Raw genomic sequence first — 144,179 nt, forward strand, 5'->3', positions numbered from 1 at the left:
TGGTGACTAGCCAGAAAAACAAAAGACAGGAAAAACATGTATGACCTATATTTGTATACAAATCAAAATCTCAATCTTTACATGACCTTTCCAGTTATAAGAATCCGAATTATGATATGTTAATGTCAGTTCGATAGAGTTTATTGTTTGTTATATTAACTGATTAAATGCACCTATAATTTTGACAATGTTGTTGAGAATCATGTCTAGTGCTCAAGAAAATCAATTAAAATATGGCTTAGATTGGGGGAGTGCAATGTTAACTTAAAGACAAATATAAAAAATGAAATCATTTCTATATGCAAATTAACATAAACACGAATTATATTTTTTGTCATCATTCGTCAATTAGATGAATATGCGTTATAAACGTATATTTTGTATAAAAAATTTGCAAGCCATTGCTGATAATGATAAAACAAAATTGAATCTGCATACACATGATAAAGAAACATTTACCAGGACTTATTAAGAAGACTCAATTGTAGCTTTACTAGTGTTTTGCTCAAAATTATTAACATTATTGTTAAAACGCGATGAGAACAAATTTAAAAAACAAACGATTAAAAAAATAATAATATATTAAAACTAAAACAATCAAAATAGCGAATGATGTATTTCTTGTTAAACAATATGTAAGACATAGTTTCAAATTATTTTCATTACCTAGGTTTTTTTCTATCTTCTTACACAACTTTGAACCAAAGTTAAAAAGCAAAGACAATTTAGAGCAAAAATAGAAAAGAATGTTTCATTAAAAGTGAAATAATTAGTTAAGACTAGTCAGGATAATGATTTGGTATAATGTGTATCACTGAATATGAATATATTGGATACAGAGGATAATTGAACTTTGTGAATATATTAAAACTAGACAAAAAGCACTCTGCAAAAAAAATACATAATATTTCTTTTTTATATTCTTAAACATTTTACGTTTAAATCGAAGAAATGGAAACATTATGTGAAGCCATTAGTTTTCAACATTGCAGCTAATCGAAAGTCAATTTGAATCTTTGTTAATCGAAATGATATAGCAGCATTTGATATTGTATAATTTATAATCTAAAAGAAAGGCAAAAGATACCAGAAAGATATTAAAAATCAATAGTCGACAACGCGGCAAAAAAAGAAAAATGACCAACAAACAAATAATAGTTAATAAAACATTATATAGATATCTAACGACTGTGCAACACTACTACAGACCCATTTACAGGTCATCCGGATTCAGAAATAAGGAATATATCTGCTATAATCTGAAACGGATACATGTATTCCGTAACGGTCAATCAACTCGTCGTGGTGTCCTTAAAATTTACGATAGAATGACTTCAACTTCAACATTTGGAACTCTTGGTTTACATGCTTCCTTGTGAGCACCACCATGAAAATAATTTAAATCAAATAGTATCAAAATGAACAATAAATACTGAAATAGTATAAAAAGACAACTGAAACTAAAATTTCCAATGAAACTAGCTTTTTGAAATTTGATATTGACTGATTATGTTCTATGCCGCAAATTTAGAAGATAAAGTTTTCTGTATTTCTTGATCTTTTGGGAGAACATGCGGATTCTGTAGCAGGATTTATAGATTCAAATATCTATGAGTGATTTGAACTCAAGTTAACAGCTTTTGTCCACTTAAATACATTTTACTATCGTAATATCATCCATTAAATAAATATGAGTGCAGATTGATTTTTTTTCATTAGATAGAACCTCACACAATATTGTTTTATCTGTTAACTGTACTGTTTTATTTGAACGCAACAAATAAGCCTAGTTTACTGTAGATGAATAGGGCGTCATGTACATTTCACTATAAGTCTGGGATTTTTGTTGAGTTGCCCAATTTTCTGCAGACTAAGATTTTATTTCATTATTAATCCTACGTTCGTCTTTCTTAGTACAATCTATTAATGACATCATAGTTTTTTGTACTACCAAACCAATGTTTCTCAATATACTGTATTGAAAAGAATATAATCGATTCACTACTAATAAATAAATATGTTACCAGTTATAAATTCTGCATTTGATCGCAAATATGATATTGGAAAAAGAGGGTAATTGAACTTCGTGACCAAATCCCTCAGATGACTTCCCAAGTAAACAAAATCCGTAATTTCTGTTCCATTTACAATCCAGTACTTGTGGGTTGTGATTGCGTTGTCTCCATTCATGCTATTAATTCCTTTACTCTAAAGTGATAAGAAAATAAATCAAATTTAAACCAAAACTTTGAAGTTCAAACATGTTCAAAGTATAGACCTTGATGACTTTTTTGTTTATTTTTTATTTTTAATGAAATTTTAATATTGCCTGTTGGAATACTATATTTTACTTTAAAACGCGATATAGAGATTTCGTTGATGAACAATATCCAATTTTATACCACCATTCGCCTACCCACATATGCCCAATACTTTGGATTGTTGTTCCGGGATCTGGATAAAGCGTTTTGTCAATGTCCCCAATAAAGCATTGATGGAGTTCTGGCCAGCAGGATATCTGTAGTCCCTGTAGTAAAACGAATAAAATCTTAAAATCAAACAACCGTAAACAAATGTGTCTTGCTTAGACAAGTATATTTTTATATGACTTCATAATTGCTAAATTTGAAATAAATAAATTTCATGTATTGAAACAGAGTAACATGAACAATGAACTATCTTTTACAGATTAATGTCTTTTGGAAAATTCCAATTTTGTAATTTTTGGATTATTATATTCATTATATTGATAGTTGGTGGCAACAATTATTATAGTATTCTGTTTCAGCAAAATTTCAAAGTATTTAGATCAGAAGAAAAAGGTACGTGAGCCAGAAAGCATTTCATACTACGTCATTCACTAAATTTCATGAAATGATCAATATTCATCAATGTAATATTCATAAGTCTTTTAATCAGGATAAGGCTTCAACATCGTATATTATATGCATAAATCTAGCAACAGGATACAACTAATGTTTTGTATAACACGTGTTTTTCACGATAACGAGCGATTCCGATTGGTTACGTGACTAATTAAATTTAGCAAAGGTAAAACATACTTTAAGTTTTATAACTGTATAACATCCATTGCTTCAGAGACCTCCTTGTTTTGGGAACAATTTCACCTCCCGTACTTGTTTTTGTCGGTACAAATCATTGAATTGTAGTCCAAGTTTTATATGTTGAAAAATGAAATGTTCCGTTTATTGATAGAAACATTGAACTAGTATTAGTATTTCTATCCGAAAGAACCAATACCACCGTTTATTCCACCATTTTCTTCATTACAAAATGCCTGTACCAAGTCAGTAATATGACAGTTCTTGTCCATTCGTTTTTTATGTGTTTTGTCATTGGATTTTGCCATGTGATTAGGGACTCTCCGATTTGATTTTCCTCTGAATTCAGTATTTGTGTGATTTTACTTTTTATACACTACTGGTAGTTGATACACATAAAAATTCAAAACACATTTAAAATCAATACCCTCGTAAAGTCTTGCATCATGTGGGTCTCTGAAATATCGTTGTGCTTTGGGTTATGATAATATACAACATTATCATAAATATTACTTTGAATTCTCTGCAAAAATCGTGCTTTTCCTTCTATTACGTTTATATCATAGTCCTGTAAAATAAAGCATAAGTTAACACAACATAATTTTCATTACCTCTCAAACTATTCAATATGTTCTATTTGTATTAAGCAAAGTTAACATTGAAATAGCAACAAGCGGGAAGAACAGTATTACAAAGAATGCAAGATTTCCCTTATCCACGAAGATTGGTAACCACGAGAATGAAAGAATCCACAGTATACTATTTTTTTTTTAAATCAAATAAAAGAAGGACTGACCTTTCAATTGAGGCTATTCAAAACAAACAATATAAAAGGAATATCGAAAATAAAAGTCGTATAAGGCAAATCGGAAAATTAGTCAGAAATACTCGTTATTTTCAAAATAAAAAAAATGAGCTGAACTAGAGAATTTATTTATACAAATTGACTTAACATTCACCATAGTTATACTTTGCATAAATGGTAATACATGTAGGTGTGAACTACCCAACCGTCGTTTAAATGGTTCTCACATGCATTTGCATTTTCTGTGGTGAATGATGCCAAATCCGTCAACCGATTTTTTTAATTTTTATTTAAGGAACCTCTTACCACATTTTGTTAGTATTGTCAATTGAAAATCACTATTGACATAAAGTATTATTTATATAAGCATGAACAAAACATAAATCAACGTGATCCTAAAAATATGCATTTACACATCAAAAGATCAACGCGAAAGATTATGTCATGTTAAACATTCTTCATCGAAGAATTATCTTTGTTAAAATATATATGAAATATCTTACGAATATCGAAAAAATATTTCAAAATAGAAAGGAGCAATACAAATATCAACATATACATAGACATAGATTTTACTTTAGATAAGGAAATAAATAAGTTACGTTGCTATTTCCTCCTTCAAATAGATATACTAATTGTAAAACAGTTTACCAGTACACCAGATCCAGGCCTTCGTCCATGACTAACGATGAATAAACTGCATAACAGTACAAAAATCATGGCTCGCATCCCAAATAGAAATCTGAAATTTGAATGTATGAACAATTACATATTTTTTTCATGTATCCATATGTAAAATCATGAAAGGAGTAATTAATTTTACGATTCGAAAGTATGTCTATTATAAACACGTCATTAAACGAAACTTAAATCATAAACTGATAGTTAATAATAACCTTAATCAGGCTGTGTAAGTTTCCTCTTTCGGCTAAGATTACAATTTTTATATATGCAACTGGCTTATATATTGCATTGATGTAAATGCTTATCACGTGAATGTCGCGTCCGATTATTTTATCGTAATCTAAATATGTCAATTCGGTAGTATTCAGTACATTTTAATTCATTGGTATAAGTTGATATGAGCAAATCAGAATGTGCAATACTGTGGCATTGTCCTGTCGATATAAATCCGGCGTTTTATTAGTCTTAGGACAGGACCAATACGGAACGTTCACTTCCGGTTTCAATTTCTTACGCCTAAGCTTACTGATCAGTTAACTTTGGACATATCGTAATGCATAAAATACATTTGTATTGATATTTTTAAACTTCATATCATAAAAAAATGATGTTTATTGTTTTGTAACATTTTAAAACGGAAATATACAACTCGCCAAAAGTTAAGCAACCCCCAAATGTTTTTGTTTATTTTTTATTAAAACTTAAATCTGATACTGCTTTGTTTCCTTATATTTCGTAAATCTATAGTTAAACAACAGGTAAGAACTCAGGCATAGATTTTATACCTAGGTATCTTATAAAACAGGTTTTCTAAAGCTACATACAAGTTTTTCCTTGCAAGTTCCGTAAAATAAAATGTAAGGTGTTTCACGTGCTGTTTTGTCAGGTCATACGATTAATATTCTGTCTTATATTGATGCCCAGACGTAAGTTTACAATTGCACAACAATGGCAAGTCATTGGTATGCGCACTACTGTTTTGAGTCTATACAGAATAGCCGTTCAATTTGGTGTTGCATACATTGTCATTTCGAGATTATTGAACCGCCATAAAGAAAGTGGGACCGTTGATGATCGCGAACGTTCTGGTAGGCACGTTAAACATCTGAAACAGAAGACAGGGCTCTATCATAGAGCACTCATTCACAACTGCTCGCCGCTAACGCAAAAATTAGGGAATACGTGGTCTACCAACTGTTTACCACAGACTAAATTGTGCCAATTCACATGCCCGTAGGCAATTCAAAAAAACATTACTGTTTCATTGGCATCGTCAAGCTGTACATCAGTGATCATGTGGTCACCACAATTAGACCTTGAGACAGTGGCGTTGTGTTCATTGATGATATATCGATAAAGGAATATCTGTCACTTAGATTTTTTGATCAAACTCTAGATGTTTTTTTTTATTGTTTTTCAATTCAGTTCATCCGGACGTTTTGCCTTTTGGATATTTCCATGGGTACTGTCTTAAAAAGTGTTAATCCAAGGAAACATTGTAGCAGATCAACTTATATCTCATTATTAAATAACAGATTGTATTTGCGAGTCGTAAATCTATCGCAAAATATTAAATATCGTATTGACTAATATTATTCACAATTTGTTTTTCGATACACATATTTACTGAATAAAAAACTTAAACGGTCAATATGGCGTATTTGCTTTATAAGGTCTTTCCACTTTTCTGATTATTATTATTAGGTCTTTCCACTTTTCTGTGGAAAGCCTATTGTATTTGTTCTGATTATTAAGTCTTTTCACTTTTTTGTGAAAAGACTTATTGTTTTTCTTCTGATTATTATTATTTTTTTTTTTCCGCCACATTCTGAAATTTTTGTTTCGCAATATGTCGCTTAGATATTTTGTATATTGTATCGTATAGTTTATACGGTTTTAAATCTCACCCTGCTTAGACGAACAATTTTCTTTGTAAGAGTTATCTCCCTATTCACTGTTTATCATCTGTGTGCATCTCCTTTGTAACAGAAAAAGATAGCGACAAAATTCCTTTTACAAATTGTTCGTTACATCCTCAGGAATTTTTGGCTAATTTGGATCGAAGCGATTCGATGACATTTTATAGGAGTTATCTACCTTTACAAAATAAATTTGTCAGTATGTTCATTTAACTCATAAACAGTTAACCGTATAACCCTGGAATGTTTTTATTTGAGTCCCCTGGGTCCTAACTTAGAAAATGAGGTCAAGGTCAAAGGTCAAGGTCAAGTTCTCAATTGTGACTTTTGCTTGTTTTTGCATTTTCTCCGACGCTTTGAAAGATACATACTAAAGAACAAGTGCAAAATGTCAGTTTTATTGTAATGAAGATATGCTACATTTTGTCTTATACAATTTAATGGCATCTTATAGGGGTTATTGCCCCTCAAATGTCTTGATATGAGGTTATTTGATTATGACTTCAACTAAGTTCATTATAAAGGCATTTGACCTTGTACAAAAGATTAGGTGACAAATGACCTTGAAAAATGACTACCGGAAGTGACCTTGAGAAAACCGGAAGTAGCCTTTTTTGCAATTTTTTCATCTCAAAGTACCCAGAATCAATATATTTTGTCATATATATACATACACTGATTGCTGGAGACCAAACATGACTTCCAACAAACCGGAAGTGGCCAATTATTTCCCCTTCTACATACAATAGTATATAGAAACTATATATTTTTGGAATCAGTATGAAGTAAGCTATCATATGAGACCGGAAGTGACATTCATTTCACCGGAAGTAGCATATTATCTCCATTTTATCACTCAAAAACATAATTAAACCATTATTTATCTCATCAGAATGAAGAAACTATCTTCTTATCAAAATTTCTTTGGTGTGGAAAGACTTTCAATTGTTCTCTGAACAATTGGTTTTTAATTATTATTATTTTTTTTTTTTTTTTCTTCCGCCAAATTTTGTTCTTGCGATAAATGTTTGTTTCGCAATATGTCGCTTAGATTTTTTTCATATTGTATCGTATAGTTTATGCGCTTTTAAATTTCACCCTGCTAAGCCGAACCATTTTCTTTGTAAGAGTTATCTCCCTATTCACTGTTTGTCATGTGTGTGCATCTCCTTCGTAACAAATTAAGAAAGCGACAAAATTCTTTTTACAAATTGTTCGTTACATCCTCAGGAATTTTTGGCTAATTTGGATCGAAGCGATTCGATGAAATTTTATAGGAGTTATGTACCTTTACGGAATAAATTTGTCGGTATGTTTTTTTAACTCATAAACGGTTAACCGTATAACCCTGGAATGTTTTTATTTGAGTCCCCTGGGTCCTAGCTTAAAAAATTAGGTCAAGGTCAAAGGTCAAGGTCATATTTTAGATTTTCATATGTCTTTGATTTCCCTATAATTCTTGAATGGTTATAGATACAGAAAATTTAAGCAGTGAAAAATGTTGAGTACTTCAAGGGGCAACTTTGTTACATTATGACTGTATTGGTTTTACCATTATGTAAGGGACATAACCCCCATTGATGGTTTATAAAAAGCCATTATTAGGCATAACTCTTAAACAAAAGGTCCTTGACCCATAGGGTCTTTTGCAATGACATTGTGAAGCAATGACCTTGACAAAGGTCACAAGGTCAAAGGTCAAGGTCATGTACATATGTGATTTGGCGCACGACTTGAAGAATTGTATGTGTGTTTGCCAACCAACCAACCAACCAATCATGATCAATCAACCAATCATGATCATGATCAATCAACCAATCATGATCATGATCAATCAACCAATCATGATCATGATTAATAAATCAATCAATCATGTTTCCGTCTCATGTGTTTTATATAGGGTTCAAGATCTCCTTTGTTTCTTTTTCGCTGTTTCAATTGACCTTATCCAACGTGTTTAACCAACCAACCAACCAACCAACCAACCAACCAACCAATCAATCAATCAATCAATCAATCATGTTTCCGTCTCGTGTGTTAAATATAGGGTCCAAGATCTTCTTTGTTTCTTTTTCGCTGTTTCAATTGGCCCTATCCAACGTGTTTAACCAACCAACCAACTAATCAATCAATCAATCAATCAATCAATCAATCAATCATGATCATGATCAATCAATCAATCATGATCATGATCAATCAATCATGTTTCATAAAAAATTGAAATTTAATATTGTTCTTGCGTCACTTCTGAAAAAAAAATCCACATGTACTCTGAAACTACAAGTCCAATCGACCTGAAAATTTGCAGGCAGCAGGGCATACATGTACTAAAGGTTCATAAAAAAACTTGGTGCGGATATCTCTCAAGACTTTTCCTAGAGAAAAAAAATGGCAATGCTGTAAAAATCGCTTGCTAGGTCCGTAAATCTCAGTGACATCCTACAATAAAATGTCCGCTCCTAGATTAAAATACTAATCTGTGTTACAAACTGGTGCTGAAAAATGTACATTTTAAGAAAATAATCGTTAAATGTGTATTAAAGTTACACCGGAACAATTAAATCCAAAACATGCACTGCTTGTGAACTGTCATCAAAATGTCAATTTCCTACAATGACAAAAGAAATTACATTGTGTGCATTCCGTCTCTATACATGTTGTCTGTTCAAAGTCCCCACCTAAAAAGGAATAAAAAGACTATCTTTTCGTTATTATAAACCCGTGTCACGTGATGTGGCGCGCGCGCTGTACCTAAAATAAAAGAAAAACTTTCCAAACTAAACATGAAACTTCTCCGGTAACAATAATATAGACCCCATACAGAAACAAACAAACAAACAAACAAACAAACAAACAAACAAACCCCCCCCCCAAATTCAATTAATTTTAAAGGGGGAAAGACCCCCTACAATTGCTTTAAAAAAGCAATTGATTTATATTTTCTTTTTTTTTTCTTCCGCCAAATTTTGAAATTTTTGTTTCGCATTAGGTCGCTTAGATATTTTTTGTATAGTATCGTACAGTTTATACACTTTTAAATTTCACCCTGCTAAGACGAACAACTTCTCTTGAAATTAAAAAAACTGCAAAGATAATTTTATTTCTCACTCTCTAAAATATCACTTAGGGTCAAATTAGAGTAAATTGTCTATGTCACAGATTTCAGTAAAATTTTGCATAAAACTTCAATTGGATGAACTACAACTAAAAAAACGAAAAATAATGCATTTATCTCATTTATCATTTGAAATATTACAGATTGAACATGGATGAACGTTCATAAAGAAAGCACATAGAACTAACGAACAACCTTCTTAAATTAGTCTTAAAATCATCAAATCTCCAATTTCTACTCCATAGATTTTTTTATGATGTTGATGTATAAATTTCCGTTTTAATGATGCAAAATAAAGATATAAAGATAGTATCGATTTCGTTTTTGCGGAACACATCATTCACAGTTGTGTTCTTTGTGAAAAAAAGACATAAAACGTCGAAATAAATGTGACATCATCGAGTTGTAGGCCATAAAACGTAGATTTTTAACACCTAACAAGGTGACAAATTGGTTATTAGACATAAAAAGAAGTCAGTGACCGACTGATTATTCTATATCAATAAACAAAAATTTGTATGTCACCATCATATATTTTTTACAGAAAAAAATATGGAGTAGAATTCGACATTTGATGTTTTCAAGCAAAATTTTAGAAGATTTTTCGCCCAATTCAAGCGCTTTCTATACAAATACTCATTTATATTGAAAGAAATAATCTGTAACTTTTTTCAGGTAACTATAGAGATAAATGCATTTTTTTCAACCACACTACAAGAAAAACGTGCTTATCCAATGACTTTAAAAACTTAAACTTCTTTCAAGGTCTTATTATAGTAATTATTCTACTGTTTATAAATACTCCTTTAAGAGAGTATATGGTACAATGTTAGCTTGCTCTAAAATGATGCCCTATTAATATTTCCCAGGAATGGATAGTTATTTGGACTTTCTCTATAACATCCCATTCATATATAAAATAAAGAATTTCTGAAGTTTCAATAGTAATATTGTTCAATGAGGTTCTTATCTGGAGGACAATTAAATGATTTATCCATGCCTTAAGAAAATGTGTATCGATATTCACTTTTTATCGATATTAAATCTATTTGGCTAAATCAATAAACGCAATGACCAAGGCCACACTTAAGATAGTTTTGCTTGCACAAAAAAACAATTCAAGATGGAGACAGTGGGTGGAAAGGTGGGCATTTTGTTTCTCTGGGAAATTAAAGTGTCAGACGTGTTTTAGTCTTCATACCTAATTATATATATAATTACTGATTAAAGCATTTATAAAAGATCACATTTGGCAATAACAGATTTTTAGTAGCAGCTTTTTTTCTAAAAAGGTAGGGATAGGGTGAACCTGTAATCGGAACCTAACGGATGCAGACAAGTCAAAAAGTCTGATAGGTAGCAATGCTTTGCACATGTCAGGTCTAGTTTTCTGTCTGAACAAACCAAAGAACTGGATGATCGATCTAGGACATCAAATATATCATTATTTTGCTGGACTGCCCGAACTGGCAAAACAAATAAATTATGATAAAACTGTGTCAAGGTAGGCGCTATCCTTAAATACAAACAATCAAACCGTCATTACATGCAAGTTTACCTACTTTCCAAAGATAATCAGGTTATTTATAAGACAATGTACATGTACATTTTGACTTTGGGAACACGACGTATGTCAAATGTTTTGATGACAATGAAAATGCAATCTAAGCAGTTCGTGCCCAACTTATCTTTCAATATCAACGTTAAAAATACTTCTCATTAAGGATAATGGACATCTCTTATGATTTGTTTTCTTTTCTATGTTATAAAGAATAAATACTTAGAAGATAAGTTGCCACACATTGATGAAGAACCTTAAAACTGCTAAATACTTAAGTTATGACAGTTGATTAACATGTTTCCAAGAGTGCGTTAATGAAACTAATTTAACTATTATATTTTTATTCTGTTTTATACAACATAAGGACACACATGTTGAGACGGTACTTAACACGTTTAAACATTGTTCAACCTATTACTTTCAATTAACACAAACGCAAAGAGGCTTGTTTCTGGTTAATTTAATGTGATTGATGAAATATCCAACATAACGACACTTTTACTGGACGAGAATAATACGAGCATATCTTAATGATCGAATAAATGTTTGGTCATTAATCACTTATATATCAACAGTGGTAAAGTAACTTATTTCCATAAAATTGACAATCACTTACTTAAGATCGTCTCATTGTACGTTTTGACACAATAATTTTACTTATAGGAATAAACCATTAACACTATTTATGTTGAAACCTTACTGTGATATATGAACTATTTATTTTTGGCGTTTTGAGTATGTACAACGTGTTTGTACTTTCTCTGAATGTGGTATCTTGAACTTTTATAACTGTATAGATAAGATTTCCTTTAAAATTGTTGTCTTTTAATAACAAAATTTAAATTTTGATTTTGACTTTGGCAGTGAAATGTCAAGCGAGCCTGCAAAGCAGAGCATGCATTCGAGCTGGTGGATTCATGACCAGTACATGTATCGTGAGCTGTTTTTATTGGTAATTGGTGAACAGACCTCTCGATTTTCTACTGATTATCAGGTCTTATCACTTTTCTGTGGAAAGGCCTATTGATGTTTTTCTGATAATATTTTTCTTTCTTCGGCGTCCACTTTTATATTTTGCGTAAAAAATTCTTTCGTAAGACGTTGCTTATATGTTTGGTAAACGTTATCGTACATTTCATGCGCCTTCGAAATTGACTCTGCTTAATCGAATACTTTCCTTTGAAGGCGCACTTAATCATAGGTTGAAGTATATAAATTTGAATTCATGGAATTCACCAAATATTACCCCGATACAAATGAATCCAGACGTTGGCGCGTTCGAATCTAGCACACCGTGTAGCACTGAATTCAGACAATCAAATCTTATACTTTAAAAGAAAATCCAATGTCTATTCTTTGATGTTCTGCTTCAATATATCCTGTATCGTTCTTCTCATTACTGACTTTAAATATGTGATATTCTTTAAAGCAAACATTAAAACCACATGGAAATGTCACTGATAAAAGCATGCATACTATTTCTAAATATTATAATTGTAAGTTTCTTGTGAATCATAGTTTTTAAAACATACAGTTTTAAAAAATATCTCTGTTTAAAGTTGAATTCGGATCTGTACTTAGTGTCGTTTTTGTAATAGAAATGTATAAGTTGCCGTCCACTCTTTGTTTTTTTAGATGTATTTCTATTTGCTTCTGATGGGTCAAGTCGGTTACAATTGATTGTTGTGGTTTGTTCTTCTGAAATACTTTTACATCATTATCCCTGATTATTAGGATAGTTGGGACCTTCAAACGAGTTAAATCCAACCACATTCGTTTAGTGCATGTCCAAAGTACGTAGCCAGTAATTAATTTGTTGTCGTGTATTGCAGTGTACCATATTTGTTTTCGTTCATTATTTTGAACATTGATTAGGCTGTTCGTGTTCTTGTTTTAAATTTATCTTTTCGGGTTCTATTATAGCTGATTATGCGGTATGGGCTTTTCTTGTTATTGGAGGTTATACGGTGACCTCTAGTTGTTAATTTATTTGTTATTTGGTCTCTTGTGAAAAGTCGTAGTCATTGGCAATCACACCACTTATGGTTATTTGTATATTAATTGTATATTCCAATCATTCTAACGCACTTATTTATTTCGAATCCCAATACCATGTAATGTTATGCATTGAGAAAGACGGACGTGTAATATTCTAAGAGGGCATCCAGTCAACACATGAATCTCATATGTACCTTTTCAATGATATATTCTTCATGATTTACATCTTGCTGTTCGAGGTATACATCAAAAGTGTCTAGAAAATGATACTATAAATTATAATCCTGGTACCTTTGATAACTATCATTAACTATTATATTTGAATTCGTTTGAATTAAATTACCTTTCTTTTCCATTAAGTTTGCAATATAAATTGAAAAGAAATGTGATTTAAGTCAAATGAACTGCATTTCATTTTTGAACTTAACTATCAAAATACTAATCTTTTTCATTAGGTCTTTCCACTTTTCTGTATTCCCTCGTTATACATTTTGCCTCTTCAACGTCCCCACCTAAAAAGAAAAATACTAAGTTTTCGCTATTGTAATCCCGCGTCACGTGATGTCTTCTCAATCTAGCGCGAGAGTCGCGCGCTGGACCTGAAATAAAAATAAAAACTTTCCAAAATAAATATAAAACTTTACCGCGTAAAACACTTTGTTTGTCTACTCGTAAGAATGATTTTGTAAAATTTAACTGATGTGATCGGATGACATCTTATAAGAGTTATTTCCCTTGAAAACTTAACATAGGTGATATGTTAAATAATTTCATACATTATAAGTAATAGAGGCCTAAAGTCTTTTGATATGAAGTCCTTGGTCCATCTGGTGGAAATTGAGGTCAAGATCAAGGGTCAAGGTCATGATTTGAATTTTGAATTTTGCTTGCTATCTTTATTCAAAAGAAAACGTAACAGTTAATGATATTGTGTTTGCCAAATAACTGTTTACGATAGGGCGCAACCTCAACCCATTCAAGTCGAAGTGTTTTGATCAACCCTTATAGGAGTGTTTTCCCCTTATGTATTTGAAATCAATATTACACCCCAACCGTACAAGTGATTGACCTGGGTTCTTTCAATTTGAGATCACTGACCAATGACCTTGAAATTAGGGTCAAGGTCAAGGTCAATTTGACGTTCTACATGTTGACCTTTGCTAAAAATTTGTAATGGTTCGTTATAAAACAATTCAGTCTCATGCATTTGGTTGTGCACATTTCATCATATATCAGGTCAACCTGAAATGATCGTATTGTAAATGGAAATAGCCTATTTCAGACTAAACCTATGAAAAAGTACATTATATTTTATTTTTATATCAGTTGGTAGTAACAAATTACATTTACAAGGAGTGACATTTTCCAACTCCGTTTTTTTTCATATTCATTCTCATTATCGAGGTGGAAAGGCCTTCAGTTGTTCTTTGAAAAAGTTGCTTTTAAATAGGTCTTTCTACTTTCCCGTGGAAAGACCTATTGATTTTCTTCTGATCATTATTATTTTTTTTTCAGTCTAATTATTTTCCTTCGCTGTTATTTTTTTGTTTCCCTGGATGTCGCTCAGATATTTGGAATATGATATAAAACAGTTTATACGCTTTTGAAACTGACACTGCTTAACTAAACACTTTCCTATATAAGAGTTATCTCCCCAAACACTGTGTTCTTGTTATCTCTTAGGCTTCGCAACGGTATAAGAAACCGACAAATTTATTTTTCCAAATTGCTCGTTATATCCTCAGGATGTTCTGTCTTATTTTGACTGAAGCCGTACAAAGATTCCATATGAGAGTTATTTCCCCTTTTGTATTTGATATAAGTGAAATATATTTTAACTTGATAAACCATAAGTGATAGAGACATAGGGTCTTTTAATTTGAGGTCCGTGATAAAAAAAATGAAAATGAGGTTAAGGTCAAAGGTCAAGTCATGTACAAAATTCTGATTTTGGCTTGATATCCATTATTTTCAGAAATCTTATAAGATATCTACAAAATATTTTTACAGAATTGTTAGTTGCGGCATGTCGTAACACGTAAAATCTTAGTTGAAAGGGTACGTATACATTTAATGGGAGTTTCCCTCCTATTATATTCAAAATTACATTACAGTGATATAACTCATTTGTCATATGTAATTAAGACCTAGGGTCTTTTGATGTGAGGTCCATGGTTAATGACCTTGATATTGAGATCAAGGTCATAGGTAAATTTAACGTTCTAGATTTTGACCTTTGCTTTTACCTTATATGTAGACACGAAAAAGCCATGGGACTTTTTGCATTATGTTGCAAGCCATTTAATCTAGAAAAAGCCAACCGGAAGTGACTTTGTGTAAACCAGAAGTAGCATTTATTTCTTCTCAATTAGTGTTAAAGTATATAGAACTATATATTTTTGGAATCAGTGTCAAGTAATTTATCCAACAATACCGGAAGTGACATTTTTCAAACTGGAGGTAAAAAATTATCTCCTTATGTATATCCTTTTGTATACCAACCATATATTTTTGGAACCAGCGAACACAATAAGCTGTCATTAAACGCTGGGATTGACATTGAAACTAAATTCTATTATTTTCATGTCAAAATAGATTCCTACTTGTGGAAAGACCTTCAATTGTTCTCCGAACAATTAGTTTTTAATTGTATTTAAATGTTTTAATTGAATGTTGAACATTTGTTAATCAATTGTTGAGTTATATTTGATTTGTGTATATCAGGTATTTCGAGGATTGAATCGGGACAAATAACAAGTAACCTACATGTCCCGGAAGGTGTCGTCACCGATCCAATTCTGTTACAATTCCTCATTCAAAAAATACATCATTTAAAATCTTCAATTACATCCCACTGTTAAGACAATGTTACATGTATTAAAGTTTGTAAAGTGTACTTATACTAGTAAGCAAGTATAAACGTAAAACAGTGTAGTATGGCGTAATTTAATTTTAACAGGTTTTGTATTGTGTATTTGGAAATAATGACTAAACAAGGATGTTCGCATCAATTTAGAGTGCCATTCAAAACATTACAAATTCCAGTAGTTTTCTTACCTCAGACTGACTTGTATAATTAAGATGATAGCAATATTGGAACATCAATTTAGAGTGCCAGCATGTCCTTTTTTTATTTGAAATATTGAATCGTAAACAAATTTCAGTAGTTTTCTTACCTCAGACTGACTTGTATAATAAAATTATTTCTTCGCAACAACCAAAACTGACCAAGTTCGCATTTTCTTATATATAGCCCCATAGTAAATGAGTTATGTTTTCATGTGAGGAGGGATTGTATAATAAAATTGATAGCAATATTGGAATATAATGACTAAACAATGTTGTTCGTAGTTTTTTTTTTTTTTTACCTAAGACTGACTTGTATAATAAAATTACCAGTAATTGCAAACATTGCTTGATACATTGTGATTAACTTTTGTTTGGTTTGCTTGTATTTGTGCTTCTTGTATGCATAAAGGCATCAATGGCCAAGTGGTATACGTTGATTTTTTTCAGTCATCACTACATAGTCAAAATCTATTTTTTGTTCCATCCAAAGTTGACAAGCTCCGTCTTAATTTACTATGATTGTCAATTAGTTGGTTCTCGCTAGCTATTTACGGCATGATACAACAATGACGCATGCATCAACTTTCAAACATTGTATGAACAACCACAAGTCCATGTGAATTCTCAAAGATATGAGTGTTACTTGTGGTTGTCGTTGTCGTTACATTTGCAATTCTGATATACAGTTGTGCACGACAAAAAGGCCAAAATGTGACTACAAATTTAAAAGTTATATTTCAAATTTCCTATTTTTAACCGTATTCGATTTATTTACACCGTATTCAGAAAAAAAATGACATTAAACAAGTTACCATGGCAATAAACCATGACGAGATTTGTACATTTTTTCCTATTTTCCATCAAATTCAAAGGTGTAATACCATCAATGATTTTTCCCAAAGAGTCTTTGTTAAATTTGCACTTTTCAAAACAAGAAATACTTGGCATGAGTATAAAGTTTTTATCCTGTCCAGTACTATAGAAAAACATTTCAAATAACATTGCATTGCAAATAAGAAAAAAAACATCACAGGAAGTTAACCAATCAAGTTTTCCCCTTTATTCAACCTGTGTACAAGCTTTAGTTACCATGTAACCTCATGTTTCCAAAATATTCTATAGAAATCCTAAATAAAAAAATAAATAAATGGTGCTTTGAAATATCCAAGATATATGTTTATGACCCAGAAATGTTTTATTGCAATTAAATGTAGGATTAATAACCTACAACTGTCAAATTCAAGGGAATATTTTTTTTCGACCTATTTTCGTATACAACCTGATGTGACGTAACATGATTTGGTGGTATTACATCTTAAGAATATTTTAGATCGAAAAAGTGTCTGCCCACCCTAGAAACAACTGGCATTTGGTGAGATTATGTCGACAGTTGTAACACAGCATCTATCAAATTATGTTGTTGGGTTGTTGTGTCTTGGTTGGTCACATTGTTTACATAATTGAAATGACAATAGAAAACAGGATAAATTCTCTATTTGTCATCATTTTCATGAAAACAGTGCATATTATGATGTGCTTGTGACGTCATTAGTTTAACAAATTTTATGTTTTTTTTTTCTTCCTACCTCTTGATTATATGCATGTAAAAACATTGTGTTCCAATTTGAAATAGTTGTCCAACATTTCACTTTCTTGGGTCAAACAGGACCTTATCCACTGTACATGCATATGTTAATATTATCTACTTAGGAATGAAACATTATAAAGGTTGCATTTTATCCAGCCACTTATATATCATAGGTAAAATTGTGAACGAAAATGGGAAATATGTCAAAAAGACAACCCGAGCAAAGAGCATAAAACAGCCGAAGTCAACCAATGAGTCTCCAACTCTGCGATAAAATCCTGCACCTGGAGGCGGTCCTCAGCTGGCACCTTATTTAATTTGTACTAGTTTATTGAAAACGGGCGTCATACCAAACTCCAAAACATATAAATGAACTTGATTTAAAATATACAAGACTAACAAAGGCCAGAAGCTCCTGACGGAGAAAAATGTTTTGTTAGATCTCAGCCCTTGTTGTTAGATGTATTTATAGTCTGTATATTATTAATTTGGTTTGTTATTTGTATGACTCATCATCGTATATAACAACAAGTGTTTTTTTAAAGAAGTGTATATGGACACAATCAAATGACCGTAACGTATAAAGCATAAACTTAATCATTGAGTATATTTATGTCAACAACTGATATAAAACTATTTGCAAATAACAAGAAAACTATATGATAACGTAAAATATGTCATGAAACAAAGAAACAAAGACATAAAAAAATGACAACAATACATAGGTATTAAGTTAAGTTAATAGAAGCTAAATAATAAGAACTGACTGGTCATATAAATGAACACTGGAATTGAGACACTATTTTGATTAAATGCTAATTTTATGGTTGTAATACTTTCGTTGCTATGAGCATTTGTCAAGAGGACATCATATCGTATTATTTATCAAAAGGAATGAAACAAATAATAAAATCTCTGTTATCTCCCAAATGAATGTGGAAATATTTTATGCATATGCAAGACTAGAAACTGTTTAAGGATTTAAGTTTTGCATAGATTTTTTTAAAGTATTTTTAATAACCATCTCTTGTTGATAGATGCTTAGATCAAATAGCTGCTTCCGACGTAGCTGCACGTTTTTGTTTTTACCATTCAGGAGAGCGACGATATTTTGAAATCGCTGTCACCCTCAATATAAAATGAGGTTTAACATAAGCGTAATACAAATGTTGATAATATGTTTATCGTCTATTCAAGAATACACATTATATAACTTAGTTCTTTAAATATTGCAAACGCTCGGCACAAATCTCAGTTGCATCCCCATCACATTAATGACTTTCTGTTTTAAAACATACTGTAGTCATATGTTTCAGATGTTTTCCATAATTTGAAACTTTCTAAAGATTCAAAAAGATCCTCACGGCATGGATAATATCCTAGAATTGAAGAAAAAACAAATATTATTTCGGTTGATGTTGATGTTAAATTTATAAATCTTCAACAACAGTGTTAATTAATATCATATACTAATGGATAAGCTAACTTATATAGTTATAATTAGTAATAATCAAACATACGTAAATGAGTTGTTCGATTCTGAAATGAAAATAAACACCATATTAAATTTTGTAATGTACATGTAAATGGTACATTGTATAGATTGATCAAACTGAAAAGTCACGTAGACTTTTTCATAAGTGTTAAACACGACGTATGTCGTCTCTGTTCAAGAGAACATGTTTATTATATATAAAGGGTGTTCGCTACTCTGTTTCAAAATAGAAAGTTATTTTGAAGACTATTAAAAATTCAAAGAATGAAAATAGAGGAAATTAAATTGCAGAAAAAATGAAGCGTCCATTTGCGTTTTGTTTTCGAAATTTAAGCCAGTCATTGAAAATTTGGCAGGAAATAATTCACTCTTCAAATTTTATACATTTCACACTCTTGCTATATTTAACACTCTAATTGATTACACATATAGTTGTTTAACACTTAAACTTAGTGTACAGCATCTCTGTTAAATTTAACACTGAATATACAGGAAGAATATTCAGTAAAATTTACGAAAGATAACATTTGATGAATATAAATATCTGAATACAAACAGTTTTTGCTACTACACAATTATTATTTTTATATGTTCATATTCATTACGTTATATATATATATATATATATATATATATATATATATATATATATATATATATATATATATATATAACTACCCCATAACTGTACGCCATATTTTTGATGGCAATTATTCTGTACTCCGGTACGTTTTTATAACTTTTTTACTCTATCTCGAGCTATAATCAGAAACAAAATGCGGTCAGTGACCTCGCACGTGTTTCCTTTCCTCGTGTTTGGATGTAATATTTTTTGCAGTGATTTGAAAATTTAAAATTATAATTAAACGAGGTTATGAAAGTTTTGATTAATGATTCGAAAAGGTAAGTTGTAGTTTAAATATACTTTTTTTTGTTTCACCTTAATCTTCGATACATTTGTTATTGATTTGACCCAGAAACATATCGTGACTTTGACCTATCAAATGTTTGTAAACAATATATAAGTGTTTCCGAATCATATATCTAATAAGACACGCAAACCCGCCTACACATACTTATAAATCTGAAGTACGAACAGAAACATTCATAATAACAATGTACATTCATACTTCTGCATTACATGACATAATGTTTACAAATGAATTTCTCCCCATAACTTTTACACACACTCACATCTACCAGAACACAAATAGATATATACTTACATTTTACATGTATAATAAAAATCACATGCATAACACTTAACAACATCTAGCTTGATACTTACAATGTAAATAGTAAATCTATGAAATGACATATTTTTTCTACAAAATATTCAATACCTTTGTTAATATTTACACCATTGGGTCGATGCCACTGCTGGTGGACGTTTCGTCCCCTAGGGTATCACCAGCCCAGTAGTCAACACTTCAGTGTTGACATGAAATCAATAATGTGGTCATTTTTATAAATTTCCTGTTTACAAAACTTTATATTTTTCGAAAAACTAAGGATTTTCTTATCCAAGGCATAGATTACCTTAGCGGTATTTGGCACAATTTTTTTGGAATTTTGGATCCTCAATGTTCTTTAACTTTGTACTTGTTTGGCTTTATAAATATTTTCATATGAGCGTCACTGATGAGTCTTATGTAGACGAAACGTGCGTCTGGCGTACTAAATTATAATCCTGGTACCTTTGATACCTTTTAATAAACAGCTGATCTAGATATTTGCTGAAGTAAATCATTCTACTATAGTTTCTACCTCGTATCTAAATGTTCTTAATGTGTTAACCATGCGAGTATTTCTTATAAGAAACATAGTGTGCTTGATAAACTGAAGAAAAAAAAAACATTAAGCTAAGCAGAAGATATAGTGCATAGTATACTTTGTCATGAATTTTGTTTAATATATAACAAGAGAATAAAGACTTATTACGTGTTCGTAATGTATGCTTTTTTAAGTGAATCTTTCGTTGATTTTCAAATGTTTTATAATATGAACATGTAATAAAAAAATATTTATAATTATTTATTTCATTGCAGTATGAAAAATAAATGTTTTGGGAAATTTTCCTCTGGTTACGCAACTCCTCATTTGGCAAAATATAATGCATTAATTTCCACCTAAACGTTTTTATTTTATTACATGTATCATTTAGATATTCAAAATAGAATTAAATAGAGTTTTTGAATTCATTTTTCAGGTAGTTCGCTTCTCAGTTTCAAAGTAATTAAGTTTTCGAAACACTAGTTTATATTGATAGGGGATTAATAAAGGAATTCAAAGAGCAAAAAAAATATATAGGTCACCGTGCTCGTTTTCGATATATTAGCCATTGAAAGTTTGGCGAGAAAATGTTCTCTCTTGACTTTTCGTAGATTTATCATTGACAAGTTAAAGTCCTCAAAAACTATTAAAAAGTAATTAAAATTAAAAAGACTTTAACGACAGCTCATCATTATACATGTAAAAGAATTATAAAAAGAAAAATGGGGGTCATCAGGCAAAATTTGTTAATGCATTCAAATGAATAAAACCAAAGGATTCCGAAAATCTGACGAAAATTCCAAAACATGACAAGCCAGCTACCTTAAGTTTACCTTTGCTTAAGACTCTTTCCCATTTCAAAATTCTGTATTTCCTTTTTTAATTGACTTAGTACTAATTTGTATATGTTTTTGATATTATAAGTAAGTACATCATTAGTATCTCTAAGTTTAATTTTAGTGCAGTTAATATGGACTTTTGCTTAAAATGATTCCTCTAATTTCAAATTATGCTTTGGTATATTCTTTTGTAGTTTGAAGAATTCAGAAATCCAATCGTTTTTATTTTTTTAATTTTGAAGTAATTATTTCTTCCTTTATATTTCCCCTGTTATTTATTGTGTCGATTATATATAGTATATCCCTATCAATCCAGTTATCAAAGAACAAATGTTTTCCAAGACATTTAGTAATGTATTACCCCAAATGAATTGTTGTCCGATTTCTGAGTAATTATAGATATAATTATCCACAGTTATCCATGTTTTTATTATCTTTTGATAGAAAGTTGCTGTACTATTATATTTTTTTCTGGCAATTTTGTGTTATTTACAATCATTGAAATAAGATTTTCTCCCGAATTTATTAAAGTATAGTTTTGATTATACAGCCCAGTTTGAGATTCCTGATTTTAATATCTCTTATAATCCATTTTAATTTTGATTTTATAAGGGACTCCATATCCATCCATCAGTTTTAATTTCCACCTCCCCATCCTCCTACTCAAAGATTTGTTTTTATTATTTAACATTTTTTCTTTTAAAAGTTTAAAGAAAAAATGTTGGATGTATTAGTATTTTTGAGATCTTTTTTTTAACTATATGTATTTAAATTGCGAAAAAAAAAGTAAGAGCTATCGTGAAATTTTTCTCAAAATAGCACTACATGGATAAAACCAGAAGATTGCGAATATCTGCCAAAAAAAAAAGGTTTATACACCTTGTAGGTAATATTAAGCTTACCATTCTCTTCAAAGTATCCTTTATTGATCTTGTCAACTGCAAAATGCGGATAGACTTTCTTAGCGTCGACTACAGCGAGTGTATCCAAATGAGAAGTCCTGTTTTTATCTTAAAAAAGTATAACACAAATACTGAAAATATATCTTCAATCTTGTATTTAAGGAGGCTCTAGTGAACAAAAATGTCAGCATCAATTTAAACATTTTTTTTCCATTGTGAATCTTATATTTTATTACACCATTAGATGTTACTTTATGATATGGTACAAACAGTAACTAAACAACTTTATTCGTGTTAGCCTATACTTTTTATCATTTTCTTTCAAATAAGATGTACTTAAAACTAAACAATTGTAAAATTTAAGCGATTTTTGTAATTTAGGTTCTTTTTTATTTCGATTTCACCGTTATTTCTCCTATTAGTTTTATAGAAAAAAAATGTACCTTCACCAAAAATGCATGCTTCTTTCGGAGCTTAAGGTAACACGATACGGAATGACGTTACGTCACGAGTTATCGTTCCTGACGTTAGCGAACAACGTTCACACATACAAGCCAATGCAGCAGGTTTTGCAATCACAAATTGATTAAATAATTTAAAAAATATTTTTGGTAACTATGACACATTTTTAACGGTAACTTTTTCGAGATGCAGAGTCCCGAGAATTTTGATGCAATACGTAACGAATTACTTATTTGACATAGATTGCTCTATCGTTTTCCGGCAATTCTTCTGCTCATTGTTAACCTTTAAAAATGTATTACTTTACTTTTAAATTTTATGTTTTTTTTTATATTTAAGCATCTGCACGATGTATCTATATATGTTCTCATGCATAATATACTGAATTTTATCACTTTATTTTGTTCTTGGTTTATTTTTGCAATAAAAACTTATTCATGATGCACGCCGTATCCCCATGCAATTTTGTTTTGAAAGTAGAAATCTAATCTATAGATGATGTGTAAAAAAAACCCGGAGAATTGTTGAAATATTAATTCGTGTTTAAATGGTCGTCAAAAACACTGCTCGGACAAAATGGAAAAAGGAAATTGATCTGGGTGAGAATTCGGATAGAATTAGGCGAAAAAGCACAATACAAGCAGACTTTGAAACTCATACAGAAAATAGTTTGTTAGTATGGAATGTAACAAAAAGTGGTTAAACTTGGTTATTTGGTCGAATAACTTTCCCTGTGTTCCAAGTGTAAACAGCCTCTGAAATTCATTGGTCTGTACAGAGAAAATCTGATATAGTTTCGGAAATATTTAAAAAATAAAGTGCTAGCTTTGTAATCCTATAGACCAAGTCTACACGGTACAGACAACAACATCGGAATGAGGCCTGAGAAAGTTAACGTAGGTTGAAAAATACATGGAAACTTGATTCGGCAAAAATAAAATTTAAAAAAAGAGGTCCCGTTACAGTCTGATTAAAGCCAGCTCCAAGTATTCACTTGCGTCTATAAACGCAAGTTGATAGTCGGGACGGGCTCTAGTCAGACTGGTTCCGTTACAATTTTTTTCTCGAAATTTAATTTACAAGCAAACGACTGACTAATTATTATTAAAACGGCAGAAAGAGACTGAAATAGCTAGATCTTGATAAGTCATTTAGATTTTATATTTGTGATAATTTAGGCTTGCATGGCTATTCGTTGGTAGTGTGTTTTTTTGTGTGATTTGAGTTGGAAATAATGTACATGTACAAGTTCGGAGACAAAACGACTGAAAGACAATTTACATACTAGTAGTTGCCTTTTGAGGCCCTGAGGGACATATTGCTCACATACTAGGCGTCGGGAAAAGCCAGAGGAGTTTCGTTTCACAGTCTTAAAAGGAGTTTTTAGAAGATCTATATACATGTAAAATAGAAGTGTTTGTATTTCTTTGTGTGGATAAATATACTATATATATATATTTGTATATTGTAATATATAATGTATTTGTACGAGCTTTAGAAACACGATGAAAAGCGAGACTTGCCGAGCTTTCCACTCGTGTCGTAGTGAGTACAAATATATTTCATATTTCTGACGTGGTACATAATTTTTATATTTAGGTTTTATTCTACAATTTACACCCAAGAGTGACTAGGGAATAGAAATATGGTCAATTGGTCTTCTTCCGACTGGCAGTAAAATGCTTCCAAAGTGGGGCGTTCATTTGACTGTGTGGGAATGTATCAAGTTTGCATCTACGTCCGGTCAGATTGGAGACATTACATCCGAAAGCATCGAATAAGTAGAGTGCTGCGCTCTTTAAAAAGTAAGAACACTTGCAACAACTCTTTGAGGGGTCCGTAGGTGGCCTGTTGCAAGACAAAATTTCTGTCCCTATCCAATATACCCTCATTTTAGATCTCCAAATTACCATTCCATTATATGAACTGCATATCAAAAATATATTTTATCACCAAAATCCTAACAGAGCACGTATCATCATATTGTTTCAACCCTGACCGTTCGATCATCAATCCCGCACTTGGTATATATAGGGTGTATACGGCTAATTATTTAGGACTACAGTCTATTTGCTTCAGGTTTAAATTATGTATCTGGTGTTACTACTCATATAAAAGGTGCGCATATCGTCTGGATTTTCTTTATTTTTTGTGCATGACAGGTTGCTGGATTAGGCATTTTGATAAAATATAAAAGGCACGCAGAGAACAAACTCCGGCTTACATCTCCTACATGTGGAATTTCAAGCTGGAACTTTTATATTTCGCAGTTTTTTACTTATAAAGAATGCATATATGATCTCAAGATTTGTTTTGTAAATATTTTTTTTTGTTTTTTTAATGATTTATTAAAATTTTAGAATAAAGATATTATTTGAATAAACGTGTTCCAAATTCCGGTGATTTATTCATGAACTATTATCATAATATTCACGTGGAACCAACCATTTCAAGCAAGTTTCAAGTATATGCTCGTTTTGTGTGAAAATCAGACGAGATTAATGGTAATTCATGTGAGTGAAATTTCCATGTGCAGGACGAAATAAATTATATCACTAGAATTTCATATTGCATTACTAGGAAAATTACGAAACCCGACAGGGAAAATGAAAAAAACCCATTCAGATCCCGACACATATTTTGTTTTCCATATCTTTGAGAAGGAATAACGTTACATTCTGAACGTCACACGTTTTCGGTCAAATTATACGGGTATCAATCAACTTTGAATCCATTTATCTCAAAAACAAGGATGGTGACATATGAGTTTCAATACGTGTATGGATTCAGTATGCAATCCTGGATATTATGTTAGTTTTTTGTTTGTCTCCGTATATAAGAATATTGCCATCCATTGGAAAGTCTAAAAAGGTAAGCCGAAAAATAGCAATTTCCCCTATATACCCTTGTAAATTTGTCGACAAAATTGACGTTTTCCTATGAAAATACAAAGAAAACAAAAATGGTGACCCCCATTTTTTATTACATATTCCGATGTAACTCGATTCAAAGAACATGTGTGCAAAAAAGTTTGGAAATCGTGAGTTATGCCATTCGGTATCGTGTTACCTTAAATGAACGGTGACTCCATTTTTTTCTTTTTTTTTCTTTTAAGTATATTACAGAGGTCCTTTATAGAAAAAAAAACGAAATCACATATTAACATTAAAAAAAATGGACTTACACCCTCGAGCCACCTTAAGATTAAATAACATACCAACATACCAAAGCGGCAGAGGACATATTAGCGCCTTCATATGCATTAAACAATTACGCGCAGATCAAATCTTGGATCAAGTGTTTCATTATACAATAAAGAGCCACGTTTAGTTTGATTATATTTTGCGAAAAGTGAAAATAGAAAAGCACACTTCAACGACTTAAACGAGATCAAAGTTGAATAGTATTAATATAAAACTGAACGTACATAATAGGAATCTTATATATACCATGTACACTACAGTTTGTAAAATTGCGAGAAGTTTCTTCTCTTAAAGACAAGATTGAGACAGTCTATATATTATTATTTTTTACTATTTAATTGTAAACAACTTAAACATGAAGCAAGTTTGAATGACTGTTCCCTTTTTAAGTATGATCAGTAGGTTTTCTCTAAAATGGACTTTGAAAATACAAGTCAACATTAATTCCAGAGCTAGAAAGAATAACAGATAATTTCTGTGCTTCAATGTCTCCTAATAGTTTTTAGTGTTTTGTTTGAATCTTGGATATGCGACTATTTAACCAGTATAATGTGAAGCACTTAGTTTGATTACAGTGAGTATCACTGATGACAAATAATAGATATTTTTTTTTTAAGTCTTATTTTTTTATATCATAAAAACAAAATTGATATCAAAAAGTAAAATCACAAAAACTCCGAGGAAAATTCATACGGAGAGTACTTGATCAAATGGCTTCATCATATGATCAAACACATCAAATGAATGGACATCAACTGTCATAATCCTGGTTCAGGTATTTTCTTATGTAGAAGATGGTTGGTTAAACCTGGTTTTAAAGTAAGCTACACCTCTCACTTGTATGACAGTCGCATCAAATTCCATTATATTGATAATTCTATGCGAACAAAATAAACAGACATTCTACAAAAATGTATCAATTTATTTTTCATATTATTGAAAAATAATAGTATATACTGCTCTGTCAGAAAAAGTCCGAATTATGCAAGGTCCAGATAATGCATAACACCACACTTCGAATCAAAATAGAACATTTATATACAAATGTGTTTTTTTTTTTTTAAATATTAAACAATCTTCCGTGTAAACAGATCATTAATTCAAGTGTATACCTATTAACGTTAAATAAATGTGTAGTTCAGTTATTTTGATGCAAACACGAGATTAGTTATTATATCTTTTTTACAAGACCGAACATAAACGTTAATACGTTTTTAATCACACATGTTCAGACATAAAACAGACAGACATAGGATTACCAAAAAAAAATCAATTAATTAATTTCATAGATTTAAGAACAAATGAAAAAAATAAATTCAAATTAAAATCTTTATTTTTTGTGATATTTGTATCGAAAATACACATGAACTTACCTTCCAAGTTCATTTTTAACATCTTTGTATCCTGCACAAAAAATAAAAGTGAATTAAGAGTTACCTTAATAGATTAATAAGACGACCTGTACATCATTTTTACAGCAAAAAAATGTAATAAAAGTACGATTTTCGTTTAATTCATGATTATTATTAATTGATAAATGAAAAAAGAACCGAATAGTACATTTTGCAACAGCTTTTCTAGGTTTTCCTGTGACACAGTATTACGCAAAACATACAAAGTGACAGATACAAAAATATTGCCATTTTCGTGATAATGTTATGTGTTATTATAACTCTTATATTATCGAAGGATAAGCAAACAAATTGAAGGACGATACACATGCTTTACCTCTAAAACAGTGTGAATATAATCTTCTCCTTTCTGTTGTACAATGAAGGGACATACAGGAAACCAGCGTGTGTGTTCTCGCCATGGATTATAAGTCAACAGGTGGTTTCTTAAATTTCCATCGCAATAAAAGCAGCATATTCTTTCTTTGCCACAGGAACCTTGGAAAAGATCCCAAAGAATGGTCATAGTTAAAAGTGCATGTGTTAGTAACTCTCTCTCTCTCTTTAAATGAAACAATTTCGAACCAAATATTGAGGGAAAAAATATGTTACAATATCTTGATTTCTTATTCACATGATCAGAGAAAACCACAAAAGCAGTAGGACTTTACAATATCCTTCATAGTGAACACAATTTCTTGTATTCCTATTTGAAACTTTTTTTTTGTCTGTCTTTCAACAAACAAACCAAAAACGCATAACAAATTTTTAAGTTCCAAATCTTAATGAATAAATGATTCATTTTTATCACATGTATAGTGTCACAAAACATTTTATATATATTTTAAAATGGAAGGATGCAACAATATTCGTTAAAGTTTTCTAACGATTTTTTCGATACTATTGTGGTATAACTATTATATCATTATACACAAACAAAGATACACATTTTACTTACTATCAGCAAAGAATCCTGCTTCTGCTACGCATGAATATGAGTCAATATTTCCATTTAGATTTCTTTTCCTAGACTCTAATGTGCTAAATTCTGGATGAAGTGGGCCATTCGATACTCTTTCCCGTAAACTTAACATCAGAGTTCTTACATTCATTTTTGGAAATCCATACATACAAGTTTTATTTCTACTGCAAAATATAGGTAAAGTGTTGTTGTATCTGCAGAGCCTACAGGGACAATAACAACATGGAGCCGATTTGATTGACTGATAATTAGAATATATAGATAAATCACTACAGATACGTTCATTTCTTTGCACGATTGATTGAGGTACTTCTGGTTCTAGTTCTACATTCGTAGGTTGAGGTATCATGAATGATTGTGCAATACTTGTTGTATCTACTGGGGTAGTTTCCACGCAATAATGACCTGATCTTTCCTGTACTGTCTGTTCGGCTGTGGTTTGTCTATCAATATTGGCATTATCATTTAACGTTGAAGCTGACACATTATTGTTTTTATTGTCGGTCCTTTCTTCTACGTTACTTGCTATATTCTGTGCTGGTATTTCTGATTCATCCTTCAAATTTGATTTTATCCTACAATAATTTCCATGCGCATCCGCAAGTGAAATGATATCTTTCCCCTCTAAATTTACTTTAATTTTGCATGACTGACATTCTACTATACCATCTTTCCCGGTGTACGTGAATCCTGTGCTGACACTTATGGCAGTTGAAGGTGGTGCATCTGACCGTTTTGAAAAGGATAAAATTGTCTGAGTTGATTCAAGCATATTTGCATCAGCCATTTTCACATGAAACGTTTTCCAATAAGTTTGAAATGTATATAGCTGTTTCAGTTAAAATGCCACCATATTCAAAAGTTCTACAATAGAGAATAATATAAATGATGATAAGTTTAGCCTTTTAACTTCATTTGTACATGATTACAAGTATAAATTACCATGGAAATACCTAACAAAAACTAAATGATTAAATTTAATTTCGTAGGCAAAGAATAGTATCTTCAATTGTCATATGCTGTGTACTGATTGGGAAATGTTTTTTTTTATAAACTAGTCATAATATGTGCACATAATTCGTCACGTATATTCAAAATATGGTTGTTCAAACTTCTTTTTGAATATATGCATTTATCAGAAAACTGTAACCTATACATAACTTACATATTGGTTAACGGTATTTTTTTGTTACTCAATATTTTATGTTTAAACTGCTGCAGTTTATAGCTTTGTGTTCAACTTTCGGTGACGGTACATAATCATGATCAATCATGTATTGTGTGTTTGTTGTTAACATATCACTCACTAGTAATTGTATTTGCTTAGTACTAAAGACGTCGCGTCGGAATAGTTCGTCAGCATCTTGCTATAATTCTTTCAAATTACTTTAAATATTCTGCAGTGATAACATTTATATTATTTGTATATACATGTTAAACATCTCCATTATTTATATACGCATACACAAGACATGACCAACAATAGTCTTTATATGTATCAAATGATCATGAATCACAAATTTTCGGTGCATGTTCAAATATTAATGACCAAGTTGAATTCTATATTGTAAATACGATTGAAGCGGAATAAGGCTGTGCAATATTATTTCGCAACGATTGTTCATGTTAAAATGATTACAAAACACTTCAATTCTATAAACAAAAGTAATGGGAAATAACCAACGTTACACATATTATATTTCCTGTGTTTAAAACTCATTGTTTGTTTTTAAATCGTTTACTATCCTACAATAATACGATATGTTTAAGGATTAGGTAAAAGATAGCGATTTTTTGTGAGGCAAACATTCATATAACAATTAATTATACCTGTGCAAATGAATGACTTTTTTAAATAGCGTCTTTGATCAGTGTAAAATAAAAACTATGATGTCAAGTCTTCAAATCTTAAAAAGACGGATAAACAGCTTGTTTTTCCCTGAAAATCTGACGTTTCACTTCCCGGTAATGGTATCATATATCAAGATGTGATTGGGTTTTTACCTGTGACTCAAAGTTTACATTTTATAGGAATTGCTGTGTCATAGTCATAGTCGTATACTACAAATTCTGGTCGAGTACATTGTACATTATCATCGTTCTGAAACCAATAGTTTATTTGGTATTAAATGTCATTGTCGTTTTCTAGTTGTATTTTCAACGCAAGATGTGATATAATTGCTAAAGAGACAAACATCTGCAAGAGATTAAATGTCGCAGTTAAAAGCAAAGCAACTATAGGTCACCATATGAATAATGAGCAAAACTCAATCTTTGTCATCGTTTGATATTCGTCACCGCATGTATCACAATCCCGTTATTCAGAACTTTGTATTATATTATCATTGATATGGTCATTTTCTGCTTATTTACTGTTGATCAAATGTTGTAATTTCTTATTTTTCTTACTCCAGTATTCGACTCCCTTAATCGCACATGCCACAAACGTTTCGGAATTTTTACGTTTGTTTTAATGCAAAGACGAATCGTTATTAATACCTAGCTGGAAATTACGTATAACCGGTATCTCCGCCATGCATTGAGTAGAAAGCACTTGTTCATTATTGAAGTTTTTTTTTTTGGATTACAAACAGAAAACGGTAAAGCGCTGTGCAGTAGCTTTATGTTGTGTCAAATGCCTGCATTGAATCAATTGAATGAATACACGTTTATATTTCTTTTATTCTATGTATTGATGTTTACGGGCTTATATAAAAATATAAAAATAAGATGTTATATAATTGCCAATGAGACAACTCTTCATAAGAGACCAAATGACACAGTAATTAATACAGAAAGGCCTGTGCCTTCAACATTGAGTATAAGCCATACCAATATGTTCACTTCAAATTTGTACACGCTCGAAATATTAAATTTGAACAGATGCATAGAATATTAGAATATTTGCAATTATATAAGTGAATCAATATGTTATTATTCATCTTAATTAATTATATCAACTCACAGTTAACACAACAAACAGCTGCTTTTGTTTTCCCGTAATTGACTTGATATATGTGCACTTCCGGTTATAACGATTATAAGATTGGATAGGATTCGAAAGGGCGTAATGTACAATTGTTTCATGAATCACCAATTGTAACATAGAAAGTTCAGTTTATGTGACGAAGTTATTTTTACACAATAAAACCGAAACTAAGTTGTGCAATGTTATTCATCGATGATTCAGAAGCATTAGATTTTGTTTTGGATACGTTTATCTATCAAATATTTGACTGCACACTCTAAAACAATGTTTTTGCGTTTTGTATATAAATAATGATATAAATTTCGTGTATTTGAATTGAGGTCACCCATTATTTCAAATGTCTCACTCTCATTCAAAATACTTGAAGATTAGCATAGACTTCATCAATGATAATATTTATTTTTAAAAGTTAAACTAAAAATAGGGACTGACATTCATGTATGTAGGTCAATTGCCTTAACCAATCCAATTCGTGCAATCTCGTCGTTTTCGTCAGAATAACTGATTTAAAAGTTAGATTTCTTTTCTTATTTGAGTATATTTATAAAACTATAAGATGTGCATGGTATGATTGCCCATACGACAGTTATCTATCCACTGAAGTCCAAATGACTATGGTTTATTTAATTCACAATATATATCACCGTGTATTCTTTAACAATAGAGATATGATTCAGCTCAATGTGAACTAATTAATTGACAGTCATTTGCTACCTTTTATCTCCACATATAAAAAATAGATAAAGCCTAAAATATAGATATAGAATTTCATGTTTTAAGATAAATGTCACCCGCAGTTTTAAATGTCTCATTTTTATTAAAATTACTTTTAGAAATTAGCATAAAATTTATGAATGAATATAAATAAATTTCAAAAGTTGAACTAAAAAATAGACGCGGAAATGTAATGTTTGTTGGTCATTTGTCTTAACCAATTGATGCAAACTCGTCGTTTTATTCAGATCAACTGCCTTGATTTTCTTTTTTTATTCAAAATTATTCATAAAAAGGATAAGATGTGGTATGATTGCAAATAAGACAAATAGCTAACCATCATTGTCCAAGTTATTGTTGTGAAATCCACTAGATAGGTCACTTTACAGTCGTCAACAATGCACACTAATCGCATATTATAATTGGTACCCACATTAAAACATGAAATATATCAACGACAAAACCAACAGTTTGATTTATACACAGAAATTGAAAACAAAATCTATGAGAGAGTGACATAAAATAGTGTATTTATAAATGACGGAACTAGTGGCATTTATCAGTACTTTTAATGTTAATCTTAAAGTATGTTGAATGAAAAAAAAAAACATTTAAAGATCATCTGAAACTTGATTTCAAACAAAGTTTGCATAGATATATAAACATGATATACTCAGGCTTACCTAGATATGTATTTCCAGGTAATTGTCTTTAATATATGAAGTTAGAGTGTTTATTAAAAAGCAATAACAAACTTTAAATTTATATCGATGACTCATTTACAAACAATTTGAATATTCTAGAAGCTAGTGTTTTACGTCATTGATCAGATAATCTGTCAAAAACCCCTATGTTATTTTTAGGACTTCAAATGAACATTCTTTTTTCAGTGCAGTAATGTGATCAGGTTGAGAACAGTTTATTTATAGAACATTATCATGATTATGTTACTTACTTATAGTCCTATATCATATAAAAGCAGCTTTTTTAGCAAAATTTGGTGCAACGGATATGCAGACCTTTGGCACATTAATACTGTTTTGAATCAAAAATATTATAATAAGAGTTTTTTAAGATGTTTGATTTTTATTTGTGTTGTGGTCTCAGATGACTCAGACGTACATAAATGGTACATTCCATATCTTTCTTTCACATATATTAGGGATTACAGGTACGTATCGTCCATTATTTTAACAGAAAAAAGCATAACACATCAATCATATACAGTATAAAACTAAAGGCTCTTAAGAGCCTGTGTCGCTCACCTTGATCTATGTGCATATTAAACAAAGGACACAGATGGATTCATGACAAAATTGTGTTTTGGTGATGGTGATGTGTTTGTAGATCTTACTTTACTGAACATGCTTGCTTCTTACAATTATCTCATTATCTCAATTTATAATGCCCATTAGTTTCAGAGGAAATATTTTGTTAAAATTTACAAAAATTTACAAAATTTACAAAATTATTAAAAATTGACTATAAAGGGCAATAACTCCTTAAGGAGTCCACTGACCATTTTGGTCATGTTGACTTATTTGTGAATCTTACTTACCTGAACATTATTGCTGTTTACAGTTTATCTCTATCTATAATAATATTCAAGATAATTACCAAAAACAGTAAACATTTCCAATTCAGGGGCAGCAACCCAACAACCAGTTGTCGGATTCATCTGAAAATTTCAGGGCAGATAGATCTTGACTTGCAAAACAATTTAACCCCATGTCTGAATTGCTCTTAATGCTTTGGTTTCAGAGTTATAATCTACATTTTACCCATATGTTCTACTTTTAGCCATGGCGGCCATCTTGGTTGGTTGGCAGGGTCACTGCACACATTTTTTAAACAAGATACCTCACTGATGATTATGGCCAAGTATGGTTAAATTTGGATAAGTAGTTTTAGAGGAGAAGATTTTTGTAAAAGATTAGAAAAAATTACGAAAAATTTATAAAAAATTACTATAAAGGGCAATAACTCATTAAGGGATCAACTGACCATTTTAGTCAACTAATTTATTTGTAGATCTTACTTTGCTGAACATCATTGCTGTTTACAGTTTATTTCTATCTATAATAATATTCAAGATAATAGCCAGAAAACGGTATAATTTCCTTAAAATTGCATATTCAGGGGCAGCAACCCAACAACCGGTTGTCCGATTCACCTGAAAATTTCAGGGCAGATAGATCTTTACCTAATAAACAATTTTACTCCTATTAGATTTGCTCTAAATGCTTTGGTTTCAGAGTTATAAGCCAAAATCTACATTTTACCCCTGTGCTCTATTTTAAGCCATGGCGGCCATCTTGGTTGGTTTGCCGCGTCACGCCACACATTTTTTAAACTAGATACCCAAATGACGAGTGTGGCCAAGTTTGGATTAATTTGGCCCAGTAGTTTCAGAGGAGAAGATTTTTGTACAAGCTAACGACGGACGACGACGGACGACGGACGCCAAGTGATGATAAAAGTTCACTTGGCCCTTTGGGTCAAAGATGTATCAACACAAACTGTAAACAGGGAAAATTCGAGGGGGAAGGGGTTGGGGTGTCGGGGTTCTTCATAAGTCGAATCAGTGACGCCCATATCAAAATCGTAGTAACAAGGTCGTAGTAACAACTACGACGTTCAAAACTAAAGAGGGACATGAAATATATATTTTTGGGTTAACACCAAAATATTCACATGCGACAGTGGTTAACGAGCGAATAATTACTGTAAAAAACTTCAGATCTAGTTTGTAATGTTCATTATGTTAACAGGTCCCTTGTATTTACAAAATCTACAATTGAAACAATCAAATATTTTCTAAGTATTACATGTAGCTTATATTGATACAACGCTAATACAAAAACATACCCTAACTATTCAAAACTATCTAACGATGAATAAGAAACACTGGTTTGTGATACAGAATGTTATTATTAAACAATTCAATGACTACCTACACTATATATAATATACTTCCTGGAAAAGACATAATGTCTAGACATACGTCTAAAAAATTATGACGTCTATTAAGACTATTTAATTTTAGGTGGTTACAACGCCAAGCATAATCGATGATTTAAAGAGTAATTTAACTAGTAAGATTATTTAACAAATGAGTCGTTAGTTCTAAGAATATTACTCAATATCTGATAGGTGTCAATTTTATTTTATCATACATTTTTATTTCCGTTTTTTTTAATTGTTATTTTCAATATTAGAGTACATATCAATTAGGGAAGTTTAAAATGCTAGCTATTTCAAATCAGATGACTGTTGCCACAACATAATAGAAATGAAACAGATAGCCTTGATGGTGAGATTCTTACATATTGACCATATATGCACTGCCAGATATGAATACATAAAAAGGGGAGCGGTAATGTATAAGCTTTGGTAAAAGCTTTCAAATGTAACGTGTATCCAGTTATGTTAAATTTTATTACTTGAATTTATTTCATTGAAGTAAGTTAAACTAGCATGGCATACGTCCAACTAAATATATTTGTAAATTAATATACAAAGAAAATTCGGAATATGAGTTGCACTATTGAATTGGTTCGAAACGGCTATACGCAAAATATACGTATCCGCAATAATAAGTTGGTTTACAGTATTTAAATCATTTTTCTTCAAAAATATAATAGAGATTTGTCATCATGCTTTTTTCAAGCTACAAATTGGTTAAGGTTATAAGGTTGAAAAAGGCTTGATCATTTTGGAGATTTGTTATGTGAAAATCTGTTATGCTTCATACAATATGTTCTACAGTCAACGGCTTAACAACCCAAAATAAATTATCTAAAGAGACATTCATATATTACATAAAAGGTTTCATTTGTCCATTTTAACCACTCAATAAGCTGAAATTCAATCCATTAGAAAAAATAACTGTAAATATATGATTCTCATTGCCATAGTTGATACTGAAACAGACAGTGATGGAATTAGACCAGTTAGACTAATCATTTAGTTCTTGTTTGTACACGGTCGAAAGAATGAGTTTTAGCAGATGCAATAAATGTGAAAATTCCGCAATATGCAAAATCAATATATTCTTATTATTATAGCTATTATAGCCTCCGGGTGCGGGAATCTCTCGCTACAGTGAAGACCTGTTGGTTCCGGTTATATACATATGTAGAACTCAAATCTATGGTGGCAGTGTCTGAATCTATGGTAAATATGACGTCATGCCATCCCAAATCGATGGCAGATTGTTTGACTGAATCCTAATTTATGGCAAGTCTTGTAATTTCCTAATCAATGGCGGATTTTTGTTGTTTCCAAATCTGTGGCAGATTTGTGAAAATGTACAATCACTGTCTTGTCTTAAATAAGTTACAAGTGTCTATAAACATTTGTGAAATAAAAATTAACTTAATGGTCAACCAAATTGTGATGTTAACCATAAAAACAGCGTAGAAGTGATATACTATAACATGTATAATACAGAAATCAGGATTAAAATTATCTTCTCCGGAAACATACGTAATTTCTAATCTGTGCAGGGCAACTGTTTAATCCATTAATTAAAACAAGTAGAAAAAATGAAAGTCCCTTAACAAACAAGAAAGCAGTTATTTTATAAAGAAAGTTATTTTTAATAAATAGTTTGACTTTTCACATAATATTTATTTAGGGAACGACCATATTCTGGGGGGGGGGGGGGGGGGGGGGGCAGATGGATTTTGAAAATAAAAAACTCAGCCTTGATAATCACAAAAATAAATGGTTTGTTCTGTGGTAGTTTGAAAATAAATTACCTGACTTGCAATGTATTGAAAATAAATAACTCAGCAGGTCTAATCGAAAGTATGAGATGGCACCAGATTGGCACCATATTCTTCATAAATTCATCTTTTTTCCCCACAAAATCGGGAAACACTTCCCAATTTTTTTAATAATAAAAGTATATAAATATTATTTAAATATACTTGAAATGTCTGAAAATTGGTGTCATTTAACTTGAGGTATACTGTCTCAGTAAACCTTACCTCACTTTTATTTTAACAGGCAAATGCCTCATGAAGAAAATTTCAAACCCAAACGCTTGTCTCAATATCAAATTGCTTCACGGCGGGTGGTTGCAAGAAGCAAAGTTCTGTTTTTTCTAAGACGTAGCCCTGATTTTTTGGGGATCAATGTTTCTTATTTATTTGTCTTTTGTTCATTGATTGCCCTTCTGTATTCTGTTAGTATTGCATTCCCCTTTCTAGTAGTTTTGTTATGACCTTGATCATGAGTTTGGGAAAAAAACAGCAGTCACAGACTTAACTATGTGAATTCCATTTTTGCTTTATCATGCACATTGGGTTTTTTATGTTGTCCCTAGAAACTTAAGTCTTACACTGAATTTATACATATTGCTTTGAACATGTTGAGACCAAATTATTGTCAAAAAAATATTAAAACAAAACTTTTTTAGATTATGAAAGGGTCTTCGGAACAGACAGAAAACATGATTTTGCATCATTTGTTCTATAGCTTCTTGGGCCTTCAGTGGCCCCAAAACCCTTCAAAAAAAAGTTTGCCTGGCTCCGCTCGGCTAAAATATGTTTGCCAATACTTTTAAAACAGGCTAGTTACAACCAAACTTTAATACTATGTATGTATGCAGTTGGGGATATAACAGATTCATGTCTGCAGAGGATAATGATTAATTCTGATTAAATGGTACATAATAACTTGTCTATACATGTATTATTTATAATAAACAAATTATTTATAAAAATTGTATGTTTTCGAATATCATAAATACAGTTGTGAAAATGAATAATCAGTTCCTTGCTTTAATGAAAATGAAAAATCTTGCTTCAATAGTTCAGAAAATGAATAATCTGTCCTCTTAGTTTACAAAAATAAATAACCGATCAAAAACAAATCCTCCTGCTCCCCCCCCCCCCCCAGAATATTAAATGGTCGTCCCCTTAAGCATTAATTATATGTTTAATCAATCTTTTTTCACTAGTGACGATAAACGTCAAGGTGGCATCCTGTAATATCATTTTCTCACTTTAAATACATTACCAGTCGTAGAAGTTAATATATTTACTGTAACTCCATTCCAAAAATATTCACTAATGTAAACAACTGTGCCTTTCTTGATCGCGGGATTCGGACAGCACATCACATAATTATTGTCTTTTCTATAGACAAAATATCACATCTTCTTTTAAACCATCGGCAAATTGTTCTAAAGGGATAGCGGAAAGTGTTTTCTGAGTATTTCAAACACGAGACTTCCTGAAAGTTTGGAGAGCCAACAACTTTGCTGAAGTCGGCGACGACTTATATATCGTTATTTTATTGTTACGTTATATTTTACTCTTTTCCCTGAAAATCACGTACATGTAGTTCCTAAATCTGCCATAGATTTGATTTGATTCGCGTTTGTAACGTCATATTTGCCACAAATTAGAAATCTGCCTTAGATTTGGACCCCGTAATAGATATGAGTCCTACATATCTACAATTATTTGTGTTGATGTGGAAGGGGAAAATGTACAAGCTTTTTTGGAAAGTTTTTAAAAAAAACCAGAAATATTTTATACTTTAAATTTATTTAACAGAAGTAAAATAGTTTGTGTAGTTTATAAAGTAACACGTGGCACATTGAGGTATTGCTGTTTTTATTAAAATGCGATTTTTTCTCATTTTCAAAAGTTTTTTGTGATAGTCTGTGAATATGTGGAATCAAACAATTCAATAGAGACATACCTAGTGCAGCTATTATCAAAAATACGGATAAATTTTATGTTTTTTTTTTTTATTTCAGATTGTTTTTTTATTGTGTTTTTTTTTTATGGAGAGGTTTATGGACATGTATGTTCCCTATTAAAAACCAAATTTGTTCGAGATATGTATATTTGGCTTGCATGTCATACCACACTTTCTTAACCCTTGACAAGGCTGTGTGCTATATATCCTTGTTCTCCAAGTTAAAAATAAAATGTACTTTGTCACCAATATGTTTGTTTGAAGAAGTAATAATGAATTTGCGCGATTTGTTCTAATGGCTTGTAAACGTTAACTGAACTGATGCAATGAGCTTAATATGACTTTTAATGATATTTCATGAATGTGACCTACCGATTTAGACTATTTTCCGAGTTTACAATAACATGAGCAGCACGACGGGTGCCAGATGTGGAACAGTATCTGCTTACTCCTCGGAACACCTTGGATCGTCCCCAGTTTTTATTTGTGTTCGTATTGCTTAGTCTTTAATTTCATATGATGTGTTTTGTGTACTTTTATTTGTCTGTTTGTCTTTGTCTTTTTAGCCATGGTGTTGTCAGTTTATTTTTGATCTATGTTTTTGACTATCTTTCGCCCCTCTTACGTGAAATTGTTCATGTCATGAATTAAATGGCAATTTAATAAACATTATTTTTTGTGAAACAGGCACAGGTCTAGAGGAAACAAATATTTTTTTTAATTTAGAATGATGCATCTTCCTTTATGTTACTATATGTGAGCATATATATGGTATATGTGCAGTAAGCAATACCTTGACTCGATTGCTTTTAAGCCGTGAAAAAATACAGCATACTATTTAAAAGAATGAGTTTACTTAATTAGCGATGTTGATTTCTTTAGTGTTTTAGTAGTGTAATTCTTTCTAATAGCCTTGTCTTCTGAGGTAAAACATAGCTTAAATAACATTTTCCTCATAGTATTGTGTCCGAGGGGAAACTTTTAAGTTTTAAAAGAGGGACGAAAGATACCAGAGGGACAGTCAAACTCATAAATCGAAAATAAACTGACAACGCCATGGCTAAAAATGAAAAAGACAAAGAGGCAAACACATGACACAACATAGAAAACTAAAGAATAAACAACACGAACCCCACCAAAATATAGGGGTCATCCCAAGTGCTCCGGAAGGGTAAGCAGATCCTGCTCCACATGTGGCACCCGTCGTGTTGCTCATATTATAACAAATCTGGTAAATAGTCTTATTTGGTAGGTCACATTCATGAAAGGGAAGGGGATTGTAGTTACGACGTAAGGAACATATCCAATATCATTTGAGAAACGGTTATTCCATAACGGTCAAGCTGTAAGTAGGAATGTGAAATTTACTGAGCCATCAGTACAGGTATTTGATCAGATTGCTGCACTCATATGTTATACAAAGTTAACAGACAGTTTATTTCAAATATTATAACCATTATTTTTTTTTGATAAGCAAGTTCAAGGTTCAAAAATGTTGACAAAGAGCGTGGTGTAATTTTAATTTTAATTTTAAATGTCTTTAAATGTCAAAATTTCTTAAAAATAGCATAACATTTATCAATAAATGAAGTGGAAATAAAAATAGAAGCGGAAACAATATGTCGGTCCATCTACCATAACAATTAATTGCAAAATCGCTGATTTATGCACAGTTAATACAGTTTAAATCCATTGACTTCAGAGTTAGATGCTTTAGTTAGATCATTTGAACTTCCAATGGTTGCTAAACGACAATTTCTTTGTACACTCTGGAGCGGTTTATGAAATATGTTTACGAACTTTGCAAATTTTAGCATTAACTAGAAATTGTGAAACTATAGCTGTTGGATAGAAATGAAGCATAAGTAAGGTTGGTGAGTATAGAGGATACAACAAGGCCGACCAGTGGGATTTGTAGGCAATGATTATAACAAGTTCACTAAAAGCATAACTTTGTCGATTAACATTTACACGTGCACATGCAGATGCACATGCTTGTTCTGTTAAAATAAGGTATCATTTGTATCAATTAAAATTTCCTCTATCCTCCAGACACAAAATGATGTGCAAACCCTACAGTGTGCCAATTCATGTAAATAAACTGACTTGTGAGTGGGTATATCAGTGGATAATCTATTTTTTAACCCAATGGCCGGTTTTGTGTAAATTTTAAAATTATCCCTTTGTTACTCACAAATACAAGTTCTTAAAGTTAAACGTGTGTGTTAATCTAATTTTTATTTTATTTTGAGATTTCTCTGCACAAACTACTTAAACTTTGTGTATTTAAAAGTAAAAAACATCCCTTACCTGGTGCAATTGAATCAATATATGTCTACATAATATTATTTGAATTATAATATTTTGTTAATATTTTGCTGTGTGTATGTATCCTGGTTTCTTTTTACACATGTTACACATATATTATCTTTGTGTTGCAAATGTAATTGTTTATAAAGAAAATGTTCGTATGCTATATATATGTCCTCCCGGGGCCATAATATGGTGGATAATAAACTCCGCTCTTTTAATTTCTATTCTATCATTTTCTACGGGTATATGTTGTGTTTATTTTTCATTTTTCATTAGTTTAAAAGATCTTACAAAAATTTATCAACGTCGGATAAAGCGGTATAACTCATTTAAATATTTATGTTTAAATCGTATGTTTAGAATTTCTCCTTGCAATGGTAGCAAATGCGAAATATCAACATAAAATTAAAATATTATTTATATATCCATAAAATAAAATTAAAATATATATTATGGATATATATATATTGTCTTTCTTACATTTAAACAATACGTAAAGAAAGAGGACATATTGCTGTTTGATTATATATGTTGTATTTTGAGATTCAGACATAATTCTTAAACATAAGTTTTCAAAATGATACAATGTAAATCACCTACTACAAAGGCTTTTGTGTGGGTATGGTTAATTGTCTCTTTGTTAAAAAAAGAATAGCCATTAAAGAGTGTTTCGTTACTATGATAAATAAAGGCAACAGTAGAATATCGCTGTTCAAAAGTCTAAAATCGAATGAGAGAAAACAAATTCGGGTAAAAACTGAACAACAGAAACACTAAAGTGCAACAAAACATACGCCAACATACACAGAAACAGACTGTTTGATAACAAATGCAATTTTCCTGACTTGTTACAGGAAATTTTAGTGAAAGAAAATGGTGAGTACGAAAAAAGTATAACCCTTCTGGGATGCTTAAATGTATTTTTTTAACTGGACAGTGATTTGTGTAATTTGAAAGATGTTTAATATGCGTGCTGTCCCCGTAAAAAGTCACAGATGGTGGTTTCCAACCCATAACTCCAAGTATGGCATCATTTGGGCTATATTCACCCACAACATTAAATAAAATGTATGGCTCTATTTTGGAGAGCAATGATACATGAGTAATCATGTGTTAAAACGAAATTAATTGCATTTTTAAACGGAATCGCAAGTTTAAGCAAAATAATAAAAGCATTAAATTAAAAATATATATCTTATTCCTTTCGTATACGAGAAGATATGATCATCTTGATATATTTCATTTACAACGTAATACAGCAAATCAACTCGAGCAAATATCGCATATTAAGCATATTCAACAATATGTTCATCAATGTATTCATTTATTTGTACAATATATAACCATATTCAAATCTAATGAAAATCAATTTCCCAGTGGATGACGACTTAAAATAAATACTAGATAGGGAATAAACATGCGTATACCGTAACATCATTAGGCAACACATTTCATTGGTCAAACGGAAGGTATTTCATAATAATCAAATCATGCAAATCACATTTCCTTCAATGGATTTGTATTTGGGTGATTATTTGGTCATATAATCATGCAGTTTTTCCATTGGTCTTAATAGTATTACATCATCAACATTTAGTCTAGGGTATACCCCCATTGACCGATATCTCGATGATTGTGTCCAATGTTTGTATGTTGACTAAAACCTCACTATCTATATAGAATAATTGCATGTTTTTATTTTGATACTGATGGAGTCTCTTTTATCGGCAATTTTTCTTAACTGTTTATTTATTGTGTGGAGAAAATGAAGTAAAACTAAATTTTTATTAGAAAAATAACGTTTGGATAGTTGTTGGTTGTATGAATAAAGTGCATTTCATTGATGATTTGATGTCGAAGAACTTGATCAAGTGACGTTGCTTCACTAATTTATGAGGTCATTGCAGACTATTTTCGAGTATCAAGTTCTGTCCATGATATTAAAACATAATTACATTGTAAGCAGTAAGATCAATGGAAATAGTTATCAAAGGTACCAGGACTATAAGTTAGTACGCCAGACGCGCGTTTCGTCCACATAAGACTCATCAGTGACACTCATATCAAAATATGTATAAATCCAAACTAGCTATAGTACAAAGTTAAAGAAAGTTGACGATCCAAAATTCCAAACTGTTGTGCAAAATACGGCTACGGTAATCTTTGCCAGGGATAGGAAAATCCTTAGTTTTTCGAAACATTCAAAGTTTTGTAAACAGGAAATTTATAAAAATTGCCATATAATTGATATTCATGTCAACACCGAAATGTTGACTACTGGGCTAGTGATACCATCGGGGACGAATCGTCCACTAGCAGTGGCATCGACCCAGTTGTGTAAATAGTTATCAAAGGTACCAGGATTATAATTTAATACGCCAGACGCGCGTTTCGTCTACATAAGACTCATCAGTAATGAGCAAATTGCCGATTACTATTAGCAGGTTACACTTAAACGGCATATTCCAAATATCAGTTGGTTAAATATTGACGACGGGATACTTAATATCAACAGGTAAAATATAAACGACGTGATTTGTAACCCTCTTGCTGCCAGAGTGACACACGTGTCCACACTGACTGTGCTGGTTTAATTTATGCAAATTTCTCGTCATTGCTATATTTCTTTTAAAAAAAACAAAGACAGAAGATAGAATAATATAATATTTTTCTTCAATGTGTCCCAAATGTAACGGCCATTATATCGTGACGTCATTGTTGGGCATGTAACGTCACAAACGTGGAGATGTCGTTTTTCATGGCAAACGGCATACAACCTTAAAATGATTCCGACAGCAGAGGGTTAATATCATCAGTTTTAATATAAACTGCGTGATTATTAATATAAACAAGTTTAGTATTATCGGAATGATTCTAAATGTCAGCAAGTTAAATATTGACGGCGTGATTCTTAAGATACATAAGTTCAGTATTAACAGCATGGTTCTATATGTCAGCAAGTGAAATATGACGGCGTGATTCTAAATATCAACAGATTAAATATTAACGGCGTGATTTTCAATATCAGCAGTCTTAATATTAATTGTATGATTCTAAACATCAGCAAAGCTAAATATTGACAGTGTAATGTGTTCCAAATGTAACGGCGATTACAATTAATATGGCGTGACGTCATTAATGGACATGTAACATCTGTGTACGTCGAGCTGTCGTATTTCATGGAACACGATGTACAACCTTGAAAAAATACCGGCAGCAAGTGGGTTTAATGCCAACAGATTTGTTTTAAAGGCGTGCTTTTAATTTCAACATGTAAGATATTGACAGCGTGATTCTTTATAAAAACAAGTCAACTGTTGACGGCGTGATTCTTCATATACGCAGGTCAACCTGTTGACAGTATGATTCTTAATGATTATGTATTTTTTACTTCAAATTTTGCATTGTGATTGATATTTATCATATAATAAATATTAGTTTGGTGATATATATTCATTTAAACCACAATTTTTTCCCTGCAATTAAACTTATTTTTTTCAACAAATATTTGTGCATCACATACAAATAAAAATACGATAATGTATCTATCCTAAATTTTCTATTTTTATGGCTTTTATTTCAATATTTGCAGACAGAATTTAACACTATTCAATGTTTATATTGAAGTATTCAGTTTCAGTTTGTTCAATTGTTTCACCGAATATAATATTGTCTTTTATTAACACATATTGACAAAATCACAAAACTCAATTGAAAGAAGAATTACAGTAGCTCTGAGGGTGATTTATATTTCCTTCGTCAGCAATAAAAGAACACGGAATTACATAAATACCCAAATGGAACCAAATAGAACAATTTCAGTGTTTATTTCAGGGTTCATGCAGCCAATTGCATCTGCTGGAATCCCATTAGTCGAGAATCGTTAAAAAATAATTGATTGTGCATGCGTTCATGTTTTGCATCATATTTCTTATTATTTGCAATTTAGAATAAATACTGAAAGACCGTGTCAGACCGTGTCAGGATTTTAAATTATGTTTTTTTTCTGAAATCTAATTCAACGCTATGGTGATTTGTTCTGCAATTAAAAATCGTTGTCTTTTTTCTACAGTACTTCATCTACAATTTTTAATGTACTTGTATATATTTGAACAAAATTTAATAGTAATAAAAAAAAAGAAGTTTATCAAAATCGGTCTTTTGCCTATTAAATATCGAAGTATCGAGCTCTCACCCTGGTGCTTTGACTCTAAGTTGCCCGTTTTAATTTGAGATAGATTGTCCGTGTACAACAGCATACTGAAAATGAACAACTGAAATGATGATCGAGCAACACGAACCCAACTAAAAGCGGGATGGCCACAAGTGCTCAAGTACGTTAAACAGATGCTGCTCCACGTGAGGTACCCGTCTTATATCCGGTAGTCAGTCTCACTTGGTAGGTCGATCTGGGGGGAGAGGTAGGGATTGGAACACGTCGTCATAACAGTCAACAAACTCGTGATGGCGTCAATAGAATCTATGAAGGGATGATTTATTATACTTCACTGCTTTGAACTCTTGTTTCAATAGCTTCACTGTGAGCATCAAACCTCTGTTACGGAAATCATGATAGGGAATTCAAGCCTTTATAATCCCTATGCAGTCGTAGTTTGAATGTTTGTTCGTAGTAATGGATAGCTCATAATTGAGAAGCTGAACGTCTACTATAGCAAAGGTTTTGTTTTCAACCGACCGACATTTGTTGCATAAGTCCTTGTCAACACAATCATTGGAATTTATTTAAGACACAACTCATAATCACTGTATAACATTTATTTTTACTCTAATTTCAAATTACAAATCTCTTTCTTTTAAACAAAATACAACTCCGTTTCTCCGTTGAAGATATGCCACGTGAATAAATTACATAAATAATAGACAATTAACGGAGTTATGAATACAATGAACGGATCTGTAAATTACATAATAATAAGTATGGAGCACATTGAAAATGAAAAGAATATAAATCGCGGTTCGCGACACTCCCGACCCAGACATTTGGGTTTTAATTATAATGTTCAGAATATTGTTGTTCTGTTTCGACTTCAGAAAAAACTTCATCTCCATTGATATATGAAACAGTCCTGGTAAATGTCAGTACGATTGTTTGTGTTTTTGTTGTCACATGGGAAATATCTACAGCAGTTTCAGAATTGTTACGGTATTCTTCATCACTTATAACAATTACTTCATCATATGTATTATTATTTTCGACACTGTGCTCAAAAGAATCAGGAGATGAAATGTCTTCGTAAAGCATCTTCGTTTCCATTAAGCCTACACTTTCAGTACTTGAAAGACAATCATTCAAATTTTCACACATATTATTATTTTCATCATGAATTAAATTTTCACCTTCATCACTTGATAAGAATTCATCAATATTAAAATCTCCCCCAATATCTTGAACGTCACTCAGGTCTTGTAACAAATCTAGAATTGTATCATCATCACTTACGTCTTCGTAGTATTGGTTTTCCAGAGTTTCAATATCTCCTTTTTTAGCCTCTATAGCTTTACGTCTAGCATCCATTTTTGAAAGTTGATGAATAGAACTTAAATGTCTAAAAAGGTATTCCTTACGAATGAATTTAGAAAAACATCCATCTTCTGTGCAATTCCAGTGTTCAAGGGTCTTGGAATGGTTTTCTTTCACATGCCTAGTCAGATTTCTTTTATATTTGTATTCTCGAGTACACATATTACATCCAAACATGTTGGTATATTATTGGCGTGAGATATCTTTTATAAATCATTTTCTTTAAATACCAATATTGAGAGAAAGCGCATGAAATTCACGTGCATTATTCGTTACATAAACGACTCCGTTAAGTCATTTAAACATCTCCGTTAGAACATAAACATACAGGTAAATTTTATACATCTCCGTTAGAACATAAACATACAGGTAAATTTTAAACATCTCCGTTAGACTAAAATAACTCCTCTAGTTCACTCTTGTTACAATTATTTACAATGTTAAATTATATATGTCTCTCGTAATCAAACTATTATTCACCGTAAAAATCTTTGATTTTACGTCTAGCCTTTTCAGCAGACTTCCTGACAGGTCTTGTTTCAGCAGATTCACTCTGACACGTATTCTCCTCATCAACCTTTGTTTTTTCTTCAATTTCCAAAGGGTATAGTAAATTTAACGGACGACTAATAACTTTTCTTGATGAAAGAACTACTTTTGCTGATCTAATCTCACCATCATTGCTATGAATTAACTGTACTAGTCTTCCTAATTTCCACACTCCCCTTGGAAGGTTGTCTTTAATAATGACAACATCTCCAACGATTGGAGCATATGGTGATTTCACTCTACCACACTTTAACTTGGTCTGAGTTCTTTCTCTCAAACTTAATAAATATTCATCCCTCCACATTGTCCAAAATGAATCCAAAAGTTTTTGTCCCTTTTTCCACATCTTAAGTAACTTGTCAGTTGAACTTTCAACAGGTGAGTAACTTTGGTCATTTATATCATATTCAATTTCTGGAATACCAATATTTGGGTTCAATGTGAGAAAGTGGCTTGGCGTAAGGTTAATATTCGAATTCACATCATCACCTATGTAAACCAATGGCCTCGCATTAACAATTGCTTCAGTTTCCTTAATAACTGTAAGTAGTTGAACGTCGCTGACTAACCTTCCTTTCAGAACTTTTCGCAAAGAACGTTTTACCACACCAACAAGCCTTTCGTAAAAACCTCCCATCCATGGCGCTAATTCCGTTATAAAGGTCCATCGAATGCCAGCATTAGACACATAGTTTTGAACATCATCACATTTAATCACTTTCTTCCAAACTAAATCTAATGTTGCACTCCCCAACTTGAACTGGGCTGCATTATCACTTAGAATATTGCATGGAGCACCTCGAATTGATACGAATCTTCTAAATGCGTACAAAAATTCTTCAGTTGTCATATCATTTAACAATTCTAAATGTATAGCACGTGTAACAAAACAGGTAAACAAACATACCCATCTTTTCTTGTTCTCGCCATCATATTTTACATAAATCGGTCCAAGATAATCTAAGCCAGTACTTGCAAACGGAATGGATTGTGCTACTCTAGATCTTGGAAATGGGGGCATCTTAGGCATTCCGTAATGTCCACCTTCAAACCTTCGACACACTAAGCAATGTCGTAAAACTTGTCTAATTGTGGAACGACCTTGTGGGATCCAAAACTTATGTCTTAATTTACTGAGAGTTTGTGATACACCACTATGAAAGAGGTCTTTGTGTATTCTTTCAATGATCAAACGCGTGAAGTCCTCCCCACGCGGAAGAAGAATCGGTATTCTAGCTGCTTCACTCAAATCTGCATTTTCGAATCTCCCTTTACAACGTAGAAAACCATCATCAGATATAAAAAGCCCAAGTTGATTCTGTAGGTTGTTTGGTTTGTTTTCATATATTGCACTAAAAATATCTGAATAATTCCTCCTTTGTACAAATTTGATCCATTTTTCTTCTGCAATTTTCAGTTCCTCGCATGTCAAAATTTTACTAGTCTTAACTGAAATTTTCTTAATTCGTGAAATGAATCGCTCAACCCATGCAGTCACTCGTATAAGTTTGTAATACGATGAGAAATTTTTGCACTGTATTCCATACGGTGTTTCAATCTGATTTCCTTCAATTTCTTTGGTACAGAGCAACGCACTACTTTCTGTTGTTTTCTTTCCTACTTTCAACTCACATTTATATTCTTGTTTAGCTAACACATCTTCACAGGTGAATATTTTCCACTGATGAATGTCGCTCAAAAGCCACTCAGGACCATGCCACCACAGACTATTGTCACAGAGCAATCTAGTCGAAGTTCCTCTTGTTGCAACGTCTGCTGGATTTTCTTTGGTGGAAACATACAAGAATTTAACATCTTTATGAATTTTAATTTCTGTTATTCGATTTTTCACAAATACACCAAGATCCTTTTTTGTCGAAATCCACTTTAAAACACACTGAGAGTCTGTCCAAAGATATATCGTTTCAATGGGTACATTTAATTCCCCTTTAACGAATGCTAAACACCTAACACCTATCAAAACAGCCATCAATTCCAGCCTCGGAATAGTCATCCCTTTTACTGGAGCTAACCTTGATTTGGAAAATATTAGATCACACTTACTAGATTTCGAACTAGTTTGATGCAAATATATGACGATCGCATACGCACTCCCAGAGGCATCACAAAAACACAAAAGCCTATAATGAACTCTGTCATCCCCAGTCATAATACCAATACTTCTTGAAATTTGGCATTCAGACAATTGTTGTAGTTCTGCTTGAATAGAACCCCATTTTAATGAGTCCGTTCCTTGTAATTCGTCATCCCAACGTAAGTGTTTCTTCCATAAATCCTGAAGAAATATCTTACCACTTATAAGAATAGGAGAAAATAATCCTAGCGGATCGAACACTTCTGATATTTCCTTTAATGTCTTCCGTTTTGTTATGTTTCCTGAGTTGATAAACGACTGAGAATGTTTCACAGATAATGTATCATTTTCAATATTCCAAAGATGTCCAAGAACTTTGGTTTGATTCACTTTTGGTTTGTCTTCAGGTAGAATGAAATCATTCACTGACTGGCTATTCGAAATCCATTCTCGTAGATTCATAGAAGCATCCTTAAATATTTGTTTTGATTCTGAGTAATGTGTCAGAGCATCTGTTACGGTATTTGCACCAGTAATGAGATTATCCACATAAATGTTATTCCTGATTTGCTCTGCTGTAGGCGTATTATACTTGTTAAGATGACTTTCAATGGTAGCTGCAAGAAGGAATGGACTAGATATTACACCAAAGGGCACACGGCAAAAACGAAATTCCTGAATATTTTCATTATTCAATGAAAAATTCTCAATATCTTTTAACCATAAAAATCTTGTTACATCTCGATCGCTGTTTTGAAGCCCGACTTGAAGAAATGCCTTCTCAATATCTGCAACTAGAGCTATTCTGTAAAGCCTGAATCTTATTAATATACCACACAGATTGCGAAGCATAACTGGACCATGATATAGACACTCGTTTAAGCTGTTGACATCCTTGTTCATCTTAGCAGAAGCATCATACACTATTCTCATCTTAGTTGTCGATTTCTGTGGAGTTATAACTGCGTGATGTGGAATAAAATGTTTTCTTCCATCAACTCCTTTCTCGTCTACCAATTCAATTATACCTTTCGTTAACTGATCTTGAATAACTGAATTATATTGAGTCATCAACTCTGGTTTATTTCGCATTCGCGCAACACACGACTTCAATCGACCCATGGCAAGTTCTCTATTCACTGGTAGTTCATATTTTTCTTCTTTCCATGGCCATTTAACAAAATATCTCATATTTTCATATTGTAAGGTTTCTTTGAACGTTTCCATGGCCTTTGAATCACCAACATTTTCAATTTGTTCCGTAATTCCTATTGAATCTAAATTCCAAAGGTCTGTAATGTCTGGTATTACAGAAACCGAAGAATCAGTTGTATTATGGTTTGTCATCATCATATCACCTGTATTTGAAAGGATCAGCAATCCTGATTCAGTTTTTTCATCATCCATTTCTTGTGATCTTCCTGTCAATATCCATCCTAATTTTGAAGCTAGCAAATATAATCCAGGTTGTATTTCTATTCTCTGAGACAATATCAAATCCAAATAATAATCATTGCCAATTAACAATTCTACTGAAGAAGACTCACTTCGTAATGGAATATCGTCGGCTAGTTCGACATCTTTACGAAATGCTTTAAATGTTCCACAGATGAAATATCAATTCTTTTCCTTTGAATACTTCCACTAATGACAGGCACAATATTGGCGACAATACTGAAGAATTTCCCGTTGTTAAGTTTGATGTTCAATTTTGTTGAAGATGTCTTCACAATTTTCGGTTTATCACTGCCGAATGTTATAAGTTTTATTTCCTCTTCTTTTTCACCTTTCAGTTTGAGTTTGTTGGCCAGTTTCTGGGAAATATATGTCCTCTGGGATCCAGAATCAAATAAAATTCTTGTCTCCTGTTGCATAGAATTAGTAGGATTCCCAATTTTAGTTTTAGCTGTTTGCATCAAAACCATTTCACTAGATGAAATAAACACATTTTCATGAACAACTTCACATCCTTCATCAGAATAAGAGTCCAAATTTATACCATTGACACATTCTTCGTTGACATTACCATTGTATTCTTCTGACAAATGAACACTGGTTAATTTTAACTTGAATTTCTTAGGACATAAACTTCTATGGTGAGAATCTTTTTCATTACAATGGATGCATATTTTGTTTCTTTTGCAATCAGTTGATTGGTGTCCATATTTTAGACATTTATAACAACTTCCTTTTAATTGTCGTTTGCGTTCTTCAATACTTTGATACTTTGGGCATTCATCACTCCAATGTTGTTGATAACAATATCTACATTTGTCAAAATAAGATATGTTACTTGGTTTACTACCTGTAGTTGCCACTAAAGCTTCAGCTGAATTCACTAATTGACCATTTCGATTACCATTCTGATATCTGGAATTTTTTGTCTGCCAAGGTTTATTCTTAGGACGGAATGTCTGTCCTCCGTTGAACGCTCTATTGGACGATCCGTTTGACGCTCCGTTGGATCGTTCTTTGGTTGTCTCCTTTTTATCAGACTTTTCTCTCGCAACCACATAATCACGTAATTTGTCACATAAACTCATAACTGTCCATTTTTCTTGTGATTCCTTTTGAATTTCTAACTGAAGAAGAACTTCCTCTGGTAACTTGCTTTTAACCATAGATACGAATATGTCTTGGTTCACATTTTGCTTTAGCACCTCTAAACTACGTAGATGACGATTTAATGTATCCATGAACTTTCTCAGAGAAGAAGTTTTGTTTGACGCCGATTCTAAATTAATCATCTCATTATAATGTAAATCAATAACAACCTGAATGTTTCCGAATCTTTCTTGCAAAATTGAAACTGCAACTTCGTAATTATCATTTGACTAGTTTAAACCTGATATTGCTTGTTTTGCTTCACCACCAATTTTACTTTTCAAATAATTGAATTTCTCAACCTTCGAAAGTTTTTTGTTCTTGTGTATAGTGCTTTCGAAAGAATCCCAGAATTCTATCCATTTAATTTTGTCACCATAAAATGAAATTATATCTATCTTTGGCAGTTTCACAGATGACTCATCGTTTTCTTTCATTTGTTGTCTAATTAATATTTCATTTTGCTGTTTCATTTGAGTTTCAACTATATCTTTCATTTCTCTTTGAAGTTCCACTATTTGGATAGGATCGATTTTTTCATGTTTTTCACCACTTTCCTGTTTGATAAATTCAACTAACCTTTCTTTGTATTGCTCCAACTCTAGATAACAATCTGTAGCCGCAGAACATAGTTGACAATCCTCTTCTACTACTTTTTCAATTTCTTCTGTTTCTTCTTCTCCAAGTGCATCGGCCACTTTACTGCTCTGAACTTCCAATTTGTTTACATAAAGTTTCAATTTTTCAACACACTTTGACGACTTAAACACATATTGCTGATGTTCAGGTAGAGGCACTTCTGTCTGTAGAATTGATAATCCTGATTTAATTTCCACTTGAAGACAATTACGATATCTTGTTCTAACACCTTTCAGATAACTAGAAGCTGGCATTTTGCACAATATTTTGTTAACTCACTTTGTAATTTGTTTTTCACTCCCGGGTTCCGGCACCAAACAATGTTGCATAAGTCCTTGTCAACACAATCATTGGAATTTATTTAAGACACAACTCATAATCACTGTATAAGATTTATTTTTACTCTAATTTCAAATTACAAATCTCTTTCTTTTAAACAAAATACAACTCCGTTTCTCCGTTGAAGATATGCCACGTGAATAAATTACATAAATAATAGACAATTAACGGAGTTATGAATACAATGAACGGATCTGTAAATTACATAATAATAAGTATGGAGCACATTGAAAATGAAAAGAATATAAATCGCGGTTCGCGACAACATTGTCAATTTCACTATGTAAGCCAGAATATAAGGCAGAATTAACTGTACCTGTATACTGTATTTAAATTTCGGTGGGATAGATGTGTTCCACATAATCACAGAACTTTGTAATAAATATTAAGTGCGGGGACATCTTCTTTATAGCGGAAAGTGAAATTAAGTATGTTTCTGTATGATGTCAGCCTCATATGAATTAAAAAAAACAAGTCGACAAGAAATGAGCCCAGTTGGTTTCTGGGGGATAGTTGTCTTATTTGCAATCATACATCTATGTCATAGGGATATCTTTATATCAACAATTGACTGTATCTTATCAGAATATTAAGAAGATGTGGTATGATTGAATGAGACAACTTTAAATGAAGTGGATGTAAGCAAATCTGTTGATATGACCTCGCAAATATGTTAACTTTACTACACACTTACAGCTATATAAGTTAATGTTGTTTGAACTGTTTTGACATGTGACAGGAGCCATGATCTACAACTTCTGATCTTTTGTTATCATTTACATCACTGCGGGTGCAGATTCACACCGGGACACATTACCTTGGCCCTATAACAGAAATGTTATGTATCGGTCAAGTAACAGCCATTTCAAGTTTATATCATGTGCCTTTTTATTCTCAGAAGCGCCCCTCCCTGCATGTTCACCATAAAAACTTTGATCAGAGCCTGGACTCTGACTGTGAGATATCGACCAGCAGTATAGTTGCTGTTCTTTAGGTTTAATCAGAAGTGTGCTGAGATTTTTTATCAATACCAATGTTCCTGTATATTTTCCTTTTAATATGAGGAATTTCAAATAGCATTAAATGTGCGGTTGTACGGAGATCATTTGTTAATGTTTTTTAGTAAACTAAATTGTTTAATAGAGCATAATTCTTGAATTCAGGAAAATTAAAGGCAGTTAAATTGCTAAAAATAATTAACAGGAAATGATACCATTTAGTAAATGTTCAATTAAATGTTTAAAATGGAAAAATAATTATTTATCTTAATTACTGATTACCAGATATTATTGGTTACATAGTGTGCTAGTGACCTAATACGATATATATGGTGTCAGTAAATTCCATATAGGGTAAGAGCGAAGCTCGAATCCCCATATGGAATTTACTGACCCCATAATTACCGTATTACGTCACTACCACACTATGTAACGATTTTATCTTACCGACTATCTTAACGTGTGAATTTTAGACTAAATTAAGTTAGGTTTAAATGTGTTTAATGAATTTATTTCCAACCTAATCATCAATTTCTTCGTCTGTTGAAATTTTAAAGATTTTTCTCAGTACCGTTTTGTTTTTATAAAGAGACGTAACACCACTACTAACCGTGTATGAAATAAGCCCCGCCTCTCTACTTACCTAACATGAAAATACACGGTCTCCACGCGGACGCTTTTAACCAATCATATTCCTAGAAATGTATAGGAGGTATGATAAATATATATATGTTTGATTCAAACTCAAGGTAGTATGGGAGTCTACTTTAGAAATTATAGTATTTGTTTATACTTTACCAAAACGTAGTGTATATTGATATATGTTCAAAAATATAATAAAAATGATAGGCTACTGCGCATTTTCTCAAGCTTCAAGTTGTGACAAAATGACACATTTTGTATGGATTATACAGGAACAAAAATAAGTATGTGATTAGACTCTAAATTACACGGTGATGATAGAATTGTAAAATAAAATACGAGAAGATAGCTTTTTGAAAATGCTTTTAGAATATCAAACGAAAAGATAGGACCACCGTACGTTTTTTCCAGCTAAAATGCAAAATAGGAAATTCCATTTAGATTCTCTCAGAAAATGCCCTGTTTAAGAGTTGCCTTCCCTTAAAATGCCAATTTGAAAATATTTAAAATCAAGCAAAAATAATTTTATAAATTTGTTCTTTTAAATGAAAATTCACATTAGTTCTCTGCATTTCTGCATCAAATTTTGTTAAATTGATTGAAAATCTGGAGCTTATACTAATAGCTGGGACTATAATACTAATGGGACTGGAAACTGATCGATCTGTTGAGATTTCATTGCCCCGATAGCGGATTGTTGATTTTTTGTTTTGATTGACAGCTTATCGTGTCAAGTGGTAAATTAGCATTCGGTACATGTTATTTCGGCAAACAAGTCAGCATATATAGAAAAAAAAACAGTTAAAATTAGATTGGTGGATTTGAAATAAAGAATAATCATTGAATCAAGTTTAAATGCAAAAAATAGATATTGTTTACGAAAAAATATTAATAAGTAGTCAATATACCAGTGTTGAAAATAAAGCCGATATTGTCGAAATGCCGGCACTTTACTCTACCACTAAGGTGTTTGTGAAAACAATTAATGTGCAATATAAACAATGTTGACAATCTCAATTCCTAATTAATTCACAAATAACAAAAGTTACCCTGTTCTCGTGAAAATATAGCCACATAGTTTTGAACTTTTGCAAACTTCGTGTTTAAACCAAAATTTCAATATGACCGTGCATTGTCAGGCCTACTTTTGTAGTTCTTATAATGGAACCTAGTGTACATATTTTCACTAAGTCATAATGCTTAATGCTACCTGAAGACTATAACTAAACAAAATTAACCTTGATTATAATACAATATTGCACACATAATAAGGAGTAAGCAAGTTTATAGAAACAGTAAAAATTATTTGAGCCGTGCGTGTGGGTTCCGGTTGTAACGAGAAAGAGATTTTCCCCCACTTTTCACTATTAAAAGTGACAATAAAAATAGGCACATCCAAACTTTAACCTATAAATATTATTTTACAACAAACAGAACTTGCGTATATCTTTTCAATCAAAAGTTATAAGAAATTTAATGAATCTTATACTTTTTTCACATTGTCCCCACGCTATTTTCATCCTGAAAATTTCATTCTTCATATGTTAATTTTTAAACATAATGTGGGATTTAGTGATAAATAACAACTGTCAAGGATAGAGATAGATAATAACTATAAAATTAAATTAAAAACAAATTCTTCAGAGAACAATTGAAGGTCTTTCCACCTCGATAATAAGAATGAAATTTAAAAAAAAAAACGATGTTAGAAAATGTCACTCCTTGTTGATGTAATTTGGTTCTTCAAATTGATATAAAAAATAAGATTTATAATTTCCAACGGTTCGATAGTATAGTGGGAAATTATTGTAATAACGGTACTAGTGAATACTATTAATACGGGTACTTCTTATGTACACGTATATACATACATGTATCACGTGATACTGATATTTAGCGGGAATATTTTCCCTTGTTGGTCACTTCTAGCCAAGCATCAGACTGGACAACAGTGAAATAAATTTCATTTTCAATTGAATTGTTATTCTAATTTGTATTTAGTAGGGGTTTATAAAGTAAATTGATTTATTATTTATTCCTTATAGTATATTTATTCAGTTATACACAGTCCAAGTGTACCTCTCGAGACGGTCTTCCGAGCATTTGGATTTGGACACAGGTTTCCAAAATTTCCACTTTATTTAAAATGTAGTCTTTTGACTGCAGTTTAAATGGAGTTCGAACCGAGGTAACTCGTTTTGATTGGTTTTTCCTGACCGGCGGGATCGTTAATGACAGAGTCCATATTTTTGAACACAATTTACTCATTTTTCTAAAGAATTCCTTATGAAAGTTTATTTAGCGTGCATTGATACTTATGCTTCATTATATTGTGTATATCTATTATATTTATATTAATAAAATATGGGGTCCACCAATATTGCTGGGCTATCGGCTATATATAGTATTTTAGTATTTATTCATATGCCTAGAAATAGTATTTAGTAAAGTTGATACTAATAGGTATATGCTGAAGACTAAATTGTTTTATTATGAACAGAAAATAATTTTTAGCAAAGGTCAAAAGTTAGAACGTCAAATTGACCTTTGACCTTGACTCAATTTCAAGGTCATAGGTCAGTGATCTCAAATCAAAAGACCCCAGTCAATCATGTGTATGGTTGTAGAGAAATACTGATTTCAAAAACGTAAGGGGAAAAAACTCCTATAAGGATTAACCAAAACACTTCGACTGAAATAGGTTGAATTTGCATCTTTTTGTAAACAGTTATTTGGCAAACAAATCATATCATTAACTGTAACAGTTTCTTTTGAATAACGATAACAAGCAAAATTCAAAATTAGGAACATGACCTTGACCTTTGACCTTGACCCTAATTTCCTTCAAATGGACCAAGGACTTCATATCAAAAGAGTGTAGACCTCTACGACTTATAACGTATAAATTTATCCAATAAATCGCCTATCTTAAATTTTCAAAGGGAAATAACTCCCCTAAGACGTCTTCCGATCACTCAAGTCAAAATAAACCAAATCATTCTCAAGAGTAGACAAACACTTTGGTGAAAACAGTTTGCTAAAATCTTTTACGGTTTTAGAGATATAGTGACAAAAAGGGGATGCTGGGAGATAACTCCTGTAAGAATAAGTGTTCAGTCACATAGGGTGAGTTTTGAACCCCCCATTACTGTACAACATCATTGGTCAAAAAATCCATTGTAAGACAAAAAAGCATCTCAGACGGCAGAAGAAAAAAAAACACAAACAAAATAATCAGAAGAAAAACAAAAGGTCTTTCCACGAAAAGTGGAAAGACCTATATATATATATATATATATATATATAGCTAATAACAAATAACTGAAATTATAAGATCAAGGCACGCTGTCACTGTCAAACCAATATGGCGTATCGATAAATAGCGCTGGTAAAGTCCCGTTCTAACGACTGTGATGTAGATATTATCACACTGATTCGTGTAACAGTTTCCAGTCCCGTTAGTATAATAGTCCCAGCTAATAGGTTCTCTTTTTTTTTACAATCTAAGATGGCGAAAGACACCCATACCACCTTAAACTAGAAGAAACCGGTTTAAAATGGGTGTTTTTTCATCGATTCAAAAGCGTTTAATAGAATGTATGTATCTTTCAACGAAAATCAAGTCAGTCAAACGCAAAAAATAAGAACCATTAGTCCCAGAGAATATCACGAGCCTAGTAGCTAGTATTTCAGTAATGGCATCAAAAACAGATATAGTTGTTGTTGGGGTTTACAGTTCTTATTTTAAATTGAGGAATATTTCTCTCTCATACAAAACTACACTTTTTGTACTATTTTGTTTTCTCAGCTTTTATGTTTTTGAATAAGTGTTGGGTTCAAATATGTTGGCATCGAGCATCACTGAAGTGACATTCATAATCTTTTAAGCTTGCGGTGGTTGAGGACTTTACTGTGGACTGTTTTAAGATGAAGAATAGCGGCCAATATAGCGCTTTTTCTTGCTTTTTGTGTGTTTTTATTGTGCATGTACTAATTTGTATCATTGATAACTACATGTACCCCGTATCCTGTGATTGCTTAAATTTTTGTTGTTGTCGAAAAGCACATGGATTGCAGAAATTGGTACAGTTAATTAAGGTACCATTATAGTTCCGAAATTAATTTTGCCAATTGTTTATATAAAAATGACCATCACATGTACAAATTAAAAAATCTATCATTTATATATTGCGTATTTATCTTTTCAGTAACTAAAATACGAAAACATATTGCGTCTGTAAATAATATTTAATATCTATTTTTTTTATTTCTCCATATTTTTGCTTGTATCACAACAAATGTTAATTACAAATGTATCTCCCTTTTTAAAATTTTACACGCTAAATTTGATATTGATGAAAGTATTAAGTACAGTTTCACAGCATAAAACAACTTATCTTCAGTTATGCAATATCATTGACTGTTTAGATTGAAGTTGTTGAGATTTGCAACAATGGTGTTAAATTTGATATGACTGGAGTCATTATTTCAGTAACACCGCATCAATGGGCTGATTTATGATAACTATTAACTCAAAACTTGAAACTTATTCAATTTCTATTCATAAATCAGTCACAGTTTCAGATAAAAAGGGAAATTATAGATTCTGCTGATATTTATCATGAAATAATGTTCAGCTTCAAAAGCCGCCATCACAGCAGATTTTGTTTTTGGTTTAGAGGATTCCCGTTGCAAGCTATCGGGTTAGGAGCTCCCTGCCCAAACATTTTTTGGGGGAAAATTAATAAAATCTTCAAAATCTACGGCTCGCGGCAAGCTTTCGGGTAATAAAATTCCCGCCAGATTTTTTGCAATTGATTGGCTAGACATAATCTTCGACCTTGCGTAAAAAAAAATCTGCGGCGTTTGGGTAGAAATAATCTCCAAGCTGGTGGAAAAAAATCTGTTTTAAAATAACCTTCCGAATCGGCTAAAGTAATGAAAATCTGCGAGGTATGCAAAAGACGATCAATTTTGAAGAAAGCGAATGTTTTAAGAAGAATACTGATGATTTCCAGGCGGGAACAATAGTTTTAAGGCCGCCCATTATTTCTTAATGCATTTCATACAGGAGAAAAAGAAAAAAAAATGGGGGGAAAGGGGGGGGGGGGGTCACAATGGCTTTCAGCACGATTGTAACTGATAGTACAAAACAGGCTTTAAAGAAGGAAACGGTGAGAATCCTTAGGCATGCAAGATACTGTTTTCTAGGGCTTGACATCGGTTTAATTTTCAATTACAATAGTTATTTTATAAATATGTTGGGCAAATTTCCCCTGCGTTTGTTTCACTTAGTTACATGTAAATTGGGACACACTAAAATGTTTTAAGACTACTCTGTGGAATTCGAAGTTCCTACATTATTTTAATGATTCTTAAAATGTAATCAAATGTATTTCCTTATAAACTCGGTGTTATATTTCTGTTAACGCAAAAAGTGCAAATTTACATAAGACGAAGACTAAAACCTTTATAAACTATGGTGTACAAAAATGTATATGAGAAAATGGTTTTGTTAAAAAAAAACCCGTCCTTTTGCTAGTTTTCAATAATTGCTCCAATTTTTCTAAAACCTATTACGAATGCATACAGTTTTGAGTTAACTTTCGGTGTAATAACTTGCAAGCGCAATATTCGGATAGTATATTACAGTAAACATATGAATCTAATAATGTGTGTTTTAGAGAAAGATTGAATCACTTTAAAATTCTGTCGAAGAAGATGACAAAAACAAATATTCTAAATCCAGATTTTTCCATGCAGTATTAAACTTTGAAAAAATTATTTGAAAGATAACGTCGAAAAACAAAATAAAACATTTCTGACTAAGAAAAAAAAAACCATATTCCCATCCCCGAAGTTAAATGGTTGATACCTTAGGGTTAAAAGTTAGATTTATTTTTATTAAAATAATACTTATAGTATTCATAATTTACCAGAATAGTGAATACGTCATCTCTTTAATTAATGGTATACCTGGGAACATTTATTGATGATTTTCGCACTTTATCCGTCCATTTGCTTTTCTATCAATGCTTTTGATTTAACTTTTTAAATGATGATTGAAAGAGATTTAAATACCATCACTATTTATCTGTAACCGATATTATATGATGTAGTCGGCTACCCATTAAGAACATACGTGGGTGGAATCAAATTTAGCATTTTTGCCAGATTCCATATTTGGAATAAAATATTTGTAAACTTAATGAAATAAAGTTATACAATTTTCGATTTACTCCCAAAGAAAATCTCAGAGAACTATTATAATTCGCTATTTAATCGATCGATGAATCAATGAGATGCCAATGCCTTATTTAAAACCATGATTCAGAAATCATAAAATCATTTACTTACTAAAGTGTTGATGCATCCTTATTTATAATACGATTTGGATTTTTCTTGAATTTAAAGGACACACGTTTTCCGAATGTATTCACCGACACCTCGTGTTCCATCTGATCCACAAACTGCCAAAAGGAGGCTTGCCTTCCAGAAAAGCTATAGCCAAGAGGTTTGTTATTTTAAATTTCATTTAAAAATGTATAATGTACAAAAAAATCAACAGTTTAATGTATAAAAATCTAATTTATTTGATGGCTACAAAAAATATATAGTAATAGTCGAAAAGTTGTTTTGCTTTTATATTGCATGCTAGAAATGAGTGATATCCTAAAATTTAAAATTATAAAAAAAGTCCGGTAAATTTAAGGTATTGAAATTACAATTTTCTTTTTACTTTTTAAGAATTTAGATGGTATTATATATAATTTATGCATTATAACCTTAAGCTGTATCGTAAGTCTAATTAATTGTGAAAGGTGTCGTTATTAATTTATTGTAGACAAAATTAAAATACTTACCATACGCTAAATAATTATAAAAGTATTTTGCAAAACACTAATGCCTTTTTAACTCTTTTGATTCGAGCGTCACTGGTGAGTCTTTTGTAGACGAAACGCTAACCTAGCGGGGAAAAAAACCATTTGTATTATTTTATGCTTAACAAATCATGTACATGTAGATAACACGATGGCATTATATTTTAAAGCTATCAAATTAAAGGGGCATGGGTATTAGATCTCTTTTTCCGAGCCTTGATCCACCAGTGTCTAAAACTAGCTAATGATAAAGCACCGCAAATCTACACTTTTTTAATAAAATAAAACCCTCCAAAACAGACAAGTAGCTAGACGAGCGTCGCTTTTCTTATCTTTATCAATTGCATACAACTATACTTTATTTTTACGACATTCAACTGAAAATAAAATATGTTTAATACTTTTTGTCCCGCCAAATTCTGATGTTCATATGTCAGGATCCTGTAATTCATTTTGTTGTATGTTGCTGTATATCATACATTTTTTTGTTTACTGTTTTGTACATTAATCATGCCGTTAGTGTTCTTATTTGATTTTTCTTACATTTGTCATTTCGGGGTTTTTTACAGCTAGGCTATGCAGTATGCCATTTTGCTCATTGTTGAAGACCGAAAGGTGACCTATGGCTATAGTTGCTTAAAAAAAAATGTAAAAGTTTAAATTTTTGAACAACGACATTGACGAAGGCTTATAGTTCAGCCGTATTATTTGTCGACATAACTTTATAAAATCATCTTCGCTTATAACCATCTTATAATAGTACCGTTGTTCAACGGTTTTTCGTGATTTACTCCATACAAACTGAATTTATAATTATTAAATTGTAAGGACTGACTGATTTTTTTCTGTTTATCGAAATTATCTCATTTTTTTTAAATACTCTGCTACGTAGATTATTCAGTGTGCACCACATTTGTTTTAATGTTATTTCTTCAGACAAAAATATTACAGTCATTTCTTAAAATATATAATGTATAATACCTACACAGTCACGTACATGAAATGATGTATATATGGTTATAATTCCGAGACGATAAGAATTCACTTCCCCCTTTCAATGTTGCATTCATCTAGTAATTTGATTTTAGAATTATTCTATAATGCCGTTCAACAATTGAAAGAATTTGCAAATTGGTCGCTTCAAGGATTGTACTATTAATCCTGTCACTACTCCCTAAAATAACAAATGGAATTAAATGTTTTAAAAGAATTGTATTGGATCTGTAACTTGCAATCAGAAGATCATTGTCTGTTTTTGAATAACTACAGACTGTCTTTCGCCAACAATTATAACATGATATACTATATTTTGATTGTACATATTGAAGGCGTATTGTCAATTTAAGGAGTTTTATATTCACAGCAATTCTTTTTTCTAATACAGAAATTTTGACAAGTAACGATGCATTATCATTAAACATGTGATTAACTTCTGTGCCATTTTGGTCTCTTGTGGACAGTTGTCTCATGGGCAATCATACCACATCTTCTTTTTTATATTAACGCTTTAATTCATTAGATATAGTTCCCACGCTTTAATTCATTAGATATAGTTCTATGTCTTAATAAGCAAATTTACTGTATCTTACATTCACAATCCGTTTTTATAGTTTTTTCCTGAAAAGCAGGGTGAGGGAAAAATCAGTGTATCTTATAGACTCTACCCCTATCCAACCGACTCTAAGAATGGCATGTTCATTGAATAAAAAAAATTCACATACATTGCTACCCACAGCACAGCATACCTTTGTACAGAAAAATGTATGTTCGCAATATTTGTTTTAAAAGTGAGATACTAGTAGTATTCTGTATTGTAAAGTTGTATCGAAAACGCATGTTTCAAAATCAAATTGGTATCCCATGTTTAAAAAACAAGTTCGTATTACATGTTTCACAATCAAGTTCGTATTTCATGTTTCAACCACAAGTTCGTATTTCATGTTTCAAAATCAAGTCCGTATCCCATGTTTTAAAATTAAGTTCGTATTTCATGTTTCAAAATCAAGTTAGTATCCCACGTTTCAAAATCAAGTTCCTTACCCAAGTATCAAAATCAAGTTCTTACCCAAGTTTCAAAATCAAGTTTCTTAAACATGTTTCAAAATCAAGTTCGTATTCCATTTTTCAAAATCAAGTTCCTTATCCAAGTTTCAAAATTAAGTCCGTATCCCAAGTTTCAAAATCAAGTTCGTATTTCATGTTTCAAAAGTAAGTTCGTATTTCATGTTACAAAAGCAAGTCCGTATTTTATGTTTCAAAAGCAAGTTCGTATTCCATGTTTCAAAATCACGTTTCAAAATCAAGTCCGTATCCCACGTTTCAAAACCAAGTCCGTATCCTATGTTTCAAAATCAAGTTCCTAACCCATATGTTAAAATCAAGTCCGTATCCCACGTTTCAAAATCAAGTCCGTATCCCAGGTTTCAAAGTCAAGTCCGTATCCCATGTTTCAAAATCAAGTCCGTATCCCACGTTTCAAAATCAAGTTCTTAAATGTATCCCATGTTTCCAAAGCATTATCATGTTCCATGTTTCAAATTCAATGTCGTGTACTATTTTTCAAAAACAAATTCTTAGTTTGACTATTGCATTGATGTTTCGTTCGTATAGCTTTTTAAATTATTTAGGTTTTTATACATGTGCATCCTTGGCTTTTAAATAACCATGTGTCTCCGAATGTTTCCGATGACAGAAAATCCAGAAAAGCGCATCTATCACACGGACCTTATAACGTGTGGTTTTCCATTTTTCACCATAATAAGAATAATTATCCTGATTCAAAATAGCATTGCCCGATTGGTTAGGCTTTTCCGTCTAATTGTTTCTTAAAATAATTGGCATTATTTGCTTGTCCTACATAGCCAATGTACATAATGAATCAGCTATAAGTTGTCAAAAAAAGAAAGAAAGAAAAAAAAAAGAAAAAAAAAACAACATAAAAAAAGAAAAAATGATTAAATGTGATTTTATCTTAGGTTATTATATCATTCATATATACACAAACGCAGAATGTTTTTGCTTGATTTCAAAGTCTTTTAAAACTTTGCGTTTTGTGGGTAAGTAAGCCAGAAAATGTAATTCAAAAGGAATTATCAGAAAATGTTTTCAGTTTACGTTACAGCTGGAACGATGACATGAAGTATCTTTTGATATTCAAAAATGTGTTTCATAAGAGGTAACTTCTCATATTTTATTTCTAAATTCTATCTTTTTAATTCACCTTCTATTCACAGTAAGATGCTTGTGTTCTGAACAGTCCGTATGAAATGTATAATTTTTTTCACAACCTTAAAAAAAACTGGGTACATACATGATTCATATTTTATTATATTATTGAACAATTCACAACATACAATACACTCCTCGGCAATTTATGAACAAATTCTATCAATTTTCGTGAGTACATGTACGTCCAAACCATCTACAAAAGATTCTGTTTAAATTCATTCATTGTTCAAGGAAGTATTTTCTTTTATTACAGCAAAATACCTTGAGTGTGATGGTTAAGGTAATACATTTGTGTTTGGTTAGCTTGCTTGCAAGCTCAGTCTTGAAGTTAATGTAAGGTTTTGTGCTATCCTCCTTTAAGAGTAGACTAGCTCGACTGATAACCAATCTGTCTGTCTGTCTTTCGGACTAGACTCCTCAAAAAGGAGGGGTGTATACCTAACCTAATATTGACTTCAATGCTCAGCTAGAAAGCAAGCTAACAATGAAACACAATTGCCATTACCTACACACTCAAGGCATTTTGCTGTAAAATTGTCCATTTCTTAAGGGACCTACATGATTGACATGGCTTTTCATTTTTAACGTGTAATTTCAAGACAAACTACTAATAAATAACATAGACGCAGGATTCGTGTCAACTGTAGATTTATGTCGAGGTCAAACATTTGACATTCGCGAAGTAAGTTTTGTCTCTAGTAATGTCCATTTTGTTAAATAGCGCTAATGTAAATACAGTAATAAGGAAAACACTTAGAACATCACGTGAAAGAGCAGACGAGACTAAAGCGATGTAAGTTTCATCATTTACATGAAACATATTTCATACTCCTGTTCACAATTAGCCTTTTAAGGAGAAAACCTTGTTTTAAATGTTTCCAACTAATAACGTAAATAGGGATAATCCATTGACATTTTGCTTAAGGAAATTGACTTGAAGTCGTTTTCGGCCATTTTGCCTTTCATTACAACATTTTAAGAACGTAATTGTTATTTGTGATTTGCTCTGATTGATGTACAGCTATTTGTAGCTGAATATTTATTTTGTTTTCAATAAAATAACATACTTGAAAGGGGAAATGAGCTCTATTAAATCAGTCTTTGAGTAGATAAAGTAATTTAGGAATTCAAAGATTAACTGTCGATCTTTATTAATACGGCAAACGGACGGAAACTGCTAGTAGAACATTTTTCATGTATCTACTTTGCTAATACATGTACATCTGCTTCAATTCTTGATAATCGTCTGTTTACTGAATAAATTCATCACCGTTGTAATTTTGATTTATAGATTAAGTATCATAAATATAATCGTTAGAATGTTTTAATTTAATACAAATTTGTACTGTGTAGATCAAACATAATTTAATTGGGATTTAAGTTGAGGTCTAGATGTTTTCTTCTAGTCACGCACAGAATGTCGCTTTATCATGCAATCCATTCAAATTTAACGTAAACTTGTTATAGTATAGTCTGATTTGTTCATTTTCAATTCTGACATCAATGTTATAATTATTTTAAATTAAAACAAAGTTTTATAAGGACTTGTAGATAATTAATAATTATGTTAGTATCAATACAACTATTGAAAAGCAAATTGCAACTTAGTATTTAAAATTTATCTAAATTGAATGCGCAACGTGTGTAACGTACTATGTTCAAAAATAAATTATTTTTTTATTTATTGGTGGTATTTAAAGCCACTTTCAGCACTAATGACTTAATAGTAGTGGCCATTTTTATTGGTGGAGAATGCCGAAGTGCATAGAGAAAAATTCAATTTGGCAGAAAAACTGGCATTCCGCCGTTTCAGTCAATTAAGATTATGAATAGAATATTTAATCGAACGCACCTGTCACGTGCGGTGTTCGAACTCACAACCTTAGTATTAACTAACTCGAAAAATTCTGCGCCATCTAGCGACCTATAGCCTATCGAGGTAAATGTAGACGGAGATCGGCGGAATATAACGACTGACATTAGTCGGGTTTAGTATTAACAGGCTAGTAATACATGAGATGAACTAATTAGATCACTCGACCACCGATGCGTTAATCCTTTTTCAACTGATCTTCTGTTTGTACTGATACGCCACTGTTTCAGGTAATGGGAAGGGTTGGCTCCTTCAAACGAGTTCAAACCCACATTCTGTATGTGCCTGTCCCAAGTCAGGAGCCTGAAAGTAAAATTCAGTGATTGTTTTTTTTTTTTTGCCGTGTGACATATTTGCATTTCGTTCAATATTTTGTACATAAATTAGGCCATTATAGTTTTCTACTTTGAATTGTTTAACATTTGTCATTTCGGGGCCTGTAAAAACTGACTTTGTGGTATGGGCTTTGGTCATTGTTGAAGGCTGTACGTTGACCTATTATAATTGTTAACTTCTGTGTCATTTTGCCTCTTGTAGAGAGTTGTCACATTGGCAATCAAACCAAATCTTCTTTTCATATCTAAACAAAAAGGAAATACTTGCACAGAAATCATAAGATACAAAATTAGATCACAAACTGAGTACACATTACAAAATCAGATCGAAATTGTTTACCAAACATAATGGAGCTAATGGCTGTTTTTTTTTGTACCTAGACTAAAGTTTACATCTATCAAGTTCTATTTGAAATAGAAACATCTCCTTGACGTTGATTATCAATAAAGCAACATAAAGACATGGATCGACGTAAAGAGCCTATTGACAAAAGATCGAGGCTGTTAGCTTGTTGTAAAAACAAAATGAAGAATCAATGTAATATTGAAACATTAGAATTTTATATTGGGTTATAGTTTGTTGTTTAATAGCATTAAGGCTGACAGTTCTGACTTAATGAAACATTTTGAAAGTGTATAGATGAAAAAGACGGAATTTTAAGAGTATCTACAGGAAGTTCTGAATAAACTAATTCAGAAAAAATGTTGACTGTACTAAATGGTCGGAGTAATGGTCAAATATAAACTATGAATACCGTTGATTCATAGTGCTTCTATTTTTATATGGAACATTCGACGTAAGCCACTTTGTTCATTTGTAAAGTGTTGTTGGATGCTCGTGTCCTACTTATACTTGTATAAACTTACCCACTAGAATAGTACTAAATAAGAACAACTAAATGAGGACAAAAAATTCTGAAAAACTGAATGAAAACAAAAAGAAAACAAAGTAAAAACAATTATTAAAATGCCATACAATATTCGATTTTATGCACTTTTTTAAATTCTTCAAATTTTTCAATACAGTTGTCCATTCGTTTGTTTTGTTTTGTCATTTGATTTTGCCATTTGGTTAAGGACTTTCCGTTTTGAATTTTCCTCGGGGTTGAGTATTTTTAATATTTTACTTTTCATGATATAATAGGAAATATTTTAAATATACTTCCCCCTCCCCTAAAAAACAATCAACAAACAAAATGAGACAAGGAATTGAGAAAAATACAAAAGAAATGGACGTACCAATTTGAGCACTGTTAAAAAAAAAAACACAATTATAAAAATGTGAACTTCTTAGTGGTTTGTAAAGATGTAGCATTGTATTAAAATGTTCCAGTCCCATCCACGACTCATTGAATAAACACGAAATATTTACAAACAATTATAAACAAAAAGTCATGAATCTGTATGAACGTTATGTACGATGAAGTTGATTAAGAGTTCACAAATAAATAAGTAGGAATGTAAATTTACACGATTAGAGATGAACGATTGACGAATACACGTTACACGGTTATACACGAATGATGAACGCACAATACTCGATTTAGAATGAATGATGATTGATGAACGCACGTTACACGGTTGAGAATGAATGATTGATGAGCGCACGATACATGGTTATATTATGAATGAATGAACGATGCACACACGTTACACGGAAAACGCACGGACTAATGAATGATGATACACGATTGGTACACGTACGATTAACGCATGGGAAGAGGGTCAGTTTGAATTTTAGAAGGTCTGTACCATGATGTATTGAAAGCAAATATGAAAATCCCGTCCCAGCCTAATTCGTCATAGTCTCATAAACTGAAATAACGGAAATTGATACGTTATTATTTTACAAAAAAATAAGTTTTGATTGTTATAACGCGAGATGGTCGTTTATCCTGACATCGTGACGGCATAATTATCCTTCCGGACCACGCCCCGAATTTCGATGCTGTTTGCGTTTGACCTTGGGACTATATCTTTTAACTCAAACTGATGGCTTATGGTCGCCACTTTCGAGTACTCTCGTCCTTTTTATCGATTCAAATACTGAGCAAAAATCATTGCTCATCTTTATATCTACAAAAGGGTATTGATGTTGACCTGCAAAACTTCGCACTTTAAAAAATGTTCCAGAGATAAACAAAAGAAGGTGTGGTGTGTATGCAGGAACAATACTAAATTTTCTGATTCAGACAAACAAATTCCAAGTAGACACACTCCTGGGTTTTATATTTGAAATTAAACTATCATTAAAAAAAAATGACAAATTACATTTCAAGGTATTTAAAGCAAACAACCATTTGATTTCGGAAAACACTATTATTTCTTTAAGGGCATTTATACTATAAAATGACGCAAACTGAAGCAGGACATATCATGCTATTCAAAACAAATGCGTTATTAAATAGGCTTACTTCTATTGCTACTTGGTGTCAATTTCAGATATTTCTATTATAAAATTAATAATCGGACTACTTATGGCGATTCAGTCATTAACTCGACAATAAGCTTTTAGCGTAAATCATTCTAAGTCAACAAAGTTGCAGACAATGTGCTTTTACAAAGCATTTTAAGTGTTGTACATTACTCATACCAAAACAAAACATCAAATGTCGATTACTGGTAGATAATTAACGTTAAGTTTACATAGATGATAAGTGTAACAATCTATCAGCAATAAAAACATTTTTTCTTTGAAAAATCCAATCAAACACGAGATTTAGTCGATGTCATTATACAATTTTTTTCTCCAATATTTTGATTGTTGACGCTGCTATCTAAACCATTATGATCACATTGATGACGGCTTTACGGCGTATTTTACGGAATTTAAATACTGATTTTCATTGTTATATAATAAAATGCGGTTTAACTATCGTTTCGTAACTTCCCATTAAAATCAATCAGATTTTACATAAATGGCAACTGTTTGTTTAGCAATTAATAGATTTTATGAAATTAATATGATAACCCTAATTTAGATTTCGACGTTTGCTAAACTGATCGTACATTGCATCAGAAAATGATAAATCTAACAAGCAACACGTTTAATGATATTTACAACTGATAGAATTAACTACATCTTAAATTTCTTTTGCTACGTACATGTATTTACTTTCTTTTTTATATCTCTTTTAATGATGTTTATATTTCATATGACATACCAAAATTCGAAAGCATGTCGATTGAAATGTTAACGCAGCGAAATGTGTACCATTATTCAGCAATCAGAACCTAAGGCCACACTTAAAAATATTCTGGTTTGCCCAAACCCTACCCAAAGGTTGAGAGAGTGGGTAGGTAGGTAGCATATAGCATACTATTATATGATACATTTATTTGCGAAGGCCGTACTGCGTTATCAATTTTTATTGCGTTTACTTAAAAAAAACAAAGTAATATGAAAATATATATGAACCCTGTTTTGTACCAAATACATCACTATATAGTCAGATTATAAAGATGCTAATTCAAAAGGTCAGCAAAAAGACCTGTCTAATTGAATATATTTGAACACAAAATTCTGGCATATTTAGCCGACAAGACCTAACTCTTACTCCTCAAACTTTTACGAACAAATATAAGAAAAGCTGGGTATTTCATATATTATATATTTTTTAATATGCTTAATATCCTTTTTACTGTTGAATTGCCATTAACGTTCATTAATGTTTTTTTAACTGTTTCCTATATTGACAGATGTTTTAAAAAAGCTCACACGAATATCGTATAATTTTCTCATTTTCCCATTTTCCACTCAACAAATGATGGTTGAATTTCTTAGCAGAAAATCATAAATAAATGATGTCGATCCTGATGATATGTTATATCGAACATAAATATACATGAACTTTTTATCGGGAGGTTTCATTTATGAATAAAATTTCCGTGATAGAAAAACAGAAAATTGTCAAAGTTTTCATTTTGTGAGTGTGTTTATTTACATAGTTCATACTGTTTATATCATGCTCACTGATTATACCGAATAGCATTTGCAACTATACGAAACAGCAACATTTCTCAATGTTGGAATACTAGTAGTCAATTCAGACACATGCTTCTTTTCTTTTTGATAGTTTTAATCAATAATTAGCGCTCCCTATTTCAAAAAGGTTATATGCTCGCACTTCCGTTCACTATTCAACTCTAATAGCAATCCCGTGTTACATTTAAGGACAGAAAACATTAGCAATAAAGACCCATCTTGCTTTGATATTTGCGAACTTTTCATCAAAGTTTATCAAGATGCATATATATAGCTACTGAGAGTGGCTTTAGTTGTTACGAAGCTCTCCATCCGCGAACTGGGGACAAAAGAAAAATCTACTAATGGTGATATTATTACCTGACCGAGGATAATGATTAAAATATTGCCTTTTACAGTAAAATTAAACATATATTGCTCTTTTACCTGTAACTCATAACAGTATGTAAGTGGAATTCGTTTCTATTTTATCGCTATTTTAAATTAATTCTACGTTCACCGTCAAATGAATGAAAACCAATGAAGCTTTGAATGAAAGCCTTGCTTCGTGCAATATTAAACTGCTATTTGATCATTTCGCGGATCAGTTATAACACGCAAGTTTAAAATTAAACATAAAAATGCTTAGAAGTACCACTGTGTTTTCAAAGCTTCTATTAAATCTTAAAAACTCTCACAGTTTCAATTCTGAATAATTTGGCTTGCTATGAAAGAAGAAAAATAAAGTGCAGCTTGCTATTGCACTAATGATGCTATGTTAAAATGTTTTCTATTTCACAAACCATTTAACGTTCAAGCAATGATTGCTTTAATCTTCGGTATACTATGATTTTTTTTATGTCTGGTTTAAAATTACATAGAATATATTTTGAATCACATCAATCAACTTTTTTTAATTTGGCTTTTAACTTTGATAAAATTAAGTTTATTTGAATAGAAAATTTGAATAAATAAAATTAAACAAATGCAATTTAATCTTTTAAAATTTAGAATAGTCATTATTGTCGTAATAAGGGTCTGGATGTGAGACCTTCAGTTAGGATTTTGTTTTTATCTCTTAGGTTATTTTTCTCTTTTCTGTTCACAAACCCTTATCCACATCCTCTAAAAATATTAATTTCTTTCTAAAAAGTAAGCTGTATTCAATTAGTAAATCAACTGACAATCTATGCACCAAAATGTACAAGACTTCCGTATCAAATTCTCTTCCAGACTACGTTCCATAATTCTTAAGCGTCTTATACTTGTATTTAACTCAATATTTGGAATTATACAGTAATGACCAAATTACAAGTCAGTTTTATTCCAGAATGGTGACGGATGTGTCTAAATGAAAATGCAAAGACATAATTCGAAACTGTGGTGAAATTAATACTTCTTTATATCTTACAGCATGGAGGATCATGGCGGCGGAAGAGTCTGATTGAAGATGCAAAATTCGAAACTGTGACAAATTTAGAATTTGAAAAACGAGAAAGGACATTAAGTAATAGAAATTCTATCAGTGAAGAAGAAGAGGAAGTATTTGTACAGAACGGTGAATGTATATCTCCAATTGAAACAGAACCTCCGCATGCCGTGCTTTTGATTATTAGCATAAAAGATGGTATTTCAAGTCTGTCCAGAATCTTAAGAATATTTGAGGTAAATTATTAATTTACTGTATATATGAACAACAAAACAGTGTTTTAGTTTCTCGAGGTTCTTGAGAATATTAAAGATAAACTATTCCTTTGCTGTTTACAAACATATGAAAAAAAGTTTTTATGTTTACCATTTTAACTCTTTTGACGGAATAAAATTCAAGATTAAATGTCCTGTATCGGAACAAGGTGTTTCTTGGAGGTTACAAGAGCGCAATTTTACCGGCAAGTTGTTTTACTCCAAGATGGTACTCAGAATAGAATCCTATATATGATTATATATGATTGGATGATACAGGATTGGAATTACATTTAATCGAAAGCTTATCCAATTAGGTTTAAAAGTTGTCGAAAATCATATTCACATTTTACGAAGTATAGAAAATATCTTCCATTTCTACATGTCGGAGCGATTAAAAATATGCCTTTTTCATTATGCGAAAAAATAGCAACTGCATTTTAAGTCAAGTAGAGCCGCATGACCCTATATATTTTTTGGTTGTAATGCAACACTGGCATTTCTAGTAACAGGAACTGCTACGCGTTTTTCCCTAGTTTGTGTAGTCTTCGAGAAAAAAAAATACGGAACACCAGGTTCCCAGTGGTACCCTATGAAAAATGCATTACGAATAATTGCGCTCTTGTAACCTGGAGATATGACGCACCGAAAACGTAGGCTATGGAATTATTTAAAGATTCATGAAATTGTATGATGTAATTATTCATGACTATCGTTTACTATCATTTAAGTTTTTGATATCTCGTTGTCCATTTTGATTACTTTCGAATTTGTATGTCATTTAGCATCTTTTAGCCCTCGTTACATTTGACCATATTCTATATCTTAAATCACCTCCATTGCTGTCGCACAATAAGAAATTTTCAGTTATTTTTCAAGGTCATTCAATATAAATAAATCTTTGAAACCAATGTTGTACGACTTTACCCTCCGCAGAGCTATAGAAAAACAGTACATTAACGGGTGTTACACGGTCTCTTTTTAGATGATACACGGACTCTTTTTAGTTGTTACACTGACACTTTTTATGAATAGAATCACTCGTGCATGATCAGTGAGGGCACTTTAACTTTCAATTAGATTTGAACATTTTGGTTCACCGACTTATTTCCTGTCTTTTCATTGAACAAAATATTTACGTTAGCATCAATATTTTTTTTTCAAATATTTCCAGTAAAATACTATTCATATCAGTACACTAAGGGATTAGACATTTAATTTCAAAAGAGGGAGGGGTATGGTTTCTCCTCAAAAAGATAATTTGATCCCAAATTTTATGAGAAAAAAATTTATTATGGTCAAGCAGATGACAAATGTTTTGCATGATTACTGATTTTCCGAATACCGTAAATAGTGTTCATTTAAACAAAAACATTTGGGTGATGGCGTTGAAAAGTAAATAGTTGATATACTCAAAAAAGAAAATACCGCCCCCCTTTTATGAAGCAAAATATTCGGTCAATAAATGTTTTCTTCAATATATGGACATGAATAGTATTTTAGACAATGCTGGAAGTAAAGAAATGATGATACTGACGTGTATATTTCAATAAAAATAAGACAGGAAATAAGTAAATAAAAATCAAATCTAATCAAAAGATGAACTCCCTATCAACTCACCAATGCACGATTGATCCTATAAACAAAAAGTGTTCATGTAATACACGTCCAAATAAGCAACAAATTTAGAAGAAAATCATTCAACTTATGTCATCAATTTTGGGCGGTAAGCTGCGATTGGATCATAATGTAACACGTGTTTATTATATAATCTCGATCAACACTGGCAGATCTAGAGACGAGCATGCATTTAAAAAAAAATAAAGTATAAGCCGGAATATATATAATATTAAGACGAAATCATTTTTTTTCATAAACATTTCATTCACTAATGAAGTAGGAAATTCATTCTTTTGATACATTTATATTGTTATCGAATTTATATCAGTGGCGGATCCAGGTCCAAATCCAGGACAAAACAGGGGGGGGGGGGGTCCAATTTTATGTCCCCATTCAAATACATTGATCGTACAAAAAAGGGTTATTTCAACCCCCGGGACCCCCCACCACTGAATATTAAATTCATGTATTTTGCAACAAACGTGCGATTTCTACGATTTTAAGGGGGAATTGGGGGGATGGAATGGCACATCCTCCCTTTCCTTGTTTCATCAAAAATAAAGATCACAGCCTGTTTATTTTAAAATGAATTAGCCCCCCCCCCCCCTCTTCCCGCTTTCCGTTTCATCCATAACAATCAAACGTTATCCCATTCACCACTAAACTATTTCTTTAATATATTACTTTTTGACGAAGTTGCATTTTAAAAAGTCTTAAATGTGTATAACATTCATCTTTTACTTGAAATGGTTCTTTTTTATCAAATTTTTAGATTCCTGAAAAAAATCTCGGTTGTAGGGAAATGAAAAAAAAATGTGTTTATACTATTATAACTTACATTTACTGCTTTATGGCTATCTAAGTTTCTCAAATATTTAGTCTTTCAAAATGTATTATTACTTTCTTGAAACGTCGTACAAGTCAGATAAAAAGCAAAAGTAACAAAAGAAACAGGCCGGTAACAACCAGCCGAATAGTTTTTCTGCACTTGTAGACAGGTCAAGGTCCGAGGCTATCGCCTCGGACCTTGACCTGACTACTCGTGCAGAAAAACTATCCGGGACCGGTTGTTACCGGCCTGTTTCTTTGTTACTTTTGTATTTTATCTAATACATACCTTCACCTGCATATAAGGCCTGAGCCAATAACAGTGTTTATGCATGCCCAATCTTCATTTCCACCCAATTATACCTATTATTTTATGAAATAGTCTACTCTGACGTAAAAAACTAGATTGTCGTACATTATCTCAAATTTGCATGCTTTTTATTTTATATCATGATTTAACAAAATTGCCATTAAGGAAGACAATATTCTATCTACCAGAAAGATTGACCTTTAATCTAACAATTTAATTTTTCAGGCATCAAAGGTGATAATAGATCACATCGAATCACGGAAGTCCAAGAAATCCGGAGCACAATTTGAAATTTTGATAAAATGTGTTGGGTCACGCGATAGAATCACGTCACATGTTAATTCGTTACGCATGGTCACGTCTATAGCTGACGTTGCAATTGTATCGGATCAAGAAGTTGAAAATAAAGGTGCGTGTTACCATGAGTACAATTATATTTTTACTTTATTATAGATTTTTTTATTTATTACTTTTAGTCGATGTTTAGATATATTTTAAATATCAGTCAAGGTTTCGTTGCGGTGTCTGTGAGGTAAAAAGGTTTTGTGTCAAACAAAGAAATAAAAAAAAAAAAAAAAAAACTGTTTTTGAAGAGCTACGTATACATAACTTTTCACTTTGGCATTAACAGAAATGCAGAAAACTGATGCTTAACTTTTAGAGAATCCTCTAGCTCTAACTCTGACAAGACCTCATTTTATAATTATATAATTTCATTTTATACTTTTAAATTATTTTATTGATTTAAAAATAAAAAATCAGTCACTAGTTTTAACAAATTAGAAATTACTGCTCCCTTAATTGAATTAAATTAAAAAATACAAACACATATATGTGCGATATTGATGTATTGTGGGAAACATAGTCGCGGCTTTTGTAGGTATAGATAAATGTATATGAATTGCAGATTTAAGTGTTTAGAATCATTGCACAACTTTCCTGTCGGCTTGTTTGCAGAATTTGTCAAACAAACTCTCAAAATCAAGTTTATACACGAAAATACAATTTTTCCACTTGAATTAAACCCATAATTTTATTTTTATTTTTTGTTTTAGTTATTTGGTTTCCAAGACACATTTCAGAACTAGATAACTGCACACATCTTGTCACGAAGTTTGAACCGGAACTCGACAGTGATCACCCGGTAAGTACTTATAGACTTCTCGTCCACCTAGTAGAAGATAATAACAGCACATTTTGAAGATAACAACACCTTGTTCTTAAAAATAAAATATAATCAAATATACTACAATAACACACCAGGATGACCATTTGTCTTTGTTTGATCTTATTTTGTACATGCTTTATTGCCTTAGTTTTAAACATCCTCTTGTTTGCGTGTAATTTTAATTCAGATTTACAATGTACACTGACTTTGTTCTTTTTTATTTACCTTTTTAACAGATCATTTGTTTATTGTTCCTCAATTCATGCAAAACTAAATTATTGTTATGCGTTTACTTTTCTACATTGGCTAGATGTATAGTAGTTTCTTGGGTATAATTTGGAGTTTAGTATAGTATTAAAATTAACGGTACCAATTTTCTTGCACCAGATGCGAATTTCGACAATACATGTCTCTTCAGTGATGCTCGTGGCCAAAATATTTAAAATCAAAAGCTTATATAAAAGATGAAGAGCTATAATCCAAAAGGTCCAAACAGTATAGCCAAATCCATGAAAGGAATCAGAGCTTTGCATGAGGGAGATACATTCCTTAATTTATAATAATTTCTATCATTTTGTAACAGCAAATTTTAATAACACAAAAAAATCCGTATTTTCATGCCAGTACCGAAGTACTGGCTACTGGGCTGGTGATACCCTCCGGGGACTAATAGTCCACCAGCAGAGGCATCGACCCAGTGGTAGTAATAAAATTAACGGTACCAATTTGCTTGCACCAGATGCGAATTTCGACAATACATGTCTCTTCAGTGATGCTCGTAGCCAAAATATTTGAAATCCAAAGCTTATATAAAAGATGAAGAGCTATAATCCAAAAGGTCCAAACAGTATAGCCATATCCGTGAAAGGAATCAGAGCTTTGCATGAGGGAGATACATTCCTTAATTCATAATAATTTCTATCATTTTGTAACAGCAAATTTTAATAACAAAAAAAAAAAAAAAATCCGTATTTTCATGCCAGTACCGAAGTACTGGCTACTGGGCTGGTGATACCCTCTGGGACTAATAGTCCACCAGCAGAAGCATCGACCCAGTGGTAGTAATAAAAGTAACGGTGCCAATTTTCTTGCACCAGATGCGCATTTCGACAATACATGTCTCTTCAGTGATGCTCGTGGCCAAATTTTTGAAATCCAAAGCTTATATAAAAGATGAAGAGCTATAATCCAAAAGGTCCAAACAGTATAGCTAAATCCGTGAAAGGAATCAGAGCTTTGCATGAGAGAGATACATTCCTTAATTTATAATAATTTCTATCATTTTGTAACAGCAAATTTTAATAACACAAAAAATCCACATTTTCCTGACAGTACCGAAGTACTTGATACTATAGTTTATTATCACTGAACTAGTATATATATTTGTGTAGGGACCAGCTGAAGGACGCCTCCGGATGTGGGAATTTCTCGCTGCATTGAAGACCTATTAGTGACCTTCTGTTGTTGTCTGTTCTATGGTCGGGTTGTTGTCTCTTTGACACATTCCCCATTTCCATTTTATTTGCCTTTGTTGGTGTTATTTTGAAGTTTTAAATATCTGTTTAATTGCGTGTCATTTTAATTTAGACGTAAATGTGTACTGAATATGTCCTTTTTCAATTATCCTTTTGAACAGTTCATTATGTGTTCCTCACTTCATGAAAAATTAAAATTCAAGTTAGGAAACCTGTCGAAAAATTGTATTATTCAGAGTCAAAAGTCGTAAATATGAAAACAGGCTGCTAAAACATCGCGTTGGTTAATACCAAAACAGAAATGTGAGTTGAAATAATAAACTTTTATTGAAAATATTTATAACTCAAAATAAATAAATTCATTTAATCTGAATCGACTTAGCATTTAGAAAATATTCTTAAACTATTAGTATCATTAGCAACATGTTCTAGCTATAATGTATTCAAAAACTTCTTGTTTTATATGTTTGTTTAGGGATATACAGATAAAAAGTACAGAGAACGACGTAAAATGATCGCAGACATAGCATTCGATTACAGACAGTGAGTGATATAGATGGAAAAATAAGATAACAAAAATACCGAACTCCGCAGACAATTCTACACAAAAAGTCCTTATGCAAATGTCAAAATCAAAACTTCAAACACATTTTTTACTAAGTCAGGAATATGACAGTTGTAAAGGCATTTTACAAAAATGACCTTTTTGTCTGACTTTAGTGATGTTTTACCATTCATGTATTTGTATCATGTGACCACCTACATTCAGTTTAACGATAGATGATTTTGATTAGATTTTCAAATGTTGATAAATAGGGAATCACCCTTCGTCCGAAGAGACAGTTAAAGTCGACATTTACATCTGATGTGACTAGTTCTTATTTGGGCAATTTCATTATTTTTTCTTACAACCGTCGATTGTTTGTACATATTTTGAATTTGTAACGCGTTTTTAAGCCAAAATTTACACACTTATTTTTTCTGGTTACAAAAACATTACCACCGGAAACGCTCGTTACCATTTATGGTAAAAGAATACTCATTACGCCAATCACATATTTTAAGTATGACTTTACTTTTGATAATAAGCCGTGCTTCTTCCTTTTCCTTTTTAGTGGTCAAGTTATTCCGAGAGTAGAATATACACAAGAAGAAAATGACACATGGTAAGAATGATCTCACTGTGAGGCTGGTTAAACAACAGGTGTTGTAGTTTGTTTCCTGGATGGTACTTTGGTCTTTGAATTTGTTCTCTGGAGCTGAAAACCACTTTGCATATTAAAGTCATTATTATCATATTTTTGTAAATGAGAGTATGATGTACAGGTAAATAATGCAAGCCGTCATATTGTGTTCTAATGATTGAACCAAATGATAGTATATGAGGTAAACATGAATACATGATGATGGTGGTGGATTGCGGCTTAACGTCCAGTGGTAAATTATAACGCATATTCAGGACGAGAACATATGGAAATAATATGTAAAATTATTATTAATCCTTCTTTTTACTTGACCGACAAGCTGAGCAAGATTTTTAAAGTGCTAGTTTACAAGGTAACAATCCACAGGAAGACACATAACCTTACCCGGACACATGACTTTTGCTCGTACTCCTTAATGCCGCGTGTTTGGAGGAGAAGCAGTAAATACAACTTTTAAAGTCTTTGCTTTGACCCCATCGGGTTTGAACTCGCAACCTACCGCAATCGAGCGAACACCCTAACAAGAGATCACCAAGCGAACGAAAACAAAAAAACAAATACCAACTATTATGAACAAAAGGTTTTTCATATCTTTGCAAAACAATCCTCTTTGACTGCATGGGTGTGGAGATCTCGAACTTTGAGAAATTAACGTTCTAGTTTTACTTTGAACGAAATACCATCCGAAATTGTTTAAACCATTTGGTTTATATGAGATCACCTCCGGATTTTGGTTGATTTTGAGTTTCTTAGTCTTTAGTTTTCTATGAGTAATTGTATACTGCTGTTTATAGTCTTTTAATCGTTTTTTTCTCTCTCGTTTTCGTCATGACATTGTCAACTAACAAGTTTGAATATCACCATGGAATACTTCGCCTCTCTATATCTTTTAAAGAAAAAACGCCCAGTGATTACAGAAAAAGGTACTAAAATCCAACTGCGATTTTATCAATTGAAATCAAATATTTATACTAATACTAGTTCGGTCATTTGAACCAGATGTGTTAAAGATTCTGTCATTCTTAAAATATCATCCCATTTATCATTTTAAGACCAAACAAATGTTGTTATTACAAGTTATTTGATGGGAGAATATCACATTATATTGCAGTAATCAATTTATGAAAAAGATATCAGATCTATATCACATTGTATTATCCGTCTTTCTTGTAAACTGGCACTGAGTTAAACGTTTTATTGACTACCGATAGTTGAAAAACACATTTGCATCAGTTGTCACGTGTTTAATGTCTTTGTGTGATTTACGATTATGATCAATGAATAAAAATATGATGAAATGTATGGTGCTTGTTCTGATATTTGAAACTGATTTGTAATAAATGCTTGAATGTTTTACGCATTGCATGTTACAACAAATTATGATTGATCGTTCCAAGGCATCAGACTTTTAAACAAGTATCATGTAATCAAGTTACCATAATAAACGATTAATTGATATTTACTGACTTAACTTCAAGTGGGAAATAGTTCATGCTTTTTTTTTAAATGAGAATATACTGAACAATACATGAATTTAATGATGCAAGTCTAAGTCTGGATGGGCAGCAGGAGGGGGAGTTATTCCATATTCTCTATTCTTTATTCATTTTGTAAAAAAATTCCAATGCAATGTGTAACTTGAAATGAAAATTATTATTCAACTCATGTGGCTTGCAATTAAATGTTAGAACGCAAATATCCCATACCCTAGGCCTTACAAAAAAAAAACGTAAAAAAAACCAAAAACCAAACACCGTGTACTATGTAATAAGATAATTTTTAAAGTTTTGATACTCAAATTATTTTAGTTAATTTAATACTCTAGTTGACAAGAAACCACTTTAGAATGTTGCTGCCTGTTGAAGGCCGTATGATGAAATAAATGTTCTGTGTCAGTTTGTCTCTGGTGTAGAGTTGTCCCATTCATAATCGTTCATCTTCTTATATTGATTTGTACAGGGGACACGTGTATAAACATCTTCAAGATCTATTTCCAACTCATGCTTGTAAAGAACACATTGAGAACTTCAAAATACTAGAACAGGATTGTGGTTATAGTGAAGATAAAATTCCACAGTTAGAAGATGTATCTAATTTCTTAAAACGTAAGTATTACTTTCTGATTACCATAATCATAAATTAACTATCAGCAAAACTTTGAATTCTTCGAAAATATAAGGATTTTGTTCTAAAAGATATATTATATTCACCTGTGTTTCAAAAATCTATCGGAACTTAAGGTCACCATCGCTCTTCATCATCGCCCTGTATGCGGTCGTTTTAACTTTACGAGCGTCACTGATGACTTTCGTAGATGACACGAGCGTCTTGTGCATACATTTTAAATCTGGTTAACGGTATCTCTGATCAGTTTCTTTCTGATGTCTCACCATAATCGATGTCATAAGTTACATATGGTTGCTTTTAAACGGATAAATGCAAGGAAAAATGTTTTTTTTAATGATAAACGTTTTTTTTATATGTTTTAATTATATTGTTTACATAAATCCTTTTCTTTTGTAGGAAGAACAGGGTTCCAGTTACGTCCAGTTTCCGGTTTATTATCAGCACGTGACTTTTTAGCTAGTCTTGCATATCGAGTTTTCCAGTGTACCCAGTATGTTCGTCATGGGTCAAAACCCGATCACTCTCCTGAACCGTGAGTGCATAATATTTATTTTATTAGGAAAAAAAACCAACAATATACGTGTTTCCGCTAAACCTACTTAACCTAAGTGTTAGTGCCGTCCCTAACACCTTTAGTGTCATGTTGAAGCAAACATTGTTAAAGTCAAACGGATACCCTAGTAGTATCCAGCAAAAAATGTCTGTACAATCAAATGATATTGCCTACCTATCTACAATATTTTTTTTCAGCACATTTAGCGGGAACACAGTCATGTATTATTTTTTAGAGCTCTTATGAGCATCCGAATTTTATATTAGTTACGGATGTTATATTTACTTTCCTAATAAATGCCCCTTTTTTAATGTTTCGAAACACAAAGACTCTTCTTCTCCAGAAATAGATTAACTAAACTATATTTGGAAAAACTTTTAGGAATTTTGAGTCATCAATGCTCTTCAACTTATACTTTGTTTGGTCTTGTTAACATTTTTTTGAAGTGTCACTATGATAAGTCTTTTGTAGACAGCAAAAAAATAAACAAGATGCATAAATCTAGTAGTCCAGTAATCATGTGTTTATTTATTCTGTGAATTCATTATTATTCGTTGGAAACCAATTTTCGTGGACTTCGTGGGTACAGGTGAACCACGAAATTAAATGATGAGCGAATAATAAATTTTCTATAGGCTTGAATGCAGACTTGGGGCAAAACCACGAACTTAAGTATCCACGAATATGTAATTTCCTTAATCCACGAAAATTGGTACCCAAGAAAATAAATGAATCCACAGTTCAAAGTGTATGATATAAATGAAATTTCATACGTATTTACTTCTTTTCACAGAGATTGTATTCACGAGTTGCTTGGACATGTGCCAATGTTGGCAAATCCAAAATTTGCACAGTTCTCACAAGAAATAGGACTGACATCTCTTGGAGCCTCAGATGCCGATATTGAAAAATTCGCCACAGTATGTATTTGAAGTGAAACATAAAATATAAAGTTAACTGAGTCCTAAGTCAGAAAACTTGTTTTCAGTGGTTGTCGTTTGTTTTTCTAGTTTCTAGTTTCTCGTTTTGTTATATAGATTAGACCGTTGGTTTTCCTATTTGAATGGTTATACCCTAGTCATTTGTGGGGACCTTTATAACTTGCTGTTCTATGTGAGCAAAGACTCCGTGTTGACGGCTGTACTTTGTTATAATAATGTACCTATACAAATTGAGACTTGAATGGATCTAGTTGGTCATTGACTCTCGCATCACATTTTCTTAAATCTATATAGGACATTGCATACTATTTCAGAAACCTTGTTTTCAGTGGTTGTCGTTTGTTTTTCTAGTTTCTAGTTTCTCGTTTTGTTATATAGATTAGACCGTTGGTTTTCCTATTTGAATGGTTATACCCTAGTCATTTGTGGGGACCTTTATAACTTGCTGTTCTATGTGAGCAAAGACTCCGTGTTGACGGCTGTACTTTGTTATAATAATGTACCTATACAAATTGAGACTTGAATGGATCTAGTTGGTCATTGACTCTCGCATCACATTTTCTTAAATCTATATAGGACATTGCATACTATTTCTTTGACAATGACAGATGATGCAACGTGACTTTTTCATAAATTGAACTACAATTTCAAATGATAGCTGTTGATTGTTCATTCTTAAAGTTGAAACCAGTTAGCTAAAAGTACAATTTGTGATTTATAACTTGATGAGGAATTTTCAATGGTGTATTGTTAGTGCATTTTAGTGATCTCGAAAGTGATTTATTTCTGCTTAATCATCATCGTTTGATGAAAATTAAAAAAATACCTCGCATCATATGCGACGTAAAATTTAGACACATAAAACTTATATTTGTAAAGTATTAGTGTTTTTTAATAGTTTAGGTATGATGCTAGTACTGTAATATATAGAACAAATTAAGAACAATAGTTCGAATTTTCACAATTTTGGTTAAACGAATTCAAAATTAAAATTAACATAATATGACCAACGCAAAACTTAATGAAATAATTCAGTTAATAGGTTCTTTTCAATAAAACGCTGCACTTTTAGATAAAGTGCATATAAATCAAAACATAGAAAGAATAGATATTGATGGACGCTTTGTTTGACTATTTTATTTTCGAATATATCATAATATTTGCTATAATCTTGATAGTCCATTAGTATTTGTTTTGCACAAAATTAATACGAATTGAAAATATTAAAGTGCATGCTAGCTATTATATTAAGAAAACAATCAGTGCCATGACATTAAACAGTATATTGATATTTGAGCCTGATGGTGTACTCTATTTCCGATCCTATATTGAAAATGTTCTACGGTTTAAAATATGGACATTGTGTATTGTTGCCAATGCAACAACTATCCACCAAAGTACATATAACGTGCAAGGTTTCTTTCACTAATTGTGACTTGGATGGAGAGTTGTCTCATTGGGATTCATACCCCAAAATATTCGTTTATCTATATGGCTGTTTTTACTACACATGACACGTTTGAAACAAAAACTACTTGCTCTTCAACTTTGTACTTGTTTTAGCTTTCGAACTTTTTTCATTAGAGCGTCACTAGTTAGTCTTGTGTGTACGAAACGCGCGTCTGGCGTATCAAATTTGAAACCTGGTACCTTTTGCTAGCTGTCATTCGTGTGTTTGTCTGTCCTATATGTTCTTTCATTTATTTGTATTGCAGTCTTGTCATGTAATGTTGTCATGTTAATGTTGTATTTGACATTGCCATAAAAGCGGGAGGTTTGGCATGCCACAAAACCAGGTTCAACCCACCATTTTTTGTCCTGTACCAAATCAGGAAAATAGCCATTGTTATATTATAGTTTGTTTCTGTGTGTATTACATTTTAATGTTGCGGGTCTGTGGTGTAGTAGTTCTCCTCTTATATTTGTTGCGTTTCCCTCAGTTTGAGTTTGTATCCTGGATTTGTTTTTTTCTCAATCGATTTATGAATTTCGAACAGTGGTATACTACTATTGCCTTTATAAGTTGAACATGAATAAACATAATGCATAACTTAAACCAGTTGTTTTGTTGGGTTGTTCTGCTTTTCGTTTTCTTCCGTCTAGTTAACATGTTATATTTTCAATAATACGTTGTTTATATCAGTCTAGATTATTATAATAGACTGTGTTTCATGTAAAACTATTCTTCAGAAATCAAGTAAAAAAAAAATAAAAGTAGTAGAACAGCAAAAACAGTTTAAATACAAACAAACAAAAACGACACCAACAACCATTGATTTTTTTATTTAATTGTATGTGAGAAGTAAATCCTCTGCTTTCTATATAAGCTTTGGATTTCAAATATTATGGCCACGAGCATCACTGAAGAGACATGTATTGTCGAAATGCGCATCTGGTGCAGGAAAATTGGCACAGTTTTGAGTTCAATGTCTTAATGTATTTTTAGATTTATTTCAAATCTTTTCATGGTTATGTTTATCTTTTAAACATGCTTAAATAAAATCATACATTATCTAATTACTTACAGCTGTACTGGTTTACGGTAGAATTTGGTCTATGTAAGGAACAGGGTAATCTAAGAGCATATGGTGCTGGTACGTTGTCATCGTATGGGGAGTTACGACACGCCTTGTCTGATGCCCCGAAAAAATATCCATTCGATCCAGAGAAAACTTCAGTACAAGTGTATACAGATGAAGATATCCAGCCAATTTATTTTGTGGTTGAATCTTTTGATGACATGATGCAGAAAATGAAGTAGGTTTGAATAGTAGTTTACTCTTCCAGAGCACCACATCGTATTGTTCAATTTTTAGCTTCATGTTTAATGTTTTGTTATAGTTGTTTTGCTGTGGCGGTGTCGGTTTTATCAGACTTATGGTTTGAATTGTTCCCTAGATGCTGTACTTTCTTTCACTTTAATAGGTGTATAAAACGTAATAGTAATAAAATTAACGATACCAATTTTCACGCACCAGATGCAAGATATTCAAGATATATATATTCAGTAAGATGTTCAAACACCTAGCCTGTGCAGATCAAAAGTTTATATATCATATTAACAAAACACGTTTGATCAACGAATGAACAAATATAGTCAGTTATGATATCTCAGAAAGTAAAGTAAAGGAAAAGAACGTTTTTTTCCCCCAACAATTGAAATGCACCTGCCTAAATATGTATGAAAATGGGGTTAAACTTAATTAGAAAACGAATATTATTTATGGTGAATATGTATTCATCGCTGAAACAAATAAAGGAGATGTTGACCTTTATTACTTTTTGTATTATCTATATTATTGAACATATCACAATTACGGTATCGCGATATATTTGGAGATACTAATTAATATGTTATTTTTTCTTTCAGGCGCTATGCAGCCACTATTAAAAGACAATTTGAAGTACGCTATGATCCTTATACACAAACAATACAAGAATTAGGAAACGAGGTATCGATGCAGTATTTGCATTTATCTCTTCAAAACGAAGTAGAAAGCTTACAAAGAGCAGTAAAAGAACTGAAGGTTTAATGTGAAGAATTGTCGTCTTTATGCCTAATCATTTAATGTATAAACATGAAAATATGTTTTAAATGAACTCGTTATCAATAAAATATGTCTTGTAGAAAGCTTAACCGCTCTCCGATTTTCAGCCCCATGTCTTTTGAACACAGCCCAAGTGGTCTTAACACGGCGTTCGCCTTCGTCATTGTATATTAACTCTTAAAAAATATTCTTCTTTGTAACCACGGTGCCAAACTAAACAAAACCAAACCTTACAACAACTATTATGAGGGTAACTAGTTGGCCGACCATTAAAATTAACATAGCTAAAAACATACACATAAGTTTTTCTGCACAAATGCTCATGTCGATATCTCTTCAGTGATGCCCGAGGCCAACATTTTTGAAATCCAAAGATTTTTAAAAGGACAAAAGGCAAAAATTCAATAAGGAGTTGTTCCCCATTAATAATATTTTTTTTACAAAAAAATGGCCATGGTTTTTTCAGTTTATTTTCATCTATGAGCTTGCATGTCCCTTTGGTATCTTTCGCCCCTTGTTTGAAAATGTAGTTGTTCTAAACAGACTGTTTAAAGCTTGTTGATATAACAGGGGTGTAAAGTAGGTCATCAAACACATGTATGTCATAGTAGAGTTCATCCCAACTTATAACATTGCTCTGATGTTTGTGTGGTATTTGCAGCATTTTTGAAAAAAAAAGATGGACATGAAACGGGCGATGCTTTTATCTTGTGGCTTTTTGTAGCACGTACTGATTATGATAAAAAAAATATGAGTAGAACAGAAACATATTTCATTCAGACAGCAATCGAACGGCATAAAAAGTCGTTAAATCGTTCTGACGTTTTTGCAAGTTTAAAATAAAGGCAACAGTAGTATACCGCTGTTCAAATATCATAAACCGATGAAGAGAATAGAAATCCGGGGAAACAAAATACAAAACCATCTTTACTCAATCGCCCGATGCCAAAAATGTTGCAAATTAATAAAACAGATGTGTATTACATCAGACCTGCCATCAATGTAAGGTTTTATGAGAGCCTCATACATGACAGTCTTGATGGGGTATGTGGAATAGAGAATAATGGAACAAAATTGCAGAATAAAGGAAAACAAATTAAAGAATAGAAAATTATGGCTTTAAAAAAAGAATGAAGATTAATTGGGAAAAGAAGAGAAAATACAGAAAAATGGTCCTATAAATAAGAAAATATAGAAACCAGTTGTTTAAATAAATCCGTATATATTTAACAAAACTGCAAGGTGTATCACTTTTTTTGTTTCAATTAATTGCCTGACATATTCACCTCGTTACTTCTGTTCAATACAGTTAAGAATAGTGAAACGAAATTATGCTACTATTTCCAAAATGCAGGGCGATAAACACCAAACAAGCAATAGATCACAAAGTAATAGCAAACCAGAACCACTGTTCTAAAAGTAAATAACTCATCGAAGTTTGAAATGTACGATATATGTCAACGAGCAACTGAAGAACCAATAAAAAAGAAGACGCAGTACGATTCCCTAATTACAAACATGAACCTTCATTTAGAAACAAAGGTATAATCATCAAAAGTATTGTTTGACATAAGTTTTAAGAACTCATTCTATATGAAATGCTACTTTTGATTTGATGACAGCTGCCGTCAATTGCAAAGTTTATGTTCGAAAAGTTATATGGTAAAAAATATTAACACCATAATGTACTTCATCAAAACATCAGTACATGAATGCAGTGGCGAAATACAATACACTGAACAGTGTTTTGCAATGATGTAGTAGTTCTGTTCGAACGAAAAATCCAATAGAGGCTATTTAAATATTTGATATATCAGTATTCTTAATGTGTATTTTGTAATTCAAATTCTGCATTGTGATTGAAATTTTATATTTATATATGATAAATATTAGTTTCATGTTATATATTCAGTTAAAACAACTTTGTCCCAGTTATTGATTTATTTTCACAAAAATAAGTGCCCAAGAACAGTACATCAAAAGCTCCGACAACTATCCATCCTAAATATTCTATATTTTTATCGCTTTTAATCAAATATTTGCAGACAGAATGTAACTAAATTCAATGTTTATATTGAAGTATTCAGTTTCAGATTGTTCAATTATTTTACCAAATATAACAATATTGTCTTTTGTCAACACGTATTGACAAAATCACAGAACTCTATTGAAAGAAGAAATTACAGTAGCGGTAAGGGTGATTTATATTTCCTTCTTCAGCAATAATAGAACACACAATTACATAAATAGACCATTCTAATGACTAAATGGCACCAAATAGAACAATTCAGTATTTATTTTAGGGTTCATACAGCCAATTGCATCTGCTCGAATCCCATTAGTTGAGATCGTTATAAAATAATTGATTATGCATGCGTTGATGTTTTGTATTATATTTCCTATTATGTGCCATTCCTACTAAATACTGAAATACCATGTCAGACTGTGTCAGGATCTAAAATCATGATTCTTTTCCTAAAATTTAATTAAATGCCCAAAGTCTGTCTTTTTTTTTTTTTTTTTTTTTTTTTTTATAGTCAACACAAATGTACGTCTATGTAATATCCATTGATGACATCGATCATGCAATTTACATTTGTTTCGATATTAAAAACGTGGATAAATGCAAAACGCTATGATTTATGTGTCTACCTATACTATCCATCGTAGTTTATCTATTATATTGGAATGACATTTAATCAAAAGAAAAAAAATATAAATTAAAAGAAAAATGTCTATCTAAATCGGTTGCATGACTCTTAACAACTGAAATAATTTACTAGGATTGTCTATATTGATTTGAAATGGGTTCTCCGTGCACTTCGGCGTACTTCACATATATAAATGGACCCCACGATATATCGCCAAGAGTACTAAAAGAGCGTTAAACAAGTTACATCTCCAGTTACACGATTTTCTTCCAAAAAAATACAGTATACGAAACACAGCACAGCACAGAAAACTAATGACTGATCAACACAACCCCTATTAAAAACCATGATGGTCACAGGCACTTCGATAGGTTAAACAGGTACTGCTTCATGTGTGGTACCCGTAGTATTACCTTGTGATCAGTCCTACTCGGCGAGTCATATTCAGGGAGAAAGGGGACGGGATTGGATGTAAACCAATTCATAACAGTCAACAAACAATTCATAACGGTCAATAAACTCGTCCATAACATTAACGAAGGAATGATTTATACATCACCACTTGAAATCTGGGTTCAATAGCTCAAGTGTGAAGAGCAACTCTGTATCACGGAAATCATGATCGGAAACGCTAGCCTTAGAATAACGTATGCACTTAGGGATTTTGACTCCATATGCACGCTCAGCTGTGATGTTGGTACAAATGGAATATTCACAATTGAGAAGCTGAACCTGTCACAAAGGTTTTGTTTTCAACCAACATTGTCAATTTCTAGATGTAAAGCAATATATAAGACAGACCTGACTGTATCTGGTGTATTATGTATTTTAAGTTAGGTGGGATACATGTGTCATGTGTGTTTCACATAGTCGCCAAACTTTGTAATATTTAGTGAGAGGACATCATTTAAAATGCGGAAAGTGTAGTATAATGGTGCTGCTGAATGAAGTCAGCCTCATATGATTAAGGAACAAGTCGACAAGAAATTGCGATTTGTTCCTAGGGAGATGTGTAGTTGTCTAATTGACATTCAAATATCTACGTCATAGAAATATGCTTATATCAAAGAGAGGCGAAATATACCAGAGGGACATCCAAACTCTTTGATCGAAAACAAACGGACAATGTCATGGCTAAAACGAAAAAAGACAAACAGACAAATAATAACACACAATACACAACATAGAAAACTAAAAACTAAGCTACACGATACCAACCAAGAACTTGGGGTGATCTCAGATGCTCTGGAGAGGTACTCATATCCTGCTCCATATTTGGCACCCGTCGTGCTGCTCATGTTATTACAAACCCCTTAAATAATGTTATTCGGAAGGTTATACTCGTAAAAAGGGAACGGAATTGTAGTTAAGACATAAGTAACATATCCGATATCAGCTGTGAACTGTATAGTCCGTAACGATCAACTCGTGATGGCGTCCGTCAAATGTTCGAAGGAATGATTTCAACTTCACCATTCGAACTCTTGGTTTAAAAATTTCCTTGTGATCAGTAACCCTCTATTAAGGAAATCATGATAGGAAATACGAGCCCTGGAATACCGTATCAATTTGGAAATATATATACTCCGTATGCAGGCGCTGCTTTAACAAGTTACTGTATCTTATCAGAATAATGAGATCTGGTATTATTGTCACAGAGACAACTATTCACCACAGTCCAAATTAAGTGAATGTATGCAATTGTGTTGAGATGACTTCGCATCAATATCTACTTTACTGCACGATTCCAGCTTGTCAACATCGCACATTAATGTCCCTTGTATACGTAATACGAACCAGGATCTACAACTTACGGTAAATTGAAATTTGATATCCGTGTAAATTATGTTAAAGACTTTGTACGTATTTGGCTTTATAACTATTTTGATCTGTGCGTCAATGATGAGTCTTATGTAGACAAAACGCTCGACTGGCGTATTACATTAAAATCATGATACCTTTAATAACTAATAAGACAGACCTTTAGATAACATAAACTATGCTGTAGACATGAGTCTATTGTTGTATTCTACATAAAATTGTTGAAGGGATCAGTAAAAGATGGACGAAAGATACCAGAGGGAGAATCAAACTCATAGATAAAAAATAATCTGACAACGCCATGGCTAAAAATAAAAAGACAAACAGACAAATAATAGTACAGAAGACACAGCATAGAAAACTTAAGACTAAGCAACACGAACCCTACCAAAAACTGGGGTGATCTCAGATGCTGAGGAAGGGTAGACATATCCTGCTCCATATGTAGCACCCGTCGTGTTGCTTGTGTTATTACAAACTTCGCACTTTCTAAGTTCCTTAGTCTCAAACAAAAAGTTGATATTTGCTGACAATGACCGATTGATGTATACATATTGATCAAATATTTTAATTTATTGCCACGTTGACAAAAAAATATTTAAAAAATGAATACATAAAATAATGATAAAAACAGCCGTGAGTCCATTTTCTGGATACCATGCTTAATACCATACAAATTCAGTGGTTATGTACTTTTTTGAAATCTCACTCTAATTTTCAATACATTAATTATATCAGCAGAATCTATAATTATTCTTTTTATCACAATATCTGTTTGATTTATGAATAGAAATTGAATAAGTTTCAAGTTTTGAGTTAATAGTTATCATAAATAAGCCCATTGATGCGGTGTTACTGAATTAATGACTCCAGGCATATCAAATTTAACACCATTGTTGCAAATCTCAACAACTTCAATCTAAACAGTCATTGATATTGCACAACTGAAGATAAGTTGTTCTATGCTGTGAAACTGTACTTAATACTTTCATCAATATCGAATTTAAACGTGAATAATTGTAGTCGTCTGGCAGTTAAAAAAGGGAGGTAATTAAAAAGAAGTTAGATAACAAAAATACCGAATTCAGAGGAAAATTATCAACGGAAAGCATCTAAGCAAATGACAAAGTTTAAAGCTTCAACGCATCAAACGAAAGGATAACACCTTCTATATTTCTGACTTTGTACAGGTATTTTCTTATGTTGAAAATGGTGGAGTAAACCTAGTTTTATAGGTAGCTAAACCTTTCACATGTATGCAGTCGCATGTAATTCTATAATTAGGGAAGAGATGTGTGGACAAACAAATATGTCAACAAATTAAATCAAAAAGCATATAATAGACAAAGCACATTAGCAAAAATCTTAAGACAAGACTACCAACAACCCATGCACAGGACAATGACGGGATGTACAAGTACCGAGTCGTGTCAACTGAACACTACAAAAAATAGACTTAACAGTAAAAGTTATAATTGAGCAAAAATTTTATCATAGAACACGGACGCCCCCACTCGCACAACCATTTTCTATGTTCAGTGGATCGCGAAATTATTTATTTATTATAGGTAACATGTGAACTATGTTTCCAGTTGATTGGACTTTACCTTCAACAAAAACTACGTTGACCACAAACGTTAACCTGCAGCTATTTGTTTGCTTCAGATGCGTATGTTTACAATAAATGAGTCTTCAGTGATGCTCAAGGCAAACATTTTTTACATCCAACACGTATTCAAAAATTGAAAAGCTGAGGAGACCAAAAAGGACAAAATAGTGGAGCAAAAATCTAACAAGACATCATACTTTTGCAAGAGGGAGTCACTATGTTCCTTTATAACGAATAGTTTCCAAAACATTTGAACTGTCAATTTGAATTAACCTCAATGCTTATCCGTATTTTTATGCTGTATCATAGCACTGGATACTGTTCTTGTGATAGCGTCGGGGACTAATAATCTATCATCAGATTTATCGATTTTTACATCATTGAGTGTGCGCGCAAACGTAAAATAGATAAACCCTAAATGCACGTAAACATAATGTACACTTTCCGGCACTAATTTTACAGCACCAAAATCAGATTTCGACTATAAATGTCTCTTTACTATATTTGATATGATGTTGTTTTGTCTTTCTTTGTTTCATTTGAAAGAATGAACCAAGTATATAACTGAAAAAAAAACTTAAAATTTTTGGTCTGTATTTTACGTTGACTGATTTTATTCTATCAATGTTCAAACATTAATGCATTCCAAGAATCACAATTTATTCGATGATTAATACATTTTTAACCAGATGTATTCATCAATTTGAATCAAACATATATACAAGGTACTTAGTAATTAAGATAAAGGATTTGTTTTTCCGTTTTCAGAATTAAGATGATCAGAACATTTACTAATTGTACCATTTCCTGCTAATTATTTCAAGCAATATAATTGCCTTTTATTTGATTGAATTCAACTATTAGGGATGATGTCCCATTAAATAATTCAGTTTACATTAACGAATCGTACTTCTGCAGTAATCTTTATACAACTGCATATTAATAAATGCTATTTGAAATCCCTTGTATTAAAAGGGAAATACAACAAAAAAATTCAAAACACTCCTGATGAACCACAAAAAAACAGCTACACCATTTGTATTATTTGCCAATATCTTAAAGTTTAAGTTCTTATGGGGATCAAGGTTTTAATGTTCTTATTTATTGGACGATTTGAAGAGGTGAAAAGGAGCGCCTCTGATAATTATAATTTATCTTGAACAAGTACATGTATGTCTGTTGGAATAAAAACAGCAACTATAATGATATAAATGACAACTTGAAGTCCTTTTTTTGCAACCGGACTATTGACAGGGTTACATTTTCTACTGAACATACAGACTCTCCGTTCGAGTCATCATTAAAGAAGTACATTTTAAACATAACTCAAATCAATAAAACAAAAGCTCGTAATTATATATTGTACATGAAACATCAGATTTATGAATAATACCAAAAGCATATTCCGCATCAGCATAACGGTGAAGAAAAGTACAATCTAGAAATAACAAGTACAAATAAAAACAAAAAACAAAAAAAAAAAACAACCAACAACACTTGATTTAAATGCGTCATTAATGCTTTTTTTATTTACCTGCTTAAGGAACGCTCTAAATGAAATATTTGATAGCACAAAAAACATAGGCTAGGAAAAAGAAATAATTGTCTACATAGTACAATAAACTATGATTGTATTCATGCAATTTCAAATTAAAAATATTGAAAATAGACTTGGTGTTGTTTTTCTGTACGCCTTTATAATTAATATAATTGAATATACTGTATTTTGATATTTTTCTCGTTTTGTAATATGGGGTCTCACAACAGCTTTAAGAACATCTTTTTATTCGAAAACTCCCAGACATACACAAACCTTAAGCAATCCAAAAGTATTTGTCAGAGGGGTTCCTTCATTAATTTCTTCTTATTATTTCAAATTATATTTGTAATACAAGAATGTGTCAATAGTACACGGATGTCCCACTTGCACGATCATTTTCCATGTTTAGTGGACCGTGAAATTGGGGTCAAAACTTTAATTCAGCATTTAAATTAGAAAGAACATTTCATAGGGAACATGTGCATTAAGTTTCAAGTTGATTGGACTTCAACTCCATCAAAAACTACCTTGACCAAAAACTTTAACCTGCACTTCGCACTATCATTTTCTATGATCAGTGGACTGTGAAATTGGGGTCAAAGCTTCAATTTGGCATTAAAATTAGAAAGATCATATCATATCAACTTCATCAAAAACTACCTTGACCAAAAACTTAAACCTGAAGCGGGACGAACGGACGCACGGACGAACAAATGGACGGACGCACAGACCAGAAAACATAATGCCCCTCTACTATCGTAGGTGGGGCAAATAATGTAAAGGAAATAAATGCACGATAATTTATGAGAAGCCTTTCTTCCTCAAAGTCAAAGTCAGGTTGTTTTTTATAATGTATTAATTTGATTTTAGTTTGATTTTTAAATGTCATTTCATTGATATTTGTTATACTGGGTGCGTTCAGTCGTCATTCTTTTGAATTATATATCTTCCTGTTGCGTGTTTGCCGTCCATATTTGATTGAATTAATAATATTCATTTCACAAATTCAAACTATACGATCGGCTGCTTCAATTCAAATTAAAAACTAAACAAAGATAAATACAACAAGTCCATATATCATATATGACAGAAGACCAAATATTGTAATACGTTTAAAAACACGCGTGAAAAATGTCCAACATTTTTGTGTTATGCATTGTGATAAACAGTCAGTAGTTTGAATAATAATGTTTCAAATAGTGTTGTTCCATGTCATTTTATACTGGATAGTACCACCAGTACAGATGGATTGTTCAGTTAGTAAAAGAGCATTTGGCGTCATACTTGCTGATTGCCGAAACCAACATTTGACTCAAATACCACAACATTTGCCGCAAGATTTAAATATCTTAGATTTATCGGAAAATTATATAGATACCATCAACAGTAGTGTTTTATCAAAATACAAACTATTATCGACAGTGTTCATTAATAAGAATAAATTACGAAGCCTCGATTTCACTGACTTTGCTGGTTTACCGTTGCTCACGAGATTTGAAGCTACGGGAAATTTGTTAAATTTGACGGATTCGTATTCAGCAAGTATCCCTTTACTCATGCTGACACAATTGGACATTGGTCAAAATATGAAGAAAACCAACTGTGACGAATCTACAGAAATATCCTATAACATTCCTGTGGAACATCTCACAAAATTACGAGGCTTAACACTAGATCTGGTATGTTTTCCTTATTTTCCGAACCAGTTTCGTGCAATGATCAAATTGACAAATATACGGTTTAAAAACTGTTTCATAAATTATTTGACAAACGACACGTTTAGAAATCTTCCTGGACATATAACCGAACTTTACATGAATGATTGCAGTTATTTCTTTGTTGTCGAGATAAATGCCTTAATACACTTTCCAAAACTCGGAGTTCTGGACGTTAGTAAAAGCCCTATTCATTTGGTTCAAGCCTTCCGAATGTTATATCCGTTCGAGAATCAAACCATGGACATAATTAATTTCCACGACGTGACCTTTCCAAAGGTGAAAACATTTTACTACGATGTAGTACTCACCGAGGAAATGATGAGCTATATAAAAACCATGTGTATTAAAACGCTAGATATATCTTTCAATAACATTGTTGCATTTAGAAACAACTCACTACTAGCATTTGAACACCCGGAGTGTTTTGAGAGATTACATTTAACTGCAAATAATTTCAGCTTCAAATACTTTATAGAAGAGTTTATGGAGTTCTTTAAAAGATTAACAAATCTTGAAATATACGATCATTCATATTTTGCATTAGGATATAGAAACCCGAAATTTTATAATGATACAACCTCTACAATCGATGATGCGATTACTCTGAATTCTAATTTAATGCCAAAAAAAGTTGTTTTGTATGCACCTAAAAGTCTAAAGGAATTTAGAGCTAGTCATATCATGGCAAAATTTCTATTTGACGAGGTCGTCTTCAACCAAAGTTCTTTGGAAAAATTTGACGTTTCCGATTTTGATACGATAATTTTCCCCAAATTTACATTCATTGGAAAAATTCGAGTAAAATCTCTTGACATATCAGGAATAAATGCCGACAAAACATTAGATAAGTTTCCTCTCATGTCAAGTTTAACAACATTAAAGATGTCAAAGGCAAAGTTATTTAAAGTTTTCAATGACAGTCACAGTCCTTTTGGAATTTTTAACTGGGCACCTAATGTTGAAAACTTGGATTTATCTAAAAATTACATGTGGGTCTTTAACAAAAGATTCTTGGATGGATTGAAACATTTGAAGTATTTAAATTTACATGATAATTTTTTTCAAACGGTTCCTGAGGTATTAACATCTTTAACCAATATTAATGAAATTGATCTATCGGCTAACAGTCTTCCGACGCTCGATGGAAATATTAGGGAATGGATTGATACACAGCAAAAGAAATTGGGCAAATTTAAAGTTTCTCTTGTTTTTAATCCCTTTCTTTGCCATTGTGAAACAGTGTCATTTCTGTATTGGATACGTTCTACGGACGCAATTTTAGATTGCGATGGAAACTACACGTGTAGGTTAGATACGAATCATATAAGTAACACGTTAACTGTGTATGACAAAATTCACGATTATTATTCGGACTGCAACGGTATATTATGGTTAAAATTTGGTGTTTCCCTACTGACTTGCATTATCATCTTGACAATTTTTGCAACTTTACTGTATAACTTCCGATGGCGAATAATATTCTTTTGTCAACGAAAATTTCTCAAAATGGCTGAAAAAAGTTTGAATGTTGACTATAAGTATGATGTATACGTTTCATATTCAGATGATGGAGCGTATTTTATAAAGAATATTTTGCAGCCGAAAATAGAACAGGAATGGGGTTTAACAATGTGCTGCGAAGATCGGGATTTTTTCATTGGGGATTCCATTGTCGATGCACGCACCGTTTCAATTCATGAAAGTAGGCATATAATTTTCATTGTCACACCATCTTTTAGGGAGCGGGAATGGAGTAGTTTTGAGATCGAAAGAGCTAAATACGAGAAATTCTCCAGAGATTTACAAAAGATTATAGTAATTGCGAAAGGCATCGCTACAAAAGATATGCCCAGCGAATTCGCTACAGTATGGAAAGATGTGAGTCTAATTGAATGGCCAATCGATGTGGAAGGAATAAATATGAGTTGGCAGAAACTACGGCTATCTTTCTTCTATTAGACACTTATGATTGAAACAATTTAAAATGTTTATTTTATTCGTTAAAGTTATTCTAAATTGTTAATAGGAAATGGTGAAATATTTATTTAGGAAACCAGATATTTAGAGAAGTTGTTCCATTTACTTCCTCGACACCCGGAAGTATGTTTTTGAATAGATAATTACATTTATATTGTATATTTTTTATATTAAGCTTTTAGTATTGTAGGGATTATTATTTATTTTTTTATGTATGCCTTTTTCAATGGTAATTATAATATAAATTCAATGGATGATACGGAAGAATTACTGTAAATTCACGAAGGAAATAGCTAACCATTTATAAACCCGAACTGTTGAATAGGGTATTGTTATAATGTCCTCATAGTTAAATACTTGTCAAAATGGGTACGGGATGTATAAATACACAGCCACGTCCGATCGAAATTGATGTAATTATAATACATATAATCTTAAAGAACCCTTGTAAAATCTTTATAAGGGAAACGTAGGTGGCCATTTGTAAGGCAAAATGTGTTCTTAAATCAAAGACCACATCTTTTCCTAGTGACATTCGTAATTTTTCGTCTTTAACTCCGTCGACATACCTTATTTTCATAAGTTGTTAATTTGTTCTCATCCTTAATATAAATGAAATATTTGCCACTGAATGTTAACTAATCAATAATCAATCAATAATAACAACCACATACACATCGTCATAGACTGAACTTTGTGCTAATAACATTCCCAGAGGCAGTAACAACAGCAAAATCAATCATGGATCGGCCAGATACTTCACACCATACTCTTCGATGCAAGGTGAAAGCAAAACGGTCAACAGATCTGTAACCGCTAAATAGGTAGATGTAAGTCCGAGACTTCATTCCGGATAGTCGGACTATCTACCCGAAACAAACGAATACTGTATTCTCTGTCACAACACTAGCATCGTGTCCTTTTAAAATTAATCGTAAAATGTTAAGATTTAGTTTGGGGAAATGTCATCAAAAGTTGACGTTTGTCAAAATTGTAACGAGAACAAAAGATTCAGTCCAATACGACAAACACTACACTTGCATTATAAATAACATTGCGTAGTACTTTGAAGGTAAATAATTCACTTCTCTTTAATAAGGCCGTATTTAAAATATAATTGGTTGATGTTGCCTACGAAAAATGTATCACATGCATTTCCCCCCTGCTCTAACATGTTTTTTCGTGTAAAGCATGTCTAAAAAGCAAAATGAAAATAAAAACAAGAAATTACCGCCAACCTACCCATACTAACAACAAATTTCTGGTTAAACTTGTTTGTTTATCCTCTGTTTAATATTGAAAGATATTGATTATAAAATTAAAATAAGAATACATAATTCATAATGATATTTATACTGCACTCGTTCTATTTAAGCAGTCAAAATGCGTTGACTGTATATTTCTATATCATATACACTCACTGACCCGATATTACTTTCCCTCATGAATATTTTAATAGAAGTTGCCGAAATAATATTTAATTATTCATACGACCTCTTCAACCTGTTCTGGTTTCCAATGCATACAACGAAGCGTGGAACGACTCGGCCTTGTTTCTTTTGCAATTATTGAAAAATCATATTTCATTTGTTAATATTTTTTGTTTGCAACCTTTAAATCATTACGTTTTATGCTTATGGTTGATATCTTAGTCCATACTCAAACGATTTCATTCACAATCGAGTGTTGGTTTCAACAGGTAAATGTACATTTCATTCTGTTGTATATTTCTCCGCGAGCATGATATGAGGCCTTTTTAAGGGGATTTCCCCCAATATTTAAATCAAATAAATAACCTAAACGCATTACACAACAATTGAAAATGTGTTTTTTAGATTGCAGGATAAAGAATATAATACTGCATTGACTTGACATATCAACGATATAAGGATTCGGACGGAAACGGGGAAAATAGCTAGACACAGCCTCACATTTCCCCGTTTCTTAACCCCATCCTTATATCGTTGATATGTGAAGTCAATGCACTATTATTATCTATATGTTAACATCGTACATGTAAAAGAGGGACAAAAGATACCAGAGGGACAGTCAAACTCATAGATCAAAAATAAACTGACAACGCCATGGCTAAAAATGAAAAAGACAAACAGACAAACAATAGTACACATGACACAACATAGAAAACTAAAGTATAATCAACACGAAACCCACCAAAAACTAGGAGTGATATCAGGTGCTCCGGAAGGGTAAGCAGATCCTGCCTACATGTGGCACCCGTCGTGTTGCTCATGTTATAATAAATTCGGTAAATAGGCTTATTCGGTAGGTCACATTCATGAAAAGGAAGGGTTTTAGTTACGACGTAAGGAACATATCTGATATCATCTTTGAAACTGTTATTCCATAACGGTCAACTAACTCGTGATGACGTCCGTAAAAATTACGAAGGGAAGATTTCAACTTCACCATTTGGAACTCTTGGTTTAATAGCTTCCTTGTAAGCAGAAACTTTCTATCAAGAAAGTCATGATACGATTTACAAGCACGGGAATATCGTACTAATTGGTAGATATATGTAATTGTAACTATCACAATGATCCTTCGGCATGTTCAGTAAAATGAACGGAAATAAAAAGAAAAAAAACCCTCAAAATTAGGTATTTTGCAATTTGCAAAGTAGAAATTTCTCGTCCGACAGAGACGGCACCTTATAAATAAATTTCCCTATAATGTACAGTATTAAGGATTAAAATGCACGGAATGTTTTACAATAACAAAGATGCATTTGTTTTGGTTACAATAGAACCACTTTTACGAATTTCAAGCTTAAAGTACAAAACAGATATCTTGTATTCCGGATGTTCACAATGCATAAGTCTGTTAAATAACAGTATCAATATTCGTCAATTGTCTTCCACATACAAGGTCTGTGGTTTTCTCCGGGCACTCCGGCTTCCTCCACCAATAAAAACTGGCCGCCACGAAATAGCTTAAATGCGGTGTTTAAAAGTGGCGTTAAAACACCAAAAATCATCATCAAAGAAATCACCTACATACAGTTAGTTTGCTATATCAATGTCTTGAACAAAGAATGTATAAATTTCGAACAGCCCCATGATCCGACAGTGGTATCAATCACTTCTAGTATTTCTTTACTTAAGTATCCAGTCGATTATACCGTATTACTCATCTATCAATTAAACTAAATAATTTTGGTTCCATTTTCTAATATACCAGCAACCAAAACATTTGTCTTACCATTTGTACTCTTTAAACATCCTCGACATTTAATATGTAGGAAAGTATGTCCCTGATGGATGCATCAAAGTGCTACGGATGCCCAATATTTCATTTTCGAAAATCAAGTCCATAAGTAATTATACATTTTTGGCTTTTAACTTTTCGGTGTTTTAATGTAACTTATGAAAGTAAATACCGAAAAGCGATTCGGCACACCTTCGTAAAATAAAATTGAGAATGGAAATTAGGAATGTGTCAAAGAGACAACACCCGACCAAAAAGCTAACCCGGAGGCGTACTTCAGCTGGCAATATATCTTATGTTTCAAGTAATATACTATAACTTCGATGAAACACATCCAATTCTGTATACTTTAATTCTTTAATCCATACTCCTTTTTTTTTTTTTTTTTTTTTTTTTTTTTTATAAAAATGCCCTTTAATTTTAAGAGGATTTAACTACGTCAAATAATTTAAAGAGGACATATTTTTTTTTAAACCAATACGCTACACGCTACGTACATCTGATGACGCTCAAGAGTGTTTGAAGTGGATTCACTGTTAGTTGTTTGAAATACTTACGTACTACTTAATTTTGGCCTCCTCTGTGGACGAAACGCGCATTATATGGCGTACACAATTACAATGATAAGTGCACAAATCTACTTTAAGTTTAATATCCACGAGCTTTTTAACACATAACAGATAGATCAATGGCTATGCATAATTAGATCGCTTAGGACATTTACGATATAAAGTATGATTTTATAATCTCATATAACTTGGTAGTGCTTATAGCTGTAATACAATGTAGCACCGGCAGGCAGGATGTTATTTTTACCTTTTATTACAAAAACAAACAGGTTTTCACAAAGACATACCCTGTAAATAGTAAAAATCGTAATAGTAAAAGTTGAATGATAAGTTAATATTGATATTAAAAGACCTCAAAACAGAAAGGGGTGTTCCGAGCCCGAAGGGCGAGGGGATTTGAACAGCCCTTTTTGTGAGGAGGTCTTTTAATGTCAATATTAACTTAATCATTGAACTTTTACTGACTTACAAACCGTCAAAAAGATAAGAAAAGTACATAAAAGCACCCGCAGAAACCTTATTCCCCTGACCTGGACGAGTCTAAATATGTTCAACTTTTAAAAAATGATAGTTAAACAGTACTCAGACTGATATGTACAATAAACAGTTACCAAATTGAAATGAAAACGGACCGATTTAATGGCATTACATCATATAATTGTTTATTTATAATATAAAAAATAGCATTTAAATAAAATCAAATGATAGTTTTACAAAACTAGGGGAGGGGAGGGGGGGGGGTATATTTTTTTAGCCAACTTCTCAAAATAACGATATCCTATTTAATAAATAAGGCAATCGAAACCCCCATACAGACCTCATTTATAACTGACCAATGAATTTTATGCCTAACAACTTCATGCTATATATACTTGATGTTTTTGATCTGTCAGTAATCATGAAACAGATTCGTAAAGATCAGACCTTAGAAAACAGTAAGTAAACTCTTCCAACAATTAGCTATTTAAACAGCTTGTTTCAGAACTTCTAATCAGACAGACCTAGATGCATACGGTCCTTCACAATATTCATCCGGTAAATATTCCTTTTGTTTCTGATTTGGTAATTTTCCTACATTATATTACATGCGAATGCAAAATAATAAGTTTTGTCTATTCAGTCCAAATAATTAATAGATCTTGTTTTATTTGTGTTTTTAAAAAAAAATAAAAACTATGCATGTAAACTTCAATGAATAAAACCATATTAAAATAGGTTTCACTGTCCCGATCAAAACGTGTGAGGTGAGATATATTCGCAAGTTCAATGTATTTTATGAAAACAAACTCTTTAATTTAGTCGTCCGTTATTCACTTTTCATGTCTAAATAAAGCAAAAAACACCTGAAAAAACTTTTAATTAACCTTTCTTAGTTTTATCCTTGCTGACAAAAAAAAACTCATATGTTATAAATCGTATTAAAACAGTTAGATAAAAAAAATTTAACAATCAGTCAGTTATGTGATCAACTGAAGAGACCCCCCTTCCCTCCCCCCCCCAAAAAAAAACCCCATAAAAATTTAGATGGAAATTGTGAATTAAAGCATTTATCAAGATCTTGTCTTCGTGTGCTAAGTACTAGTACAGAGGAATCAATTAAGTTGATTGATTGTTTTTTACTTTACGTCCAGTAGCAAATATTTCATGCATGTTCATGACTATAACACATAAATTTTAAATACAATAGGTAGGTCTTACAATAGGAGGTCGACAGTGAGGTTGGACGTGAAACTTTAAAATACCACAGGAAAATGAGGGTATATTGAATTAGGACAGAAATTAAGACTTGAAACAGAAGACAAAATTAGGACCACTCAAATAATAGGTGCAATTTTGCCGGTTTTATTTCAGATTTGTAATCGGCAAGACTTAGGCAGCAACCATTTGATTTTCTGGGGGGAAAGGGGGGGGGGCTATGTGGTTTTTTTTGGGGGGAAAAAAAGTTTGTTTCCAGTTTTTGGTGAAAAAAAAAAATTTGTTTTGGAACCTGAGAAAAAAAAAATGTTTGTTTCATCCTCAGCTGCCACTATATGTAATGCTAAAATGGAAAGAAAAAAATTGTTTTCGGTAAAAAGTTGTCGCTTAAAAAATAGATTGTTCTTCGCCGAAGTCGAAAAAAAAAGTTTGTACAGAAAAAAAAACCCATAGCCCCCTCCCCCCCCCCCCCGAAAATCAAATGGTTGCTGCCTTAGAGAACATGTTTAACCTGTTAACCCCGCCATATTCTGCATGTATGTGCCTGTTCCAAGTCAGGAGCATGTAATTCAGTGATTTTCTTTTGTTGAAAATGTTGTTACATTGTTTTTCTCTCAATTTTTGTACATAAATTAGGCCGTTAGTATTAGGGGGGTGGGGGGGGGGGCATTATTATTTGAATTGTTTTACATTTGTTATTCCGGGAGTCAGGGTGGCTCATTATCCCATAACAAAATTATCGGACCTCAATAACCAATATAATATCTGTTTACGAGTAGTTTTCATACCTCGGACGACCTGTTTAACAAAAATCTTTTGACCGCATCAATCTAAACTGCCTTTAGTTGCTTTTTCTTTCTGCAAATCTATATAGGTGCACAGTACTTCAGTTTTAATTTTAGGTCTAGAGGGACTGTAATATACAAGTAACAGCAATTTTGGAAAAAAAATGTAATTGTTCACATCAATTTATAGTGCCAGCATGCAGGGGCAGCTAGATCCAGGCTGGGGGTCCAACTATGTCTATATGCTCCCATTCATATGCATTGATGTTAAAAAAAAAGTGGGGTTCCAACCCCTGGACCCCTCCCCTTGATCCTCCAATGAGCATGTCCTTGTTTTATTCAAAATATTGAATCATAAACAAATATCGGTAGTTTTTTACAGACTGAGTCGTGTAATAAAATCTTTTGACTGCATCAACCAAAACTTACCATATTTGCTTTTTATTATGTAAATCTATATAGCTGCACAGCAATTCAGTTATAATTTTAGTTCGAGAGGGACTGTAGTATATAAATAACTGCAATATTGGAAATCAATGACCACAATTTTTTTTTTCGCATTAATTGAGGGTGCCAGCATTTCCTATTTTTATTCAAAATATCGCATCAGAAACAAATATCAGTAGTTTTCATACCTCAGACTGACTCATGTTACAAAATCATTTGTCTGTATCAATCAAAACTGACCATATTTGACAGCATCAACCAAAACTGACCATATTAATTCGAAAGATCTACTGCTTAACCTTCGATCACAATCTTTGCAATTTTGCAGCAACATAAAAACTTTTGATTTTTCTACGCTATATACTACTATTCCCCATGCTCAGTTGAAAGATCGACTTCACCATCTCATAAAACAGAGCTTTTTCTATAAAAATGGGAATCGTAGATACAAATTTCTTGTTTTGGGTTACAATAATTCATATTTTGTGAAGAATCACACTGAATCTTCCAGAAAATATACTGAAGATGATATTATCAAAATGCTGGACTTTTTGATCGACAATATATTTGTTGAGTTTGGAGGATTTATATTTCAACAAACAGTCGGTATTCCAATGGGTACTAATTGTGTACCCCTGCTGGCTGATTTGTTTTTGTACTCGTATGAAGCAGAACTCATTCAGAACCTTCTAAAAGACAAAAAGAAAAAGCACCTTGCGAAATTCTTTAATTTTACTTTCCGATATATTGATGATGTTCTATCATTTAATAACCCATATTTCAGCCAATACCTACATCTCATATATCCCAGTGAACTTGAAATTAAGGATACTACTGATACTAGAAGGACTGCTTCATACCTTGATCTTTTCCTCAATATTGACGTAGATGGACGACTTCACACGAAAATCTATGATAAACGGGACGATTTCAACTTCCCAATTATCAATTTCCCATTTCTCAGTAGTAACATACCCTCTGCCCCTTCGTATGGTGTTTACATATCACAATTGATACGTTATTCTCGTGCTTGTTCACACTATACGGACTTCATATACAGGAGTGTGCTCCTTACGCAGAAACTGCTCCAACAAAGTTATGAGGAGGACAGATTAAAATTGACACTCCGTAAATTTTATGGACACCATCACGAATTGGTGGATCCATACGATGTATCTTTGACCAAATTAGCTAAGGAAATTTTTACAACATGGAAGATTGTTGTTTGTCATTATGTCGTCTAATCTTTTAATTACCAAACGTGACTTATTCCCGATTGTGACTGTTTTGCTGAGTGTGAATTCGCATTACTATAAGACGTGTTACGGTACTTGTCTATCCCAAATTCATGTATTTAGTTTAAATGTTTAATGTTATATTTGTAATTCTCATCGGATTTTGTCAAATGTGTTGATGTCTTTCCTATTATATTTATGTGTTATGGTAAATAATAATAATCACCGCATTCATTTATTAGATTTCATTTTGTTCAACGTAATCAGTACAATATTTTACGTTTGAAGTCAGATTCAAAACAAACCGGACATAGCTTTATAATATAGTTCATTGCTACCTTAGTTTGCTAATAATAAATATTAAAATGTGCATTGTTATTAAATGCAATATCAGTACATACCTGTCAACTGACCCGGATTCTGCGGGTGTGACCCGAGATTTTCACAATTCTGAGGGATCACCCGGGACACCCGCCCGGTCATTGAAATAACCCGGGAATTCCGAAAATGACCCGATTTCACCCGTATTTCTTGGCCTTGAGATTGATTTCATAAGTAATATTCCTTTGAAATACCGGCAAATTCGTAATTCTTCCATGAACAGGAAGTTCATCTAGCTATGTAAACTGTCAAATGAAGTGACCCATTAAGTGCATGGCTTCACTTGACAGCTTTGGTGTCAAACACACTGTTAATTAACACCAATTACCTTAGCTTTAGGTTGTAAATTAATTGCACTATTCAGAATTTACAAAAATATTTCAATAAGAGTTACTTCCCCTTATTTGTCACCATTCAAAATTATTCCTTATATTTACGTTTTATGGGTGAAAAAGATTAAATCATGAAAATATAAAATTCAAATACCATATTGAAAAATAAATTTTCATTATTTTTATACCTTTATACAATTTTAAAATAAAAGTTGAAAATTATTTTTTTCATTTATACTTCCTTTAACTGTATTACTATATTTTATCATAGTCTAATTTCCTTATCGATTGCATGATGGTATGTTTAAAGGCTACATAGCCAGTAGTTGCAAACCTTATAAAATTACATTTGAAAAATAAATTGATCACAAAAAGTAAAGAACATAAGACTGTGTTACACAAATATATAAAAATCTTTAAAAGTGCAATGAAATAATAATTAATAGGATTTAAAATGACTTAATCAAGTGAACATGCATTGATGTTTTGGTATCTTTGATATACATTATAAGAAAATGTACCATAATTACTGAAATTCAGCTCGAAAAAGTTCGTACGCGTTATGACCTGAGATTTGATTCTTCAATGCAGGTCATGACCTGCATTTTCATTGTCACAGGTTGACAGGTATGTATCAGTATTTAGTTCAAATATAATCTTAATTCGATCCTAATTCTATCTTATTCATTCAAATGACGTCATTTTTCATTTTTTTGATTGATCTGTTTTACAAATTCAAATGACGTCATCATTTTTTTGGTCCTTTTTTACAATTTCAAATATGACGTCACTTGGCGTTGGGGTTTGGGCTTGTTCGGATGTGTCTACATTTTGTGTTGCAAATGTCTGGTTATGTAATGTATTTCAGTTGTTTCCTGTAATTAGTTAATATTTCAGTTCTATCATGTACAGCTTCTGTTTAATAATTTTATAAATTTACTGTTTGCAAAAGTATAAATTATTCTAAATAATAAGGATGTTCTGGTAACTAACAGAAAACCCTGGCCATTTTTGGCACAACTTTTTTGATCTTTTGGTCCTCGATGCTGTTCGACTTTGTGCTTGTTTCGGCTTTCAAACTTTTGTATCTGGGCGTCACTGGTGGATCTTGTGTGGATAAAATGCACTTCTGACGTATTAAAATTTTCAACTTGTTGCCTTTTGTTGGCTGTTGTTCGTGTGTTTCTTTGTCAATTGTATTCTCCAATTTATTTATATTGTAGTCCTGTGGTGTTGAGTTGTCATTTTAATGTTATATTTCACATGGCTATGAAAGGGGAGGTTTGGCATGCCACAAAACCAGGTTCAACCCGCCATTTTTTTCTTTAAAAATGTCCTGTACCAAGTCAGGAATATGGCCATTGTTATATTATAGTTCGTTTCTGTGTGTGTTACATTTTAACGTTGCGTCGTATGTTTTCTCTTAATTTTGAGTGTAAATTCACATTGCGATAAGACGTGTCACGGTACTTGTCTATCCCAAATTCATGTATTTGGTTTTGATGTTATATTTGTTTTTCTCGTGGGATTTTGTCTGATGCTTGGTCAGTTCTGTGTGTGTTACATTGTAGTGTTGTGTCGTTGTTCTCCTCTTATATTTAATGCATTTCCCTCAGTTTTAGTTTGTTACCCCGATTTTTTTTTTTGTCCATGGATTTATGAGTTTGAACAGCGGTATACTACTGTTGCCTTTATTTATACAACTCTTATAGTCGCATAGTAAATCTGTAATATTTTTATGTAAGGATGGAGTGTATTATCATTATAATACAAATGATCTATATTATAGGGTTATTGCATGAATATTGGGGAATATTCTTCCGAGAATTGCCTGTGCTTATATTTTTATATCAGGATGGATTGTTCAATATAATTAAACATGATAAAGGAAAGCAATTAGTTATCAAAGGTACCAGGATTATAATTTAGTACGCCAGACGCGCGTTTCGTCTACATAAGACTCATCAGTGACGCTCATATCAAAATAATATTAAGCCAAACAAGTACAAAGTTGAAGAGCATTGAGGATCCAAAATTCCAAAAAGTTGTGCCAAATACGGCTAAGGTTATCTATGCCTGGGATAAGAAAATCCTTAGTTTTTCGAAAAATTAAAATTTGTTTGTAAACAGGAAATTTATAAAAATGACCACATTATTGATATTCATGTCAACACCGAAGTGTTGACTACTGGGCTGGTGATACCCTCGGGGACGAAACGTCCACCAGCAGTGGCATCGACCCAGTGGTGTAAATAGTTATCAAAGGTACCAGGATTACATTGGAAAACAAAACTATGCTCACATCAGTTTAAAGTGCCAGCATGTCCTCTTTTAAATCAAAATTTTGAATCGTAAACTAATTTCAGTAGTTTGGATATCTCAGACTGACTCATGGATATAACAAAATTATTTGTCCGCATCAACCAAAACCATGAAAACTGACCATATTTGACCGCATCAACCAAAACTGACCATATGTGACAGCATCAACCAAAACTGACCATATTTACACTTTATAATGTAAATCTTAATATATATATATATATATATATAGCCGCATAGTAAATCACTTATACATGTAGTTACATATCACGATGGATTGTATAATTCAAATGACAGCAATATTGTAACACATTGGCTAAAAAAAAAAATTTCACATCAATTTAGAGTACCAGCAATTTCCTGCAAGTCCTCTTTATTCAAAATATTGAATTGTAAACAAATTTCAGTAGTTTCGATAAACATGTATCAGACTGAGTCGTTTTAACAAAATTATTTGACCATATCAACCAAAACTGAACTTATTTACACTTATCATGTAAATATATATGGCCTCATTGTAAACCAATAATATTTCTATGTCAGGACGGATCGTATGATAAAAATGACACCAACTTTGGAACAAAATACACCTATATTGCTAATCCTGGCTGACCCGGCCTCTTGAACTTTTGAAGCATACAACAATCACTTTTCCGTTGTGGAGTCAGATATTTTGTTTTATGATGTCAAATTTTTACGGGAACCTGTGCGATATCCAGTAATGGCAGACAAATAGCGGTAAGGTGTATTTATACCATATCTAAAAATTTAGCGCACCCTTATTTTCTTTCTGTATCCATAATAATGAACCCTCACTAAAGTGACTTTTTAAGTCAATTAGTTTGTGATGTTTTTTTTTGTTTTTTTTAAACAAAACTATTTTACGGCATCATCCAACACTCACATGACTGATTCATATACTTTATTTTAAAATAAAAAGTACATGTATGGGAAGTTCTCTTCTTGGAATAGTATTCATGGTATACTGTTAATATAATTTGAAGACAAATGGAAGAAGGCAAAGAAAAATGCATGATTTTCTTTGTAGCCGAACGTCCAGTGGCAAATGCTTCATTCATGTTCAGATGAGTATATTTTTTCTGAGTTTCAGACTCCCAGATATTATTTATAATCGTTATGGATAAGTCTGGCTAAATTGACGAGATGGTGCAAATGTATATAGTTTTTTACGTTATAATACAACACTTTTATCATTAATATCCCATAATTCATCCACTGTACAATTTTCGTATGAACATTTGTCAAAACAGAATCTTAAATGAATGTAAATCCAAGGCAAACAAGGTAAATTACGATTAAAATTCCATGAATTAAATGCAGAGATATATTTATGACATGTATGAAGAGACTGTTAAAAACGGGGAACGAAGAAACGTAAACAATGATGTTTCCTATGCAATCTTATAAAAATATTTCTCCGATGAGTTGGATAACCTCCTATTCACTTTGATATTTGTACATGTAACGTATGATCAAAAAGAAATATAGAAAATCTGCTATTATATAGCAAAGTAATTGGAAGTGATTTATTTCTTCTAAATTCTAAAGTGCCCTTACTGCAGTGACGTCAGTTTAGAACTGTTCTACAGACCTGACTGATTTAGTCAGTTCTGCTGACAGTTCTACGGTTAGAACTGATTTGGACAGTTCTACCTAGAACTGATTTAGACAGTTCTACCCTAGAACTGATCCTGACAGTTCTACCTAGAACTGATTTAGTCAGTTCTACCAGAGACATATATATTATATGTCTCTGGTTCTACCTAGAACTGATTCTGACAGTTCTACTAAGAACAGTTCTAGGGTAGAACTGTTCTAGGTAGAACTGTTCTAGGACAGGTTAGAACAGTTCTATGACAGTTCTCCTGACAGTTCTCCAGAGAGGTTAGAAGTGATTTCCACTGTACAACATGGCTCTGAAACAAAATCGCTGATCGAGGAAAGTAAGAAAGCAATGGAACAATCCGATAATGATTCAAATATGAATAAAATCTAAATGATCCTTGAAAAAATAGATGTGCGGCAACAGAAATTAGAGGATAAGCTCTCCAAGATAGATGAAATGAGTCACTCGCTTAGTCAAATGTGCAACAAAATCACCGAAATTGAAACATCGATATCAGATTTAGTCAAAAGAAATTCACTTATTGAAAAAAGTGTGGAAGACATAGGAGGGTTGCTTGACACTGTCGTTGAAAGGTGTACAAGCAATAAAAAAGAATTTGAGAATATGAAGAGAAGAAACACAGAAATTGAAAGGCAAATAGAAAATGACAATCTGAAAGAAAATTTTAAACAAATAGAACACAGCCTTCTAGACTTAAGGTGCAGATCAATGAAAAACAATCTAATTTTCTCAGGGCTAGGTTTTCAACAAAATGAAAACTGTGAAGAAAAGCTTCGACGCTTTATGCACAACGAACTCGGAATAGAATTTCATGTAGAACTTGGAAATGTCCATAGATTTGGCAAGCCAGGACTTAATGGCACAAAGCCTTTTGTGGCAAGGTTTTTATACAGAAAAGAACTAGAAGCGGTGCTTAGAAACACAAACAAATTAAAAGGAAAGAGCTTTGGAGTTAATGAACAATTCCCGGAAGAGATTGAAACTCGGCGGAAAAAATTGTACCCGGTTCTTAAAAAAGCTAGACACGAAGGGAAACAAGTTAAATTGGTCCGAGACAAACTATTTATTAATGGAAAACAATATCAAAGTACAGAAGAAAAGCAGAATATAGCATCTGAATACAGAGAGACCCTATTGAAAAACAATCAAAAGCAAAGTGGTGCAAGTCCTCCAGTACCACCTAGACCGTTTAAACGAACGCGTACACAATCTTCCGATACAAACTATGAAGAAAACGAATATGTGTAGGACAACGCAGCTACAAGAGTTAAGGTTACTTCTGAACTTTCGAACTATGAACCTGAGGGGCTAAAATTGTCTTGTATTAATGTGTGTGGCTTAAAATCTAAATTGATTATTCCCGAATTCATTGAAACTATTCAAAAATACGATATTTTGGTATGTATTGAATCAAAAATTGATGAATTTGATATGCTATCTTTGCCCGATGGGTATCTTTCATTTTCAAAATGTAGAAAAAATTTCAAGAAAAAATCTGGGGGCATCTCGGTCATTTACAGTAAATCAATAGAAAGAAATATCAAATTCATCAAAACCGACTGTGAATTTATTCGATGGATGCAAATTAAAAAATATTTCAAACGAATCAAACATGTCTATCGGATGTGTTTATATACCACCAGAAAATAGCAAATATGCATCAAAAGATGCTTTTGAGGAAGTAGAAAGGGAGATGGTAACACTTAGGGATGATGAACAGTTGTGTTCATTTATTGGTGACTTTAATACCAGAACTGGAACCCCTTTGGACTTTGTCATTCCAGATGAAAATTTAGTAGAGGTTTTAGACGAAAATTTGAATGATGAAATAACCGATTTTTTATATGATTACCAAAATTTAATTTCATTAAAGATTCCACTAAAAAGATGTTCAAAAGATAAAATGCGTCCAAACACTCAGGGTTATAAACTAGTAGTGTTTTGTAAGAGAAATAATTTGTATATTACAGGGGGTAGGACAGGTTCGGATAAGGGTATAGGTAAGGCTACTACAAAAGACAACAGTTTAATTTACTATTTTATTGTCTCGTCAAATCTTTTTAAATATATTGAAGAGTATGAGATTATTCCTTTTGATGCATTATTCTCAGATGTTCATAAGCGCATTCATGTCAAACTCACAACAGAGGTCACTACTATAGAAAAAGAAAAAAGTTCACATAAAAGGAAGACAATAAAATGGATTGAAAAGGATAAACACAAGTTCATCGAAAATATAAGAAAGAACGAGGAAAAAGTTCTTGATTTGTGTAATGAAATAGAATCCTCAAAAAAAGATAATCATGATATAAACAGAGTTAAAACTAGTTTAACAAATTTTTACTCGCAGGCAGCTAAGGATTCTTTTGGAACCTTTGCTAATAAAAATCCGATTAAAAAAATCATGGGGCCAAAAATAGGAATAAACCATGGTTTAATAAATCATGTAAGCTGAAAAGAAAACAATTTCACTCAGCTAAATATAAATATAATAAACAGAAAAGTATAAATAATAAGAATTCACTGAAAAGAGCAAGTAAGGAATACAAAAAAGAAATAAACAAATGTTTTCAAAACTATCAGTTGAAGACAGAAAAAGAGCTTCGTAATATATCAACAAATAACCAGAAAGAATTTTGGAAAGTTTTAAATAGATTCTCTCCGAAACAAAAAAAGGAAAGTCCAATTTCACTAGAAGTAATGTATGCACATTTTATGAAGCTTAACGAAAGTGTGGCAAATGAGGAGGAAGAGTTTCAATTACCTAATCTAGAGTTAAATGAGTTCGACGAAATTTTAAATGGGCCTATTACCGAGGAAGAAATAATCAAAGTCATTAAAAAATAAAAAAATAACAAAGCCGCTGGATATGATGGAGTAAGAAACGAGTTTATTAAAAATTCCATGTCTGTATGTTTACCTCTTTATGTAAAATTGTTCAATTTTGTATTCGACACAGGGATTATACCCGAAATCTGGTCAATGGGAATAACTAATTCCATTTATAAGAATAAGGGAGCTCTAGGTGCACTTGAGTTTCCTAAAAAGAGTCCTGAATGTTAGATCAACAACACCAAACTATATGGTCTATGGGGAAACTGGCAGATTTCCATTAAAAATTAATATCAAAACTAAATTACTATCCTTTTGGTCAAGGCTAGTGCAAAGCAGTAGTAACAAATTATCTGGGATCTTGTATCAGTAAATGTATAACTTACATAACTCAGGCCAATACTCATTTAAATGGTTATCTTCCTTGAAACAAATTTTAGATGATACAGGATTTTCTTTTGTCTGGAATGCACAGGGTGATATCAAAAGTTCGGATATTAAAAAAGAAATAAAACAGAGATTGGTTGACCAATTCGGACAGAGCCTATCTGCTGATATGACGAACTCATCTAGAGGTGTGTTTTATGCTTCATACAAAACAATGTTTTGTTTAGAGCCATATTTACTCAATCTTAAAGTGGCAGATCGATACATCTACAGTAAATTTAGATGTTCAAACATCAAAATCCCTATAGAAGTTGGTCGGTGGAAAAATACACCAATTTAAGAGAAAATCGTATATGCTGTCACTGCGATTCAAATACCATTGGTGACGAATATCATTATTTTTTTGTATGTTCCAATAAACAAATTATGTCTTTAAGAGAAAGGTATATACCTACATATTACATAAAAAATCCTTCCCAATTGAAATTTATTGGTCTATTATCACACTGTAACGTGCCAGTGCTAACAAAAGTGTGCATGTTTCTAAGACATATTGAAAAAATATTTTCATAATTCATAGCATGTTACAATAATTTCTAACCACGTTGCAATTAAGAATTTTGCAAACAAATCAACCAAATATATTTCAGTTTTATTGTATGATATCAATTATTAATCTATTGTGTGACTTTCTTGTAAATGTATAAGTATGTATGTAATTTTTAATGTATTATATAATGTATTATAATAATTGTTATCCCCTTGTAGCACCATACGTGTGCCTAGTAAGTTGTAATAAATTGTCTTGTCTTGTCTTGCAATTGTCTGTCATAAAATCTACCCTGAAGTCGAATGTTTACGTGTAGTTTACAATATCATTTCACGCATCCAATTTAGGTTAGATACTTTAAGCTCGCTTAAGTAACTGTGATAATTCTGTGAAACTGTATTGTGTATTGTACTTTAGTTTTTGGTATGATATTCTGTACTACCGATCACTACCGCTCTCCTTGTTGGTTTCGTGTGGGGCCTTCGCCTCGAGAGCGGGAGGTCATTTGTTCGAATCCCGAACAGGTGAAACAAAGACGTTATAATTCAATTGGTATTATATTTCAACGCTTAACACGTGGCATCATAGAGTAGGAGCACAGACTGACCGGCCCAGATTCGGAAATGTGTCCGGGTCGGCTGTCTTTTCTTCCTGCGAACTAATATCTTGTGAACTTACACGATAAAAAAAATACTACTCAGCTTGTCAGTCTAGTACAAAAACGGGGTTAATTATATTTACATGAAATCGTCCTGAATATTAATTTATTCGCCGCTGGTCGTCATCCATTAATTATCATTATTTTCTTTACCATTTTTATGATACAGCGAGGTGTTTTTCTTTTACTGGTTTATTTTACAACTTCTTAAATTTTCACCGATCAAAATTAAAACGTCATGGCAGGTGAAATTTATCAATCAAACGCTTGTGATTGTTGGGATATCTTTGACGGTAAATAATATTAAATCAAATGTGCCTTTTCGGATATAAAATATTTGACGGAAAATATTATTGTATTAACTCCGTATAACTATTATTTAGTCATGGGTCGGTTTTGAGCTTATTATTCTGTATACGGAATGTTCTATAAAAAAAGACCGAATGTTGACTCTAAATATTTATCTATCTATCTGTGTTTTTGGGTTGCTGTCGCATTAATGTATACCTTTATACCAAATGATTCGCTTAGGTATAGAAATAATGACATCTCTGGACCTCTCCCGTCCCACAGTATACCCTTGCTAAATGGGTGCATTCGTTTGGCTTATTGGTTATATAAATACGCAGCTTTGTCCGATCAAAATATAATAGGAATGTAAATTAGATGCCTGGTGCAGTGAGAATTCCACGCCATCTTTACCTTAAAATACATTAGAGGGAAAGACGATCTACGCATGAGTTGAATGATTGAAATGTGCAAACAACAAGAGAGGTCAGTTAAATCTTTTCAAATAAGTCGCATGGCTGATTTTAACAACATTTTTTGTGACATTTGCTAGAACAATACAAGATGAAACAAAAATACAACAAAACCGATCAGCAAGACAATATAAAAAAAAATTAAACGCTCAAAATAAATTGAATCATTTATAATTTGTTGGCAACCTTTTTTCATCATTTTTTTTTGTTGCTTTTATGAAAACTTTTATACCAGTCTGAGATATAAATAAACTTGAAACAGCAAATGTTGTCACCTAGACGAGACAGCCGTCATTGGACGCTTCAATATATGAGTTATTGCAACTCAATGAAGAATGTTTTTTCTGTCCTAGTACCTCCTCTATTAGTTTTGCTGGAAATACAATGTAACCCCTGATGTGTACTACGACAACGTGTTTTTTAATATTAAAAAAAAGATTAAATGCGAAGAGAAAAATGATGGAAGAAATGCTAAGATTTACGCCTAAAAATTCAAATGTAAATAAAAATGAAATATATAAAAATTTGAAAACTGTTTGAGACTATAATCAACTGAGGATAACGGATTATAAATCACTAAATGAAGCTGATTAATTTATTGCTCCTTTGTGTCCAGTGGCAAATATGTCATGCGTATTCACGACTAGATTCAAAGTGGATCAATCTGAAGCAAATGCTTACAAATTTAGAGCACTGTGGCACTTTTTACAATAAGGCAGAGCGTCCACTAGAGGTAAAACATATGCCGTAATAGAATAGGTTTGAACGATAATGATCGAACTCGTAAGTTAAGCCCTCCTTCTCTTTTTTTTCTCCACGATAGACGAATGCCACAAAGAAAACGTCATGAATTTACAATCAATAACGCCACTATAAGTAAATGAGATATGGACTTTTTTTTATAAAAAATATACTATTGCAGCCAACATCTCCCGGTTCGGGACAGGGTTATTATTTCCACAAAATACCGCCTGATTATTGATCGGAGATATTTAAGCAACCAAAAGCACCCCCCCCCCCTTTTAGGTCAGTCAGCGGACCCCCCTTACAAAAAGTTTTGGATCCACCACTGTTTAACGAGTTTTTTTTTTCACCCGGGTAATTCAAATTGATATAAAAAAGCAGCTTTTAAAGATTAATAAGACGAAATTTTAGACGTTTTTTTGTACATGTCTACTCTACCTTTTGTGTTTCAAAAGATAAACATGATCTTCTGTTATTTATAAGTCTATTCTCAATTTGTATATCATATTTAGAACCACAGTATTTCTATAAAATATACATGATTTTAGACAAAGACAAAGGCATTTTCATGCTGTATATTTATCTAATTAAGCAAAGCATCGGTGATTCGTTCATGAAAATCCGTGCATATGATCTTCATACAATGGGATTATATATGAACGGGGACACTAGCACAGGTACAATCAACGAATTTAAACTTTGAGTCGTCAATATTGAGACCTTGCAAAACGTGTGAACTGATTTATGAAGAAAAACATACCCTCAGGACTTTTTGACTACAATGTATCTATCGTTTGTTGTTAGGTGCTTGGGTTGCGCCGTTATTTTCCCCGGTTTGTTTTGTATTTTTCCTTTCGGTTTCTTGTATAGCTCGTTATTGGGAATGAGTTTTGCTAATTTTTGAATTCTGTAAGCTGACGAATTGTTTCGAACTTCCCCATCATTTGTCCCTGGTGGAGAGTTGTCTCATTTGCAATTATACTATATCGTATTATGTTTATATTGTCTGTTTTATCTCGACTAATGTCTTCTATCTTTTATGAATAGGAAGTATATTTTAACACATTTGTATCGTAAAGATGCATGTAAAAAACCTTCGAATTTAAATGTGTTTAAAGCATGAAATTTATTAAAGAGATAATTTACATGAACATGATCAATAAACATGATTACATGAATAGTATTGTTTAAAATTTCAGTCTGAAAAACATGCATGCAGAATAATCTTATTTTATAAATGATTCATACAAGCGTCTGTAAAATACATTACATTTTTTTTTTCTGAACAAAAAATATTCGATTTTGTCATCAGGAGGCATTGGTCATAACACTCAAGTTATTTTTTCAACAATTCCTGGATAAATAGCGGCTTTCGAAACTCCAGGTCAAAACTATTGATATTCAATATTTAAAAAAATCAATATTTGCGTTTAATTACTTTTAATATCACGAAAATCTTGTCTTAAGGATGATGTTACAAATGTTTTCTTTTTTTTAAGCGTTTTTCATCAAAAACTGAAACTTCTTATCTTTTTGTAAATTCAAAAAAGTAAAATAAAATAAAAATACAGAACTCCGAGGGTAATTGAATTTAACAAAAATGCGTCAATAATGAAAACATGATGTGTTCTTTTTATATGAAACGGTTCAATGTGAGTAATGGATGAAATGGTGTGAATGACAGTAAGATAACAACACAGCCTACGAAATGGTCAAAGAACCTGATACTACTTTTTTTTTGTTTAACAAAATGTAATTGTATTTCACAAAGATGCATCAACAATGATAACATGATATTTTTTTCCTTTTCTACCTATATGAAGCAGTTCAGTTAAAATGGTGTGAATGACGATAAGATAACAACACAGAATACGAAATGGTCAAAGTACCTGATACTACTTTTTTTGTTTGTTTAACAAAATGTAATTGTATTTCACAAAGATGCATCAACAATGATAACATGATATTTTTTTCCTTTTCTACCTATATGAAGCAGTTCAGTTAAAATAGTGTGAATGACGATAAGATAACAACACAGTATACGAAATGGTCAAAGTACCTGATACGACTTCATTATTTTTTTTAGATACAAAGAGTAATTGTATTTAACAAAAATGCGTCAACAATGATAACATGATATTTTTTTCCTTTTCTTCCTATATGAAGCAGTTCAGTTAAAATGGTATAAATGGCAATAAGATATCAACACAGCATACGAAATGGTAAAACAACATGTTACGATTTAATTGTAGTTAACAAACATGCGTCAACAATGATAACATGATGCATTTTTTTTAATTATTTTCTTATACGAAACAGTTCAATGTGATTAATGATTGAAGTGCTGTGAATGACAGAAAGATAACAACATATTCTACAAAATGGTCAACATCATAACAGGAAAACTCATTCATACAATGACATGTAAGCTGTCTATCTTGTAATTCTTGTAACAAAATATTGATACTGTACACCAATAAATTTTAAAGCGATTTAATTATGCGAAAAACTATTATTTCTCGAAATTATTTCAGGCTTTGATCTTCTCCCATATGTACAGAATATACTAAATACACTGTAAATACGCATGTTCAAAGCTTACTACTATATAAATACTTTAAGACAGATTAATAATATATGCATCCTATCAGTCAATGGTAGGTCCTTGGTTCTTTCTTTTAACATAGACGAATTAATCGTTTTTATAGAGCACTCTCCCCTTCTTGGATGATTGACATATCAATATGTACAGACTGTGTTTTATTCTGGTCAGAGATTGTAGTGGTTTCTACAATTTCATTTAAGCTCACATCAGTTTGGTTCTCTATAGCTCTGTCACGTCTTGTTATGATTCTTAGAAGAAAGAAACTCAGTTCTAGCAACTCGCCAATGCTAATAGCGGACATTCCAATCCATAGACCAAGAGCTCCTCCTATGTTCGACAAAAAGTTCTCAAACTGAAAGTGATAAACAGTTAAGTAAGAAAACACAGTTTATTTATTAAAATGTTCTAAAGGTATATTTATCATACTTCAAATCGCAAACAAAATATTTATATCTTCAATAAGAATTTAATAAAAATAAAGAAGGAACTTATGTATCAAATGATTTAAAACTTATTCTCAATCTAGAAAAAAAAAAACAATAGACTTTTTCATAGTTATACACCTTTGCTGAATTATGAAAATCTGCTTTGTATAGAATAAATAGCATAACAGCGTATATAGATAGCTTTTTATATCACAAGTACAAAAAGGGCTATTTAATGTGTAATTTTGTTCAATTTTAAGGATCATAAACTTGACAGATGCACATCATTTGAGAAATGTTTAACCTCGCCACATTCTGTATGTATGTGCCTGTTCCGAGTGAGAAGCCTGTAATTCCTTGGTTGTCGTTTGTTGCTGTGTTACATATTTGTTTTTCGTTAACTTTTCTTTTACATAAATTACCCGTTAGTTCTCTCGTTTAAATTGTTTTACGTTTGTTATTTCGACTTTTATAGCTCAACATAGTCTTTGCTCCTTGTTGGAGACCGTACAGTGAACTATAGTTGTTAATTTCTGTGTCATTTGGTCTCTTGTAAAAAGTTGTCTCATTGGCAAACATAGTTTTAACCACATCTTCTTTTCATAACTACCGAGGATTCACTATACAAATTTTCGTGAAATGCTAAAAAAAATATTTTCGTAGAAAGTTGATTTCGTTGATTTGCCAAAGTCTGCATACAAGCATATTGAATATTTTTAATTCGCCGAAACTTAAAATTTGAGGTTTACCTTTACTCACGAAATCAACGAAAACTGGCATACCACGAATAATAATGACTCCGAAGTGTATCACAATATTCGAATTTTTTAATATTTCTTAATCAATGTTGCTAATAGCTTACCATATTTGTACATTGTACATACTTAAAACCAAGAAAAATTCTTGAATTCAATTAAAGCAGCACAATACAAAAGCAACTAGATTTTATCAAAATTTTATTTACAGCTGTCTTTGTTGCCTTTTAATATTCAGAAACCACAGAAGAAAAATATATCAAAAATCTTGAACTGTTAATGAGTTTTGACAAAATAAACAAAAACTGGTGTCTGACTGATACAAGATCAGAACGTGTGGGCACGACTTTGTTGTTTATCAATAGAATCATTTGATAGCTTTATGACCACAGACCAAAAATAACAGTAACAGCCATGAACAGGAGATGGATTTGGGATTTATGGATAAAAGAATACACTGAATTCAAAATAAAAATACATTCTGTAGTGGAGCTGAATAGCCAAAAAACAAAACAACTATTTTTGCGATATAGAGGGAATCAAAATATAATTGAACAGATATTTAACAATTATAATTGTACACCATTAATGTTGGTGATGGTTATATTACAATTTATACTGCATCTGTGCTATTTGAGCAGTCAAATTGCATTGACCGTATATTCATATTTGATATACAGTCACTGGACGTATATCACCTTGTTTATGACGTTGACAAGATGTTTCATAAGAGTTTTATTTATGACGTCAATAAAACATACAGGTTCGCGAAAATTTTACGTCTTTTAAAATTAAGAAAGGATGGTTTTTACCCTAATTACTTCATTTAGAACAGTTATAAGAGTTGCAGTATCTAAAGAATAATCATACATTGTCTCGAGATATCAATGTCTCGCTTTCTACCTGTTTCTAAGCCTTGTACAAATATCATTGATATTTCGAGACAATGTATGGTTATTCCATATTTCTTGAGGAGAATGTTTAAATATGAAATCTTTTTAAAAGAAAATCTACTTTGTGTTAACACCTTACCATCATTTGTATACAGTTATTATTCTATATATCCCACATAAGAATCCTCTACACTGACCAACTGATCATTTTGTGAACACATTTGTGAAAATGTTAAAAACAAAATATATTGTTTATGAGGTTGTTAATTATTACCCCGCTCAAAGCAAGGTGTGTTCGAATCCTATCTTAGGAGGTAGGCGATAGACACCAAAGGGACATCCAAACTCATTGGTCGAAAACTAATAAAACATTAAACAGACAACGTTATGACTAAAAAAAGAACCAGACCAACAGACAAACAGTACGACACAAGACACAACATAGAAAACTAAAGATTGAGCAACACGAACCCCACATAAAACTGGGGGTGATCTCAGGTGCTCTGGAAGGGTAAGCAGATCTACTCCACTTGTGAGTACAAACCCGGTAATAAGTCTAATTCGGTAGATCACATTCGGGAAAAGGGGACGGGATTGGAGTTTCGACATTAGGAATATATCCTCTATTATCCTTGTAATGAATAGTTTTAAAACAAGGATTATGAGGGGTTGATCGTTCTGTCAAGCAAATCTTTTAAACAATTAGCTGTGATACCAAAAGTCGTTGAACGTATGAGTAACTAACAACAAATTAACAAACAGACGAACGAACGAGCCCTTCGAAAATTTCACAATAGCATATTATTGTATAGCAATATAATATTTCCCACAGAACGTAACCAAAAGTTAGCGTGCAATAAATTCTAATATTGCACTAGTGCAATAAATCTTCAAAATTCATGACGTCATCAACGTTTAAATCTTAGTTTAAACCAATTTGTACTTTCAAATATTATATTGCTATACAATAAAAGGGTTATTGCATGAATATTAGGAAATATTGTCCCTCGTAGAACATATATTGCACTCGCAAGCTCGTGCAATATAAAATTCTACTCGGGACAATATTCCCCAATATTCATGCAATAACCCTATATTACTGTTGTATTAATTTGAAAAATTTCATACCGTGATAGATGGTATTTCTTCTGTAACTTCTTCAAATAAGGACGAAAAGTATATGTTGACTTGCAACAAACTGTCACTACAAAACAGAAAGCTTAAACGCAATTGTGCATAGGATATCGGATACGACATGCAGACGATGATGCGATCAACAATTCGTAAACTTTTAATTCTACATTACAACTATCAAAGGAAGCATTAAGAACATACAAGATAGATAATTTTGATTTTTTTATGCATTTTGTCATCTTTTGAATTAGATTACTTTTCATAAAGGCAATTGAAATAAGTTTAGGTCTGCGCGAAGGTATATTCAACAATGTGTATCGTTCCATTATGATTATAGCAGAGATCTGATACTTTTTATCATAAACTAGTACATCGAGAATCTGTCAATCAACGTGTTGCTTCTCGACGCGATCACAATTTGGTCAACAGTTATAGTTATAAAAAATACCAGGCATATTATTTGAAACGCCAGAAGCACATTTCGTCTATGTAAGAATTATCAGTGCCGTTCAGTTCAAATGACATATCAATTTTACAGATGCTAACGGAATTGTTCTACTTGTCGTAACCAAACACCTGTCTGAGTTAGTTTGTAACCCGGATTTGTTTTTCTCTCAATCGATTTATGACTTTCGAACAGCGGTATACTACTGTTGCTTTTATTTTTTTATAATTGTTAATTACCGAATGTGTCTTATCATCGTTGTTTTATCGAAGCATCTGGGTTTTACATATCTCAATAAATATGTAACTTGCGACAGGTTCGAGGGATATGGACTTAATTTTTATTATTGTGCTACTTACATAAAAGCGGCTCCAGTAAAGGTTATGCAATAATGACTAAAATCGAAACTTTAATAGTTTGACTATCACCATCACGAATTGGCAGACCAATACAACGCCTCTAATTCTAAAAGGTGGCATAGGTCTTATGATACGACAACATTCATCCTATGTTTTTCAATTACGGAATATGTCCTATTCTCTATTGTGACTTTATAGCAGCTACTCTCCCTGGTTTTACATTCCTCAAGAATGCATAAATAGTTATCAAAGGTACCAGGCTTATACTTTGAAACGCCAGACGCGCGTTGTGTCTACATAAGACTCATTAGTGACGCTCAGAACAAAAATAGTTATAAAGCCAAACAAGTATAAAGTTGAAGAGCATTGAGGACCCAAAATTCCAAAAAAGTTGTGCCAAATTTGGTAAACAAAAATGTGTTTGGTTATATAATACAATATACGTTACCTAGTATTTGATAATGACAGGCCTTTGCTTTTCAACATTTTGTCCAGTAAACTTTCATAGTTTTTGGCTGGCCACCTACTTGTGTGAATAGTTTTGATGTGCTGTTTTTCACTACAATATATTAAAAACAGAAGATTATTTCACAATAAACCAAAATCAGTAGGAATATCTGCAACACAAACAAATATTTTCGATCAAAATGTGACAAAGAACAAGAGTATGTTTCTGAACAAATTCCACCGTTCAGTTATTTCTACCAATTACGGTTATGGTTTTTAAATGATTTCAAGATATTAAGGTTTTGGGAAAATAACTTCAAACCGACAAAATTTGACGACTCACAGAGTGAGTTCCGAATAGATATTTCTGACACCAATATGAAGTGTAAACCGTAAAGCGCCAGGTCTTATGGTTAAGACTGTCACCAAACTGTGAGGTTTAGCTCTATAAAAGCAGGTTTAATGTACCAAGTCAGGAATATGACAGTTCTTGTCCATTCGTTTTTTATGTGTTTTATCAGTTGATTTTACCATGTGATTATGGACTTTCCGATTAGATTGTCCTCTGAGTTCAGTATTTTTGTGATTTTACTTTTTTCAAGATGGGGTGGAAAAAGAATATATGATAATGATAATCAGAAGAAATACAGAAAGGCATTACCCTTTTGGAAAAGGAAAGATGTTGATTAATAAAACCAAATTAAGCAAGTAGGATTACAAGAACAGCTTTTAGTTCAATACGCCGTTTCAAAGGCAATTCATTAACATCCATAGATTTATTGGCATTGCTGTTGTTGCTAAAAAAAATCTCTTAGTTACCTGCACGGATAGTGGCATTTACATAACGTCAAATTTACACGAACATCAGCTACGCAGTCAGCGTCTACAAAAAAAATGTCTTTTTAAAATTTTAAGATCCCTTCTAACCTTTTTAAAGGTATGTAGCACCACTACTAACAGTGTCCGAAATAAGCCCCGCCTCCCTAGTAGCCTAATATAAAATACATGTATACAAGGTCTCCACGCGGATGTTTTTAACCAATCATATTCCTAGTAATGTATAGGAGGTAAAATAAACATAAGTATTCGTATAGGTACTCTGGTCGTACAATTTAAAGCTCATTAGGATTCTTTTAATCAGTTGATGTAAATTAATGAATTAGATTAAATGTGCATAGAAAGGAAAATCTAACATTTTGTAAACAAATGAAAAAGGGAAAAGCAACTCACAGTGACCCACAAAACCATATAAACTTATTAACAACGCCGACATTAACAATTTCGAATATGATACATTTATATTAACACGAACATCATTTAAACTCTGGTGGTTAATGTGTCCTTTGACAATCATACCGCATCTCGTTATTTCTATAGAACTGTCAATATATTTTTCACAATAGAATGAAAATTACGTTGCATGCATGTGTAAACTCAAATAAGTTAATAGTTCCGGGGAATAAAGTTATTTTAATTCACTTAACAACTTCATTAAACTTTAATGAATGTCGTCAATATCACAAATTAAAGCAATATATGAAATATTTTAAAAACTGGATAGCAGTCATTTTCACCTCTCAAGATCCGTGTGAGCAAAAAGTGTTTTTATTCCCTTGATCAAGTAAAGAAAGGACGAAATCATGAAATGTTTAAGAGCACCATCCCCTTCCCCTTCCCCTTATAAAAATAAAACCAAGTCATAAAAATAAAGAAGAGGGCTAAATATGATACTCTAAACCTCCAATGATCAAATTTACCTAATGCATTTGCAACATTTGTGCTTAAAAAACAAATACATAATTCTATTTTGAAATTTACAGATCAAATTAGTTGGTACAAAATAAAGGCAATAGTAGTATACCTCTTTTCAAAAGTAATAAATCGATTGAGAGAAAAAAATTTAGGTTACAAACTAAACCCGAGGGAAAACATCAATTTTACGAGGAAAACAATGAAACAACAGAAACACAGGATTGCATAAAAAACTAACGACTATGCAAGATTCAAAAAACGAATTATTAGATTTATGAAAATCCAAGTTAATTTGAAAAAGTAATAACTAAATTTAAAGGTGACTATCTTTATTAAGTCCGAACTGAAAATTCTTGCATTTTTACCAATTACCTGACATTTTGTAAGATCAATATACTATTGAGTTAGATGGGCTGATTCGGGCCAGTCAAGACTAGATTTAAAGGTCAAGACTTAGTCTAGACAGGTCATTCTTGAGACGAGTTTTTAAACTGATTATATTTGTTTCATATACGTTCCATACCGTAATATCCACAGGAGTACATATAAGCCGAATCATTAGACAAGATCCGCAGACATGGGCACTTTTCTCTTACATTCCTTTCGACACACTCCTCAAAACAGGCCTATATACAAGATAATTGCGTCATAGAATTAAAGAATAAACAATTCTTGTCTGAACACTTTAAAAGGATTTGTTTTATAGTTATTAAATTTTCTATTATTATGTCGTAAAATAGCAGGTAAAATTTTGTACTTTTTATTGAAAAGATCAACACATAAATAACAGTATAAAAATATGTTAAACTTTGTATAAAACAAACAAACACATGAGTGGAAATAAATGAGTTATATTCATTGAATGTCACATATTAAAATAAATTCCATATAATAAATATTTTAGCTAAAAAATGCAAGAAATGAAAAGTCTGCGAATCTGTTGCATCGTCTTTAGCATCAAAACAAAGTCACGTCATATGTATGCTCTGGATGTCAAACATAATCACTAGACATATTTATTCTTATCGTAGCTTTAGAATGGTTTCAATATTGACAAATAGAAGATTTTAAGGCTCAAAATGTGACTTCCCTGTTTAATTTTTGTGAAATTACATACGCCAAAAGTGTTCTTTTTAACGTGCAGCTAGCCCGGTGATCACCCTGTACAAAGCCTCTGATTGAATGTTCTCATTTCAGTCGGAGATTATTCGAATTTATACATACCGCACAGCCAAACAGACGCCCCATTAGCAATAGTGTTACTACCGTAGCCATTATATGTCTTTACCTTTGTTTCATCTCCTGGGTATGTTATATTTATAGATTATCGTTTATCATCTCAACGAGATTGATTTTCTCGCTTGAGCTGGTACAACGAAAGTGAGAAAAGCAATCGAGTTGAGATGACCAATGATAATCTGTTTATCGCTATTTTACCTATGACGACGTTGTCAATTTCATGTCAATTTCGTTAGCAACGCCACGTGGCTTCCTTAGTTTTTTGCGATAATTTTTCCATCTCAAGCGAGAAGCATGATATGAAAATTATCACAAAAAAAGATCAAAGGATAAATGCACAAAATAGCGATAAATGTATATATATGAAAAACATTGAAGCACATTGTTAAATTGACACATTGTAAAAACATATAAGTTATAAAACAACAACGCCTAAAAGAAATAATCCACAATGCCTTCCAACATACGCTATAAATTTATAACTTTGGGAATTTATAAGGCATATTTCGTTAAAAGTGACAAACAAAAAGGTAAAACATGCTACACAGAAGAACAAGTGGTCAGTATGCTGGAGTTTCTTATCAACAACATATTTGTTGAGTTTGGAGGTAGATTTTCCAACAAGTTGTCGGCATTCCTATGGGAACAAACTGTGCGCCTCTTCTTGCCGACCTCTTATTATTATATTATGAATCGGAGTTCCTCCAGACACTTGTCAAAAACAAGAAGATCAAAGAAGCCAGATTATTTAATTTCACTTTCAGAAATATTGATGATGTTCTTTCTATAAACAATCCGAACTTTTCTGATTGGGTTCCATTTATATATCCCACATAACTAGAGATTAAAGAATCAACAGACACGGCTTCCTCCGCCTCATTTTTAGACTTACATCTCGAATTTGACTTACAGTCATCTCATTTTTAGACTTACATCTCGAATTTGACTTACAGTCATCTCAGTACCAGAATCTATGACAAACGAGACGATTTTAATTTTGAAATTATACATTTCCCAACCTTAGTAGCAATATACCAACTTCACCTGCATATGGGATATATATTTACCAACTCATTCGATATTCAAGAGCTTGCAGCTTTTAAACGTCATCAGTGTCTGAGTAGAAAGTTGATGAAGTTCATCGGAAGGTACCAAGACCTTGATGATAAATATTCTGTATCAACTTCACAAATAATACACGATGGTCTTGATGTATAGATTCTGCGTACTGATGTTGTTTCTCATCTTTACTACGTGTTTTATAGTTCTTTCATTTGTCCTTGTTCTATTCTTTTATTTGTCTTTATTAATATTACTTTAACTGTTAAGTCTGTTTTTTGTTATATCCCTATCACGTAACTTGTGCTTATGTATCCCATCATACTTTGAACGACAAAATTATTTTATGATGTGACTCTGTACCTATGTTAGGCGAGTGACTTTAACCATAAAAATAAATTTTTAATGCACCTACCTAACACACGGCTAAATTATATATCATTTGAAAGCTACACATCTGTACTATCTGTTTTGCCCGGTCGTAAAAAAATCGTACGGTGCAATTTCCGTCAAATCAAGATCAAAGGCCAAGGACGAATAAGTGCATATTTTCTAAGATTTCAGCCTGATTGCATAATATGACTTTTATATACTAAATTCACATATGCAAACAATTTAAACGTTTAGCAGAGAGATTAACAGTCATTATTCAAATGCATTTTTTAATATTTAAAGCGTGTTTTTGACAGATAGCGCATGTTTCCTGAAATTCGAGTAAAAGTTAACAAAATGTGTGAAAACCCAAATTTTTCTTTCTGGTGCAAATGCTAATCAATTAAAACTAAGTAAAACCCTGTAATGACTATCAAAGAAGTTTTTGACATCATAAAATTTCCTAAAATTATGCTTACTTCTAATCAAACAGCAAATCATAACAACTCATACAGTTGCCCAAAATACCGCCATCTGCGAAAAAACAGCTTTTAAGCATTTCTTCCTATTTAAACATTGTATGTGGTCAATATAAGATTTAATAAACAAATTCTTAAGAATCTGAAAAATTTAGAGTAGAAAAAATTTGTGCGCGAATCATCTTATTGCTTGAAATAAAGGGGGTGAAACTAAGAGATTGCAATCTGCATTGTAACTACCAGACTGAAATAAACATATTTCGACTTTTCTAATTGTTTGATTTGTAGCTTCATTATAAATATTGATGTAGTGAAAAGACCTTTTATTTATTTAATGTGAATAGAAAATTTAGACCAAAATAAATAGAAAATAAATTGATGAAAATTGAAATTTCAAAGAATTTTAAAAACTAGTAAACACATTATAAAACTTGACTACTTGATTGCTTAAATTGCGTTGTTCATTGTTTACATGCATTAATTCGTTAAATAAGAATAATTTTGAAGAAAAAATATCCATTAATACGCAACGATTCTAGTAACAACTAGACTTCCTGAATAGCTTGAATGACTAGTTCATTTTTCATACGAGGATGACTTCATGTAAGAGTTTCTGATGACGACTGAAAAGAAGCTATCATTATCTTGAAACTTCACGTTCCATTATATAGATGATGTCATCTCACTGAATATCGCAAAATTTGTGACAATGTTGGACTCGTATTTTCAATAAAAAAAAAAGACTCAAAAGATACAGTTTACTCTATCACGTATCTTGAAATCGATGATGAGGGTTGGTTGAGAACAAGTTTTACGACAAAAGAGATGAGCATAAAACAACCCATAAAAGCACCCCTTACTACCAGATTATAAACTTTTCATTTCTATGTAACAACATTATAGCAACGCCTGCATATCTATACTACTAAAGGAGAGACCAATATGAGCCTCAACTCCTCTGAAATAAAGGCTACTATAGTATACCGCTATTAAATAGTCATCAATCGATTTACTAGTAACTGAAATAAATCCGGGTCACGAAGCAAAAACTAGGAAAACGCATCAACTATAAAAGGAACACAACGATATAACAGAAACACAGAACTGCTACAAAAACAAACGCCAACATACAAAGAAACAGATTATTCGATACCAACTGCCATATGCCTGACTTGGTACAGGACATTTGAAGAAAAATGGTGGTTTAAACATGTTTTAAACCAGAGTTCAAATGCAAAGTTGAAATCATCCCTTTGAAAATTTCATGGACGCCACTACGAGTTGGTTGCAATTATGAGATATCTGTTTCGCCAGATGACGACTGATTAGTTCCATCGACGTAACCAAATTGTCGTCATTTCTGCCGTGAATGTCACCAACCGAATAAGGCTTGGCACCGAGTTAGGAAATACATGAGCCACAAGACGGGTAAAAGAGAGTCGTGGTGTAGTGGTTAGTGCATCGGACTACTAACACAAAGGTTCCTGGTTCGTTTCCCTTCCGTGATGAAAATTTCAGGGACTGAATTTTCGGCTCTTCCTTGACACCATTTGTGAGTATGGTCTTGAGGAAACGATGAAAGTCCGTCGGAAGGGGACGATAAATGGCTGACCCGTGTTAAGAGAGAGCCATATCTCTTGCACGTTAAACACACCTTTGTAGATTTCGAAAAAGAGCAGGCTAATGCCGCTACAAGGCAGCACTCGCACCCGCAAAGTGGAAAGCGATTAATTTAAGTTGCAAAACTTGTTTCCCAATCCACTATAAATAAATATGTTTAAACTAAGACGGGTGTCACTTGTGGAACATGATCTGCCTACCCTTCGGGAGCCCCTGAGTTTACTCAAAAAATGTTTTGGGGGTTTGTGTTACTCAATCTGTATTTTTAGATGTTGTGTTTTGTATACTGTTGCTTGTCTTGTTCGTTTTTTGCCTGGCTTTGTCAGTTCGTTTTTAATTATGAGTTTGATGTCCCTTTGATATATTTCGTCACTATTCAAGTAGTAAAAGGTTTAAAAATTGTAGATCAGTGTAGCTAAATGTATCATGATAACAATTTGGTTCTACATATATATCATCGTGAGCAAATTAAGTTATTTTCGCGGATATTTGTCATATTGCGTTAATCTTCTTCACTTTACTTTGAGGTGATTTTTTGGCTGATTTTTATTACTGCAAGTTAATGTGTTTAAAGTAAAATAATACCAAAGGGACAATCAACATCTCAAACCATGAATCAAATAAAGTTAATTAAAACCATGAACAAAATAAAATTAAAGTCCAAGAGATGAACAACAGTCCAAAAAACACAGCATACCATGAAAACGAACACTCCTAAAACAGCGAATGATCTTATGAGGTCAGGAAGGGTATTTAACTTTTTCATTTTGTTATTTCACAACTGCTTATAGTGTTTTACATACACAATGACATGCATTTGTATTTTTAAAGCTTATGTAGAAAATACTCAAAGCATATGTTATTCAAATAATTAAAGCGATTAAACTTCTAAACACATTTAATATGACTTACTATAACACGATTTTAAACTAAATAAGAAGCAGCCGCATTTTATTTAGTTCGTTTACAACCCGCTTTAGACAACCATGTGTTTCTAAACAAGGTTACTTATTTCAATGTTGCCTACGATTTAGTCGCAAAGTAATGTTTGCATTTAAACAAGATTACAAGAAGTAAAACAGTTGACTTCGTAAAAAACATATTTTAACCTCAATTACCTCGCATATATTCTTTTCTTATTTTAAATACCCCTTCTTTTATTATGGAAAATCATTCTCCTCCCTGATATTCACAATTAGCGATGTGCTATTTTAACATAGATTAACAAAATGATCGCTATTTGCAGATGGCAGATTTTTGGGCAACTGCAAACACTTCAATAGAAGGCTGTTCCATGAACAATAATTAATAATTGCATCTTAAAATTACAAAACAAATATTCCTTGACCTAAAACATATACATTTATCTATTTTTTTAGCATTCAAATATCGATTCCCCAAGATATATTTTGCTTTTTGAATCATTTTTCATTTTTTTTTTTTGGATTTGTGATAAATTTCAATTTTCGGGAAATTTTGCGCATCGAATCTCTTATTTTTTGTTTGATTTGGAAATTATGTATCATGTTCCATAAAGTTCATATGATCTTCTGGAAAATTTTATGGTACAAGAATTAGAAAATGGCGTTTTATTTAGTAATCGCAAAAATTGGAATTTTTTTTCATGACCTTTGACCTTGATTTAACAAAAATTGCACCGTACGATATTTTTACGACCGGGCAAAACAGAAAGTACAGATTAACAGCTTTCGAATGATATATAATACAGCCGTGTGTTAGGTGGGTGCATTAAAGTCGTTAACTAAGCGTCTTTTTGAAATAAGTCACTCGCCTATGTATCTTGTCATACTTTGAATGACAAAATTATTTCATTTATTAATATTACTTTTACAGTTATGTCTGTTTTCTGAGATACACATTTGACGTGACTCTGTACTTATGTATCTCATCATACTTTGAACCACACTATTATTTTATTTATTATTATTACTTTTACTGTTAAGTCTGTTTTTGTTATATCTATTTTACGTGACTGTATTTATGTATCCCGTCATACTTTAAACGACAAAATTATTTCATGTCTACCTGGGCGAATTTCAAACGCGCAATTTTACACCAGTACTTAAAATCCTCCATCCTTTATGGGTGCATTTTACATAGATAAATTAATTCGTATATTATAAGCAAAATGAGGATGTTAAATTTGATGTATGCCTTTTTGTGCTTCTTCATTACATTTGTTGTTTTTATAGTAATTTAGATGATAACACAATGTTGACTGCTCTACCCCTATTTTTTTTACCTTTTAACATATTGTGTCTGTTTGTTTTGTTCACGCATCGGTGACAATATAATGGAATTTGATGCGACTGTCATACAAGTGAGGGGTTGAGATAGCTATAAAACCAGGTTCCATGCACCACTTTCTACATTTGAAAATGCCTGTACCAAGTCAGGAATATGACAGTTCTTGTCCATTCGTTTTTGATGCGTTTTGTTGTTTGATTTTGCCATGTGATTATAGACTTTCCGAATTGATTTTCCTCTGAGTTCAGTATTTGTGTGATTTTACTTTTTAATATTGAAATGAAATATCATCTTGAGTTTTTTTGAAATACTTTATAATGAACGTTTATATTATTGTATGTATATTGCCATATGTTTTTTTCTTACAACTTTTCACATTCATCTGTCTTATGATGGTTTTATGACATGTCATAGTCGTAAGATATGTTTTCGAAAGTGTCCCAAGTTACGATTTGTCATAACTTTTGTCGTAAACTTAAGACCCCTCGCGACATGACTTATGATGGTCTTATGATTGTGAACTAAAAGTTTAATTACTTTTCATGTATTATTTAATGTTAATTGCAATAAAAATATTTGTTGTGTTTCTCAGTTAGCTAAATAGTACAGATTTTATTTTTCTCAACCACGTGAATTAAGATTTGAATCTCCTGGGCTATACGTTTCGGAATTCTTTTCTAACTCATGGTTTTGTATAAGAAATATACATATTATTTCGTTCCCAGTATATTTAATAGACTAAGTACTATATTAACGTATGTGCACGGGCATTTCGTTAAGCGGGTACTCGATGTACCGAATCTAAAAAGTATTCACAGTTAAATAACAATGCATGTATGATAATGCACGAAGGCGAAGTTCAAGATTTATTGTTCAAGATTTATTATATATTACATACTAAATTTGAACAAAATTATTAACTGATATTTCAAATCCTTTTTGTAAAAATTTCATGTTCATTATAATGAAAAAAAAAATATTCGTAAATACTAAGAATGGTTATAATTAATATGTTCATACTTTTCATTTTCATTTTGATATTTATCACTTTTTAATCATTATTTAAAATAAATAAATATTCATTATGACAGTCATAAGAGCACCATATCAATGACTCTCATAAGACAGCTTTGATTTACATTCTATGACATATCATATGATAGTCACAATATGATCATAAACTATGTCCTAAGATATATCTTATGACATATCTTATGATACTTTCGAAAACCAGGCCCCTGAAACACTGTCTAATTCTGTTATATCAATTTTACATTTTAGAGGGTATGTTCCTAATTAACGTAAATTTACAAAACGCCCTTCGGATGTACTGATATAAACTGATTTTTTTTGTACATTTTTTCTTTGATAGTTTTTTGTGATAATTTTTCATATCATGCTACTAGCTTGAGATGGAAAATTATCGCTAAAAACTATGAAGGCACGTGGCTTTGCTAATGAAATTGACATGACATTAACAACGTCGTCATAGGTAAAATAGCTATATACAGATTATCATTGGCCATCTCAACTCGATAGCTTTTCTCGCTTTTGCTGTACCGGCTCTTGCGAGAAATTCAATCTCGTTGGGATGATCAACGATAATCTTTAAGTACAAATAATTCGTCTAACTAACCTTTGATAAATTTAATCTCAACTGTCATGATATTCATTAAAACAGAAAATTACAAAATAAAAAGGGGTTCAACACATTTCTCTATCAATGGCAGCATTGTGATGTAACTAATATAACCTCTGTCGGTACTAATCATCGCTTGAAATAATGTCTGCTTACTAATATATACTAAGATTTTGCTCCAAAGAATAATAGCCAGCATATTTGTATTTTACGGTCACGTATCTTATCCGAAGCGATAAAAAATATAAGGCTACATGTAAACATCACATTTTGCTGAAAACTGACATGAACAATATTGTTTGTTTCACATTTTCTTACTTGGAATATCAGTTTAAAATAATATATGGCATGGTTTATTAATAAGGCCACACACGTACGCCTTTCTTATAGCTATTGGAGCTTACCATGTCAGTTAAAAACAAATCTTTAGTTTTGTTAGCGGCAATGTATGCATATAGGTTGCGCTATGTAAATACAGATGTTTCACATGCCACGCCTCTTTTGTAAAAAGATATTTTGTTTTGTTTACATCCTGGTTCCCAGATATGATCACTATGTTTCATATCATAGAGACATAACTTGGGAATAATCAGTCTAAAACACATGGTAGTGGAGAAAATTGAAATCTGAAGAAAACAAAAAGTTCGGATCATATGAATGTTGAAACTATGGCGCACAACCCTATGTTTTGACTTTTGAATAAAACAGTTGTGCATATAAACTTTCTAGGATAGATATATATATATTTATGAAACTTCATCGTAAAACTGTATAAATGTAAAACAAAATAACATAACATAAATAACTTACATTAATGTTACTAAATTTGTTACTAGAATCACACACTGTTGTACCAGGTATCCTTTCTATTCTCTTCTTTAAAAAGATAATTAGTCGATGAAGTTAGAATTATCGCATAACATATTGCAAAGATGATTGTTTAATTTTGTATGTTTGCATTCTTAATTCAACTTGACTATGTTCTCTGTCTTTCTTTGAGATGTATGTCTTGATTGTCTCGTAGCAATATTGTCATTATAATAGTTGATTTTAGATCACGGCTAGTTGAAACGTAATCCTCTCGACAAAAAAAAATTTGAAGCATGCAAGTATATGTTGCAGTAATTGCATGACTACGAAAACGAAATGTTTATAACTTCGTAGAGAAAAAGAAATTGTATGATATTGTTTTAAAAGACTGCTTTCTTTCGCAAATTTCCACAAAGGTCAAAACGTAGCGCAGTTTTCACCGAATCATTAGATAATAATAATACTAATAATAATGATAATAATTCAAGAGGGTTACACAGTTAGCTATAAAGCTAATCTTACCTGAGGCCCTCATGAAATACAATGAAATATAACAAACAATTACAAAATATCAAACAGACATACATGCATGAATAATGAAATAAAAAAATGTTATGAAATATACAATTTTCAAAACAGGTAAAAGTTACAAATTCATATATGACATGTATAGTATTGGCATCAACAATATCATAAGTTTGAGTAAGTGTGTGAAAATTATTATGCATATAAAAAACGCACAGCTTCTTAATGTTCCATCAAGTAATTTTTTAAATCTTTTTTAAATGAGCTTGTACTTGAGGTTGATTTTTTCAGGGATATTGGTAAGTTATTCCATAAAATGGATCCTGAATATATAAAAGATTTCTCATAAAGCTCTGTTTTGGCTTTTGGAACTTGTAAATTTTTGCAAGAGGCATTTCTCAAACAATATTGGTTTATTTCTGGCATTTCTTTAAATTTTTCAGTGAGATATACAGGGGCTTCATTCTTAAGGCATTTATGCATCAAAACTGATTTGTGGTATGAGATTCTGTTCTCTACTGTTATCCATCCAAGCTGTTTAAACAGTGGAGCTGATGATGAAAGTGTATCAGCATCTAAAATCAGTCTTGCAGCCCTTTTCTGCAATTTTATTATTCTAACTAGCTCATTTTTAGCACAACCACTCCAAATAATACAACAATAATCTATCAGTTGGAGAATATAACAATTATAAAATAATTTTCTTAGATCAATATTTAGAAATTTCTTGATTTTAGAGAGTAAAAAAAGTCTAGATGAAATTGATGAACATAAGTAATTAATATGGCCTGTCCAGGACAGATTATAGTCAATTCTAACACCTAGAAGTTTTTCAATTGATGATTTTTGAAGAATATTATTCTCAATAGTTAGAACTGGTTCTGCTTGATTTAAACGCAGCCTTTGTCTTGTACCTATAACCATACATTTCGTCTTATCCGAATTTATGAACATGCTGTTTTCATGACACCATTTTTCAACACATTGGAGATCATCTTGTACTTTTAATTTCATTTCACCAAGAGTCTTTCCTGATGTATGCATAGTTGTGTCATCAGCAAACAAGTCTGTATGGCAGTTTTTGATGTGTAAAAGAGGGACGAAAGATACCAAAGGGACAGTCAAACTCATAAATCTAAAACAAACTGACAACGGAAGGTCATTTATGAACAAAACAAACAAAATGGGACCGAGTATTGAGCCCTGTGGAACACCAAAATTTATAAACTTTTTATCAGAAAGCTGATTATTTATATGGACTTGCTGTGTTCTTTCACTCAAATATGATTTAAAAAAATCAACAGTATCTTCATGGAAGCCATAAATTAGCAGTTTTTCACATAACATTTCATGATCAACAACAGCAAAAGCTTTCTTAAAATCCAAGAGGACAGCTAAATTGATATTTCCATTATTCATTTCATGTAGCCATTTATCAATAATATTAATGAGGGCAGTTTGAAATGAATGCTTGGGTCTAAAACCAGACTGGGAAGGGTGTAAAATATCAAACAAAATATTTATACAGATGTTTAGATACATGTCTCTCAATTAATTTTGATAATGTTGGCAAAACATATATTAGTTAATTATCCATTTTTAGATGGTGACGTTCACTTGTCACCATCTTACGGTGTTTATATATCTCAACTTGTACGATTCGCTCGTGTATGTAAAAATGTTTTAGATTTAAACGAGAGAAATTTATGTACTAGAAAAAAGTAAAATCACAAAAATACTGAACTCAGAGGAAAATCATTACACCAGGGTTTTCGATATCACAAACTAGTCAAAACATTTACTAAATTTTATCATCGGTATAAGGACATCATTCGTAAATATAGCTCAACATGCAGACTTCTTATACGTTCAGGTATTTCACTTACAATTTTTTATGGAAATATTCTTTTTAAAGCACATAGGTGTCAGTATTCACCTCAAAAACTAACAAAACCTTGAATAGACTTATTAAGAAGGGATATAGTTACGATACTGTTGTCAGGTCATTAAAGATTGCATATTTTGGCGTTAATATTGATTCACTTATAGGGTCTTTGCATCGGAACTAAACACATTTATTCAAAAACCAGTTGTTGGCATGACACCGGTTATGTTCTTCTCATATATGTTATGATGGTATGATACGAAACCCCTAACGGGAAGGATTTTGCCTGATGTTCATATGATGAAATCATAATCTTTCAGTCAGTTTAATTGAAGTCTGGAACTGGCATGTCAGTTAACTGCTAGTAGTCTGTTGTTATTTATGTATTATTGTCATTTTGTTTATTTTCTTTGGTTACATCTTCTGACATCAGACTCGGACTTCTCTTGGACTGAATTTTAATGTGCGTATTGTTATGCGTTTACTTTTCTACATTGGCTAGAGGTATAGGGGGAGGGTTGAGATCTCACAAACATGTTTAACCCCGCCGCATTTTTGCGCCTGTCCCAAGTCCGGAGCCTCTGGCCTTTGTTAGTCTTGTATTATTTTAATTTTAGTTTCTTGTGTACAATTTGGAAATTAGTATGGCGTTCATTATCACTGAACTAGTATATATTTGTTTAGGGGCCAGCTGAAGGACGCCTCCGGGTGCGGGAATGTCTCGCTACATTGAAGACCTGTTGGTGACCTTCTGCTGTTGTTTTTTTCTATGGTCGAGTTGTTGTCTCTTTGGCACATTCCCCATTTCCATTCTCAATTTTATTAGAAGCTAGAAGGTTTTTATTATAAGACATTAGGACTTGAGTGAATTAAAATATGTTCTGTTGTTTTTTCAAGAGAATAAACATCATTTTGTAAAGCTATTTTAACGTATGGCTTTAACTTAAATCTCTTTGAAGTTACAATCAACCAAATGTTCAACATTTTATGGCCAATAACAGCTTTTAGAGTCACAAACATTGCATAGAATACACTGAAGATATGTATATTAAATTAAATCAATGTTTATTATTTTTTTTGTCTTAAGGGAAATTACATGTACTGATAGGTTATGAATTTCGTAAATTGTAAGTTATCGACACGATAAATTTTCCTCAAATATATGCTATCAGATGATAACTGTAGTACATATTTGTAATCAATAAAATGTTGTTATTTTAAGAAATGATTTGAATAAAAGCTTCAACTTAAACAAACGTTTACATCACATGTACATAAAATAATACCCGGCCTTTCATAAGACGTATAAATATTTTCTGGCGTCAGACACGCGAAATTGTTTCTTTTAAAATTGTAACACGATGATGACTGCTGTACCCATATTTTGACTATTCTATTTATTATGTCTTTTTAGTTCACGCATCATTGTAAATATAACGGAAATTGATGACACTGTCGTACAAAGTGAGAGGTTTAGCGCTATAAAACTAGGTTTAATCCACCATTTTCTACATTTGAAAATGCCTGTACCAAGTCAGGAATACGACAGTTGTTGCCCAAACGTTTTTGATGTGTTTTGTCATTTGTTTATGCAATGTGATTATGGATTTTCCGATTTGATTTTTACCTGAGTTCAGTGATTTTACTTTTTTTCTTGAACTTCTTACAGTATTACGAGACATGTAATGCTTAAAAAACTTTTCTGTACATGCACCTGCTTATAGTTTATCGCCTTAATCTTGGACAATTGTTCATTTTTTGTTGATCGTCAAATTTATATCTGTTTTTTTTTCTTTAGATATAAAAGTCAACTATAGGTAAGACAATGCTAAAATAGACAGTCAATCTTACCAACCTTTTGACACAATTTCAATTTCAAAATTACCAATAAATTATCTGTTATATGTATTCAAAAATCTTTAATCATATACAGCTTTGTATATGTGATATTACTTTTTTTTTAAACAAATACTCTGCCATTAATTATGCCAAACGATAGTCCAATATGTTTTGTGATACCACCTTAAGTGGTTTCTTTTCTATTAATTTAATTCGCTGCATTATAAAAAAAACCAAAGAAATAGAGAAATTCAGGTATTAGTTGTTAAAGTAGTCAGTTATTGACAGACATCAGAGACAATGAGGATTTTGATTACCTCCACCTCAGATTGCAGTAGGGTTATGAGGAAGACCGACACATATCTAAAAAATGATTTAAAATTATACAATCACCGGCACGAATGTTTTGACCTATAACAGATGTGCACCTACATTGTACGAGAGACAAGACTACGTGGTCTCAAATTTAAGTCTTTTGATCTGTAAATTAACCGAGTCTGTAATATTCCCTATCTTTACAATTTGATTGAATGGCGAGTTTTGTATTCAAAGCTGGAAATGTTAACCCTGTCAATGTACTAATAGCTTCTCATGCAATTCTTTTAGTATTCTTTTATTCGGGTTAAATATTTGTAAACTACAACTGTACTTTCCAAGCTTCTTTCGTATGTTGGATGGAGGGAGATGGTAGAGATGTATTGCAAAAAAAAAGAAAAGAAATGTGCATGACAAAACTAAATTGTTTTTGTTATTTCCTTCCGTAACTGTACTTATAATAAATCTTACCTGAACTAGTGAAACATCCGTTCTAAATCCAGTAGCCACAGAAAATCCATTATTCTCCAAAAAAGGCTGCGAACCATGTTCGTGAATAGATAGCCTTATACCAGCTTCTGACGCTACGTATGGGACATAATCACTCTGATTTACGTTAATTAGCAACTGTAATGCTGTACACATATAAAGAAAATATATTAGAAGCTCTTGATAATAATTCGACCCAATATGTATTGACTGTTCATTTCAATCATCGAAATTACTACTTTAAACTCTGAACAAATATCGAAATATAATATAGAAACCATTGTTTAGATCTTGTTAACAAAGCTTGTATGTAATAATGTAAGCACTCGGAGACAAGTTAACTTATTAGTTAAAAAAAATGACGAAGAATTGTGAAGTAAATATGGGTAAAAAAAAAATAAAAAATGGATACACATATAACACAAAATATATTTACCAAAGAGTGGCCCTGCACGTTTTGTGATGAGTGGTTCTTGTGGAAATCTGTAACACTGCCCATAGTACTTGTCAAAAAATGGAACAAACATACTGAAACAAAATTAGGAAATTTCAAAAGCATGAAACTCGAGGTACCTTTGCATGCGTAGTTATATAGCCAAAATTATAAAAAAATGCGACTAAAACTCAAATAACTGGGTTGAAGTTCTGTGAGATTGTTATCTGAAATAGCGAAATTTTAAAGGATACAACTTGATAGTATGTTATCATGATCAATTCATTTTCAATAAACTATAAGACGAATTACTATCAAAAATTTTATTCATTGCCTCAGATACATACAGCAGTACAGGTGGTCAACATTATTTCATATTATTCAATCAAATAAAATAGATAAAAAGAGAGACAAAAAAGACAAAGGACAAAAGAGAAAAGACATAGTGTGGGATAAATACATTTATACATTAATAAAAAAATGTACATTAAGACATTTACACATTTGGTATTAATATTAGTATTTATTGACGAAAATCGATTGCTTTTTTTTTGCACTTGGAAGTTAAATGAAGAACGCAGACCAAAATGTAGTCATACCTTGATTAGTCAAATACTGATTTGGTACACCATTTTATTCAAGTGCAAATATATCAGCATGTAAACACGCCAACAACACAAATAATTAGGCAGGACTATTTTAACAAAGAGTTTGTATGCTTGAGGCAACTTTTGTAATATTTTGAGAAATCACAATTATCAATGTTGTTTTTTTGTGTTTGTTTTTTATTTGTTTTTTTATCAAGTAGTTGATATTATTTATTGCAAGCCTTATTAACTCAAAGAAACACGAAACCATAAATCAATTCCCAATAATATACAAATTATTATACTTTGATGGAAATTCATGACCTAACTACATGTACTTTGAAATCGCAATATTCATTGTGCCAATTGCAAGACATTCAATTGATTTCACAGTATTACTTTCAGATTCGATATTTGTTCTCGAAGATTTGTAAACAAATAATAAGAGTCACTCACAGCCTGTGTCAGTCACCTATATCTGTAACCATCATCAAGTGACTACTGTCTTAAACTGTATACTAGTATATAATTTATTAAAACAAAATTTTTTTTGTTGATCGTGTGTTGCAAATTTTAATATCTATCTATCTATCTATCTATCTATCTATCTATCTATCTATCTATCTATCTATCTATCTATCTATCTATCTATCTATCTATCTATCTATCTATTCTATCTATCTAATCTATCTATCTATCTAATCTAACTATCTATCTATCTATCTATCTATCTATCTATCTATCCTTACCTACTGTAAGGAGTCAACTTATAATTTCAGCTATTTTTGCCTTCTTTTTAATTAGTTTTGCTGTTGACTGTTTCAGAAGTAGACTAACCATTTCAACTTTAATGAACAATTTATTTGTGAAGCTACAGTTTCCAGTATTCTACAGTTTTTGGAATCTTCGGACATATTAAATAAAATACTGTAAAGATAATTGTAGACTATTGTGGTGCTAATCTTCCTTGTAGTTTCAGAGAATATGAACGCACCACGATGTGGATGATTGAAGACGAACGGGATGAGTGATGAAAATGCTAATATGGTCATTTTTATAAATTTTCTGTTTAAAAAACTGAATTTTTCGAAAAACTAAGGATTTTCTTATCCCTGGCACAGATTACTTTGGCCGTATTTGGTATAACTTTTTGGAATATTTTATCCTCAATGCTCTTTAACTTTGTGATTGTTTGGCTTTGTAAATATTTTGATATGAGCGTCACTGATGAGACTTATGTAGACGAAACGCACGTCTGGCGTACTAAATTATAATCCTGGTACCTTTGATAACTATCAATATGCGGATTGCTTTTATCAAATGGAAAATGAAGACGCACTCAAAATAGATATTAGCTACTGCAGGCGCTTTACAGAGTTTACAGCCTTTCAAATAATTATAAAGAGATGTGTTATTATTGATTATGGGACAACTATCCACTAGAGACCCAATGACGATTAAGACGCTTTTGATATATAATTGTACGTTTAGTCATTTTCCAATCCTTACTATTTCCCTGTCCAACATTTCCCATATTTTGAGTCTGATTTTGAATCTAAACTGAAATAAAGACACGACCATGTATGTAGACAATCAACATTAATTAAGTGTACAATTTATCATTTGACTAACTTCTTTTTGGAATGTTTTATGCATCCTACTGATACTTCTTCGGATTTTTTTTTCATATCATAAGTGTTGATCGACAATCGGACGAACAGACAAACAAACATACAAATATAATGTAGGACAAAGTGAAAACTACAAGCATCCTGTTTTCTCTAATTGTAGCTCTTACGTTACGTAAAAGGACGGTATTTAAACACATTTATGTATTACATTGATTATTTCATCTGCCGTAGCTGATTTTTCATACATTTATTAATACATACTAATGTTTCACTCATTCTTACATACTGCATGCAGGCAAAGAGGTAGATTCCATTACAATTGCGGGGATTTATTAACAATGACCTCACTATGTTAAAAAAAAATACACACGCAGAAATGTTTTTTGAACTCCGTAGTATCTAACATCCGGTATGGTGATGGACTATGAACATACAGAGAAAAGGTAGGATTTCTGTTTTTTTACTTGTCATTTTTATGATGTTGAAGAATAGATAGACACATATAACTATTTTCGATTGTGACATGTAATATTTTCTACGACCGTTCTAAATCTATGGAGAAACAAGTAAAAAGGGACTTCAAAATGATGATTTTAATGAGCTCTGCCTCGAATTTGTTTAATAGCTCGATAAATTGTGCGCATTATTTTGTTTCCCTTTTGGATCCAAACTATGAGTTTCTTTAATTTCGGAAACAGTAGTAATTCTTTTATAAATAATATCAATGCGTTTAATGAAAATATTAATTAACACCTCTTACTAGAAAATAAACGATAAAAGAGAAGACATTATTTTACTATGAAATTGTTTTTTTGTACAATGAAATACCATCATTCCAAAAGTATACGTAGTAATGGCTATAAGAAGATCTACTAGCATGGTATACCTTGGAGTAGAGCTTACAATGATATAAATATATTGCACATCAAACTCAAAATGTCATTTAAATTACAAAAGCACATAGGCTAGACATAAGCTAGACATATGCTAGACATGAGGTGGAAAACTCAAACTACAAGAAAAATAAAATACCTTTCATTACACTCACGTCCCTCAAAATTGCAGTAGATTACAAAATCTGAAAAATCCGCAGACAGGTTTTTGATTGCCGTCTCTAGTTCTTGAAGAGTCTCAAAAAAGGGGTCCAACATTTTCAGCCTGAATACTTCGTTGGTTCCTCTAAAAATTTTATCTAAATCCTCTGTAGATAAACATACAGTCATTAAATTATTTGGTATATAAATATATAAGTAAATATAAGTTAAGGCTTTTTTCAAATCTTTTCTTCTGAGTGGTTTTCTTCTGTATTAGCGCTGAACTTGCATACATTTGGTTGAGAGACAAATTTAAGTGAATTTCAGCTTATATTTTACTTCAAAAATTATTTTATCGTTCAGAACGTCTGTCAATATTATATTCAAGTCATGATGTTCACACTGACAATACTTCTTTCTTGTTTAACATCTCAAAGATAAGTTTTTTTTTCAGAATTTAATTATAATCAGAATTGACTACTTCAACTTTTGTTTTTATGGAATAAGAATCTAGTTGTTTCTTTA

The 144,179-nt window shown here is 31.9% G+C and overlaps 3 protein-coding genes and 1 long non-coding RNA gene across 12 annotated transcripts in view; 1 reads left to right on the forward strand and 3 right to left on the reverse strand.

The window, feature by feature from the left end:
• Positions 1-4,882, reverse strand: part of LOC143047594 (uncharacterized) — a 13,387-nt gene extending 8,505 nt beyond the window's left edge. The window contains exons 1-5 of the long non-coding RNA XR_012969604.1: positions 4,764-4,882; positions 4,519-4,609; positions 3,490-3,630; positions 2,417-2,527; positions 2,025-2,208 (exon numbers count right to left, since the gene is read on the reverse strand). This is a non-coding gene — a long non-coding RNA (uncharacterized LOC143047594). The remainder of the gene's footprint in view (positions 1-2,024; positions 2,209-2,416; positions 2,528-3,489; positions 3,631-4,518; positions 4,610-4,763) is intronic.
• Positions 4,883-18,394: 13,512 nt separating this feature from the next.
• LOC143047595 (uncharacterized) lies at positions 18,395-35,490 on the reverse strand. 9 transcript variants are annotated; one of them, XM_076220724.1, is made up of 7 exons: positions 33,235-33,334; positions 28,825-29,712; positions 28,204-28,364; positions 27,849-27,879; positions 22,811-22,918; positions 20,585-20,621; positions 18,395-19,180 (listed from the first exon to the last, which is right to left on the reverse strand). In XM_076220724.1, the coding sequence occupies exons 2-7, from the start codon at positions 29,633-29,635 to the stop codon at positions 19,162-19,164; spliced, it is 1,167 nt and encodes a 388-aa protein (XP_076076839.1). In that variant the 5' UTR covers positions 29,636-29,712; positions 33,235-33,334; the 3' UTR covers positions 18,395-19,161. The 9 variants fall into 9 exon arrangements, with proteins under 9 accessions (XP_076076839.1, XP_076076836.1, XP_076076838.1 ...); XM_076220721.1 differs by lacking the exons at positions 20,585-20,621; positions 33,235-33,334 and adding an exon at positions 35,420-35,490; XM_076220723.1 differs by lacking the exons at positions 20,585-20,621; positions 33,235-33,334 and adding an exon at positions 33,507-33,528.
• A 15,845-nt stretch (positions 35,491-51,335) lies between these two features.
• On the reverse strand, positions 51,336-52,388 carry LOC143049492 (uncharacterized). The gene has a single exon (XM_076223109.1). The coding sequence runs from the start codon at positions 52,386-52,388 to the stop codon at positions 51,336-51,338; it is 1,053 nt and encodes a 350-aa protein (XP_076079224.1).
• An 8,888-nt stretch (positions 52,389-61,276) lies between these two features.
• Positions 61,277-86,817, forward strand: LOC143047597 (phenylalanine-4-hydroxylase-like). The gene is made up of 11 exons (XM_076220726.1): positions 61,277-61,503; positions 72,684-72,935; positions 75,937-76,120; positions 76,767-76,855; positions 78,830-78,897; positions 79,470-79,520; positions 81,519-81,664; positions 82,083-82,218; positions 83,033-83,159; positions 85,708-85,937; positions 86,551-86,817. Exons 1-11 carry the CDS (start codon positions 61,420-61,422, stop codon positions 86,711-86,713), a joined length of 1,530 nt encoding a protein of 509 aa, XP_076076841.1. The 5' UTR covers positions 61,277-61,419; the 3' UTR covers positions 86,714-86,817.
• The last annotated feature ends 57,362 nt before the right edge of the window (positions 86,818-144,179 follow it).

This window comes from Mytilus galloprovincialis, chromosome 10, assembly GCF_965363235.1.
Source record: "Mytilus galloprovincialis chromosome 10, xbMytGall1.hap1.1, whole genome shotgun sequence".
Taxonomy (NCBI): Eukaryota; Metazoa; Mollusca; class Bivalvia; order Mytilida; family Mytilidae; genus Mytilus; species Mytilus galloprovincialis.

What these genes read in the sequence shown, in the direction of transcription:
- LOC143047597 (XM_076220726.1), top strand. Translation starts at nt 61,420, where the DNA reads ATGTATTCACCGACACCTCGTGTTCCATCTGATCCACAAACTGCCAAA. An exon ending in CAAGAAGAAAATGACACATG is followed by an intron (nt 79,521 to 81,518) that starts GTAAGAATGATC and finishes TGATTTGTACAG; the next exon opens with GGGACACGTGTATAAACATC. An exon ending in CCCGATCACTCTCCTGAACC is followed by an intron (nt 82,219 to 83,032) that starts GTGAGTGCATAA and finishes TTCTTTTCACAG; the next exon opens with AGATTGTATTCACGAGTTGC.
- LOC143049492 (XM_076223109.1), bottom strand. Translation starts at nt 52,388, where the DNA reads ATGGTTAAAAGCAAGTTACCAGAGGAAGTTCTTCTTCAGTTAGAAATT.
- LOC143047595 (XM_076220721.1), bottom strand. Translation starts at nt 29,635, where the DNA reads ATGGCTGATGCAAATATGCTTGAATCAACTCAGACAATTTTATCCTTT. An exon ending in AGCAGGATTCTTTGCTGATA is followed by an intron (nt 28,365 to 28,824) that starts GTAAGTAAAATG and finishes ATCTTTTCCAAG; the next exon opens with GTTCCTGTGGCAAAGAAAGA. An exon ending in GTTAAAAATGAACTTGGAAG is followed by an intron (nt 22,919 to 27,848) that starts GTAAGTTCATGT and finishes TACTTTTTTAAG; the next exon opens with ATAAAAACAGGACTTCTCAT.